This window comes from Clarias gariepinus, chromosome 27 (genome assembly GCF_024256425.1).
Source record: "Clarias gariepinus isolate MV-2021 ecotype Netherlands chromosome 27, CGAR_prim_01v2, whole genome shotgun sequence".
NCBI classification, from domain to species: domain Eukaryota; kingdom Metazoa; phylum Chordata; class Actinopteri; order Siluriformes; family Clariidae; genus Clarias; species Clarias gariepinus.
Genome location: NC_071126.1, coordinates 17,958,441 through 18,101,707, shown reverse-complemented (window position 1 = coordinate 18,101,707; position 143,267 = coordinate 17,958,441). Strand labels below are relative to the sequence as shown.

Here is a 143,267-nt window from a genome sequence, read left to right as displayed (position 1 = left end):
GTCAACAAATTATAGTACTATCAGCAAAAAGTGTAAAAGTGAATCCCGTACAATCTCCTACAATCAGTCTCTCACGTACAGTAATGTGTAACGCTGTACTGCTAAAAATGATCCGTGCTGTACAAATCATTGTCATCAAATCTTGTTTGTAAACAATCACCCAAGGACATGTCACTTAGACAGTGCTGATGTGTTCATTGACATAAATATGTAATAAATGATGGATTAAGAGCAAGTTGCAGGCTTTTGCCGGTATTCCGTCTGTCATGATGATTGCACTAATTGTTTTGCAAAATGCACTTACAGTTTTGCAAACATTAAGGATGATTCGAAAAATGCTCCAAAGTGACTGAGAGAAATTGTAATCCAAATTCTTTTTTATCGCTAAACATACATTGAATGCTTCATTTATTATATGATCTGCAATGCTATGATATGATATGATATGATATGATATGATATGATATGATATGAAAAAGTAATATACACTCACCTAAGGGATTATTAGGAACACCGTTTCTCATTAATGCAATTATCTAATCAACCAATCACATGGCAGTTGCTTCAATGCATTTAGGGGTGTGGTCCTGGTCAAGACAATCTCCTGAACTCCAGACTGAATGTCAGAATGGGAAAGAAAGGTGATTTAAGCAATTTTGAGCGTGGCATGGTTGTTGGTGCCAGACGGGCCGGTCTGAGTATTTCACAATCTGCTCAGTTACTGGGATTTTCACGCACAATCATTTCTAGGGTTTACAAAGAATGGTGTGAAAAGGGAAAAATATCCAGTATGCGGCAGTCCTGTGGGCGAAAATGCCTTGTTGATGCTAGAGGTGAGAGGAGAATGGGCTGACTGATTCAAGCTGATAGAAGAGCAACTTTGACTGAAATAACCACTCATTACAACCGAGGTATGCAGCAAAGCATTTGTGAAGCCACAACACGCACAACCTTGAGGCGGATGGGCTACAACAGCAGAAGTCCCCACCGGGTACCACTCATCTCCACTACAAATAGGAAAAAAAGGGCTACAATTTGCACGAGCTCACCAAAATTGGACAGTTGTAGACTGGAAAAATGTTGCCTGGTCTGATGAGTCTCGATTTCTGTTGAGACATTCAAATGGTAGAGTCAGAATTTGGCGTAAACAGAATGAGAACATGGATCCATCATGCCTTGTTACCACTGTGCAGGCTGGTGGTGGTGGTGTAATGGTGTGGGGGATGTTTTCTTGGCACAGTTTAGGCCCCTTAGTGCCAATTGGGCATCGTTTAAATGCCACGGGCTACCTGAGCATTGTTTCTGACCATGTCCATCCCTTTATGACCACCATGTACCCATCCTCTGATGGCTACTTCCAGCAGGATAATGCACCATGTTACAAAGCTCGAATCATTTCAAATTGGTTTCTTGAACATGACAATGAGTTCACTGTACTAAAATGTCCCCCACAGTCACCAGATCTCAACCCAATAGAGCATCTTTGGGATGTGGTGGAACAGGAGCTTCGTGCCCTGGATGTGCATCCCGCAAATCTCCATCAACTGCAAGATGCTATCCCATCAATATGGGCCAAGATTTCTAAAGAATGCTTTCAGCACCTTGTTGAATCAATGCCAAGCAGAATGAAGGCAGTTCTGAAGGTGAAAGTGGGTCAAACACCGTATTAGTTTGGTGTTCCTAATAATCCTTTAGGTGAGTGTATGTGAGTGTGTGTGTGTTTTTTTTTTTTTTTTTTGAGGGGTCAGAAATTCAAAATACAGGAAGAAAAAAGGAAGGAAAAGTGAATGGCTGGCTTTGATACACGTAAAGTTTATAACACAACAGTTACGTAGTTCCACAGTTCCTTAGGTAATCTGACTGAACAAGAGGCATTTCCACAAGTGCTGATAATAGATGGTAACAGCACTTGGATGTTTAACTATATAAATTCACAGGCAATTTGGGAATGCCAGTTTGTCTAATCTGTATGACCAATAGGTGATTACCATTGTATTTATTTCCATTTCACAACTGTGGTAGGATCTCCAGTCAAAATTCACACACTGTGGACAAATTGGGAATTTGCCTGATCTGCATGTCTTCGGACTGTCAGAGGAAACCAGAGTGCCCAGACAAAACACACCAAGCACATGATGAACATGTAAAAAAAAAGAGTCCTTTCCTCTAAACTTTCTAGAAAAGTCTGACTTCACAGCATTCCTCCCTCCCTCCAGAAACAAACACAGCGATCTCTTCTAACGCTGACCACGCCCCATTTCTTTAAGTCAAATCGGGCGGAGGCGTTATTTTTAAAACACATCCGCATTCATTATCTTCCTTACGATTGGCTGGAAGGTCGTACATCACTCCTGAAATCTAACCAATCGCTGGCCAAAATCTGAACGCTTCCAGCCAATGGTGATGGCCGAGGGCGGGGTTTGTGAGTCCAGCAGTGTGTGGGTGAGAGAGCGCGAGGGAGAGAGAGAGCGCTGGAGGCGGCGGGTGTCGGAGCGCTGCTGTTTACAGCGGAGGTTTATTACTCTTAGGTTGACTTATTTCTCGATGTTTCTTCACAATCTGGGCACCAACATGCATTTTAAACCGAGCCGCGATAGACTTTACACAACACGGTGCTGTGGATGCTGCCATGTCCGGACGGGGACAATCATTCTCGGGACTTGGTACATGGTAGGTTTTAGCGCTTTGCTAACTCGGCTGGGGTTTGTTTTGTTTTTGCTAGCTGTTTGGTTTAATGTCATTTCACGTCTGCGAATGTTAGACTAAACAGAAAATATCTTTGTTTAATAACTATATTTGAGCTAACCTAAATATTAATGGCGTTACCATGGTATCCAGATCTTAGCATTGTGGCTAATTTTGCTAGCTAACGCCGCTGCGCGTGAGCTTTAACGGAGGCCTAAGCTAGCTCAGCTAGTCTCCGACTAAACCGAACATTACTGCAAATATTCATGATTATTACTGCTTTATTAGTGATTTTTTTTTTACATTCTATTTTTTTAAGTCAACATCTAGATAAACGCTATGTACTCTTATGCACTCATGTTATGTAACTATCATTTAACAGGAAAACTGTGTGAAGACTAAACTCACGTCAGTCAGTCATATTTATAAACAATAAATTAATAACCTTTAAAAACTGACAAGATTAAGTAAACAGTTCATTAGATTGGATTTGGTCACAACGATTTCAATAAAATCCAAATATGAAATGAAACATAAACAGGTTTAAATGAAAAAAAAATAAATAATAATAAATATATATATAGATATAATTTTTAAAATATATATATTTATGTATATATTTCCCTGTCTAAACCCATTATTTCACTGAATAACTAATTTTACAAATATTCAATTTTTAAGTCATTTAAAAACAAAAATAAGCCAAATTTGTTTTTCCACATTTTCGCATGTATTTAGTTTACATTCTGTGTTTTGATTTTGTGTCATGGTGTATTTCCTTTTAAAACAGGAAGTCCTTTTGACAGCGCCTAACACAGGAAGTCTGTGCAACAGAGAAGTCACTGTGACAGCGTCCTAAACAGGAAGTCAGTCTGCGTCAAGTGTGAAGTCAACAGCGTCCCAAAAGGGTGACGCTGGGCGCGACAGCGTCCCAAGCCGTTTGATGAAGTTGCTTTTTGCTTTGATCCTAGTACCACAATGTATGATTGATTCTTTCTCTCTAAGGGAGAGGAATTAAATTTCAGTAGTTCAAAAAACAGTTAGAAAATGATGGAAATAATCATGGCATAGCAAAGAGTCTAATTACTTTGTGAGATATCGTATTTAGGTGCAAACTAGATCTCAGTATTGAGTGCACAGAACATGATCCGTGAGCAGAAAGACATTCTTGCAAGCGTTTCAAGAATAATGCACGCACTTGTAATGTGTATTTAAGTTTGTAGATTCACTTTAAGACTAATGCAGCAATATGAAACATTTGTTTTCCGTTAAGTTATGCAAACCATTAGTGTGTCGTCACTGTTGGCGCCGTTGCGCCTAAGGAGTCTCGTGCCAAAGGAACGCAAAGATCATTAATCTTGACATTTCCCCTCCAAAATATCGGTGATATTAGGTGTAGTGTGAATATTGACGTCCTCATTTTCTTCTTTTCTTTGTGTTTAATGGTGGATTACAAACCAAGTAGGTGCCACATATTGAAATGGAGAGTGTGAATACGCAAGCGTGCTCGAGTACGGAGAGTAAAAATAAAGTGAACGCTGACCAGGTGTGGAGGGAAGGGCGATCGTTCCTGGGATATGAGATGTTTTTCACATCACCCTTAGACGACTTGTTGAATATGAAGACAGTTTTAGAGCCCTGGACTGATGTAGATAAGCTCATTGTTCATGGGGTTCCTGGTGTAATTTCCTATTTTACAGGAGCCCCACCGAGGCTGCATTTCTGTCTGAAATGAGTTTCTAGCAGGTTTTGTTTGTTTTCAGACTCAAACCTCCCCCCCTTCTCTCTCCTCTTTTTCATTCAATCCGCAACTTATTGGCACAGAATATATTCAAGCAGCTATGGGATTATATACTTTAAGTACCATCAGACTGACTTATCACACAGTTAAAGACCATACTGTGGACACGCCCATCTTCAGCATCTTTTTTCTGCCGTCTTTTTTTTTTTTTTTTTTTTGCGAGTCGGCTCCGTGTCTGCCATGTTGTTTTTAGTGAAAATCATAATAAGGTCTCAGGTCATGTGATCTCAGTGCCATGGAAAGGAGGTTGGGCCTAATTAGCATACTAAAAGTACAGGCTACACAAAAACAATTTTCAAAAATATATTTTTATAGATAGATGTGCAAGGTCAAGACAATACCAGTATATCTCGTCATTTTCATGAATATTCTTCCTGTTTATTGTGTACTTGTACAGTCTTAATTAATCAGCAGTCACTGTAGAAGGTCAGTAAATTTTTCATTTTCCAATGCATCTTGTGTATGTATGTGTATGTATATATACACAAAAGAGGACAGTGTTTAGTAAAAATACACAAGAGTTTGAGTACCATGTAGTGTTCATAACACAACCGGCCATTCTGTTATATCTGCGACCGCTCGGTGTGTGTGTGTGTGTCGGGGGGGGTTAATCCCTGGAGATACAACGTGTATACAGTGATGTGATGACGTGAATAGGAAGCCTTTGTTGTTGTTGTTGTTTTTTTTTGTTGTTTTTTTTTTGTGGCGTGGATAGGATCACAGGATTAAAAATAATAATGTAAAAAACATCTGAGAAACTTTACTTGGTTCATCTACGGATGGACTGAACTGCTACTAGCGCGACTAAAACTGCACAACTGTGATAGCATGACTAAATACAGCGCGGGTACTCGAGTATACGCCCTGCAGTGGAAAAAGTGTCAACAGATTAAGCACTTACAATTTTAATGTTGACTGTATTTTTTTTTTTAGATATACTGTCATGTAATGTGACTTTGTTAGAATTGACTTTTTATACATTTTAGATATAAACCAACAATGACCTTCAGGCTAGTGCTAAGTTTTTCCACATCAGCGTTAAACAAAAGCTTTAGTCATCTCACCACATGCTTAAATATTTAATTAGAAACCTGTTCGTCACATGGAAAGAAAAAAAAAGAAAAGTGCTAATGTGTAAACCATTATAGTTTTTCGAAAGCATCATCAGTCAAACGAGTTTGAGTTTGTGTACTGTTAGACATCATGTTTGTTGTTAAACCGTCCATTCCTGACAGCATGACTCGGCCAACATTTTCCACTGTATTTTTTGTAGTATGCTGTTTTTTTTTTTTGTTTTTTTTTTTGTTTTTAAAAAGTGTCTTAAATCGATTTTTATTCTTTAGGTCGTGAACCTGTTGATGGGAATCTTGCTGACGGTGGCGGTCACCCATCCTGAGAACGTGCCCTCGGTTGACCTGCAGTACGAAGTCATCGAGCACTACTTCGCCTCAGACCGGATGTCGGGTACAGATGTTTTACAATCGCAACCAGATACTGTTATTTGTTTGCCTTTTTTTTCCTTAAATATAGAATATGGACATGACTAATAGTTGTATTTTTCTGTTCTGTGATTTAGAAAACGCTTGCGTGGGATTCGCCATCTCCCTCCTGATGCTCACCATCAGTGCCATGATGGTTTACGGAGCCATTACAGTAAGCATGTCTGAGCAGAACGACTTTATGATTAACGATCTTCTGTTAAAAAGTTTCGTTGTTTATGTAAAGAAACCAAAATGGTGTATTTGCATTAAAGTGGTTTTTGCATAACCCACTAGTGATAACACAGAAAGGAAAAAAAAATAACCCTAAGTGTTGATCACACTATGCTGACAAGCGAGCCGCTTTGTTTGTCGCCGTCATTCAACTCACGACTGAATTAATGTTAAGTTCAACTTGTGTCCTGTTCTTGGGTAACCTTTCTCTGTCTTTTCGTCATCAATTCACAGTCTTGCATCCACAACAGGTTTGATCCACTTTAACGTTTTCTTCAATCGTTCCCGCTGTAAGGCGTCCTTGTCTTTTAATAGTTAGTAAATGGAGTTTGTGAGTTTGTACAGCTGTAATAGATGACCCATTCGACCTCAATTTAACTTGTAGTTTAATAACTTATTAACCTTATTGCCTGGTCAAAAAAAAAAGCACCATTTCGGAAAAGGTCAAACTTTTGGCCTGCATCAAGTACTGAGAACAATTTGAAAGAGAGGAAATTAAGAACTGTCCAAAACACAAAAACAGAGACTTTAAAATGATGGACGAAGGTCATTTGATGAGTCCAGATTGACCCTGTTCCAGAGTGATGGGCGTGTCATGGTAAGATGTGAAGCGATGCTCCTATCATGCATACAATCCTCTGAAGGCAGTGTTATGACCTGGGGTTGGTTCAGTTGTTCAGGTCTAGACTCAGAAACGTTATATGGCAATAAGATGCAGTCAGCTGCTGACCTGAATGTACTAAATGACCACTTTATCATTATATGGAGTTTTTTCCTCCCTGGTGGCACGGTGAATGTTCCAGGACTCAGTGTGTAAAAGAGTGGTTCTGGGAGCATCAGGAATCATGTTTACACAGGAAAACCAAAATGAAGTCAATTGAAGACTCTTTTTTTTTTTTTTTTTTTTTTTTGGCCAGGCAGTGTACAATGTAGATCAGTGTAGTTTCCCTGACCAAGAGTTAAATAAATCTATGTTAAAACCTTTTAGGATGAGAAGTCAATTTTTCCAGCTTTTTTATTCGTGTAGTGTATTCCTGATTATACAGCTTACAAGTGATATATACTGTACACATAAAAATGAAGTTGTGTTTAGCGTGTCTTTGTCTCCCACAGCACCGTGATGGCTGGCTCATCCCGTTTTTCTGCTATCAGCTGTTTGATTTTGCTCTGAGCTGCTTGGTGGCCATCAGCTCCCTCACCTATCTGCCCAGGATCAAGGATTATCTGGATCAGCTGGTCAGTGTTTTTCCATCTTTGTACATCTCTCTAAAGTATACAGCCCTTAAAAAGACATAATAGGAGAAGAAAAATACATGAAGAAAATATATAAAGTTTAAATCTTTGGGTCAGACTGAAACCTGTCACTGCTGGAGAGTCTGCACTAGATATTTTTATCTTTTTTTCTTCTTTTTACTCTTTTGAATGGCATCTTGTGTATAGACAAGTGTGTATGATCCATGCAGCAAAGTCTTGTGTCTAAGGCATCCTAATGGCAGCAGATTTCAACCTGTGTGCTGATTTTCATGACCTTTTGAGCTTATTAAGGCCCGGATGCTTAAGGGAAAAAAATTTACATCATCGTGATGATGTCATAGTGCTTGGGCCCTAATAATAATCCTTAGAAGAGCAAAAAGGCCCTTCACACCCTATGACATCAGTACTATCATAGCAATGACATCATAGTCTTGCATGTCATGATGTCATGTCATAGTACTTGCGCCCTAAAAATAACTTTATTGCATCTTTAGTAAGCTAATGTGCAACCTACTGCTCATTTGATCGATTACCAGAATTCAGTCTCACAAATGGTTAGAGTTTTACTGAGAATGAAACGTGAGCCAATCCTAGAGCATGAAGTTAGGAGTTAAACATTGTTTAAATAAGTAATAAGTTTCTTAAATGTAACTTCTCTTATTTCTCAAGGAAATCACAGTGTCGGTCTAAAACTTTAGAATACTATTTTGAGTTATTTTTAGTTTAGAATGTTGGTTCATTTTAAGTCTAACAGCATAATTTCTCAGTACTTTATTCTGCATCTGCCTTTTTATTCCTCAGGTGACTCTTTAGGGTCTTTGTATTGGCGTTGAGTGTTGAGAGAGTAATAATGTATAAACTCTCTTTCTCTCTCTCTTCACTCTCCTTTGCAGCCGGACTTCCCGTACAAAGACAATCTTCTCTCCCTGGACTCCAGCTGCCTTCTGCTTTTCGTCCTCATCTTTTTCGCCCTGCTCATCATCCTCAAGGTATAATAACACCGTCTTTAATAATATTATTCAGGTCTATAGTACAAGATGCTCTGCTTGACTCATTAAGTGACAATTCAACCCTTGAATAAGTTTCAGCTGCACTGAAATTGGTAAAGGAATAAAAAAGAGACTTGTCTGTTTTACCGCAGAGAAATTCCATCTCAAATCAACCAATGAAAGAGAAATTTTCCACCATCATTTCTCAGATTTTGCTGATTTTTTCACCCATTGTTGGTATTGCGATTATAATAAAAAAAACCAATTTTTTTGTCCCAACTCCCACTCGTTAAAAAATGGCAGCCATCTTGATTTTTGGCCTCGACGCGCATCAAGACGTGCCACGCCCCTTTTTGAAATCCTCTTTTCCTTGATAACTCACTTGCTATATGTCATATGGAGATGAAACTGGGTATATTTATGTAATTTTTTATGTAGATTCAGATTGCAATCAGAATTCGGCTATCTGCTGTGGTTATGGAGATATGTCTGAAAAACCATTTTTTGGGGGCTCCCCTTTTCGACCCCCCAGAACCCAAGGTCTGCATGTATATATGTTACTCAAAAAAATAGGGGTTACTTCACATCACTTCATCTTGAAAATAAATAAAAACCAGGGGTGTGTTTTGCCCTGTTTTATAGAAATCATCAAAAATTAAATGTCCAGGTTTTGCAAATGTTTTACGATTTGATACACATTTTATATACAGAGAATGTGTATGGATCTACACAATAGGCCTTATCTACCAGTAAATGTGTCATTTTATGGTGGTACATGTAAGATACATGTATCACTGTCAAACAGTATCCTGTAACTGAACCATTCAGGTTCATACTGATCAGAAAGTTGAATTATCTCCAACCAACTCCATGAGTGACCTCGCACTCAAGGAACATGGTGATTGCATCATCTTTTTCTTGGTAATAATTAGGTGCAGAAAAACAAAAGCAGGTGAGTGTGTTTCATTTATGTTAATTTATTAACTGAAGCTTTCCAATGTAGTTTGTTATCTTAATCACAATCTGATTACAAAGACTTGATGGCAAAGCTTGTCTGTTCTTTGGATTCTTGTGACTATATGTTGCACAGGTGTGAGCAGTGCCCCCCTAAATCAAAACTATCTGATTATCTTGATTAGGGCAGGGTAATATGGCCAAAAATATTTATCACATATATATTTGAAAATTTGCGATAATGATATAACTGACGATATGATTGACACGAGACAAAGCAGCTGTTTGTATGTGCATTAAAGCTATATAAAATTTTAACAGTGCAAATGCAAATTCCACACCACTGAAGTTGCACCATTTTTACAAACCAATTATGGTTCATCTTTTACATTCAACGATCTGCTTTCTCCCTTCTTATTCTCCGCCGCCGCCATGCTTTTTCCATCATAAGCGTTTGGATCAAAGGCACTGCACATGCGTGTTTTACCCATATTCTATCGCGATATTCCATTTTCTTATCATTGCCTAACATTGTACCGGTATTACCGTGAAAGGTATAATATGGCCCAGCCCTAATCTGATGGTATATTTGAAAATGCTGATTTGGACCCAGATGATGTTCAGTTCAAGCAGTGGATTTCATTATGAGACTTTGTGAAAAATGTGACTCCTGCACAGCTCATCACTATACAGCCAAGGCCCAAGCTGCTTATTTGAAAGAACTGAAAGAGAAACTTTCCATTGGAAAGGAGGCTGTTATCCTCATGGATTTTGCCGAATGTTATTTTTTATTTGTCAGGATGCTGTTCAAGGTTTTCATTGGGATACATCCCAGGTGATTCTGCATCCCTTCGTGGTTTACTATAGGGGTGGTAGTGAAAACGATGGTTCACCAAGTTGCAAAAGTTTTTGTGTTATCAGTAATGAAAGAGAACACAATGCTATTGTTGTTCACAAGTTTATTAAGGTTCTAAAATCATTTGCTACATACATGGGCTTTGTTCTTTCAAAAAAAACTGTGATTAGTCCTTTCAGTGTCTTTGACTAGATATGCATTACAGAAGAATTTAAGGTAACTTTCACTTTAAAAGGAGCAGATTTTATGAGTATGCATTAAGTATTCTACAGATATTGCTGTACATTTCTGTGTGTCAAATCATAAAATGTTGCAAAACCTGGACAATAAATTTTTGATGATTTCTATAAAACAGGGCATAAAACACCCCTGGTTTTTATTTATTTTCAAGATGAAGTGATGTGAAGTAACCCCTATTTTTTGAGTAACATATATACATGCAGACCTTTGGTTCTGGGGGGTCGAAAAGGGGGACCCCCAAAAAATGGTTTTTCAGAAATATCTCCATAACCACAGCAGATAGCCGAATTCTGATTGCAGAATGATTTCATCTCCATATGACATATAGCAAGTGAGTTATCAAGGAAAAGAGGATTTCAAAAAGGGGCGTGGCATGTCTCGAAGCGCATCGAGGCCAAAAATCAAGATGGCTGCCATTTTTTAACGAGTGGGAGTTGGGACAAAAAAAATTGGGTTTTTTTATTTCATGGCAATACCAACAATTGGTGAAAAAATCTGCAAAATCTGTGATCATGTGGTGGAACCCACTCGTTGATTTGAGATGGAATCACCCCGCAACATTAAAGGTGAGGAAAGACTTAGTTAAAGAAGGTTTGTAGTTATCTCTTCTTAGACACATTACGGCGCTAATGCTTAAATGTAATATCACCTATCTAATTAGAGACGTACTGGTAACTGTACAATTTAGTATTTAAACTTGTAGGCTAAAAGCAGCTAGTGGAACTAGAAATAGTTGTGTGAAGGTTTATATGATTATATTGGGTCTTATGTGTTTATGGCTGCAAGTGCTTTATATTAATTATTTAGATTAATATTTAAAAAGCACTAAACTATTCTTTCCTGATAACAAAAAACCACACACCCACGGCACTAGTTTAAAACAAACAATGCACCGATGAGCGACGAGTCTCTGAGTCCATAGTTCAGTTCGTTCAGCCAAAACGTCATATGAATTGCTGACTGTGTGTACTTTACCTGAGTTAAATCTCGATCAAATAAATGCACAAGTTTATACTGCAATTTCAGCAATTTTCTACACAGTTAATTGTTTCACTATTCCTAAAACTTAAACTGAGAGAAAAAGAGAAAATAACCTTTAATTTATTTAAAAGAAAAATTAATCAATGTTTTTTTTAATCAATTTAATCAATGTCTCATTCATATCATAGATAAACAGTTGTGTGTAATAAGCAGCAATGATAACCGTTTATGTCCTAACGAGGTCACATGATCAGGCCGGACTATCATGACAGTATTAGGCAAGATTTTTGCTATTTTATTGATTGTTTTTCTTTAGCTTGTAAATGGAGTGTCCATTTTTGTTGTTGATTTTGCATCTGAACTTTTAAATAGATAGATAAATATATAGGTAGATTACTTTATTAGTCAAAGAGGGCAATTGTAACATTACAGCAGCCAGTTCACAGATTATACGACAACATACAAGCGACTAGGTGTAGAACAATAATATGGGTTTAAAATAAAAAATCACAATAAGAATGAAAAGATATTAAAATGGTAAATTTATATTAGATCTATGGTTGAAAATTATCGCCAAGTCTGGTAATTAATGATTGACAGGGACAGAATGTGAGGGCCTTTGACACGTGGGCGAACATCAGTTGTGATGTATTGATGTATCGTCATCTGTTGAGGCAAAATGAAGGCTGTTTTTTTTTTTTTTTTTTTTAATATAAAAAGCTAATTTAAAGTATGTTTTTGGTGTTTTTCTAGGTGTATCTAAAGTATTCCTTTAATATATATATTTTTGTTGTTTAATCGAACAGGCTTATTTGATCAACTGCGTGTGGAACTGCTACAAATACATCAACAATAGAAACATGCCCGAGATTGCTGTTTATCCTGCTTTTGAGACTCCGCCTCAGGTATGTTTACATTTACAAATGCCATAAAGTTGAGCACAAGAACCTTTATATAACCCTTATATAACCATAACCACCTAGCTTTCACTTTGACATTATTCTGACACACTCTTAGTCTTTGTCTGTTCAAGTTATTTAGCCTTCAAACATGCAGTTCAGACATTCAGCACTCCGTGTCCTGCTTTAGTGTACTCTTTAAGGAAAATAATCAACAACCTGGTGGTCTAGAACAAATACAGAGGAATTAAAGAACTTTATTTCAGGTTCTGGTTACATTCAACACTGTGGACGTCCGTGAAACTAGTTCCCGTTACCACTTCTGCTATAACAGCTATAAATAGAAGTCGTGCCTTCGCTTTCCCTTGAAGCTTCACCCTCCGAACGAGTGCACGTCTGCCAAACGAGCTGTTACTATAGAAACGGTAATCTTAGAAAGAGTGCTTTTAATATAAACCTTCAATACTGTCAGTGCTGCTGAAAGACAAAGATAAATATCAGGAATGAAGGCGCAACATTCAAGCCATGAGCTGAAAGGTCACCTAACTGGTGGAGCATCCAGTCTCGTTTTTCAGGAGATCACAAGTTCAGCTGTCAGTGATCACTCGCCCCACAGCTGTACATGATCAGCAGGAGACTTGTGTTGTTGTTTTTTTTTTTTGTTTGTTTTTTTTACCACCCGTGATATAGGCAGTATTGTGTATTTTTCATGCATAGTCAGTAGAGGGCTCTAAGTGTAAAAAAAAAAAAAATTATGCCAGAGCTCGGATTCACCGTATGCACCGTATTCTGTTTCCCCAAGTGTAAAAAAATATCTTTAAGCTAAAATGATTTTCTCTGTTTTCTTATTTTATTAGAAAGAACTCATAACTCGTGGCTTATACTAGCACTTACCTCAGGCTTTAAAGACTTGAAACTGACCGTCTTAAACTCTCAAGTTTGTTTCCTGTCGGTGTCAGGAATCAGGAAAACAGCGATCACATGATAGAAATCAGAGAACGCTAAGTTTTCTAAGAGTGTTAAAGCAGAGGATAAATAGATATAATAGTCCTCAGGGAGTTGGAGGATGATCTCTCAGGAAAGTGAATACGTGCAAAGAGCTGAAGATTAGTTACCGGAAACAAAAATCCAAAACAAAGCAAGGACCAGTCCTGAAAACTTCCTACGAGGTAAATGGAATAAAATTGTATTGTGTGTGTGTATATATAAAATCACACATATGTAGTGACAAACTTGTCTCAAAGTTCATACCTTTCCATGTAATATTGATCAGTAAATCATTTAAAATTAGATTATATTATTATTTTAACATTTGTGCAAGAAGTGTCCAGTATCCTGAGGATACATGAGAGCTTTCTGGTTTCTGTAATATGAGAAGCTGCAACCGTCTCTTTATTTATTTATTTTTTTAATGGCTGCTATAACGAAAGCAAGAACAGGATCTTATTTCCTGTGGACGTTTTACAACGTAAAATTGTGTGCGTTTCTGTATTTTAAGAGCGGCCATGCTTTAAATCTTCTAGTTATTTTCTAGTAATACAATTTTATTTTTTACATAATAGAGATGGGAGGGGATGATTCTGTGATGTATCGTGATTCTTTTATGCGGCAGTTTATTTATCACCACTCTGATTTCAAAATAAGTTATGTATTTTTTTTTTTATTGTGTTTTTATTTTTTTAATAATTGCAGTTTATAAACTGTTGCAGTTCCTCTATAATCCTACAGGTGTCTATTAATAAATATTTAAAGTTATTCCAAGCTTGTTTAGGATTGTAAAAAAATCTGAAGAAAAAAAAATCATGATAAAGAATTGCAAAACAGATTGAATCGGCACCTGGGTATCGTGATAACATATCGTGTGAATCTTATTATATAATATTAAAAAATAAAAAACTTTTAATTCACAATAAAAAAAAAATCTATTTACATTATGTACAAATAATAAAAACCCATTTACATTATGTACAAATAATAAAATTGAAGTGGTTTATAGAAATCATGTCCAGACAAGAACAAAACAATGTGCAGAATAATGTGCAAAAATACAGTTCAAAGTTTAAAGTTGTTTTAAATAAACAAATAAATAAATAAATCACTCTGTTAAACTCATGGCTGTGTTGTGTGTTCCACAGTACATCCTCCCCACCTACGAAATGGCCATGACGATGCCGGCGAAGGAGCCTCCGCCTCCCTACATGCCCGCCTAAAAACCAGCTCTCTGATCAAGTCACTGCAGATGCTGTCGTTGGTTTTTATTATATATTTTTTTTTCCCCCTTTCTCCCCCCTGATCGATTGCACTCTTTTCTCTTTAGAGTGACGGAGGGTGTCACGATTATCCCCCTCCCCCACCGATCTTACTTTTTCAAGCTCTGCATATTTCATAGACTTAACCATCGTCATCATCCGCATGACTTTCATACACTTGTCGTGACAGCTCATCACAGATCTATTTTTGTAAATGAATAGAAATCAAAGACGCCGGCGAATTGGGGAGAGAGAGTGTGGTGGGGGGACTGCTCCCCATCGAGGCGGGAGTAAGCACTGTTTGGAGTGTTTGGAGCCTTATCGCGAGCTGGGTTGCATAGTGACTTGTGCTTCTGACGGCTTTTGTATAGTTTATTCATAGTGAACCATTCTAATGAAACCTTTCTACTTAGGTGATGTAGATCATCAGCCAGCGGGCAATGCACATGAAGCAGTGTAAGCTTTTACTTTTCTTGCCTCTTGTTTTAATTTTTTTTTTTTTAAGAGATATGAAAGAGTTTTTTTTTATTTTTTTTTATAGTTTTTTCATTGTCTACTAACATTTCAAAGCACTACTTTCTCAGTCAGCTAACGTGAAGGATTCTGCTTTAGTTTTAACCATTGATCATGACAATCCAATGTGAAATTAAAAAATACTTTGTTTTTCCTTTTGTGTACGTGGTGTGATTAAAGATTAAAAAAAAAAAAAGTTAACGCTTAAGCAAAAGAGGTTTTAGCACTTTATCATGTTTTGTATTCAAGTGTTGTACCAGCTCATACATCCCTACATCCAGTCATCCATCAGACCGCACCATCTCAGCAGCCTTCATCACGCTGTGTTGTGGTAGATAGTGATCAAGCTTTCAAAACATTTCTGACAAGAGAGAAGGAGAATCTCTCACGAGACAGTGCTTTGATTAAATTAAACACGGCTCTTTCTGCTAGTATTGTGAAAATCAGTAGATGCATGCTACTCTACTTCTTGGTCTGTTTTTTCTCCCTTGTACACTTTCTGGTAAGTCAGTTAATTCTGTAATAAACATTTTGAAACATCGGTTTGCTGTGCTTTATCCCAAATGGAAGTCATAAACTTGATTCTACATGTGTGTCTGGCTACATGGCAGTAATGTGAACTTCACTAGTACTGGTAGTGCAAATCTGATTATATACTTGTGTATACAAAGTTTAATTTCAACCATAGTGTTTGCATCAATCAGTTCTTATGCGAGTATTAAAAATGAATAGAAAATGCACTTTATTATTATTATTTTTCTTCTGAGCATATAAATTGTTAACAGAGGTTGCTATGGTTGTTATACAGAGCTTTTTTTAAAAGTAATTTAATGATCTTTTTTTAGTTTTTGTCACAATTAAATGATTCAAATCATGAAACAAATTTAAATATGATACAAAGATAAAACAAGTAAAGACAAAATGCAGTGTTTAAATAATGATTTCTTTCATAAAGCGGGGGAAAAGCTGTCCAAACCTAACTAGCCCTACAGTATGTGGAAAAAGTAATTGCCCCTAGACCTAAATAACTGGTTGTCCCACTCTTTTGGCGGCATATAAATCGTTTGCAATAACTGGTAAAGAGACTTTCCTGTCACTATGGAGGAATTTTGGCCCGCTCTTTTCCAAAATTGTTTTACTTTAGCCTTATTCGAGGGTTTTTGAACATGAACTGCCTGTTTAAGGGCATGTCGCAGCATCTTAATCTGACTTATGTCCGATCTTCGACTAGGCCACTCCAAAGCCTTAACTTTTCCCCTCCTTATTCATTTTTTTTTATAGACAGCTTTCTTCCTTTAATGAATAAAATCACCATTTAAAAACTGCATTTTGTATTTACTCTGGTTATCTTTGTTATATTAAAATTTAATGATCTCTAAGTGTGACAAAAAACATCAGCCTGGGAGCAAAATAATTCCTAGCACTGTCATAAAAACTTCACAGGAGCTTGATATGACAGAACCTCAACATAAAATTGTTAAAAAAAAAAAAAAACTTTCTGATCCCTTTAAATATAGAATTGAGGTTTAGAGAAAATCATAACATATTAAGAAACATTTTTATCACATAGAAGTCATTGCTGTTTTATGCTAGACATTCCTAACCTTTTCAACCCTTGTGGTTATCCAGGGAATTTCTCACCTCTGTGTTCACCTGCGAAACATACTGTACTGTATTGTAATCTGAGGACGTTGGTGGATTTCGTGGGTAAATTTCTTCATTATGTTATATTAAAAATTGAAGATACAGCAGAAACAATTCAAGCCTCTGGTGCACATGACCCAAGTGAAACCCAAATGAGAGAGAGAGAGAGAGAGAGAGAGACGGTGTGTCTGAGTGTACCTTCATCCATCGCAGTGAGATTGAGTTAACACCGTCTAACATCTGAGCTACCTGGTCTTGGCACTCAGATGAAACAGGGCACGAAAGCAGGACGGTTTTTAGGCTCCTGTGTGAGACATAAATGTTGGTGTTTGCTGTCAGAGTTAACACAGAGTCCTGAAATCCAGTTTTGAGTGACGAGGGAGACGGTATGCAAGCAGCTATCGCGTGAACCCCTTTCACCTTGCTTTTACAGACACTCAAAACCGGTACAATCTGACACTACAACCGTTGTTTAAAAGTCAACATCTATATCACGTCTGGAAATGTAGACGTACACAAAGTCTCGCAAAACTTTCAGACTCATCTTCAGTCTGAGTGTAATGTGTGTAACGGGGCTCACCGGCCATACAGATAAAAAGGAACATTTATCAGTTTGGATGATTTGAAAACAGATCTGTTGCTTTATTTTCTTGCATAATGTTTATTCATTATAGTCATGCTCAAATTACAGTTCAAATGATGTCTATAAATATAATAAACATGTAAAAGGTGCATCACTAAATACTACCTGCTTAACAGAAAATAAGCTAAAAATGTAAATACATACATTACATATCATATTCCGAAAAATGAAACCTAATCTATCACAAAAGCATTTTTCCATCATGCAAGATACGATGCAGGCAAAAGTTTGCACACCCTAAAAAATGGAAATCTAAAAGGCGTCTAATGTAAAGCGTCCTTATCACAAATATTAAAAATGCTTTCATGTGTAAAATTGTTTTTAAGATCATAATAAAAAAAATTGATAGAGCAAAAGTTTGTATCTTCCTTTCTCTGATATCTGTTTTCCTCACCATAGGATTGTATTAACTTCTTTTGTCTTAACTTTTTAGATTGAGATTAAATAAATAGAAGTGCGTTTTATTGCCTAGAAACCTTGAGAGGCGCACAAACTTTTGCCCTACGCAGTTTGTAATCATGTCAGTGTTTTGTTTTTCTTTATAATACTTTTTATTTTGCGGCATTATAGGTTACAATCCATTGACCAAAGGAAAAACAAATGTAATAATAAGTCGATAAGCACCATCTGTGTGGGTTATGTTCCAGGTGTGTTGAGGTTCTGGAGGTTCTGGAGGTCGGTGTGCTGGAGGCCAGTTTGGTCCATACCATGCAGTAGCTTCACTGGGATTTGAAATAGGTGTCCAGTTCACCTTGAAATCAATAACAAAGTAGTTAAAATGTGATGATTTATACTGTAGACGTCTACTGCAGTCTCAAACTTAGACAATTCCCACTTACCAAAGGAACTATCACTTGTTAGACAGCATCCTTTCCACTTGCTGTACTTTCTTGGTGATGTCTGCCAGTATAACAGCAGTTAAGGTCCACAACAACATACAATATCCTTAATTCAAGATTAAAATAATGGAAATAAAAGCAATGTTTAGATATCTGTTTCAGTTATCTGTTTGGAGAGACTTTACCTTTGAACTGTTCTTATGTATTACAGCGCTGTTTTTTCAGCCAAAGTGAAAATATGAACTAATCCCAGTAAAAATATTCACTTTATCTTTTCTAATTAATATCTATTGGTGCAGGTGTTTGTAGCGCCTGACAGTAGCGCATTAGTAGATTATTTTAAACACATAACTGTTCATAACATCACTTTTACTTAACATTTAGAGTTCACTGATTGTGCAGGTTAAACTTCAGGCGAAGATCTAAGTCCTGCAGAAGTTACATAAAATTCTTTCCAGACAGTTTTGACTGATGCTGTGACAAAATCTGGCTGGACAGACATACAGACATACAGACAATTTTTTTCTTAGACTGGTCTCAGCTCCTCCAGTGTATGAAACATAAAGATATCATTGGAAGAAGCACATTCTGACCCAATATACAGACAAAACCTTTTTTTTTTCAATTATATAGATATTTTACCATTCTTACATAAACTTTTTTCCAACTTTTGGACTTTCCAGTATTTTTTTTTATCCTAGTCATGATCGTGATGGATGTGGATCTGCCGCCGATCGCAGGAATTCACTCTGACTGACTGGGATGGGAAGTTCATCACGGGGTAGCAGGCAGACACAGAATCACACCTAGGTGTAAATTTAGCATAGCCAATCCATCTGTGAGCATGTTTTAGGGAGTAAAGAGAATCTAAAGGAATCCCAAACTGTGGACTCTGTAGCTGGAACACAGAAACACTACCCACTGTCACTCCGAATAAATGAGGAGAATGGCATCTGATGTAAAATGTGCCAAATCAACATATGGATGTGGTGAGGAAGGACATGAAGGAGGTTGGAGCGACATAGGAAGATGTGACAGAATAAGATCGAGACATATGGTCCGCTGTGGCGACCCTAACTGGAGCAGCCGAAAGGAGAAGAAAAAAAACTAAAGATGAATATAGGCCAATATATCAGAATTTCAGCTTTCATTTCCTTAGTAAAGTGTTGAACAGCTTAGAATATGACACCTTTAATTTAAACCGACTCCATTAAAGTGCTGAGAAATATTAAATATATGAAATGAGTGGGTTTTTTACCAGGTGTGCCTTTTAGATTGATTGTTTAAACAACAACAAATGAATTTGTTGTTAAAAAGAATAAACCAACAGGAAGAACGGAAAGAGTACCCTGAAAAGGAACAGGCACGGTGGTGTAGTGGTGTCGCCTTGCACCTTCAGGGTTCGGGTTCGATTCCCGTCTCTGTGTGCATGGAATGTAATGTCCTCCCCGTGTACCACAGGTACGCCGGTTTCTTCCCACTGTCCAAAGACATGCAGGTTAGGCTAATTGGCATTTCCAAATTGCCAGTGGTGTGTGAATGAATGTGTAATTGTGTGTCTATGTGTGTGTGCCCTGCGATGGATTGGCACCCTGTCCAGTGTGTACCCAGCCTTGTGGATCGTGGAGGGAGAAACCTCTCAGAACCTCTGGAATCAAAATGAACATCTACCAAAGTGTGGAAAAGGCATGATCTGCTTTTAAGCCAAAGCATTTAAGCTCATCAGTCCAGCCCAGTTTTGCTGTATTTTGCCATGTCACATCAAATTTTAACTAAGAGTGATTTAGCTTTACTGGTGGCACGGTGGTGTAGTGGTTAGCACTGTCGTCTTGCACCTCCAGGGTCCGAGTTTGATTCCCGGCCAGGCTCGATTCCCGTCTCTGTGTGCATGGAGTTGATGCTTTGTGGGTTTCCTCCGGGTTCTCCGGTTTCCTCCCACAGTCCAAAGATATGCAGGTTAGGCTAATTGGCTAATTGGCCTAAGCCTTCTGGGATAGGCTCTAGGTCCCCGTGACCCTGAATACAGGATAAAACATATAGAAGATGAGTGAGTGATAGTGATTTAGCTTTAAAAATTCACCTGAAAGAGACGACTGGTTATGTTTTAGTGATAGGACAGCTGTTAAGTTTCATCCATGCATGAGATTAAAATGAAAAGGATATGTTTGCCATTAAGCGCCTGGATGGAGTTTTGTGTCTGCCTTTGGAAAGCCAGTCTGGCCTCGCAGTGACACGGATCTTGAACAATCTCCACCTTCATTTCTTCATCTCAAAATTTTAAATATGTTTGTTAGACAGAGGTAACTTCAAAACACTACTTCAATCAAACAGGAAGAATATTTTTTGTTGATCCCACATTTCGAAAGTAATTTATTACAAGTACCATAACTCATATGTTATTATCATCATGCTTTCCGTCATTGTGGTAGTACGTTAGTGTAAATGTAACACTTAGCAACAGCTAATCCAATGTTGTTAAATAGGCTTCTGCAACATTGCAAGTGTTACATGTTTTTTTGTTTTTTTTGGTGAATCAGTGTGAACATTGATTCTGGACATAATCAACATAATCAAAGACAGATGAGGTCCCGCCCAATAACCAGCCTGAACTGGATCATTTTCCAAATTAAATACTTAAAGTAAATGTAAATGTAGTTTACTGATAGTACATGAACATGCTGACGCTTTCTAAGCAACTCTATTTCCAGCTGACTTTCAGATTTGATCCTACACTCTCCAGCTTGACTATTCCATATTGACTTGAAGGCTGCAATGTCTAGAAGCAGCAGTTTCTCCAAAAAGCATGCCGATGATATGCACTATACCTGGTGATTATGCATTATTTCAGTATTGGTTTGTTTTTTGAACAAATCTCTGTGATAGAATTTAATTAGTAGATCTAATAGTTCAAATGAAGAACTCAATGAAGTTCAACCACCAAATTAAGAAGATGTACTGTAGATGCCTCTTAAATACATATGTATGTACAGATTCTCTTTCCCCAAAGTAAAATAAATTATCTTTAACTAGATTAACTAGCATGCCTGATTGAAGTGAGTGTACAAAACTTGAGCCATCAGATGAAAAGCATGGTCTGAAAGTTCTTACGTGAGCAGGTTTTCTTGTCTCCGTTTAAGGTAAAACCTCTCCAGCATTCACACTGATAGGATTCATTACTGCTGACACAAATGTGCTCACAGTCATGTCCCATCCCACACTCGTCCAGACCTGCAACAAGTCCTCATGAAGGCACTGAAGAAATTCTGACGTTTGCATCTTTAAAGTAATATGAGCTACTAAAGCGTATATATACAGTATATATATATATATATATATATATATATATATATATATATATATATATATATATATATATATACGTATCCTAATTCAGAAAACTGGGGTAACTCATTAGAGAAATACCAATGTTTTATATACATTAATTAAAAACGGTTAGTGAAAAGATATAAAGTTTAAAGCCTGTTAGGAAACTGACTTTTATGGTTTTTTTTTTTTTTTTAGTTTTTAGGTTTTTTTTCCAGATTTTCTCCCTAATTTAGTTGTGGCCAATTCCTCCCCGTCACTAGGGGGCTCCCACATTAAGGCTACTACTACCATTCAGCCAAGAGGGCCGAAGACTATCACGTGTTTCCTCCGATCCGCGTGACGCCAGCCGACCGCATCTATTCGAACTGCTTGCTCACGCACCGTTAGGGGCGGAGTAACACACTCGGAGGAAAGCGCTAGCCGCTCCTTTTTCGCGTGCGCGAGCTCACAGACGCCCCTGATTGGCTGTAGAGCCGTGATTAATGTGGGAGCACAAAGTACCTCTCATCCCTCCCCCCTGAGAGAGCTCGGCCAATCAGCTCTCTCTAGACCTCCGGCTGTGAGAGGTAACAACATCACTCGGGGATCGAACCAGCGAACTCCGGATGATAGGGCGAGCACTTTACCACTGCGCCATTTGGAGGCACTTTTATGGTTATTTCTACAGTCTATGACAGGTCTATTCAATTTTGGCTCATGAAGGCCAAACCAGTAGTTTCTCCAACCAAAGTACCAGTTAACTGCACCATACCAAGTTAGACATTTTAAAAAGACTGGCTTAAGTAAATTCATCATATTTAACCATATCGGTCAGCAAAACACTGAGAGTTGGAAACCAGTGCTGGGAATTAATAGGTATGAATCATATTGATGTAGGTAGGATGCCAGGTTGGAGGGAACATACAGAGTTTGAGCCCTCAGATGAATAGCCTGGTCTACAAGGTCTTACGTGAACAGGTTTTCTTGTCTTCATTCAAGACAAACCCCGCCCTGCATTCACAGTGATGCGAGTTATCATTGTTAATACAAATGTGCTCACAGCCATGCCCCATCCCACACTGGTCCTGACCTGCAACAAGTCATGAGGAAGACAATGAAGATTCCAGAGCTTGTATGATTACAGACACCAGAGAGTAAGCTTTAACAATCTCATGTACTCAATATACAGTATGTGTGAAAGCTTTGGTTGATACAGCTGGAAAACAATCCATTTATTACAGGCTACGGCTTTAAACAAGGACGTCTGGTTCCCATTATTATATTCACTATACTCTTACATGTTTCACATCCTTGGAGCATTTGCAATTATGCGCAAATTCCACTTTCTTACAGGAAACCTGGGTTTAACTATGTGAAAAAACTGATGTGATACCCCCTCCCAAAACTTCAGCAGAATCGACCTTAAAATTTGATCCCACATTCTACAACAGGGCTATTCAGTTTTGGCTGCAACGTCTACCAGTACGTTCTCCAACCACCAGAGTGAAATGCACCATACCAGGTTATAAGGGTTGGTTTAGATATATGGGTTTGAGTCTGATTGGTTGAGTACTTAGAAAAGATTTTGAGATGATACGATGAGATTTGGAAATGATAACTGGAGTTAATAGCTATGAATCATTCTTATGTAGGTATGGTGCCTGGTTGGAGTGGATGTATGGAGCTTGAGCTCTAAGGTGAATAGCCTGGTCTACAAGTTCTTACGTGAACAAGTTTTCTTGTCTTCATTCAAGACAAACCCCCTCGGGCATTTGCAGTGATACGAGCCATCACTGGTGACACAAATGTGCTCACAGTCATGTCCTACCCCACACTGGTCCAGACCTGCAACAAGTCACAAGTAAAGAATGGGAGAAATCCAGATGTGTATCCTCAGGAGATACAAACTGTATTACCTCTGATTAACCCAGAGGTGATCTCTTTTCTTTACTTTTTCTTTTCAAAATGCATGCTCAACTATCACACCCCGGGGTTCAAGTAATAAGAAAAATGCTGATGATTTCTACATAATATTCCAAAACATTAAACAATTACCCAACTTTAAGTGCCTTGGAAATCTGCCCTTTAGTTTTTTTTATTCTATAGTCTACAACAGGACTATTCAGTTTTGGTTCTTGAAGGCTGCAACCTTGATCAATAGTTTCTCCAACCAATGTCCATGGACAATCAACCAAGATTTTACTTGCTTCTAAAAAAGGCTTCATGGTGGTTGTACACATAAGATACTAGAGAGATGGAAATTGCTACTGTGAGGATTTGTTTATCTGTAACTAGGTATGGATGTTGCTCTGCGATTGATTGGCACCCTGTCCAGGGTGTACCCCGCCTTGTGCCCTAAGTCTCCTGGGATAGACTCCAGGCACCCCGTGACCCTAAATACAGGATAAAGCGGTATAGAAAATAAGTGAGTGAATGAGTGAGGTAAGGATGTTGGGTTGGAGTCATGCAAGGTTTGAGCCTTCAGATGAATAGCCTGGTCTACAAGTTCTTACGTGAACAAGTTTTCTTGTCGTCATTCAAGACAAAGTCCCTCCAGCATTCACAGTGATAGGAGCTATCACTGCTAACACAAATGTGCTCACAGTCATGTCCCATCCCACACTGGTCCAGACCTGCAACAAGGCAAAAGTGGAGCATTGGAGAAATCCATAGGTCATATTGTGAAAAGACTCGGTAAGGCTTGTAGAACCTGATAAAAAATATATATTTGTGTCAAATGTACAAGACAAGCCATTACCATTTATGACATGAGTGAACTGGGTCACTAGTACAGATTTTCAGCCCTTGTTCAACTTCTTAACAAGCAAATGATTTTTGTTTAGTACTTATTGGGTACTCAGGACTTTTGTAATCATCCCCATTTTTCCTTCCCACCTATGACACTCCAGAGTTAGACTAATAAGTTACTCCATCCATCTAGGAACCTCTATAGTCCAACTAAGGACCATGGAGGCCAATGGTGACCATGGGAGGCCAATGGTGACCATTGTATTTCTTCCCGAGGTCAAATAAGTTACTATCAAACCTTAAATGTTTAACAAGCTTACAGATTCTAGTTGAACTGAATTATAGAGTTATTTATCTATACAACAGGTCTATTCAGTTTAGACTCATGGGCTGTAATGTCAATGCACAGTTTCTCCAACCAATGTACCAGTGAAATAAACTATAACACTGCATGTATTAGCTTCAGTTTAATGCTTCTGTGTTTCTGTGGTTAGGAGTCTTTATTAAGATACCTCTTAATAAAGTAGCTTTATTCTCAACTAGATATAGGTGCTTGGTTGGAGTGAACATACAGAGCATTAGCCTTCAGGTGAATAGCCTGGTATACGAGGTCTTACGTGAACATGTTTTCTTGTCTTCATTCAAGACAAATCCCTTCTGACATTCACAGTGATACGAGTCATCACTACTGATACAACTGTGCTCACAGTCATGTCCCATCTCACACTGGTCCAAACCTGCAACAAGTCATGAGGAAGGCAGGATCTTGTGTTGTTACAGGAATCTCAGAATCTCAGTTTTTAAAACCTGATGCACTCCATATACACAGATCAGCCATAACATTAACATTGATTATCAATTAAATACCGGTAAACCGGTAAAGGATTATTGGCACACAAGGCTCATCTATGTCTGGTTGGATCAAAGGCCAGCCTATCTAGTCTGATCCACCAAAAAAGCCAATGCAGGAAAAACTGCAAAAAACGTCAGTGCTTGCCATGATAGAAAGGTACCAGAATACCCAGTGTACCACACTTCGGACCCGCCCTCCAAACTCTCCATATCCAATCAATCCATGGGATGTGCCAGACAAATAAGCCCGATCCACAGAGGACCCACCCCATAGTCCACTGCACCCAAAAGATCAGCTGGGAATGTCCTGATGCCAGACATCCCTGTACCCCAAAGGTCTTGTGGAGTCTTTCCCTGAGGGGCCAGAGCTGGCCCAGTGGCACAGGGGAATTTACACAATACAGGGCATAATGTTTTGTGCTGTGTAATGTTATGACTGTTCGGTGTATTAAGACAAACAGTTGAAAAACAATCCAATTATTACAGGCTAAAGGTTTATCCAGGGGCAACCTCAAACCTTGACCATTTTCATTCTCCTGGAAGATGTTTTCCTTCTACAAGCAACCTTCTTGGAGAATTTAAAATTAGGCCAAACTTCCCCCTCATTACAGAATCCTGGGTTTAACAGAAATGCTGAACTTTTCTTAAAGATACTCCCAAAGCTTCGGCAATCGACCACCTTAGAGCTTCTTGGTGAACTTCTACAGTCTACAACAGGACTATTCAGTTGTGGCTGCAAAGTGTACTTGTAGTTTCTCCAACCAACATACCAGTAAAATACACCATACCAGTTTATGAGTCATATTTCTTTGTCTGGGAATCTGATTGCTTGTACCAATTGGTGAATGTTACAGAAGGACGTTATGTCCATTCAAGGTCCTATCAAGTCTCAAAACAGTTTTAGGGTGGTGGTACTCAAAGAAGATAGCAAAACACTGGAAATTGGAAATCAGTGCTGGGAATGAATAGGTATGAATCATATTGATGTAGGAAGGAATATAAAATATGGTGCCTGGTTGGAGTGAACATACAGAGCTTGAGCCCTCAGGTGAATAGCCTGGTCTACAAGGTCTTACGTGAGCAAGTTTTCTTGTCTTCATTTAAGACAAAACCTCTCCGGCATTTACAGTGATACGAGCTATCACTGTTGACACAAATGTGCTCACAGTCATGTCCGATCCCACACTGGCCCAGACCTGCAACGAGTCATGAGGAAGATACTAGAGGAATCCTCAAATCAAATATTTACAGAACTATCAAATGCTCATAAATAGGCGTGAAACAAGTCATTACCATTTATGAGACATTACACCAAATAACTCACTCACTGGCACTACCGTCATCATCATCATCATCATCATCATTATCATCACCACCACCAGCATTGGCCTTGAAACAAGATTTTTTGTCCTGCATCAAGACAAAGCCTGGGAGACAGGTGCAGTAATAGGAAGAGCTACTGCTCACACAAGTGTGCTGACAGTCATGACCCAGTGCACAAGCATCGATACCTGAAAGAAGTCACGAACATTGTCCAATATTATACATGTTTCTTTGCGGCCTGTTATAGTTTGAGTAATGAATTTGTTTTATTGGGTATTAAATTATGATATGTTTATGGGTTATTTGTATTAATGTAAGCTAAGATTATTATTATAATTATTGGATTATTATAAAATCTACTGGAATGTTATGACATTTTTCTGCCTTATCTATCATTCTCAGGAGGTAATGGCATGAAAAAATCATTCAATACCATTTACTCCATCACATTTAAACTCACTGGCACTACTTTCACCATCATTGTCATCATTATCATCATTACGTCCATTGCCTGCACCATCGGTGTGACTATCACGGACACTGTCCCTGTTAACAGAGCATGTCCTCTTGTCTTCGTTTAAGACATAGCCAGGATGACACTTGCAGTAATAGGATGTGCCGTTTCCAACACAGATGTGTTGACAGCTGTGTCCCATTTTGCATGGTGGTACACCTGGAATGGACCATAAGAGAATCACCAGGGAAACAGAAGTTAGTACTGAAAAAATAAACATGCCTGGGTTAGATTGCACAATGGGACGTAATGATGGTCAAGATTTCCATCTAATTTAAATCCAGACTTCCTAAACACATTTTTATCCAGAAGTAATGGAAAAAAACAGGTTAAAGCAGACACCTTTGCAGAAACCTTAAATGTCACAGACCGAATGTTTTAAGAAGTATACAGTGTGTATATTCAATAATTATTGTGCTAGAACCAAGAGATGATTTGCTGTTCTTTTTTAAAGTTTTTTCATGGAACCCAAATACAACAGAACCACCAAAACGCAGGACATGTGTTTGTCATCTGTCTCGCTAGTCAGAGAAACAAAGACGTTATGCAGAGCTGAAAAGAACAGTAACATTAGTGCAAACCCGGCGACGGCGTGGCCTGCATGTGGTTGTTAACATCATGATGATGTTACAGACTCTATGCAGGATGACCATCCATCGAACTTCCACAGCATGGGATGGATCAGGGCTGATTCAAACCAGCTGTTTGCTCTGTTGGATTTGTTCTGTTAAACACATAACACAAGATAATATGCATCGTGTCGTTTTGTACGACTACGAGTCATGGCGAAGGTAGATTTGGTAGTACGGCTGTAGAGAAAGAGTTTTTTTTATTAATGTATAAATAAGCAGGTTAGTTACAGTACACTTTGAAGTAATAAATATTGTCATGTGGTTCAGGCAGAACTTTGACCTTTATGCATCAAAGCAATTAGCATCATGTGCAGACTCTTACGTTTGCGGGAGCATGTTCTCTGGTCCGCGTTCAAAACATAGTTCTTGTGACACTTGCAGAAAAAGGAGGAGCCACTGCTGACACAAATGTGCTCGCAGTTGTTTCCCGCGGTGCAGGGATCCATACCTGGAACAAGCTCTTTATCAGTTACCCTTTTTGGACCTAAAAGTTCTCAGATGATTTTATATTTATTTGATTTGATTGAGACTTTATCTTTAAAGCTTTTTTTTTCTCCATCATTTGATTTTACAGTTAAATAAGACCAAGGTGAAATCCAAATGGAAGTTTATGAAAATTAAAATTAACATTTTTTAACTTTCTTTGTAATGTGGAAAAACGTCAGGTTAAGTAGATCAAGCTTAAACATGTTAATCAAACAAATGAGTTGACGTCATTTTTTAATACATTTTTCCGCGGCTGTGGATACAAGAGCAGGAACCGGCCCTAGAATCGAAAAAGGGTAAAACATTCATGAAACATGCATTTGTATACAGAAGGGTCAACCTGGATAGAAATCACAATTATTAAGAAAAACTTTAGAAGCAGATGAAATATTATATGTAAAAATACCTTCCAGAATATTCATTGTGCACCCAAACTTGCTAATACAAATGTAAATGTGTAAAAACTGCAATATTTTAAATACTTCATTGATGATATTCTAAAATCTGTTTTAAAATGTGTATATTTTTATAAATATAAAAAAGCTAATGCCGAAATATGAAATAGCGATAAATCTCTATTAAAAAAATTCTCAGATAATGTTGTCAATGCCCAACAATGTCAATAAGATCGATATAAATGCATGAAATTAAATAAAAAACAAAAGGAATTCCCAATTAGTATTCCTACCACACAGAGTCTCCCTGAACTTGGATGTGAGCTTCTCGATGACGCCGTAGGTCTCTACATAGAACACGTGGTCTTCTAGTGGATGGCTGGCCATGAGCCTGAGCGACTGCTTGTCGGCCCGGTCCACGCCCACCGCGTAGATCTCGATCCCTGAGGCTCGGGCTGCAGCGGACACCTCTTCCACCTGATCCTGAGGACGCCCGTCCGTGACGATGATGGCCACCTTGGCGATCTTCTGTGATTTCGGCCGTGCTCCCGACTGCTCGGTGAAGGCCTCTTCCATGGCTTTCTTGATGGCCAGACCGGTCATGGTCCCAGCAGCCAGAGGTTCGATAACACTGATCGCTTGCTTCATGCTTTCTTTTTTCAGATGGTCTTTGAGGAGGAACTCGATTTTGACGGTGCTGGCGTAGTTCACCACGGCGACCCGGGTGGCATCAGCTCCGATGTCCAGAGTGTCAACCATGGCCGCAAGGAAGACCTTAACCTTCTCAAACTCACCTGGACGCACACTGCGAGAGCTGTCTATGATAAAGACGAGGTCCAGCGGGCGGCTCCTACAGTGAGAATCTGTAGCTGAGAGCAAAAATTAATTATCAGTTATTATTTTGCAGTGAAAACTGATCATTTTATTAATTAGTGGTTTTAGTAGGACATTTAGGACTGACTACATCCACATGCACAAGTGTGAGTTGAGCATAGAGCTTAGTATTATGGTGACTTAAATCTCACCCAATGCCATGGCAAGGGAAATTATAGAACAACTTGATGTTTGCTTTAAAAAGGCGTCTTTCCCAAATGTTCAAACACTCCCACACCTACTCGTACTGGTCTACTGGAATTGAGTCAAATCGTTTTATTATTTAAAATAACTTTTAAAAAATGGCATTGGATTGTATTTAAGTTGCAGCTAGCATTGCTAGCTTTTCATTATGCCATTACGTAGTAAGTTTTTTTTAATGATCGTGGTCATTAAAAAAAAATCTTAAAGGTGATTCAGTAAAAGGACATCGCCATATAATGTTATGTGAATCACATTCAGAACAGAAGGAAATTATTACAGAATAGAATGTTTTATTTATTCAAGTTTATTTTATTAAGGACTTAATGGGGCTGGTTGGTCAGAGAGTGTTGACTTTTTGTACCATGCGAATAACAGATATATATTAATGTGCACATTCTAGTATGTTTTTGTATTTTCTATTTTCTAATTACTTACAACCTTCCTGGGATGTTTTCTGTAATAGGGCATTTAATTATATTTTTGGACTCATTTTCAAGACGAAATTTGAAACTTCGCTGTTTCTTTATAATCCTACAGGTGGTGCACTCTGAACTATTCCTACATTGGCATCCAATGTGGTAGAAGTGAATTATTTGCTAAGTTTGTTTAAAAATAAAAAATTTCGGGCACTTGTTTAGAAATAATATTTTTGGAGCAAAATAATTATGTAGCTTTTTGTTTGAATTAATTTCAAGTTAAAAACTAAACTCTTGTATTTAAAGTTAGTTTGAATTAAGCAGTAAGCACCTGTTTTTTAAGCTCATCCATTACATTACTTGTTCCAACATTGCTTAACTAGGTCATATATCACAATGAACACAGATCATGGTCCATGATGCCATACACCTGAATCCACCTTTAGCACAAATGTAGCTCTGCTTTCATAAAGCTGACACCACCAGCCGATTATCTAGTACCTGTCCTCCCTGAACTGAGTGCTGAGGTTGTTTTAGGATACAGCTGTGGTGCCAGAGTGGACGCTGGCACGGACTGTGATGAGGTGGCTTCACGGAATAGTTGTGGCGCCAGAGTGGACTTTGTAAGTGAGAGATTTGGCCGCAATGCTGAGGTTATCCAGGTCCACTGGTGTGCAGGAGGAGATGTTGGTTGGAAAGGTGTCACTGGATTACCTGTTGGAATTTGTAAATGTTCTGCGGATTGTTCTGGATGTTCAGGTAACCGTTCTGGAACTAAGAGCGTCTGCTCTGGGTTTGTAACCGAAAGACCTGAAAGTACAAGAGACTGTTCTGGAAGTTTACGAGATTGCCCCTGACCCGCAAGTGACTGCTCTGGACCTTCCTGTGAAGAATCTGTAAATGAAATTTCTGGACCTGGACTTGAAAGTCCTGGAACTACAAGTGGTTGTTCTGGGACTTCTCGTGATTGTCCCTCCTTGGCATGTGACCTGTCCAAACTGGCAGGTGGTAATTCTGGAATTACAAACGATTGAACTGTAGTCGAAAGAGCTGGAACTACTTGAAGTGTTTCTTGACCTGCAAGCGATTCTTCCTCGACCTCAACATGTCCTGTAAGAGATCCGTCAGGAGCTGCCACTTTGCGGCAAAGTACCGCTGCCCATTCACGCCTCAGCTGGGGGTTCTCGTGTAACGGAGACAGTATTATCTGTGTTGATGATAAGTCTTTTTGCCAGTCTTTAGCTTTGGCTAGTGAAAGGCTCTTGCGTCCAGGATAGTTTACCAGTTGAGACAAAACCTTCGGCTGGTCTTTGTGAAGATACTGCTCTCCGTTTAACCTATATATACTGCTGTCTACTACGGACCACCAACAGGATTTTAAATTAGTGACACAAAGACAAGACACAGGTTGTTAGTTTAATATAGTGAAATTTATACTTTATAGTTACAACTTAAAAGAAAGTGGAATTTCAATATACATGCATATTGAAAAACATGACTTTAAAGGAATGCGTCAATATTTTACTCCAACCTTGTCTCCATCCACCACACCTGTACTGTATATGTCAATAAAACAGCTAATAATTTCAATACATTTCCCTGTACCAAGGAAAACAATGGAAAACCTGTTTACTTGAAATGGGCCAGTCATGGAAGTCTAAGAGCGTTTGCTTAATTATGAGTTCGATTTTGAACACCAAGCATGGGTTCTGTTGATTCCTCATTCAAAAGGGTTTACAAATAATAAAGTCTGAAAATCTGAAGGCACAAAGATAATCATAAAAAGCGTAAAAATTCACAATTACTGTTCATTAATTTGCTCCAATGTTGTGACTTTTTTAAGGTATAAAGGTATAAAAGAATAGCTTTTCTAAGACATTATCGCATTTGAATTCACCATAAATTATTCTGACATTTACAAAAACTGGACCAAGAGGTTTCAATTGATTTCTTGTACAGGGAAACATAATAAACACACACATACATGGTACAAATGTGATAAAAAGAGTTTAAGTTGAAAAACACTGGAGAATTTTTTTTTTTTTAAACTTGATTTTGGGCATTATTATGATATTCGACCTTAAATTAAGTGGAAGATACACATAAATGTGTTTAGGTGGAAAGTAAAGAAGTCATATTTTTAATTGCAGTGCATCAAGAATCAAATATAATGAAACTGTAAGTATGTTCCATTTGAGGATGCATGCTGAGACGAAAATGCAAACATGGACAGTTTTCCGACGCAGATTAAACCGTGTTTTATTAAATATAAACGTCATTTCAATTTGACATTGTCAATTTATAAAATATAAAAAATCGTGAACATTAAACAGCCATACGCTGATGTTAAGTCAAATTAAAATACTCATAGGTGAGATTTATTTAAGTAAAATCAAACCGTACCTGCTGGACTAAGCGTCCTTAGTGGTGGTCTGGCGTTGGCTGGATTAGCATCATTTCTTCTCTGTGCGTAACTCTGGGCTAAAATCTGTGATGGATAAATAACATTATAGCAGTCGGAGAAATCCACCAGCAGAAATGAAAGGCAAGAGAGTAAAACTCTGATGAAGGACTTCATTGTGCTAGATGCTCTCGACACTTCTTGTGAAACTTCTTTCTCTGTTCCTACAGTCGACTGACACCGAAGTGCTTGTGGCCATGTTCTATTTGAAGAGCTCAAATGAAAAAGTGTAAAATTCCTGTCCAATACAAATATTACGTGGGCGAATACTAAGTGATATCCGAGCCGTTCCTGCCCCCTAAAAGGTTTCATACCTCTGTAAATGTCAGGCTGAAATTTCCTTTTATCATCCCTGTAGAAATACAGTACTGATCATTTTGACTGTAAATGCCCATTATATTAACAAATTATGTCTGATATATTGTTAGAATTAAAAAAAGAAACAGTAAATTATTAATAGCAGTAGAAATAGCTACAGTAATTAATTATGCTATCTGATTGAATGATGCTGCATTTATCTATCAAAGAACTGAAATTAGAATCTTTCATGATGTGGCACAAATATGTGGCAGGACTAATAGCTCCGAAGCCAAAGTGTCCAGCTCTGAACAGAAACTAGAGAACCCTCAAGTGAAGTGTGAACTTCTGTGGCAAATAGATTGTTTTCTGTACATGATCCTCAGGTAGCAGTTAAGCAGGCAGTGATTGAACGAGTGGCACCAGAGCACCGCAAGCGTCTTTTTGACTCTATGGCCAGTAGGATCTGGCAGGTTTTGAAGAATAAAGGACTTCATATGAAGTCCTGTTTAATGTAGAGCAATGTCATTGCATAAATTAACACATTATTCCTATTATCTTGATTGTCATTATTTAATAAAAAAAAATGGGAATGCCATTAAAACACTGAATTTCACTATTCTCTCAATACTTTTAGCCACCACTGTACTATTTTCTTAATGTTTCTTTTATTGAATTAATTTATAATATTCTAAGAGATTATAATATTATGAGAGTATTTTATTGTTATTGCTTGCTTATATCAAATAATTCTTATAACATGTTTTTATTTTTACTATTGTATTTTATATATAATATGGTTAATATTTTTGTGCATTTATATTTTGAATTCTAGTCATATACTGTACAGTACATTTATTTCTTTGTTTTTGTTCATATTGTTATTTTCAAAAAAAAATTTGCAAAATGATATTGCATTATGTCTGCATCTTTATAAAGTTTTATTTTTACGCTCTCCTTTGTGACTGACATTCACTTTTGTAATGTAAATTTGTATATGCTACTATTGTATAGCTGGAGTTTCATATGTACATAGTACTAGACAGAATGCAGTGATTAGTATTAGCTCTCAAATCCACTTTCAGGTAAAGTTTAGTTGAAGTTGTTAGGCTGAATTTTACTTTATGACTATAATAAAATGCACTCTTTCACACATTCTCTATACTGCTTATCCTGTAGAGGGTTGCAGGAGGCCTGGATCCTATCCCAGGGGAGTCAGAGTACACCCTGCATGCAGTACTTATACTGTATTCCCACCCAGTGTTTAAACCTCAGCCACTGGATGCAGTGCCAGATGAAATCAGATAAAATGGAAGGGGTTGTGTTGGGTTAGTGTAACTAAAGAAAAGATTTTCTTTAGTGAGAAAGTATTAGGTGAAATTAAAGATTAAGAAATGAAAGTGAAATCCTTGAATTAGATTAGAAATTTTAAAGGGTGTGATATCTTAATATGGCAGCGTGGTAGCGAGTCCTGCCTCGGGTCTGTGCGTGAAGTTTGCAGGTTCTTCCTGTGTTTGGTGGGTTTCCTCCAGGTACTCCGGTTTCCTCCCACAGTACGAAGACATGCGGATTAGGTAGGTTAATTTGTGCTGCTACATTGCCTGTAGTTTGTGAATGTAATTGTAAGTCCCTCCGGAGAAGGGGGGTCTGCCAAATGCTGTACTTCTCAACAGTGATAATGTGATGTAATGATGTGTTTATGGGACACTTTTAGAAGAGGACCATGAGGAACTGTAGCTGACAATTTACGCTTTAAATCATTTTACTGATTTTTACACAGGTAAACCTCAGCTTTTAAACTTTAACTTTGAAAGTAAATGGTATGTGGTAGGGTATTTGTAATCATTGGTTTGTGCAGGAGCTCCCTGACCTGCACTTGATCTACAGCAAGCGGTGCTGGACCAAGGCCAGGAAGATGGTGAAGGACCTCAGCCATCCCAACAATGGACTGTTCTCTCTGTTGCGATCTGGGAAGCGATTCCGCTCCCTAAAGGCCAACACAGTGAGACTGAGGAGGAGCTCAATCACACCACCACACAGGAGTAATATCTTTTAAACATTGACATTGACTGGACAATCATGGACACATTCATGCAATACATATTTACACATCTGAAACCATTGCACATGTCACTTTTATAAGTCACTTACATGTTTTTTATATATGGCAGATATATATATATATATATATATATATATATATATATATATATATATATATATATATGCCATTGCACATGTCACTTTGCCACTTTGAAACATTTTAATGCTACTTTAAAACATTTTAAAAATTATATATATATATATCCCCCATGTTCCTATATTTCTATATTTTGTAATATCTTTATTATGCCCTTATTTGTACAGTTTGTTTATTTTACTAGTCATATTTGTTTTATTTTGTATTTTATTTCTTTTTATTAATATTTATTCTTTATATTTATATAGTTTTTATTTTCTTTTTAAGGTCACCGGCGGTCGTACAAACATTTCACTGCATATCGTACTGTGTATGACTGTGTATGTGACAAATTAAATTTGAATACAAATATTATAGTATTTGTATTACAGTGTCAGGTTCCCTCCGTTTTCTGGTCACTAGAGGGCGCTAACAAGCCGAGCACAGTAGGGCGCACAAACACGAAGAAATCGGTGCCATAGTGATAGTGATAGTTTATCGATAGTTGTTGCTGTCGGTTGAGAGACGGAGACATGATGGAGGACCAGAGAGACAGAGACATTAGGGAGGACCAGAGAGACAGAGGAAATGTCCTGAAGGAAGCTAATGCCGAGTTTAACAGCGAACACTATCAACGCGCGGAGGATTTATACACAGAGTTTATCAACATCTGCACGGCGTCTGGGTGATTAATGCTGGAGAACATTATAAATAACTGAGAATAGATCAAATTAATTCCGTGTGTGAGTTCGTATTCAGCTAAAACTTCCTGTTTACCTTGTTTATCATACTTATCCTGTTGTTGTTTACATTCCAGAGACTGTGACAGTCTTGACCTCGCTGTAGCCTACAATAACCGCGGGCAGGTCAAGTACTTCCGGGTTGATTTCTATGAAGCCATGGATGATTACAGCTCAGCTATTAAAGCACACAGACAGTATGAAGTGCCTTATTATAACCGAGGATTAATCCGGTACAGACTGGGTAATGCATTATTATTAGTATATCTATTATTATTATAATTTTTTATTATTTATTTATTTATATCTTTATCTGACTGTCTGTGCCATTATTATTATTATTATTTTAGTAAACTCAATCTGGTGTCCTTCAGTTTATCAAGTCCACAGTGAAACCTTGGCCTACTAATTTAATCCGCTCCAGAGACGAGTTTTTATGGCGAAATTTCATACTGTGAAACGCATTTTCCCATAGGAAATAATGTAAATACAGATAATGCGTTCCAGCTGCCCAAAAATAAGTAATTCAAGTCAAGTAGGCGTTTATTGTCATTCCAACCATATACAGTTCAGTACACAGTGAAACGAAACAACGTTCCTCCAGGACCAAGATGCTACATACATGCAACAACATAAATTAACAACACACTTTACTGTAACCTAAAGAGATCTAATTAGCTGACTGGCTCAGATATGACAGATTACCATTTTTTAAGTTAACCTAAAAAAAAAACCTATCTATTTCTATACAAAAAGAGACAACAATAGACAGCAGACAACAAAGTGCACGTGTAAATGTGCAAACAAAGAGCTACCCAACACAACAACTTAACACGTTAAAGTACTGTTTTTTAGCGATGAGGTACATGTTGAGGTAGTGGGCAGAGAAACGGTAATCATTTGACATTCTGTGTGCAAACAGCAAGTAAAATAAAAAAAATATTGTGCAAATATTACCAATATGACCAATTTCCAACACTATAATCATATTTTTGCATGTAAAAACATTTATAAGAGACACTTTTTCCACTCACTCAACTTTAAGTTATGATTCCTCTTGTCACCGGCTGCTTTAAAACCCAAACTGAAAGTGGCTTCGTTTTCTTCTTGCTACTGTCCTTGATAACATTCTTGGGCCCCGCGGTGCTGTGTCTTTACTAAATTTTGCACAAAATGCAAACTATTCCACTGACTAAAACAAGTTTTGAATGGCATTCGGATTGCTTGTGTGCTGAAAATGCTTTGTGTCCTGAGGCAAATTTCCTGCAAAATTTCAGTTCTTAAGTCGAAAATTTTTTCGTATGCTGGGAGGCTACTATTTAAGTATCCTTGTGTTTGGTATATTACAAAGACGTTAGAACATTTTTAATATCTGTTTCGTATTGATGAAATTGTTCAAAACGTGTATGAGTGCCGTTCAAGTCAAAACGGGACTTGTGATTGAGATTTCTAACAATTGAAGCTGTAAAAACGAGTGATTCTAGAGCTCAGCTTGGAGTTATTGCCACATCTCATTTACAGTCTTGATCTCGCTCCAAGCCATTTCCACACTTTTTGAAAATCCATTGTTGGAGTTCCTAGGAGGCCAGTGTTTCAGAAATGAAGCAGGCAGTCCGATCATGGCTCTGGCGTACTGAGAAAACGTCCTGGTTTGACTTGAATGCCCTTTGTGCATAACTAGAACTAATAATTTGTGTATTATTTAGTGTTCTAGCAATATGGTTGCTCTGACTGTAATTCAGTTGATGGGCTTATATGAAATTTTTATATAAATGTTTCTATAGTAACAACTCATTTACAGGGAACAGGGACTCGTTAACTAGTTTTTTCCCTCTACATTACTTGTCCCTATAAACAGATAATGTTCTTTGACAATATAAGAAACAAAGATTTTTACTAAGTCAGAGTCAGATTCACATGAGGTCGTGTCGCACCCTATCGTCATGAATTATTGTCAACATGGTAAACACTAATGTTTTTTTTTTTTATATTCCTTACATGAGGCTTGTCTTATTTTCTTTCCTGCAGGTTTCTTTCAAGATGCTGAGAGTGATTTTAAGAAAGCGCTGGAAATAAACTCGAACTTTAAAGACGCCAGACTGAGTTTACGTCAGACGATTTTGGACTGTGAAGAAAAAACAAGAAGAGTATATTGAGGACAGATTTTCACCACCATGTTTATGACTTAAATAACTTTATTCCTAAGAGTGTGCTGTGAATGGCTTAGAGATGCTTTAAAGCAGATTTATACTTCCAGATCTAATCTTTTTGTAATTTTAGCATAAAATTGCTGGGGAGAGAATTGAATTGTCTGTTTTGAACAGCTCTTATTTAATGAAATAAAATGCACACGATATTGTAAATTGTAATAAAAGAAAATTTTACCGCCTTTTTACTCCCTTTTTTACTCCCTTTTTTACCTGGCGTTAAAGATGGAAAAAAATTTACGTCTAAACAGACCAGTCTTATAGATAGACATTATTTTTTCTGGCAGATTTTATCAGAATATAAATTAACAGGCTGTATTTCCTTGAAGTCTGGTCATCTGGACATGTCCAAAGTTTGACACCAGTTGACCAATAGGTGTTTAATCCCCTGCATAAAAACTATACCATAACTGTTTGAACACTTTATAAATTATTTAAAAAAAAAAAAAACGTCCAGCAACTTTTATTTTAATTTGAACATATATAGACATTTTTTTGTTTTATTTTTGGCAAGACATGGTTTTAAAATTAATCATATTATCTTTCTTTCATGATCTGAAGAACAACCCGAACTCTTTGTAAAGTCTTGAAACACTTGTAGAGAATCATGACCTCTTCCATATATTTCAAACTCTTATACAGTACATTTTAATGAGTCCTGTTTAAGTAAAACCAGGACTTTGGATTGTGCAGAATAACAAAACACAGTTCTGAGAGTAAAAATCTTCCTTTATTTCTCTATATAATCCCCTAATACACTTATCTCAGTGTTTCACTAGTGCTTGAATACCATCAACGTAGAAAGTTTTCTCAGTGCGCCGGAGCCATGATTGGACTGCCTACTTCATGTCTGAAACGTTGGCCTCCCAGGAACTCCTTTAATCGTTCGACAATGTGGAAATGTCCTGGAGCGAAGTCAGGACTGTACACGGGATGTGGCAATAACTCCCACCTGAGTACTGTACAGTCGGACGCGTCTTTTCCACAAGTTTAAAAAAAATCTTTTGCTGAATGTTCACAGGAACGACTGCAGTGAGCTCCGAGACACTTCAATTGGGATCATCATTCCTGGACAGACGGCGTTCGTTTGCACCGTTCAGATGTTTTACTGCAGTTAAGAGTCTCATCACTGTACTGTGCTTATAGTCTTCTGTAAATGTCGATCACTTTTACTAGAAATTTCAGCCCAAGTACAGACTTTCAAAAAATGATTATTTTTAGAGAACTCATTAGAGCTGTTTAGGAGACCCTAAGGGACATTAAGTGACAGCATCCATCCATTTATCCATACATTCATACATTTGTTTTGTTACCCCGTATTCCCTGGTGAATCTGAGGGTTGGTGCAGTGACTTTATAGCTTGAAACCACTTTCCCCCCACACGCCTGTAGATTCATGGACTAGGTTCCAGTTTAAAACCCCTACCAAAAAGTAGAATAATATATAATTATCTATAAATAATTTCTATATAGCAGAGCCTATCCCAGGGGATTTAGAGCGCAAGGCAGGGTACACCCTGGACAGGGTGGCAATCCATCACAGGGCACACAGATACACTGGCAATTTGGGAACGCCAATTAGCCTAATCTGCTAGTCTTTGGAACGTGAAAGAAAACCAGAGTAAACCCACCAAGCACGGGGAGAACATGCAAACTCCATGCACACAGAGGCGAAAATCGAACCCAGACCCTGAAGGTGCAAGGCGACAGTGCCAACCACTACAACACCGTGCCGCCATAATATAGCCAACTGGAAAATCAATTTCCTCACTGTTCAAGTCTCTAATTCACAGGGACCTTGTTGGAATCCGTTGTCTGCTAGGGGCACTATCCTAGAAAGTGGTCTTTTAGCTGTAATAAGATGTGAATATGTGTGCATGATTGTCTGTTATTGTCCTATCCAGAGTCCATTCCTGATGCTTTTTGATCTTAATTCATTATTCCTGGGAGAAGATCCTGAATCGAAGCACCTTAGACTGGGATAAAGCTCGCACTGAAGATAACTGAATAAATCAAGCCAAGTTAACTAGTTAGATCTGATTAATCAGATACAATTAAAAGTTGACACTACTTAATGTAAGATGTGCACTGCCTGGAGAGACCATGGACAGCAGAGGAATGATATTCCCTTTAAGGAAAGAACTCTAACTTGATCACATCTTGATTTTCCCTTTGTGTCCAACCTGTCTGCTTGTTGGTCTTCATCTTAATCACTCGTAACGAGCATCAGTGTCATTAAGATCAGCTGTGTAGGAGTGGCTTTACTTTGCTGGAGAGGATCTCCTGAACACCACGTCCTTCACCAAGTTTGAGCTTGGTTTCTTTCTTTCTTTCTCTCTTTTTGTGTGTGTATATATATATAGATAGATTTTTTTTTTTTTATGTGTGGTGATTTCCTTGATTCCTGGCCATCTCATCTTTCATCATACAAAGCATAATACACCTCAGGACTACAGATATTCAGCAGGTAGTCAGAAGACCTGGGTAGGCCTGTAGGTGTTTTCCTCAACATACACCACCTTTGAGCTTATTTAAGGCGCAGGATTGACACAAACACAAAGACCTTTCTCTTATTATTATGGCACCTTTCTATGAATGTTGGTAAGTTCTTTTAAAGTAAAGTTAATTAATTGAAGGAAAATAAAAACACAGGGTTTGGTAATTGAACTGTTCTTGTGCGTTAGTGTGTTCTGGCTTCTGGTGATGGCTGTTGCGGCCAAGGCTTTCAGTCAACGTAAGTAATTTTTTAAGATCTCCCCTTGATAAGTGCATTGTGGTGATTTAGAATTTGTTTTTTCCAGGACGTGGCTTGACTTTGGAGTGTGTTGGAAATGTTATGAAGCTGACCTTGGACAGTGCGCTGTCTTTTAGACGTCAACTTGAAATTGAAGCCATCAGTAAGGATCGTAACCCCAAGTCTTGAGCATAACATACATTACAGGCTGTGTATCCTATGAAACAGTTTTCCATTTTGCATTTTCAGATGGTTCACGAGTTGTGCCTCTATCGCCAGCCCTGGCGGCCCAGTGTGGCTACAGTGTCGAGTCTGACCCTTGGGGAAATATTAGAATCTATACATCACTGCTTAGCTGCTTTGCCTTCAACCATGTACTGATCTTAAGAAGGAAAAAAAAAATACAACATAGAGTGATATTATGGAAATGTAGAGATCACTGTTTCCTTTTGCTTTTAGGATGATGCCGTGTTCGATATTGGACTGCGCCTGCAGCTGTATGGCAACAGGATGTCCGATGATGTCATTGAGGTGGAGAAGACTTGCGAGTACAATCAGTGGGCTTCACGAGAGATTCTCTGCGAACGAAACTTCATGGAGGTAACTTCATCACTGCAGCGCTCACTAGACTGTAATGTAACAGGAATAGCATTTTGTGTGTGAAAAAGGAAAGGCTTGTATTTCTTGACCAAATGTCTTATAAATTATAGTCGCTGAAATGCTTGAGTATGGTTTCAACTGTGGGAAGTCATATAGGATCATATAAAATTATTATTTTTTCATAATACTTAATGGTTATCTCCCAATCTATACATTTTATATTTTTATCAGGTATAAAGAAACAAATTTTGCTAAATACAATTTCACGCCCTTTTATGTTTTAGTGTCCGGAACTTTTTTTGAATTCAAATCTTTTAATGATCTTAACTGTCATTCAGGTGACACTTGGCCAGTTTAGATTGAAGATCTAAAAAAAATTAAAAGACATCAACCTGAAAAAGTGTATTCTTTTAAAATGCAAAATTAAGATATTGCAACAAGAATTTGACATGGTTACAGACACTACAGGTTTTTTTGGGTGAAAAAAAATCCTTAGTTTTGTACAGAATGCTTTAATTTAAGCAAGAATTTTTACAGGTCATATGCTTCTAGAAGCTTACAACAATTTTAGTATCGATACTCAAAGAAAATGAATAATTTGCATTTTAAATGATTGTTTAAAGTGGGACAGTATGATGCTAAAAAAAAAAATGGATAACCCTAAGGGCACATATAAAATCATCTCTCCAAAACAGCTGAAATTAGCAACCCAAAATGTTTAGGGGAGCGAGATTGGTCTCTTCCATGTTACTGAAACCTCAGAAGTAGCTTCATTTTCTGTATATGTATAACATAAAAAAAAAATCAAACCAATACTGTGTTTGGGCTGCAAGTATTTGTCTGAGTTACTGCAAGTTAGTTTTTTTTTTTTTTTTTTTTTAAACAAAGTTTATTTAAATCTGTTGTAATCCAGATCTGTTTTTCAAGGTCTCTGTTCATAGAGGACATCCTAATAAGAATATGCAAAAGCAGGCAATACATCCAGTTACAGGAACCATAGGATTTTTGGATAATGAACAGGTAAGTGAAGTCAGGTAATGTGCAAAAGGAATCAGGTTTTATGCAAATCACATGTTTTATTACATTATTTTTATTTAATAAATTGGTTTGAATGTGTTTTACATGACTGCAATTATGTTTGTGTTCCTTTTCTTCTTAACTTGTATTCACAATGTAATTTTTTTTTCATAAAATTTCATGCTTTATTCAGATTCAGCTTTAAATTGAAATGTTTTCTTGCTGTCAACTTTCTGGAGGCAAGAGTGGAATTGGTCAAATATGCTGTGGGAGTGATGAGAACTCCTTAAGAATTAGGCAGGGTTGGACACAATCGCTTAGCGGTCTGTTGAGGTTTGTCTGGAATTCCGCAGAGGGTGGATGGGGCTTGCATGGAGTTCCTTAGCGGGTGGGTGAAGTTTGCATTAAAATTCCTTAAGTCCGGGGTGTTCAAAGCTGTCCTGGGCCAGTGTCCAGAACTGATTGCTGTTTTCCACAGCTGTTTTTAACTAATCTTGTAAATTTCCAGCTTTATTGGCTTTGTGTTTAAGTGTTGGTGAATTATCAACTGTGCTGGGCACTGGCCCTCTGAGTGTAATTGAACACTCCTGCCTTAGTGGGTGGACAAAATTCCTTAGGGGTCTTGTGAGCAGGATTGGCATCCCTCCAAGATTGCTCAAGTCTAGCATGGATATCATTTTGTCCAGGGAACAAGGATATGTACATTTTTTTTTTTTATTTGTTTACCTGGAATACCTTAGGGGGCTGGTGGGGGGTTGCCTGGAATTCCTTAAGTCAGGGGTTTTCAAATCCCACCCAAGTACAGCTAATTTAACTAAGGTTTGTTAGTAATGTCCAAGTGTTGGTGAATTTTAAACTGTCCCTCTACGAGTGGATTTGAACACCCCTCTCAAAATTCCTTAGGGGTCTGGTGGGAAGGATTGGCTGGAATTCCTCCAGGATCACTCTAGTGTAGCATGGATATCATTTTGACAAGAACATTTTGTAAAAAAATTGGTATTTTATAGTTCACAAAATTCAGTTTAAGTCCTTAAACCTCCAGAATTTCCCCTTTTCTTCAGCACTCCATCACACTGGGCGATATTTGGAGGATGGTCTTTTATACACTCGAGGAAACGCCAATGACGTTGGAGGAGGTTCAGAAAGCAGGATATGGCGTATCAGTGACTCCCACGCGACTGGTTCTGCGAAGCCCGAAAAACAAGCCTGAAACTTTCACTGATGATGTAACTGATGATTTTACACAGCTGTACTCCAAAGTACTGACTGATTTTCGCTATTGCTAGTACTGATTGATTTTCTTTTCTCCTTCAACCAGGTGAATGGGGTGCAAATGGAGTTCCTTAGAGTAAGCACCTACTTCAAGCGGGCTTGGTCTGTAACGATAATTGACAGCATTGCCGTTTGTCCGACTGGTACGCAATTATAGATGGGTTGTGATTTTTGGATGAAAGGTCTACTGTGCTTATAACCTCAAATTATTTTACAGGTGGGCTCCATTTTACCAACCAATTCATCAAATGGTACATGCCCCAGTACACCATGCCTATAATAATGAATCCCCAGCATCAAATCCTTGAAATGTACATGGGGATTAATGGAAAGAGGCTCACTCCAAATGAAATGAAAGCTAGAGGCTATACCATGATGATAAATGAGCCTCATATTATAATGTCCTTGCCTATCGGTGGACCAGATGGTTATTATAAGGTTGGTCAGTCTGCTCAGATTGCTATGGATCACTTTGTGTATCATTATTGTCAAATGTATCAATCTGTAACATTTATTGGAAAAAGATTATGTAAGATGTTTTGGGTTCTAAAATCTGATTGGCTGAGCCAAATCCACATGGTTACAATTTGGGTTACACCATTATTCTGTCCATAGAGTAGCTTTATCTTTAACCAATTTTTCTTGAACACTAAATACAGTCAATTTCATGTTTACTGACACTGGTGACTCCTTCCCTAATCCTTTTGTAGAGCAGTGTGTTGGATTATACGTACCATATTACTTACAGTATTGAACCGATGCTTGAAATACTGTGGCTGGAAGGAAAATCTGAAGTCACCAGATACAAAGTGCATTATCCCATCACCACACCACCTGAGCGTCGGCTGCCCTACATCACAGACAGTGAGTGAGCACCGTTGTTGGAACCCGTCATGTAATATTAAATAAATAGCTAAAGCACAGTGAAAATTTAATTTCTTTCTTGTTACAGATACTGCTGCAGACTCGGAAGTGTTCAAGTTAATGCTGGGTTTCTTCCTCCCTGACGTCGAGCTGTTGAACATCACGTTATCAACCGGAGTCCTGAGCGTGGAAGAGGCCAATGAAAAAGGATATAATGTACAGGAACACTTATTTTCTAATGGCTCCAAGGCTTTCAGCCTCGAGGTGTCCTTCTTCGATCCTGCTGTCCTGAGAACTGTAAGTCTCGATTGCTTAGAGTTTGGTGATTCTGCACCTCTGCGATCCTGTTAAAGCTAGCTAAACTATGGTTGTGAGTTCCTCTTGAAACATTTTGTAGGAAATAAAACTCTTGGGGGGGCGGAGTGCTTTTTTTTTTGCTGCTTCTGTTAGGGGTCACCATTTGTCTCCATCTAACTCCAGCCTACCACATCCATAAACCACCTCTTCTCCATCTCTAACATTTCTCCTCCCGATATACCCCTCATCTCTCCTCTGCACATGTCTTAATCTGATCTCTCTAACTTTGTCCCCGAAAAGTCCTACCTGCACTATACCTCTAATATACTCCTTCCTAATTCTGTCCATTCTTGTCGCTCCCAAAGCAAATCCCAGCATCTTCAGTTCTGCCACCTCCAGCTCTTCTTCCTGTCTTTTTGTCAGGGGCAGTGTCTCCAAGCCAGACCACATTGCTTGTCTCACTACTGTCCTCCTAATCTTTCCCTTTCATTGCATGCTGTTAGAGGAAAGTAATCAGAGACAAGGTACTGTGATGTAGCCCAATGCGAAATAGATACGAGGGGGTGCCCAGTTCAAACCAGGAGTTCCTTGAAGGGCAGCGTTTCAGACGGAAAGAATGGCTCCGGCGTTCTGAGGGAACTTCCTACCCTGATGGTGTCCAAGCACTAGTGAAACACTGGGATAAGTGCATTAGTGTAGCAGGGGATTTTATAGAGAAATAAAGGGAGTTTTACCGTCATAATGGTTTGTCTGTCAAACAAAATGTCTGGTTTGACTTGAACAACCTTTTGTAAAATGTATGAGCATAAAAAATATGGAAATAAGTGCATTATACTTACAATAAAAAAAGTGCTTTATAAGTATTCTATAGTATAGTTATGTAACTAATTCAGTCATGATGCTGCACTTCATTACAGAAAGCCGACCCGGCGAACGTCATCTACAGTCTCTTCCTCACCTTTGGTTTGTTCGTCGTTCCTGACTACACTCCCTTTTCTCACACTGCCTTAGTGGAAGTTACTCGCAAAGACATCGGTGAGTATGATGGTATGAACAAAGGGTAGTCTTTGGTTGAATGGATGGATGGATTTAGGCTGATCTTCTTGTTTTTCTGTACAGTCATGTTTACTATGAATGGAATCTGCGATGAAAAGAACTTCTATGTTGAAATTGGACACGGGAACCAAGGCGTAAACTTTCAAATAAGTATTGGCAGACGTAACCTTACGGCTGACCTCTATACAGAGTACAGTGTTAAGGAAAACGGCACGCATGTCAAAATGACCGTGCCTTTTCTGGCACAAGACATCGTTTTTGAGGTAAAACGGGCATTTCAGAGGGGTTTTTTTTCATGTTGCAATTTGTGGACATTTTTAAAGGCTTTTTGTTCTTTCTGTCTTTCTCTTGATTTGCAGGAGTCCAGTCAGTCATTACTAAGGGCTCGTATTGATCTAGTAATATCTCACCATAACTGGCAATTTAAAAAGTTCTCCTTGGCGTGCTCCTTTCCCTTTATCATGACTGGTAAGTGTTCCAACTGCTTCCTTCCCAAGTTACTTTTACACTTTGTATTACTTTAAGTGCCAGGGCTAAAACTAATTTCTAATATATTTTAGAGAATTTTCTTTAAAAAAAAAACTTTTTGAAAGGACACATACATAATTTTTCACCATAATCTCCTTGCTTTTTGAATACATTTCATTCATCAGCAAATTTCGTATTCCTTCATTAAAAAATGTTTTTGGCTGAACTTATAGCCACAAATGCACCGCTGTCTTCACTTCATCAGAAATGAATCTTCGGCCTTGTAAGGAGGCTTTCAAACAGGGGAAGGTGTGATGGAAGGATGCTTTAACACCTCAAAAAGAAGTTATGCAAGATCACGACGCCCTCGGATATTAGTCTTCTGCGTTAAATCCAAAGTTTAGTCTTCAGCTCCTTAATAAGCGTCTAACTGTAACGAGCACTGTTGAATGTTTAACCTTTTTGCTGAATGTTCCAATACTTCTGGCCCTCGAGAATCCCAAAAGCCTGTAAGCATCGATGAAATTTCCAGCTGATGGTTGACTTTTGAACTTTTTCTCAGTCTATTAAGGATTGAGGTTGTTTCTGTTCCAGACTCTGCCGTTTACTCTCAGGCTCGTAGTGATGAATCCATGTCTCATCACCAGTAATGATTCTCTTTAGGAAAATTTCACCTTCCTTAGAATATCGCTCCAAATTTTGTTTGCAGATATCCGAACGCTTCTTTTTATGCTCTTCCATGAGTTGTCTCAGCACCTGGTACACCCTCGGACCACAAATCACAAGTGGGACGGCGAGCCTTGAACAGAAAGTGCTAAGTTTTAAGATAACTGGAGTGCGGATAATTTTTGACTCACTCTCTTGGATCAGTTAAATGTTGTGAAAATTGGGTAACTTTCCTGTGAGTTGCCCTTTTACAAACTAAGGCATAATTTATTAGTGGGTAAATATTGTCTTGGTTTTGTGACAATCAGCTTTTTGAGCGTTGTCCACATTATACATGCAATGTTTTCTGTATCTGATGGAAAAAGCACAAATCTAAATGTAAAGCCATATGTAACATAGTTACATATATTTATTGATCAATTTAATCAGTAAACCTCCAATTTAAGAGCAGTTGTCACTTTAAAGGTTTTAATTGTGTTTTTTGGGGGAGATTTTTCAGCAGAATGACATTTTTGTTTTTAAAATCTCTAACTTGTGTCTAATTTTATCCAGAATGCTTTGCGAATGGATCCATAACCGCGCTCGCAGTCAAAGCCGAAGCGGCCAGCCGGATGATTCCGAGCCAGTTAAGGCTGAGAGATCCGTCGTGTAAACCCATCTTCAGCAACAACCGTTTTGCTTACTTCTCCTTTAATGCAAACAGTTGTCAAACCACCAGAACGGTAATTTATTATTATTATTTTTTTTTTGCATCTTTTTTTTTTTGGGGTTGGAAATTTTTCATTGTTAATCCTCTTGCATGTCTTACCTTCAGTTCCACGATGACATCATGACCTATCGAAATGAAATCTCCATGGGCAACGTGACAGCTGCTGGACAGCCATCGCAAAATGCCACGAAATCGGGTCGAGAATATCGGTACCATACAGTACTGTTTATTCTGAGTTGTTGTTTTTTTCCCCCTTATTTTCATGGTTATTAAGATATTTCATTATGCTGAATATCAGTATGGCAGTGGTCTGCAGTTACAAGCTAACCAAAACGCTGGCCTTGACGTTTTCCCCTGGGCCGCAAGCAAGCGCACTTCATGCAGATCCCGGGTTCGGAGAGCTGCATGTCAGGATGAGGCTTGCTACAGGTAGGATTCTGTACCTGCTTCAAGGCATTTAAGACCAAACAAAACATATTTTATGTGATTCATTTAGAACTTAAAAGTAGACTGCATACATCCTTTTTCAACAAACATGAGCTTATAATATCAAACTAAAGTTTTCACCATGCATTTTTTTCTTTTAATTAGTCTCCAATATTCATCTGGGCGAGATTTACTCTGGCCACAGTTGCCCTGGATTTGATTAAACATTAGAGATGCTGGTGAATTTTTAAAAGCTAAAGTGTTGGACTACTGATTGGAAGATCTCAGGTTTAAACCCCAACTCATCAGTGAACCTTTGAGCAAGGCCCTTAACCCTCAGACGTTATGATGAGCTTCAGAGCAAAAGGAAAAGTCACTCTGGATAAGAACATCTGCTAAATGCTGTGAATGTATGGAGGAAAGTTGTTTAGATACGTGAGCAGGCTTATAAACTTCTGAATTTCATAAATCTAACTGTGAATTTGTCCTTCGTCCAATCAGTATAATAACAGTAAGGATTCTCGTTTGTAAGTCCAGCAAACATTGTCTACAAACTAGGATACTAAGAATTGTCTATACACATATTACAGTACAGTGTTACACCGATGGTTGAACAAGTCATGTTAAAAGAATGAATATCGTCTGCCATTTTTTTTTTACCTCGCTCCGTTCTCTCAATTATTTTCACTTTTCTCTCTGTCGTTGTTGCTTGGTGCTTCTTACTAATACCAGCTTTATGGCTGCTGCTCATTTTTGTACTGCACTTGCACGAGACCATGTACGCCAGACGTGTGATTTAATGTCTGCAATTGAACATGTACTTTACAAATGCATGTTTGTATCTTTTTGAAGGTTTGTAACTTGAATGTTTGTATGTAGGGGACTTTCTGTATCTCAGTAGTATATTGACTGAATTTCATAATGGACTCTTAAATGACTGACGGATCTGCAGTTAAATTTATTATCCTTCAAGTCATCTTTCGATCTGTGGCAGAAATCAACTTGTGTAGAAGACAAGTCAAGCATGAATATCCTCAATGCTAAAGGCTCACTCTGGAGTCACGACTATATTTGAAGCTATTTTGTTTTAGACAATTCGTATCTCAATTCTAAGATGACGCATCGATCAAACTATCAAATGTAATTCTCTCTTGTTTGAAAAATTACAAAGCAAGTTAACCTTAATGTCTGTTTGCTTGTCCGTCTGCCTTCTCTCGTTCCAGACGCCTCTTTCGATTCCTTCTATACGGACGAGGACTATCCAGTGGTACAGTATCTAAAGCACCCTCTATACTTCGAGGTAGAACTGATGCAGTCCATCGACCCACAAATTGAGCTGGTCTTGGAGAACTGCTGGGCTTCGGCTAATCACAGAGGCTCCATGTTGACATGGGATCTGATTGTGAAAGGGTAAATCTTACACACCTGAAGAAAATGGAAAATTCAAAAAACTTTTTAATCCCTTATTAATTATTAACTCCCTTATTAATCCCAGGGAGGGAAATTGCTTATTCTTGGTTGCAATTGGTCACAGTTGTTATTCAGTAAAAAGGAAAAGTAATAACTACAAAAAAAAGCATTTTTCTATGTTGCATCTGGTGTTTAAGTTTTAATTCATTGCTTTACAATTAGCTGCCCGAATCTGGCCGACAATTACCAAATCACATTTTATCACGTCACGGCTGACGAGCGGGTTCGCTACCCAAGCCACGTGAGACGCTTTAAGATCGACATGTTCACTTTCGTCAAAGACAACCTGCCTCTTCATGATCAGGTGACTTATTCCCCAGAAGTGTAAAGCTAATAGCCTGTATGAAGTGCAATTTGACGTAATATATTTTTCTTCCCCCTTCTGTCCTTTCAGATCCGTGTCCACTGTGAAACTATACTGTGCGACATTCAACACATGGACGGTATCTGTAACACCTACTGTCCGTTGTCTAAAGATAAATACGTTAAAAGAGGTGTGTACTGAATTTCTCCCGTGTCATACCAACTTGATTCTACATCACTGACCCGACTCATCTGTTCTACAGGACGCAGAACCATGGGACAGGGACAACACAGGATGTGGGTCTCGTCTGGAAAAATTTCCCTCTCCACCTCGTAGCTGAGATCTGAATAAAGTGTTGACTTAAAGCTGCCTCTTTCCTGTTTGTCAAAAAAAAGCAAAGCGAGCCGTGTCTTGGCTCTACTTTGTTCAGGAGGTCTTTTGATTCTTTTCAACGTGTTACATCCAGGTGAACTGTCCCTAAACCATGCAGCCATGTCTGCTCACACCTGGGAGTTTTGAATAACAATTCATTTACACCTTTTTTAAAAAACAAAACAAAAAAATGGGTGAACATTCTTCAAGGAATTCTTGCAATCTGATCAACATTTAAAAACCAAGGATATTTTTAAGTAGCATTTCCAAACGTATAGCAGGTCGATTAAGAGGTCTGAAGATCTGGATAGACATTTTGGCTCCTTTTGTATGTTTAGTCTGGTCTGTCTATGTGTTTATAAACATTACAGGCTGAAAGGTGGGAAAGGCCTTCCACAGGTTTTAAAAGATGAAATGGTGTAAAAAATAAAAAAAAAAAATCTAAGCAGGTAAAATTACTTTTAAAAAAATCTGTCACTTTTTCTGAATCGGTGTGAAAAGGCTTTTTGTTGACCTGATAAACTGATGTATGGAATGCATTAGGGGACCAATTAAAAAAAAAAAAAAAAACTCTCAGCATATGTCTTTTCTCAACATTTTCCATGATTACTTTCAAAGTAAAGAAGAAAATCTGTCTATATTTAAATGAAAAATATATTACATAAGCACACCCAAACTTTATAGTCCTTATTTACAAAGTTCTTTATCTTCTCTGGTAGAGTGTCAAATGTGTAAATTCTTCATTAGAGATAAGAATTAAGAGGAAGGAAAATAAAGGTGAAATGATGGAGTAAAAAGAAAGAGAGAAGGGGAAGAAGGAGTGAATGATGAAAGAAAGGAAGCAGAGAAAAAAGAAAGGAAAGAAGAGAATGAATGGAAAAAAAGAGGGAAGGGGAGAGAAAAACGGAAAGAGAAAAAAGGGAGTGAAAGGAGAAAAACAAGGAAGGGAAGAAAGGACTGAATGAGGGAAAGAAAGAATGAGAGAAAAAGTAAGGAATGATGGAAATGAGGAAAAAAGGGAAGAAAATGAATGAAAAATTATGAAAGAATATTTTTAAATGAATGGGTTATACAATGTTTAAATTTCCATGATTTTTATCCTAAACAAAAGATTTTACATTAGACCAATATGGATCCTGTTCTTACTAAACAAATTGTGATAATGGTGTCACTAAAAGCAATTTTTGACCGAGACAACTTTTTGATATTAATAAGGGCTATAAACACTATAAAGATGATCACCACAGTCCATCTCCCATGGGATTTTATTCCCTGGCTCGGTGACCTACAGTAAATATCCATATAGTATTAGATCAGGCAACTGTTGCTTGAAGGATGAAAAGGTCGGCCTGTAAGATGCTTACTTGCTGCTGTAAGCTGAGTGTTAACGGCTGTTTAAAATCATGAACTTTTATCCATGCAGCTTGCAAGTGACTCGTCTGAAAACATTCCGTCTCGCGTGTATTCGTATGTAAATGTCTGCTGTGTCTAAACAGCTTCGATCTTCTTGCTGTACATTTGCTTTCACATTTTGAGTGCAACATTTTGGGATGTAATGAAAATCCAAAACAAATTACTGGAGCACAATCCAAAATTATTTAATTTATTATTCGATTAGGTTTGGACCCAATACATGAAATTCCAAAATACTTTAAAAACCCTTTCCACAATACTTCTAATAATGCTATCAATAAATAAATAAAACAATTCTATTTATTTATCTATGTTGAAATGCAGACTACAAATTATTGAGGCAAAGGGCATGATTTTTTTATAGCAATGTTTTAATATATAGATTTTTTTTATGAAAATGGATATTTTATAAAGTGTGTTTTCATCTTCTAGAGGTCTAACAACCTCCTTAATGTCTGACCTTCATCCAAATCATTTCCAACTCTGGCATTTTGCACCCAATGCAATGTCTTTCAGCTAATCCCTCTGTCTGAGGACTTATTCGGAAGGTGTGAAAGCCGTGTCTGTGAAGGCCGCCAGCCACACCGTTAATGGCTCGTCATTATCTACTCCAATTGGTTTTATCAAAAGACTCTGTGTCCACTGTTTGATGTTTGAAGGGTCATTTTGTTGGACCTGTTTGCTGAAGATGTGATCAAAGTAAAAAGAAAAAAAATTCCAGCCTAGAGATCAAGAATGAATTGAAATTATCAAGAGAAAGAAAAAAAAATGCCACAAATGTTAATAAAATTCTTAAAGTATGTTTTGGTCAGACCCATGTTTGCCTAACATTGCAGTGCAGTCTAGCAGGTCATGAAGTATTAGATTTTTTATTTTTATTACAGTGCTTACAATCACATCTCGTCATTACTAATAGTTTTTCATTATTAGACATATTAAATGATCAGCTGATTCGAACTGACTTTATGTTAAACTCGGCCTATAGCCGATCAGTGTTTCAGTAATTTCGGGAATTGTCACTGTAGACATTTCAGCAGTGACTCAAACAGACGTTGTCTCATGCTCAGGCGTCTGTGAAATTTATTAAAAGTGTTAAAATCATTGAGAACCCCGGTGGGTCCAGACTTACACTTCTCACTCAGACAAACAACAACAAAAATACTTATTGATTTCTGTAAGCTCTTTTTATCTCCAGGAATTTTTCTGTTTGGGATACACATGTTAAGGTTGAATATAGACCATGGATAGAATAACTGAGCGATGCTTTTTTTTTGGAGTGTTTTAATACTAATGGTGTAAAAGCTTCTCCTGCCATTGCTGAATGAATTCTAGTCTCTATAGACTCATATAGTATGAAATACATGTATTAGCATTAAAGCATGATTTTTAGGGTTCACACTATAACAGTGATATAACTTGAATAGATAGATAGATAGATAGATAGATAGATAGATAGATAGATAGATAGATGAAGGTGAATGAGCAAATACTAATAGTGCTGTTGTAATAGTGTAGCACAGTTAAAAAACAAACTCATCAGGTGTGTCTGGGTGAGTGATGAACCATCAAGATCAATCCTGTTGTGTATTGAAGGATGGATTGCAGGTGAAGTAAGACAACATGCAGAACAGCTTGTAAAAATCAACACTATCTCGAGACAGAAGTAGAAGAATAAATATATACATGTATGGTTCTTCATGGCTATTTTAAAGATGTGTATTTAACCTGAAAATGGAGATTACATGAACATAATGCTGTATCAGTGACAAGGAAAGATCCGGTTTAGTACTTGTTTTCTCCCGAGTGTGCACTGATTTTATATAAAGTGAGAATTAACAATGACGACATCTTTAGGATCAGGAATGAGAATAGTAATAGTGGTGGTGCACTCATATGGGGGAAAAAAGAGTACTAGACTGTTCCTTTTCTTATCCATGGGGTGGTGCACCATTTTTTTTCTTTAATGTCTTTTACCTGATCCTAAATGCAAATTGCAGTTCAATGAGGACAGTACTTTAAGCCCAATGTTGGTCTGACTTTGGATTAATCCCTCTATATAGCAAGGCAATTAACTATCCTGACCTTTACATCCCTAATCTCTGGATGCTGTTTGTCGCTCCTTTGGAAATCCTTTAGACAGACAATTGCAACCCAAGAGCCACAGATTCATGCCGGCAACATCCTTTGGGGAGGATTCTGACTTTAAAACTGTGTATTTGGGTTTTGGGGTATATCAGGTAGAACAAAAGTTATCATTTTTGTACCACTACAGGAATATTGGAATGACATTGCAAAAATGTAAAACTATTGGAACCTATCCCAGGAGACTTGGGGCATGAGGTGGAGTAAACCCTGGACAGGGTGCCAAACCATCACATAAAATGAACCTATTATTATTAATAATAATTTTTTGGTCATAGAAACAACTTAAAACAACCAAAAAACAACAATATGTGATCGTGTGTATCTTTGCCAGTTTTTTCATTTTTAGCTTGGTCATGCTTGTATAGTTGGTTTAAATTAAGTAAAATTAATTTTTTATTATCAAATAATTTTACTCTATATTTTACTTTGATGATAGATAGATAGATAGATAGATACTTTATTTTCAACATCCAGCATAATTAATAAGGTATAGTAAAAAAACAAAAAAAAAAAACAACTTGGATGAGCATATTACAACTGAAATTGATATATATATATACACACACACACACACTTCAGGAAAAAGATAAATAGAATTATTTAAAAATAATTTATTTAATATCACAATTATTGTAATATTAAATGAATTGTTGTATGTTACATATACACACCCATATATATATATATATATATATATATATATATATATATATATATATACACAAACACACACTTCAGGAAAAAGAAACGTATAAATATTTTAAAAGATTTTAATATTAATATGAATTATTAATATTATATTTTAAAATTATATTAATATAATAAGATTATCATATATGTATATAAAAAACAATCATACTATTTTTTACATTACTTTTATTGATTTTATAAACAAACAAACAAACAAAAAAAAAAAAAAAAAAAAATATATATATATATATATATATATATATATATATATATATTTTTTAATGTATCCATTTCTTTCATTCCATTTTTTAAGTTTAAAGTTTAAACTTAAGCATCCTGATTAAACTTTATTTTATTTTATTTTTTGTAAACAAGCTGTTTATATATTTATATTTTGGGGTGGAAGAAGGGACCAATAGGGTATTGTATTAGGAATAGGGTCTTACTGTGTGTTACTCTTTTATGCTTTCACCAAGTTTGCTGGTGTGAAATAGAAATGACTAAAATTGCATTTAATACAAATACCTTTATACTTTTCTTCATTTAAAAAAAAGATAAAAGCGTGAAATTCAATTAATTATATTCATATATATTGATGTAATTGTATTACATATTATATTATATACAGTATAGATTTTTGTTATACTTTGCACACACACACACACACACACACACGTGTCCAGGTGAGGATGTCCATCACACATACACACACACACACACACACTCGTGGTCATCTGTAAGGGTTCTGTGAGTGCAGTGTGAAGTGCTATGGGTACAACAGCAGTGCAGTACTGAGTCCCCTCGGGCCCCGTGTGTGTAAGTGTGTGTGTGTGTGTGTGTGTGTGTGTGTGTCTGGGTGTAGCGCAGCACTGAATGGATCCAGGATGTTCTCGGCTAAAAATGTTTTTTCAGCTGATGTGTATTCGGGGGAGGAGAGTCCATTAAAGCGGCACAAAACGTGTTGGGTGGATTCACGCGTTCACACCCGCACATTCACATACACCCCCCCCCCCCCCTCACACGCACGGGCAGCAGCCCCATCAGCGCGCGCGCACAACAAAGTGGACTGGGGGGGGGGCTGACCCCTCCGCGAGCCGTCCCTTCGCTCGCGCTTCCGGCGCGCTTTGATCAGCCCGGGGGCTTTCAGGGGTGTGTATATATATATATAGGTCTATCACACACTCACTCACACACAGTCACTCACACCTGAGCACGGATACAAGCAGGAGGACATGGCGACTCTCCACAGACAGCTCGTGAGCACGCAATACCCTCAACACCCCGCGTTTCCATCCAGTGGCACCATGCAGCCTGCAGGTAAGAGCACTGCCGAGGTGTGTCTGGAAATATCTTGTAAATAAATGTTTATCAGGCACCTGTGACTAAAGTTTGTACCCTTCATGCATTCTTCACTTGAGATGCCTTTAGTGGTTGGCACGGTCACTTTGCACCTCCTGGGTTGAGGCTTCGATTCCTGCCTCTGGTCTGTCTGTCTGTGTGTGTGTGTGCATGATCTCCCCTGTGCTTGGTGGGTTTCCTCCGGGTACTCCGGTTTCCTCCCGAAGACATGCAGGTTAGGCTCACGTCCCCTCCTTTGCGTTTTCAGATTACAGCATGTACGAGAGAGCGGCTTTGGTGAAGAACAGCAGGCCCGTGATGGACAGCGCGGCTCTCCTAACACACCGCAGGAAGAGGACCAACTTCACCCAGCAGCAGATCGAGGTGCTGGAGAAAGTCTATTCGGACACCAAGTACCCGGACATTTACCTGCGGGAGAGGCTGGAGGCGCTGACCGGCTTACCTGAATCTAGGATCCAGGTAAGAATTTAACAAAATCGAAATGCTTGAATATCGTAGATCCTCTGCACCATATTGTATAGGATTTTTTTTAAAAAAAATTAAAAAAAGGTTAAGAGATATTATCAGAGCACTGCGATGGAGCTCAAACAAAAAATACCATAGCTAGTACATTTAAGAATACCCATAATGCACTAGGAGTTTTTATCCTCCCTTCTTTAAACCACCCTACCCCTAATTTTAAAGCTTAATTAAAGATTCCCATGACATTATAAGGGCCTATTTGTATACTGAGTAGTTTTAAGATATTGAGCTTCAAAGGCTTTTGCACCCCATTTAGGAAAACTATGTAAAATCCCCAGTGTTAATTTAACTTCAATTTTAAATTTGCTGTATGTGCTGTGCCTTTTTAAGTCCAAAATGCACATCACTTAAAAACACACCTCAGATTATGTTAATACACTGTAACAGAATAAGAAAATATGAAGTACATTTTTACCAAAGAAAGTCCAAAGGGATGGGGTCAATTGATAAAAGTACTAGATTTTCTATTTGCTTGGTTTAAATGCAGATTATATGAAATATAAATAAATATTTAAAATACATCGCTTATTTCTTATAAAAGTAATTTAACAAAACATTTCTTTTAGGTATGGTTTCAGAACCGACGAGCCAAATCGCGTCGTCAGGTCGGAGCTCCCGTTCTCGCGAAGACCAAAGCAAGCATTCCCATCATCCCAAACAGACCACCGGCTTCTTTCCCCCTTCAACACGAGCAGCTGGGGCAGGAGCTCAAGAGCACCTTTACTCAACCAGGCCAGGAGCTGAGAGGCATCTTCCCTCAACCGCATCGGGGCTACGCCTCCCAGTCCGTGTCCTGCTTGTTCGGTCAGACTGGCGACGAGCGGATCAGAGTGGAACAGGCGAAGAGAGACGAGCTCCATCAGTACCACAGGTCGAACGGATCCCTTTCAGCTCAGAGCAAGCCTGAACCCTCAGTCAAGCCCATGCTAGTAGACTACGACAATTTCCCACCTAACAGAACCATCGGCCCTGACATGCGAGTGGTCATCCCTCCAGTGCCGACGCAGGTCAACTTCATTCCGAACCGGTCGCCACCGACGCAGATCAACTGTCCTCCGCAAAGCGCCCAAGTCAGAGTTCCACATGACAGCCTGGGTCATTTTTCACCCATCGGCAGCAGCGACAACGGAGATTTTTCTGATTCTGACTCCGACTGGGAGAAGGAAGCCCTGGCTGGATTTAACGCTTTTATATAATTTCATTTGTTCTCTATTTACCCAATGTTTTTTATTTTTTAAATGGAATGAGAGAAAGAGATTTTCAATCAATTATTTATTTTATAAATAGTTGCACTATATTACTGCTGGAAAAAAATAAAATAAAACAGAAAACAATGTACATGAAACGTGTCCGAGTTACTACAAAATCCAGGAAAATCATCATCTGTGTTTTAAGGTATAATTAGAAATTAACAAAACGTATATACATTTTCACGTACCAGTTAAATAATAAAAACTATAACAAAACAACTGGTGGTGAAATCATTTAAAATTTCTAAATCCAAAGGAAAAAAAAAAAAACGCAAGATAACAATGGTAACGCATAGGAAAAACGGGATTGGTAAAGTTTAAACAATGGGGGAAGAGAACTTACTCTGACCGTTACACCATTTACACATCTGGATCAAGTTTGCCTCTTTACAAAAATACTTAAAAGTATTTACAAAATGCATACATACAATATCCGATACAATACATCAACAAACCGAACGATTATCTACAATATACATATTGAAAAAAAATTTTTTTCCTTCTCAGACACTTAAAATTGTAGTTCCCTTTTTTCAGAGGGAAGCATAAAAAAAAACAAGAGGGGAAAAAAAATTAATAAATAAGAACTGAAACTTGAACAAGACTCTACAGGAAACAGACTCTAACGTGAAGGGTAACTTGATAGGATTGAGACAGGCGGATGCGGTGATCGTCCTGTGTCAGTCCCACAGCGTGCACTACAAACAGACAGACGCACGGATTTCACACTGAAGAAATGGCGCGCTACTAACGGCTCTGCTGTTTGCTGCTCTAGTGTCTGCGTGCTTGTCGCGCTTGTTTAAGACATTGTGGGAGTCGACAAGATGGCTCCTGGGTCGAAGCCTGTTCGGGTTTCATTCGAGTCCGTGTTTAAGACGGGATTGGGGAGGGGGGCGGGGGCGTTTCTGTATCAGTCACGTTCTGTTGGTGTTGTTGGCGGAGAAAGCGTGCAGGTTCCCCAGCTGACTCAGGCCGCTCTGGATGTGCGCTACATGGATCTCTACGTTGTCTTGGAAACAACTGCGGTAGAAAGAAAGAAAGGAAGGACAAGACAGAATCTGAGAAAGGCAGCAGGCAAATTCCAGCATGGCCGTCATGTACACTGTAACTCACTAATGAAACTCGAAATCACACATTTCTATCACAGCAACTATACTAATATAAGAGTTATTTAATACTGCAACAAAAGTTTCAAAAAAGTTGTAGAAGCTTTTTGTCGCTTAAAAAAAAAAAAAAAAAATCTGTGAAAAGAAAATCCCCAGTCTACAGCTGTGATCAAATGTTTTAAGAAAGCACACGACACAAATAATAATTTTTATAAAGTCTACTGCTTCTGTGGTATTAGATCTTTTTGTCAGATGTTACTATGGTACAGGTAGTCTCCAACTTACGAACATTTGAGTTACAAATTTCTGGAGATACGAACGGATCATGATTCTACAATGCAAACAAACCACAGAGGCAGTTGACATGTACAAAAAAAAAAAAAAAGACACTGCAGTGCACCACATACCAATGTTTACAATTATATACAATATTTACAGTGTGTAAGTGAAGTACGTACGGAAATACGATGATAAAAAATATCTATCCTGTAAAGCTGTCCTGTTGGCGAATAATTCTAATTTCAGAAAATCCTTAACAAAACAAGAGATCACAGTCCATTACAGTAGAAAACAGCTCAGAGAAAAAATGGGGTCCAGGATTCCCCTCGCGATTTAAAGACACAGAGACAACACTTACATATTACAGGTGAGAAATTAATTTGCTTAGGCGCGGTTATGGTTTTTGGCCACATGATGGCAGTGGTGAAAAAGAGCTTTAGTCAAGCGGATTGGTATGCTTTACATTGTATATAGTCGTGTTAAAGGCGTACAAGACTCACTTTGTCAGACTTATGTCAAATCTGACTTATGAACACGCTCCAGGAACTAAACTCGGTTATAAATCAGAGACTACTTGTATATCGAAGTATAATTACAAGCACTTCATAAACGTCAAAGGCTTTTATCGACGATTACATTAAGTTTATGCAAAGAGTCAGTATTTGCTGCGTTGATCCTTCTACTTTTAAGGCCTCTGCAATTAGCCCTGGCATGTTTGTCAATCAACTTCCTGACTGATGGCAGCCCATTCATGCATAATGGCCAAACAAGATGTACATAAAGAAGGTAAGCATGTGAACACAGATGCTCCAGTTGTTGCCTTTCTGGGCACACCAAATGACTTGGTTTTAAGACTGGTGAAAGCATGTCATACCTGAGGTTGGAGTTGTCTATTGAGTTTTTTATGTCGTTCAGGGAGTCGGTTAATGATTTGAATTCAAAAGAATTCAGGTCACCACCTTCTGCCAAGCACTGAAAAAAAAAAACCAAAAACCCAAACAGGTCAGTAATAAGTTTAAGACCTCGGAGAGTACAAGTATAAGGAAGTGCTCTAAAGTCTCACCCTGATCTGCAGCAGGAGGGCGGTGAGGCGGGAAATGAGCTGTGTGAGTCCAGGGTTATTGACTCTCTGTTCTCCGTCGGGCAGGACGTTGGACAGCCGCACCACGTCCTGAGCTTCGTCCTCGCAGCGTCTCCGCAGCTCGCTGGGTTGATCCGCGGGCTGCATGCCTTGCTCCGGGGCGAGCTGTTCCGGAACAAAAGCGAGACCGTTACATCATGATAGCTGATGTCATAGATATTTTCAGAAGTGCGTCAATACTTGAACGCTGGAAAAACACCATCGGATTTTAGATTACAAGCATTACAACAAGCAGTGGAGCAAAAGTTTCTCACATCAAAACAGAACTGCTGGACTTCGTGCAGAACTTTGTTCAGGTCTTTGTTAAGCTGCTCCAGGTCCAGTACTGTGGTCGCGTACCTCCTCTGAAAGTCCAATCCGATCGGCATGGAATAAGATTTCTGCACACAGACAGGAATTAGGACATTTAACAAAATTGATCCATTTAATCCTAAAAATGCTTTAATTTTAAGTTAAGGGCGACTTTATGAACATTTCCTATTATGAGTTATCTGGCGTGCGTGTCCTTTTGCCATGAAGACTGGTTCATGATGGAAAATGGATCAGGAAAGATAATGAAATTAATTTCCCTCTACATATAATAAGCTCCTTCCATGTAAAAAGGATGTAAATATTTAATAAATAAATAAATATTCACTACCATTCAAAAGTTTAAAGTCACTTTCTAACTCCTTGATGGTTCCTGATTTTTATTTCTTTCAGCATTCCTTTACAATGTAGAAGGCGTCTAAAACATGCATCAATCTCCTTTGAACAGTTGATATTGAGATGTTTCTGCTATTTCTGAGATGTTTCTGCTGCTGAGATGTTTCTGCTGTTTCTGATATTGAGGCGCCTCTAATCTGAGGTGCTGTTAATTGGTTATTTTTCAGGCTGATAACTAAATGAACTTCCCGTCTGCGACAAAGGTAAGTGTTGGTCTCGCCCTCCTGGAATGGTCTTTATGAGAGCCAGTTTCATTATGGTGCTTGACGAATTTTGCAAATGCACTTGATAATACTGTTCTTGCAAGAACTATTACAGAAAGGCTGACCTCTGTGTCTTAAAATAACAATTAACTGTTGTTTTTGTTGTTGTTACGTAAAAATCTAATTCCATATGTTTTATTTTATAGTTTTGAAATCCCCAGTATTGTTGTAGAATGTAGAAAATAAATCACTAAACAAAAACAAAGAAATTTGCAAATGACCCCAAACGTTTGAACTGTAGCGTATATACACACACAATACTGTGTAAAAGTCTTAGGCTTAGGATTTACTGAGCTTGCTGGAGAATATGAGTTGTTCTGGTAACTTTGTCACACTCGCTCCTTTCAATTTTTATGCATATCACAGGAACGTACATTAGGTTTTTTGTTTTCATGTGAAAACTGGTCTGTCTTGTACAATATATTTTAATCTTTACAGCCTTACATATATTCTCCTGTAATGTTATTTATTTATTTATTCATTTTTAAGTTGTATATGAAAATACTGAATGATTTTGTACATAATTATGCAGACATGATAAACATATATAACAAAATTGGTACAGCACGTAATATGGTGCCTAAGACGTTTGCATAGTACTGTATATATCTATGTAAATATGTATATATACCAGTTTTTCAGCTTCTGTGTTCATCTCCTTTAAATGCTTAATGTGCTCCTTTTTAATCATGAGTATTTTGGACAATCGCGTCTAAAAGAAAACAAGAAAAGAAAGAATGAATCAAAGTATTTTATGAAAACAGACAAGATCTGTATTATTTGCCTCGTCACACTCACGACTTGAACGAGAAATTTGACGGGGAATCCTCCGAGCGTCTCTCCGTCACTTCCGGTCAGTTTGTTCTTCCAGGGCGACTGACTAAACAGAGGATCGCTGTCCTGTAGGAGCACAGAGTGAGAGCATTCATGTTTACACATTACGTTTATACTTACTCCTGATGATCAAACGAGGTTTTAAATAGTTTTTTATAATCGTCTCTGCTGATTACCATTAAGATGGGCTGGGTTGAGCTAGGGTACGTCCCCCGTGGTGGAGTCATGTAGTTCGGAAAGCGGGACGGGCGCTGTTTCTGAGCGAATGCAGATATGGGCATCGTTTCTGGAGGTTCGTTACTCTGGAAAGAGTTTTAAAGAATATATTAAACAAAAATTATATATTAAACAACGGTTCCTGATTTTTATTTCTATCTTTATTGTAAAGCAATGCTGAAGCCTTTGAACCAAAACAATAATTTCCTTTGAGCAGTTGATATTGAGATGTACAGGATCTGCTACTTATAATTTGTAAAGCCTTCATAACAGCTCTAATCTGAGGTGCTGGTTGTTAATTGGTGATTTCTGAGGCTGGTGACTCTAAATTAACTTCTCCTCTGCAGCAGAGCTCAGTTTTGGTCTTGGTTTCCTGGGAAGGTCTTCATGAGAGACAGTTTCATCATGGAGCTTGATGGGTTTTACAAACACACTCGACACAATACTGTTCCTACAAGAACTGCTCTAGATCAGCCGACCTTCATGTCTTAAAATAACAACTAACTGTTACTTGTGTCACTTAATTATTTAATGGCATGTTATTTAAAAGTTTTGAAATCTCCAGCATTGTTTGATAATGTCGAAAAAAATTTACTAAACAAAGAAATCTGCAAGTGATCCCAAACTTTTGAACAGTAGTCTCTATTTCTCTTTTACACTTTATTTTACTGTAACAGAACTACTACATATTGTAGATTTTGAATTTTACATTCTTTTCCATTGGCATTTGGCTCTTTTATTTCCCATTTGAGGTCACAAACCGTCATGTAAACATTTCACTGCATATCATACTATGCATGGGTGTGTATGTGATGAATTTTAAAAAATCTGAATTTGATTAAGATTAAATTATTTGTAAAATTTTTTTTTTTGTGTATCGCAGCTTGGGTCAGAGCGAAAGGTGAGCTAGAATACAGCGCCCCCTGGAGCAGAAAGGGTTAAGCGCCTTGCTTAAGGGTTTACCAGAAGCAATTTGGCGGTGCTTGGGCTTGAACCCCCCGACCTTCCGATCAGTAACTCAGAGCCTTATCCGTTTGAGCCAGCACTGCCTCTGTTAGTCATCCTCATTGTGCAGGTCCTCACAAAGATAGAAAATGTGCGTGTAGTAATCCAATGTACAGCCTTACAATGAACTGCATTTTTGTGCATTTTAAACAGTGCAATATTACTTATAAATACTAAATTTTCCCACTGTGCGACGAATAAAAGTATATTGTATCTTATCTTATTTTTAACCAAAAGTGAAAACAGTTGTACATACTTGTAGAAATAGCTCGAATTAGATTTATGTGCATTACACTGTCGTGCTCTTCGCTCTATGCTTAATATCAAATTATAAAATATAAACACAATAGTTAGAGGAGTATGAATGAGCATAAAGTGTGTGAGGTGTTCAAGTGAAGTAAAGACACTAATGATTGAATTCATAAAGCGAACACGTACAAGCACTTCATAATCTGGCACCGTGTGTGTACCGAGTCCACTTCGGTCAAAGGTGACACGATAGGTCGCTGCGCTGGTGTCCACGGCGTCGATCTGTCCGGTGAACAGGCCGTCCTGGACGCCCCTGAGTCGAGCTAGGATAAACGCACATGACCAATTTAAATAACGTGCACCAGCATGTATAATGTTCACAAAGTACCATGAGGTAACACATAATACTACTAGAGAGAAGAACTAACAAGCTGTGCGTTAAACATTATACCTTCAGGTCAAACTTTTTTTTTTTCTTTACTCACCTGTGACTTTAGTGCCGATGACTAGTGGCAGAGGAATTTCCTCAGGCAGATCTTTGCAAAGTGATATGTCTGTGATTTTTCTCTGCTGCAACAGACGCATCTTCTGCCTCTTCTGCTTCAGCGCCGTTCGCTCCTCGGCAAAGAACGCAGAAGAGCACCTGCCAAAAAAAACATTCATCTTCAGTAAAGCACTCTCTCTATAAACACCTCTTGTACATTAATCAACAATATTATGCAGGTTGTTATGGCATCACCGCACCTCCTGGGTTTGCCCATTAATCGTCTGATGGTTCCCCATTCCACTCTGGTCAACTTCCGGGTTCTTAGATTAGGGAAAGACTCCTTCAGGCATAAACAGAAGTCATTATCGCCCTCAAATAAAGGTCTGGGGGGAAAAAAAAAGCAGAAGTAAAATTAGTTAAGGCACAATGATACAAATCATTCAAATGCATGTTGTACCAAAGCTCGATTCTGATTGGTCAGAAGGTGATGATTAATCACACCCTAGTTATATATTTAAAAAGAAAAAAATGCGTTAAATTTTTGTCAATTCCCTCGGTATCGTACATATTGTATGGGATATCACGCCCTCTCGTGTCCTGGCTGAAGCCATATATATTCACGCCGTACAGGCAATCAAACCTTTGGTGACGTAGGTGTAGTCCCGCTGACTTTAAGTTCACTGTCTGTCAGAGCATTAGCGACATCTCAGTTTTGTTGGCTTCTGTTTAGCCAGGCTAACGGTGCTAGCTAGTATAAGCATGGCGGCTAACGTCGCAAAGAAGAAGTCAGTGTTAGCCCCTGTCCTCAGGAGTGCAGCTTCTCTTTGCACGAGGAGGATCAGCGTGCCTTCTCCCTCGGCAGGGGGATGGCGAGCGCAGTGGTACCACAGACGCATTCATGGCTCACGCTCCCAGACATCCCAGATAGAGGCCGTCTACTTCGCTGTCTGCTGAGGGTTTGTTCGGCCATGCACTCGATGCCATTTAGGCAAAGTTTGACTTAAAGAGAAAACAGGCTGAGGCGTTGCGAAACATCATTCCGCGACGAAAGGTGAAGCCCAAACAGACACGAAAAGTGACTCCGTGACCCCCTCACAAAAGTTCACTGCCGTCAGATTGCTCGGGCTCTCGCCAGATAAAACAACAAACTCCCGGGAAAAACCCACGGCAGTCGGCCTGGAGTATGGGCCCCCCACCGAGCCTTTGGAAGGATTCAGCCACTAGGTAGAAACCTTAATTCTCCTTAGATTTTAAAGGGAGAGGAGCTCTGGCAGCAGGGAGACGGAGACAGACACTTTTTTTTTTTTTTAATAGCGTTTGACCAAACAGGATGATTTTGAAATTCTCATCGTTGCACTGCGAAGCTCACCGAAAACCATTTAAAGGAATGAATTTTAAACGCAGTTACATACATAACACCAGATGAGTTGAAGGACCGCTATTATATTTATAATATTATATACTTATAATTTTATTTATTTTATATGTGTATATTTTTGGATCATTTTTGGACGTTCACACTAGTCAAATAAATTTTATAGCGCAAAATAAATAAATAAATAAATTAATTAATTAATATACATCACGGATATTTTATACGGATGTTTACTCAAAACTTATTGCTTTAACAAACTAATTCAATTAGCTTTCCATCATTAATTTATTGATTTTATTTCCTATAGTATTTGCACTAATCTTTTTTTTCCTGATTTTTTTAAAAACTCTACATGTCTTAAATTGTCCCTTGGAAATAAATAATGTTTTTTTTTTTATTAAATTGAATATATACACTAAAGTATAAAGAACAGGTATTTAAAAATATTTGGGAAGATGTATGGAAAAGAATTGTACTTAAGATACGAGTTGTGTTTTTTTTTTTTTTAAACCCAATATAAATATTTAGCTTTGTTTTCTATAGATTATTATTTGTGAAAACAAGGGGAGCACTTATCAGTTTATTGTGCTTTGGTTTATTGTTATATCCACTAAAATGGTAATTAAGTATCTTTAAAAAAAATTGCATTCGATGGCGTCTAAAACAGAATTTTTTAAACACTCAAAGGCATGCTGTTACAGGAAAACACCACTATGCTGTCAGTGATTATTTTTCTATCCCGGCACAACACAGAGTGCTTACCTGTCTATATTAGAATAGAACCACTCGTAGATGCACCATTTGTGTGCTTTGGGGAGCTTGAGCAGATTTCGTAACCTTAGCCCAATCTTCTGTGAGGTTTTTTTATCTGGTGTTGCGACACTTGCGAGTTTCTGCACAAAAGACAAAATGCGATAATGAATTTTAGACTTTTTTTTTTCTTGGAACAACTTTTTAAGCGGTGTACACAACCCCCCACGGTCTGATTGTCTGACCTGAGGAACAGTGGTGACTCTCTGACTTCTCCTGGGGGATCTGGAGCTGACGGACCGCTCCTCATCTTCAGAGGAAAAACGACTTCTCTTTGAGCTTCTCGTTGGCTTTGATGTCAAAAGAAAGGGGGAAAAACAAACATATATAGAAAATTATTGTAATGTTAATTTTTACAGTTTTTAATACTAATTCCAAATACAGGGTCTCACAAAAGCCTCCACACATAACAGAAGAACTTACAGCACTATCAATGCTACTAAAGTCATGTTAAAGTCATGCTTTAATAAAAATTGACAGTGCAACATGTTTCTCACCGTCTCCATGGTCGTGTAGCTGCTCCGTCCTCTGGTGTTCTGAGATTTCGACAGGATGTTCTTCTCATTTAAGGTGTTCGACAAACTTCCCTCTACAAACAAACACAAGTCATGACGTGATAAATATTTGTCGAGTCTTAATGTTTGATCTGTGTTTACATTTATTCTAGAAATTTTAACACAGCTCTTTTCTTACCTCTTAGGCTGACAAGAGCCTTAGCTGAAGAGCCTAAAATAATAAAAAAACAAAAGAGGAAAACATTAGATACACACACACATACAGCATTTTTGAATACAAGGCACACCACTTGCTTTTTTATTTTTATTTTATTATTATAGAATACTTTATTGTTTCTATAGCAACAGGTCTTTCAAAGGGACGTGTACAGCAATCTATTTGTATTATCCAACACTATTAATAAACATACTGGGAGACAAAGCATTATTTAGAAAAATTAAAAAAAATGTCAAATTGTTGCTGTGGTGAATATTTTATGGAAAGAGTCTCCAGTTTCAGCTTCTCCTAATATTTTTTTTTTTTTTTTTTAATGAATTAGATGTTGTTTAGTTTTTTGTCTATAACTATAATAAGAGATTAAATTCTAACATTTAAGTGTTTAATGGAGAAAACTGCTGTAGTATAAGGAATAAAAGACTTCAGGGTACTGTATCACTGGAGATGATTAAGCCATGTCAGGATTGTAATTCCAACATGCATGAAAAATATTTGTATTTCAGATTGTCTTTTATTTTTTTCAAGAAACATTATGAGCATTTGCAAAAAGGTGATAAAATTTACAGGTGTTTTTTTCAACTTTAGATTCATAGCTTGGGCTACACCATTTGATCCCCCCCCCCAAAAAAAAAAAAAAAAAAAAAAAAAATCACAAGCACTGTGATTTTTAACGACAATATTAACTAATAAGATTTCCGTTCTGTATTTATCTAAACAGACAAAAAAAAACTTGGACAAATGATCTCATCAAGATAATGTTTGCCAATACTTAATCACATTAAAATAAATAAATAAAACACAAATCCTCACATTATTGACAAACTCTACATAAACTCCAGACTACGTGTATATTAGCATGAAATAAATAGAAGCGATTTAAAAATTTTCGATTGTGCAGCTGTTGTTACAGTCCTAATCTAACACACACATTACACATCCTTTAGAAGGTTTAAAGACATTACAGCCAATGGTTTAAGGATAAAGGTGGACATCTCTTTTCTCTCATGTCTCTTTCCAAATCAGAAGACAAAAAGCCAACATTTTCCCTTTTTAAGATGTTGTGAGTCAATCAGGGCTCTGCCGCCAGTCGATTCCCAACACAATCTTGACCTCTGTAAGCTTTGAACAGTAAATGTGTGATAAAGTCTAAAATTTAAGTCACTGTCTAAACATATGTCCAGAATGTTTCTTGTTTCTATAATCTTTTGAAATGCGGTGTTTTTGAAGTTGTACTCCAGGTAACAACAAAAAAATTCTGTTTCTTCTTTTAAATGGACAAGATTTTGGATTTGTGTCATGTCACTTAAGCTTTTAATTAAACAATTGAAAGCTTCATCGAGTCAAACAAAGACTCAAAACCCTCAACATTCATTTTACACAAACTTAAATCTCTATCATGAACCGTTTTATCATACAGTACACAAGAAGCGCATTATACAGTACATGCCCAGAGCATTAACACAGATTCCTGTAGTGATAATAATCCACACAACCGTCACAAACGCTTTCTCCGATTATTAAAAAGAAAACTAATCGAGTTACAAATCGTGATTCTTTTGTGCACCAATGCAACATTTTACAGCACTGACTCCAAAATCATTTATAATTATTTATTTGTATACATTAACACACAAAAGGGTCATCATTTTTAAATACTCCATTTTCCATTAATACTTTTATTTCTTTACATTAATGCTGTCATACCCACACAACATATTGTTACACTTTTATACCTTAGAGTTTATAATATTTTGCCAGTCTATAAATAATGCATAATTTATACAATTCCATTTAATTCTAATTTATTTTTAGTAACAATTCAAAATATTGAAAATTCTCAGTAAATTTTCAGTCTAAAATGTTTTTTATATTTAAAAAAATCTTATTTTTATATTATTTATTGAAATATTCTATTTTAAAATTAATTTAAATAATTTATTTCATTATAAAGAGATCCTTCTGTTTTAGATCACGACCATATATATATATAATATATATATACTCATATAAGCATTTCACTATGTTTCATATTGCATATGGTTGTGTACATTTATTCATTCAACGTCTATACCGCTAAACCCAAAAAACTAAGGGCACGAGGCAGGGTACACCCTGGACAGGGTATCCATCACACACCAGTCGATTTGGGAACGCCGATTAACCTAATCCGTATGTTTTTTCTGAAGGAATTCTGAGTAACCCCAAGGAAAAAAACACTCAGCTCGGGGAGGTTATGTATGTGACAAACAAAATTTGAGGTGGTAAAATGTTGCAGTTTCTTCATAATCCTAAAAGTAAACTTCACAGATTATCAGTTATCGCAGCTTTCTGCGTAATCAAGGCAAATTATTTGATAAATTTGTTTAGAATTGTAATAAAATCTGAAGAGAGAGAGCAAAGTAATACTGAATTAGGATATTTAAACAAACGTGATACAGAATCGCATATTTACTCATATATATACAGATTAAATCAACACCTGGGTATCGTGATACTATACGAGTATTATTAGCGTGAGTATTATTACTCTTCTTGTGATTAACGCAACAACAAAAGCACTGTTCGAGTGAATTAATCTGAATTTAAGAGTACAGCTTTAAGAGTCACACAAAAATGTATACATATTTAAGAAAAAGAAGAATAGTAGAATGTATATTATATTAATGTAATATTAATAATATAATCATAACATAATGATATATAACTTGTAGCAAATTAATTTAGATTTAAAATATTTACACAAGATTTTCTTTTCCTGAAATGTGTATACATTTTGGCTTTCTCTCTCTCTCTCTCTCTCTCTCTCTCTCTATATATATATATATATATATATATATATATATATATATATACACACACACACACACACACATATATATATATATATATATATATATATATATATATATATATATATATATATATATATACCTACACACAATATATATTTTATTATACTGTTTGTTTTGATTGTATGTCTTAACTATCTGAGATCTATCTTCACCTTTAATATTAAAGCCAAGTATGAGTATAAGCCAAGACAAAAGAAAATGTTGAATAAATGTGTTAGTGTATACCTTATTACCAGAGAAAAGGGTAATTATAGAAAATCATGAAAATATTAAAAGATTTAGGACAAGCATTAGACCAAGCACCGGGCAGACTTATAACTCATTAAAGTACATGTAAAATATTAGAAAATTTTAATAAACAAACATGGCACATCTAAAGACAGAAGGCCCTGTGGCTGTGACAGAGGCAGGCTCATAAGGAGAATACCTCAGCAGCTGTCACCGACACGGACCACTGATATGTGGGGGAAAGTGTCAACTCGTAAACCTTTCTAAATTAAACCTGTGGCCTCTCTTATTTTATATATAACCCGGTCACAATAATCTAAACCAACACAACAATCATAACCACCACCAAACCTCTGGAAAGTTCACCTAAACAACACTGTTTATATTAGCAAGTTAGCTTAAAACGCAAAATCTCCCTACCTATAATATATAAAATCCCGCCTCCTAAACGCACAAAAAACCCAACCTCAGTTCGTGATTGGATAATAAAACCCAAAGCTGAACTCTCAACTAATCACAGAACAAACCAAAATTTCTCTCAACCAATCCTTAAAAAAGAAGGCGGGACCCCGTGAAAGCTAACACCTTGCTAATAGTAGTAAGTAGCAGTTAGCTTCCCAGCTAACAGGTTTAGTTTTGCGCCAGAGAAAAACTATTTTACAAATATTTCTTTACAAATTCGCGTGTGTTAATGTTTTTGAACGAACGCGATAACATTTTAGCCGTTTGTTAGTAAAGCTGCATTAGTTTCATTATTTTTATTTAATTTTTTAAACACTCACTCTCGTCCAACAGCTGCTCGTGCTCCGCCATCTTGAATTAGCCGCGCCGGTTTTTCAAAGACGGGGCTGCCGCAAGGCATTGTGGGAAGGAGACGAGCTGAGAGGGCTGTTTGAAAACAAGACGTCGAAGGAAAATACCCGAAGCCATCAGTTTACCTCACAGCCCAAAAGTAGTAATTAAACTTAAATATAGATTTCTCAGATCATGTGTGTGTATATGATCTTAGAAATCAATATTTAATATATATATATATATATATATATATATATATATGGCCAAAAAAAAAAATTGACACAAAGCCACAATATACACTTTAAAATGTGAATTAAATAAAAAGTCAGTGCTTGAGGCATTTTTTTTCCTCTCACACATGCAGGAACATGGATGAAGTGGTATCGAAAAGTTTCGTGACTTAGTTTTGCAACACGCCAACAGACGGCAGCACACACAGTCACAGGAAGCACTGACCTTCATAAGTCAGCGTGCCAAAAGACACCATCCAGTGTAATGTACATTGGAAACCGAACAACTGGTGCTATTCTGATTCCGCGCGTTACCACGTCTGCCATTTAAAAAACAAACATGATCTGAGAAAATCTGTTTCAGTCACAGACATTTGACACCTTTAAAGTCTACGATGATGGCGAGTTGTTTTGAGTTGTACGCGTGCTTCAAGATCGAAAGAACATCACCAGAAGAAGACGAGAGATCGGGAATGAGCACAACCCATCCGAGAACTTGTGCGTGATGACCATCTGTGATGACATCGCTGCGGTTGTCGGTGTCGTACAGAACAGCCCAGGCTATCCTTACGTGTGCGCCATGTTGCTGCCAAATTCGTCCTCAGGCTGTTGACGCAGAAGCGCCAAAGTCTGCCGAGAACTCCATTAGCTTGCCCTGGATGACCCGTCCTTCACATCAAAGGTCATTACCGATGATAAAACTTCGGCATATGGGTACGACCCCAAAACGAAGCAACAGTCTTCACAGTGGAATACCCAGTCCACGACTGAAAATAGCGGCTCGGCCATGTGCATGCTCATCGTCTTTTTGGACATTCACGACATGGTGCATTGAGAATTCGTCCTCAGGGGCCAGACTGGCAATGGCAAATTCTACTGCCGGGCTTTTAAGACTTCTGAAAGAGGATATGCGTCCAGATCTGAGGAGCGCAAATCTTGAAAGTTTTTTTTATACCCCCCTCGTAAATGAGGTCCAAACAAAAGTGACAGGGCAAAGTACTGTTTTTATTCACATTTCCAAATTATAAGGAACACAAATGAAGATTTTAATCATCTTACAATCACATCAATGAGTGAACATCCTGGCAAAATGTTGAAAATGTTGCTTTACAAAGAAAACGCGTTCACACTTCATCTTTGTGAAAATTAACCGTTTTCACCGTTTACATCTTAATATAAACCGGAAAAAAAAAAAAAAAAAAATCTGTGAGGTACACAGAAAGCAAGAAAACATTTTTTATGTCGTTTCTAAAAGCCCTAATACTAGGAACCCTAGTAAAAGTACCACTTATCCAATCAACCGTGTAAATGTACAAGAAAAGCATTCGTTACTAAAACTGTACAGTATGTTGGTCTTTCTTCGCTAAAGAAAACAGATCAGATTTTTCAATGAAAAAAAGATTTTAACATAAATGTGCCCGAACAAAGGGGGGGGGTTAGAAAACTAATGGAAGACTGTTCTACCTAATACTGTTGGTAGGATCCACAAAAACTTTAAAACACCTCAATCAGATCAAGTCGCACTTTAACTTTAGCATCAAATTACAAAGTAGATAGAAGATATATGGTGCAAGGGAACTTGTCTATTCTTTATCTCCCTCAATCCATCTAGGAACCTCCGTAGACTAATTAGTGACCGTTTAGGCCAATGGTGACCGTTGTATTTTTTCCCATTTTTACAACACATTCACACACTATGGACAATTAGCCTATCACCAGTTAGCTTAATCTGCATGTTTTTGGATTGTGAAAGGGAACCGGAGTACCCGGAGGAAATCTCGCTTGAGACTAAAGCAGAGCAAAAGTGAATAAATGTCAGGAACTCTTTGTGGCTTGTATTTAATCTGACGGTGCAGTTGGGATCAGGGCCTCATCAGGAACTTGAAGGTGTGGTCTGTGAAGATCACGTTCCCCAGGGGGGCGCGTGCGTCTCTCACCAGAGGGACGTCTGATAATTGAAGCGAAGTTTCAGAAGATATTTCAGATTCACCTGAGAGATATCGTACACGATATACCTGGAGGAACGGAAGTCAAGGAGAATGACGGAAAAGTGTAGCGAAAAACAAAACTCAATTCTTGCTCTTTTTCAGCCTTACATTTGTAAGGAATACATTACTTTATACCACTTAGTTAAAATGTTCAATATTGTAATGCAAAAAATAAATATTAAACTGCAAGTCCAAATAAGATAAAAGGAACACCCACAGAAAAGGTAATGGAATGGAAATACATCCATGAATACTGTATATACATAAGTGTTCAAGTCAAAGCGGGACTTCTGACTGACTGCAGACTAACAAAACACAGTTATGAGAGTAAAAACTCCCTTTATTTCTATATAATCCCCTGCTACAATAATGCACTTATCCCAGTGTTTCACCAGTGCTAGGATACCATCAAAATAAATTTTTCTCAGTACACCGGAGCCATGATTGAATTGCCTGTCTGATTCATGACTGAAACCCCGGCCTTCCAGGAACTCCTTTAGGCCTTGTTCACACGGGCGATAAAATCGAGCGTTTTTCTTGCGTTCGTAGCGTCTGGTGAACACGGATCAAGTGGCGAGTGTTTTCTACACATAGGAGTCAATGAGAGTGTTCACACGGGCTTTGGTGACGTGCGTTTGTCCGGCTGCGCGTTTATATGGCATAAAAAAACAAAAAAAAAACAAAAACGTCGCATGCAGCTTTTTCTTGGCGTTCAAAACCCAACGAACGCAAGGAAACCGCTTCTAGTTCGTTTTCTTCGCATTTATTTTTACGCTTCAGAGGACCAGATATATCCCATGATCCTACATGCTATACATAGGAAAATACGGAAAAAGGCAAAATAAAAATAAAAATGTATTGTTGAAAACCTTACACGGAAATTTTCGCATTTCTTCATAAACCACAAAAAAAACTTTCTTTGATCTGACGTTGTGCAGTCAGAGAGTGAACCCAGTAGCGGCGGGCTTTCATATCCAGTTCCTGACAAACGGCAATCATTTTTACCAGATAATTTATTACAAATCCCGGTTTGACTTGAACGCAAATACTATACATTTGTAAGAGTGCAAGGCTACACTAACTGTTTTAAAGTGCTTTTATCATGCTGCACTAAAACAGTTTTCCCTACTGAAAAGCATACTTTACTTTTAAGTTAGTATTACAACATATATAATATACAACATATACATATATACAACATTATATATATATATATATATACATATATATATATATATATATATATATATATATATATATATATATACACACACATACTCAGCAAAAAAAGAAACGTCCCTTTTTCAGGACTGTATTTCAACAATAATGTTGTAAAAATCCAAATAACTTTACAGACGTTTCTTTTTTGGTTGAGTGTGTGTGTATATATATATATATATATATATATATATATATATATATATATATATATTAGGGCTGCAACTAACGATTATTTTGATAATCGATTAGTTGGGCGATTATGTTTTCGATTAATCGATTAATCGGATAAGACCTAACAGCTTCTTTAATTTGATATTTTGCTTATAACTATATATTAAAAAAAAAAATCAGGGTATTATTTATGTATAAAAATAAACTTTAAAAAATGCAAAAGCCATATAAAGAGTTTAATAATCTTTAATTTTGACATTTTAAACCTTAAATTAAATGTAGTATATAATATATACAGTATAAATATATATACACACTCAACTAAAATATAAACGCAACACCTTTGTTTCTGCTCCAATTTTTTTTGAGATGGACTTAAAGATCTAAAATTCATTCCAGATACACAATATTACCATTTCTCTCAAACATTGTTAATAGCCACAAATATACTGTTATTTGCATTCGCTGAAAACCACAACAATCACTAAAAGTAATATTCTACTGTTATTCGCACCGTTTAAATTAATTAATCTAAAATAGCATCATTTAACTAATCACTATTGCTCATGCGGTGATTGTGCAATGTAATGCTAGCGAGTAGCACGTGAACAGATCTAGCGCGACTGTCCCGAAGTTAGCAAACAGTTTAAACTTAAAGCACTTCAACTTTTACACGATAGAGAGATACAGTTTTTACTGACCCTGCTGACGTTTCGCTATCCGTAACACCAACATGTTTTCTCTTTAAGTGTTCGTGCATGACATGCCATGAAAGCTCGGTCTTGCATAGCGTGCAGGTTACCGTCTTTTTAGAGGCGTTTAATGTAAATCACTCCCATACCTTGGAGGACTCGGGGCGCGCGCTTTTTTCTGTAACCTCCATTGCGCGAGCGGCTGTGTATCTGTGTGTATTTGTGCATCTTATGGTCGCGCGCCTCAGTGACGTGAGCAGCCCAACTAATCGATAACGGCATTCGTTGACAACGAATTTCATTATCGATAATTATCGATTTTATCGATTAGTTGTTGCAGCCCTAATATATATATATATATATATATATATATATATATATATATATATATATATATATCTTTAAGTAAATATAATAACAAATGATCACGGTGGGAAGGATACTCGTTGTAAAGCAGACTCGTGTCGTCAATGTTCGTGTTGACGCCTTTGCCCAGCGGCACGTCCACTCCGTTAAGAGAGACCGTCGCACTGGGCTCAGGTGCGGTCTTTCCCAAGCCTATAACAAAGCAAACCAGAAGCATTTAATTTTTCAGATTCTATTTAAAAAAAAATTTTAAAAAGTATTTAAACAACTAACACTCAGGAGCTCTTACCCTTCACACTGTGCTTCCCTTTCGGTAATTTTGTTATGTGTGAAGCCTTTTTAAGCTCGTGCCTTTAACAACAAAAACAACACATTCTTGTTATACAACCTGACTAACACAATCACTCATCATGATCTGAATGGAAACAAAAGTGACTTACATGTTGCCGAGCGCGACTTCTCCTAACAGGATGAGGCCTACGGGATCCGCCTGGGACGTGTGGCAGTAGTTTGCACTCTTAGACACCATGTCAGCAAAGTATATACCTTTACCGAACATGTAACCTGTCTGTAAACCACATGGGAAAGAAACGACACCGAAAATTAGTTCAAGAGAGGTGGGGGAGGACAAAAATGTGTAAAAATGCATGCAATCGTATAAACATTGGTGTATGAATTTAATTCATTTAACTAGAGAGGTACATTTTCTAAGGAAACTGTTAGTGGTGCTTGCCGTGGCAAACCTTGTCTCTCCATGACAACGAGATCCGCAGTTTGGTTTAGTTTTAAAACTTCTATGAAAGTTACCGTGTAACGCTTAGGTTTTATTTTTAAGCTAATTACAATAAAACGTGGTCTTAAATCTATACACGGGCTATTTATCTATTTACTTCCGGTGTTGCGCAATCTTCGCGGAGCAAGGATAGACACGCGACAACAACTTCAAAACCAAACCAAAGTGTATTAAATGAAACAGATAAATAAACAAGGTGCACCAACAACCGATATATACACAATATATACACATATAGACAATGTCAGTAATGTATGTATGTATGAGTGTCCAAGCCTGTGTTATTGTGAATGTATGGAATGGTGAACAGGAGAGATGGCTCGGCGTCACCGGTAAAGATGTTGAATCCGGGAGCACGAGAAACAAAACGAGAAGGGTATTGAATGTGTCCAATAAAGATTAATCCACTCATGGAAAATAATGCAACTGGGAGCATTTCCTGTTTCAATGGGGAGAATCTTCCCCATTATATGTCAATGGGGCAAATCTGGGCACCTCTTGCACCCCAGGGGTACACCTTATAACCTCCTGCGGGATATGTTCTAATTCAGCTCGCATAGCTTTTCAATTGTGGTAAATTTTTAATTTCTAGAAAATTCTTGCTCTTCGCTAGAATCCGTCAAATTTGGTCTCAACGTTAAGTCTATGGGATTTTTTGGGTCTCATTTAGAAAAGTCATGGCACCCCATTCCTGAATAAGCCAGACGATTTGGCACCACTTTCACGGGTCTACAACAAATGGTATGGGACTAGTTACGTGCCAAAATTTTTTCACTAGGGGGGAAAAAAAATAAAGGATAATATGCTTGAGAGATAAACTTTGCTTCGCATGTACCACTAATAAAATTAATTAATAAATTTATTAGAATTCTTAAGGCGATAGTAAGTGTCATGAATTGCATAATGTGAATGCAGATAATTTGTTCAATAAAGCCAATTCAATATTACCAATTTCCAACACTATAATCATATTTTAGCATCTAAAAACAATCAAAACATTTCGAAGAGACATGTAAATGAAGCGAAATATAAGATGGATATTAAACCTCACTTAACCTTAAATTTATAATTCCACTTGGCACTGGCAGCTTAAAAAACAAAACTGAGAGCGGCTCCCTTTTCTTTACCGGCTAACATTCTTGGGCCCCATGGTGCAAAGCCTTTACTAAATCTGGCACAAAATGCAAAAAAAAATATATGTAAACTGGCTTTGCTTGGTTCCCCACTGATGCAAACAAGTTTTGCACACGCAACTTAGCCAGCTTTTATTGTATGCTGAAAATCCTTCGCATGCCGAGGCAAATTCCTGGCAAAATCTCAGCCTTCAAGGCAAAAATTCGTTACAGGATTGGTCGTATTTTATTGTCTTTTCCACTATCCATCCAATCCGGTCAATAAATGTAACTAATTATAACATCCGTTTTTGTAAAGTTTACGAGTAGCCTCATGGACTTTAACTACTCAACAATCAAATCACAAGTGCAGCTCAAATTGTTGTCTTTTTTTTTTTATCTCCAAGACTACAGCGATAGCTACATCGCCCCCTTCATTACTAACTTTCTTTTTATTCCTTCTTTATCAGTGTTAAAGCTAAAACTCGGATCAAGCTTAGTCAAGTTTCTTATCAATCACCAGCTACCAAAGTGTGAAAGCAGGTTAAAATCTGAGCTACGTTTTCATTTATTTACCTTCTATACACACTACAGCCAATTTGGAATCAGCATATCTTTGGCCTGTGAGAGGAAACCGGAGAACCAAGAAGAAACCCACCAAGCACGGGGAGAACATGCTAACTCCAAGCACACAAACCCGACGCAGGAATCGAACCCTTGACCCTGGAGGTGCTAAACACCCTAGACCACAGTGCTAACGACTACACCACTGACTACAGCAGATCAAGTGGGTGGAGCTGGACCTGATCTAATTCCTCCTACAAGTGCAACATCAAAGAACAAACACAATTATGCACACAACATTGTCTTCATTTGCTAAACGAGGAGCCTGATCAGGTCCAACTCCACCCCCTGGATGTACTGAAAGAGCTCTCATGTTTGTCTCACGTGTACATGACTAATGCACGTCTTTGTGTACGTACCACAGGAGCCTCGGGCGGGGCGATGCGCAGACCCTGAGACAGGATGCCAGCGTAGTTAGTTGCGCGCGAGCCGTGCCACAGGAGCTGGCGGTTCGGTAACTCTTTGAAGGGGCGGTAACGCTGGTACTCCCCGTCTCTCTCGATCTTAAAGATCTGAACGGACACAAGATCACATGTTTTGCACAAATATCGCTATGGGAAGATGTACTCGCTAAACATACACGTTTAGTATAACTCCTCCTACCTCTTCCACCTCGAGGGTGTAGGTGTTATGCGTGGCGGCGTGCGTGTTCGCCACGTACTGTCGAATAATCCGGGCTTCCTCTGACGATTCATCCACCACCTGCACACCAACATCGCCATCACTATATACTCAGGACTCCGCGCTAGCTTAACGAGATTAATTTTTTTTACACAGTAATGAGCAAACCTCGATCTTTGTCTTGAGCTTCTCATAGTTGATGTCGATCGGGTCCTTCTCGTTGTCCTCGGTTCCGCCGCGCAGGAGGCTGTACGCCACCTCAATGTCCAGCAGGTTGTCCAGCATCTGCACTTTGGCCTGAGAAACAGGGAAAGGTTAAACAAAACATAAGGCACCTTTAATAATGTAAAAGCAATATCAATACTCGAGGGCGTGCTGTTGTGCAGAATATTAGCACGGCTGTGATTCACAAGGGGCAACTCGAATACCGAAGCCTTGTGCAATTAACGATTACTAGAACCACCTGTGATGCATATAGATGAAATGTCCCAGTGCTGTTATGCTCTAATATCAGTACATACATAAATCAGTACAATATTGTACATACATATAAAACTGTAAATTCTGATACCCAATCTGAAACCTTAGCATTTTGTACATTTCTTAATTTAAAATCAAAATGCATTAAATCCCTGTATATGGAGAAATCTGCAACTTAAGATTTCATTAAGATTATTATTTAACACAATCTCTTTGTTGTTTTACTCTGAAAATAATAAAGATCTTTTCCATTTCTTACACTTTTAATGCTTATACATAACACTCCTCCATTTCCCAGCCCTTCCACACAAACACACGTCATGAATCCTGACTCATTTCCCACGCCTTACCTGAATGTAGTCAAGGTTACTCAGCAGCGGAGGTTTCTTCATGCCGAAGTCATGCGGGATCAGAGTGTAGAAGCGATTGGACAGGTCCAGAATCACAGCCTCAGGAGCGCTATCGGACACGGCCTGATATGCAGACAGACAAATCAAACAACCCAGAAGATTATCATCACTCTCTGCTTATGCAAACGGCAATCCTGTACCATCACAGCAGCAGTGATGTCGCCTAATTTGCCAGAGGGGGCGTGTCGAACACACTGACCTGCTGGACCTCAGTGAGGAGAGAGTACGCACTCTGGATCTGCCTCTTACTCAGTTTCCCCAAAGGCATCTTCTGCAGGTCGATCTGTGGGAAGAGATTTACATTACCAAAGAGCTGAGACAAAGCTAATGTGGTTAATGCAAAACAGAGTGAGAGAGAGAGAGAGAGAGAAAAAAAAAAGAGAGTCAGATGTAGAAAGCCAAACAAAGAGGGAAAAAAAGAGAAATAGAGGAAGAGAAAAAGTGAGAAAGGGAGACAGATGGAGGGTTAGAAGAATAAAGAGAGAAAAAGAGGAGAGAGAGAATGAGGGGAAAAAGCCACAGAGAGTGAAACAAAGGAGAAAGTGTGTGAGAGAGAGAGAGCATCAAATGAAAAAAGTCAGTAAAAGAGGGAGTCAGGGGGAAAAGTGAGAGAAAGAGATATAGATGGCCAGACGGAGGGGAAAAAAAATACATTGAGGGAGAGAGAGCAACAGAGACGAAGAAAAAAAAAAAAGACAGAAAAAAAGAGAAATAGAGAAGAAGAAAAAAGAGGGAAGAAAACAGATGGAAGAAAAAAAAGGCCAGGGGTGAGAAAAAAGGGAAAAAGCCAATGAGAGACAGACAGAGGGGGAAAAGTGAGAGAGAAAGTAAAACACACACTTGCCACTTGGCAGCGAGTGACCACACACACACACCATATCTCTCACACACACTAATCACTGTTATTATTAATATTATTATAATAATGTACATGTATGTATATATGGGTTTTAATTTTTTTTTTTTACAAAATGTTCACGACTCACTTTACCTTTGACTAAAATGTCTGGATTCTTATTTTTATATATATTTATTTATTACTGTTTTTTTTCTTGTGACTTATTACTAAGATTTCGCAATACGAATGTAAATATTTGTCATGCCAATAAAGCGCCTTTGAATCTTGAATCCAACACAGAAAAGCAAGCAGGGCTAAAAGACGGACGGGAAAAAAAAAAAAAAAAGACAGACAACAAAGAGAGGCTGAGATAAAGAAATTTACAAAAGAAAAAAAAGAAAGTAAGACAAAGACAGATGTAGAGAGACCTAAGGAATGGCAAGAGAAGACAGAAAGAGACCAAAAGTGGGACAGAGAGAGAGACATGACGAAAGACCCAGACACATGGAGAAAGAGGTGTGAAAGAGGCTGACGTTTTCCTCACAGTCATTACCCAAGTAACTGGTGAAGAAGACGCCACAGCCTATCAAACGCTCACCTCAAACTCCACCATGGCCTTCTTCATGCTCTCCACGTCGAAGATCATGCGGATCAGCTCCTGAACCGGTTTGGCGAGTCGGGACTTGGTGCCGCTGCTGGCGGTCAGCTTCTTCACCGCTTCCTCGTCCTGCAGGGAGAATTATAAAGAACCCGAGGTTGAACACTTTAGCATATGGACCAGACTCACGCCAGACGATGAGGGGAAAAGAGCGATGAAAAGCCAATGAAAAGCAAACACACACACACCTGCCCATAGTCAATCTCCAGAGGATAAAACTTGTTAGGGTATTTGGTGAAGCTGCTCGAGGTCCAGCAGTTGCCCGTCTTTTCCTCGTACACACTGCGGAAGTTGTCCATGGCCGAGTTCTTGTCATAAAACTTCTCCAGTTTGTTTCCTCCGATCGTGGTCCCAACTCGACCCCAGGACCTGAACACCCAGTACCTGAGAGCAACACGACACAATAAAACACACTCGTTTCCACCAACACTAACCAGGCGGTGCAGGTTTGCCTGGGGAAATTACCCACAATCCACCACGTTATGTCTCTTTTCTTTAAAATACACGTGCTGAATAAATGTATAATCAATCCCTGCAGTTTTTTTTTATTATTTATTCATCATTAATAGCGTTTTTTTTCTAAGATTAAGAAAAGCAGAAAAACTATTGGCACCCCCTGTACTTTTTGAAGCACATCCTAAGAGATGAACTACAGAGAAATATTAAGCAAAACAAATTTGATCATGTTTAATTTTTCAGATTATGGCAAGAGTCACTTTATCTTTGACTAAATGTCTGAACTCTTACTTTATATACATTTATTTATTATTACTCTTTCTATACCTTTCTTTTTTTTCTACTATCTACTCTTGTTATTTTCTTGTGCCTCATCTCTAAGCTTTGGCAATACTGATGTAAATATTTGTCATGCCAATAAAGCACCTTTAAATCCTGAATCCAAGACAGAGAAAAGCAAGACAGGCAAAGATGCGGAAGGGAAGAAAAACAAAAACAAAAGACAAAGACAGCAAAAAGAAACAGTGCAAGTTAAGAGGGGAGCTATAGAGAAATACTACACAAAACAGACAAAAGCGAATATTTTTTCCCCCCTACAATATTAAAGAACTCAATCGGACACACCCGGTGTCGTCCCTCACCGTTTCTGTACGTCGTCCTCCAGGAGCTGAAGTTTGTAGTAGGAGTTTGTTCCACGGACGATGTCCACCAGGCCCAGTGTAGCGCTGTAGATCTTCCCGTTCTGATCCAGCACGTGAGCGCAGTCCTCCAGACCTGAGTCACAACAACACATTGTTTAAACCCGGACGGGCCAAAACAATAAAGTGTAAAGAAAAAAACGAGTGAAAGAAAAATGTGTGGGACCTGAGTCCGGATCTACTGCTGCTCCGCCTTTAACCGTCAGCTTCATCTTCTTCGACTTGCTGCTGCCTGAGAAACCACGAGATAATATACTGTACTATAAGTACTGTTTAGCTATTATTAAGATTTTCCAATCCCAACCAATTAGACATACACAATAAACAAAATACATATAAGAAAAAACGTTCAAGTCAAACCGGGACTAGTGATTACATTTTTAGCGAACGAAGATGTAAAAGTGATAAATATTTATGGAAGACCTAAAGGAAAATACGGTGGTAAGACTTAGTCACAGTAGAACATTTGAAGGTTTTCAAAGACGATAAAAAAGCAGCCAGGTTAACAGAAAACCACCCAATCTGGCAACAGAGCTCGTAATGATCGATTCTGACTGGCAGTTTTTCTTCCAGAACGTTAACCAGCTTGTGGTGTACAAGTTAATGTAAGCTACAGAGTATTATTATGCAAAACAAACATTATCAGTTATAACATTTTTAACACTCCAGACCTTGCAGCCCCTTTCCCTACCTTCGTCCTCTTTGCTTCTTCCCGAGCTTTTGGTGGCTCCGCTGGACTTTGCGGCCGCCGATGAAGCCTGGGCCTCGAGTTTGACCTCGGCGCCCCAGGGCGAGATGCCGTGCAGGGAGATGAGCTCGCGGAGCGCCTTGCCCGAGGACTTGATATCAGTCAGGAAGTCTTCGGCGACGACACGAATGCCGGCATCCCTCACCTCTTCCATCTTCTTACTCATCTTCTCAACTTCCTCTGAAATAAAACACAACACACACATGACTACTCTGACAGCACACACTCCTTTACAGATCGTTCACCCTCAGTTCAAGTGGGAAATATGGGGCGTCATGGGAAAATAATCAGTGATGGAGGGATGTGATGAATCGGAGTAACTGTAGCTTGTTACAATATTGAGAGAGAAAAATAAATTAAGACAATAAAACGTTACAGCTTTTATATCTGACTGGTACAAAAGACTGATGCTGGAGACTCATGAATTTCAACAAATGCATAAATATCAAAAATATCACTTGGTATACATGAGCGTAAGCATGTTGTCACTATTATAGAAAGTAATTAAGTAATTCATTTCCATACAATCAGAATCAAGAATGCAAAACCAGCGCACAAATAAGTGTGAATAGGAAATATTTAAAAATATCCTGGCTTGTCGAGTTAACAAGTAACCATACACACACGTACAGTCAAGCTTGGATTGCGAGCGTAAATTATTCCAAAAGTGTGCTTTTATATCAAAACACTTGTATATCAAAGCGAATTTCCCCATAAGAAATAACAGACGCTAAGAATTCTTTCCACAACACAAACACATAAAAATAATTTATACAAAATATTAAAGTAAAAATGAAACATTAACTTGCGCACGCACACACACACTCACTCACACACACACACAAGATCACAGTGTTATAGTAAACAGTACATGCGACAACACAGATGTTGACTATATAGGTGATGAGAGATGATTACCCACAATACTGCTCGTATTTCAAGACCTCGCTCGTTTACAGAGTTAACATTTATTTTAAATTTTTGCTCGTCTTGGGAAACATTCGCAATTCAAGGTTCCACTGTATATACAAACACTCACTCGTGGAGCTGAGGCAGAAGGTGGCTTTATTAACAGTGCTGGTGATTTTTCCTCCCAGCTCCTCCACTACAGTTTTCAGCTCATCCTTGTTCTTGCTCAGCTTCCCGAGAGTCAGCACCTTCAGCCCAGTCAGTGGCTTATCTAGAAAGAGTGAAAATAATATTTAGAGACAGACACACAGCTCTGGACAGCTTTTAAGTTCACTGAATGCAGATTGCTGCATCATGGTTAGTGTTTGAATTTAGTAAAAAAAAAAAAAAAATGTTTTTAAATTAAAATAACTCAAATTTAGCCTGTTAGAGGTGAGACTCTGACCTGCGTTCACTTCCGTAGGGAGCTCGGTCGGAAAACTGGAGCTGGAGGCGCCGGAAGCAGCCGAGCCGTGAGCAGGGGCAGCCGCAGACGAGGTAGGAGCGGTAGCAGTAGCAGCTGGAGGCTCTTTGGGAAACAAACGGTCCTGGCGCTTGAACTTGAACTTCTTCAGGAAGGAAATTTCATGGAACTCCTTAAATGGGAAAAAAAACAAACCAGAGCAATGTAACAGCTCTCAACTCTGATCCTAAGCCGCACCTGCATGCACGTATACCGGGTCACACCGTTTTGTGGCATCCTCTACGTTCTGGACGGGAACTGACCTTCGGCGTGATCCAGTCTTTGCGGTTGGGTGTCTGAGTCTTAAACACACACTTGGTCCAGGCGGAGATGTCTCCTGTGCAGTAGTAGGCGTCGCTCTTAAACACGAGCTGACCCTGACACGTCTCACACGGCTTCAACACGCCGAAAGCCATGCAGTCTGACAGACGGTCCAGGATCTAGGCACAAACAAGCACCATCACGATCTCGACTCTAGCATCTCACGTGATAATTATTCAAGTGTTGTCTAAACCGAACGATATCTCAATGTTAGATTCAATTAAAAACTCTTAATATGATAGTCTTCCTTACACCTAAATTCTTGATTCTGATTGGCCAGAAGGTGTTAATTACTTTAAACCAATCAAGAAGTAATTCTGAATACTGTTTATATTGGAAAAAATTTACGTACTAGATAAACAGGATGAAACTGTCTTTGTGAGCTTTTATTTCATTTAGTGCCGTCAATTGATTAAAATTTTTAATCGCAGTCATAGTCTGTGATTAATCGTGATTAATCACAATGTTTAATCTTGATAATTAGACGTGTATTGGAATAAAGAAACGCATGACAAACTGGTTAGAGGAAACGGATTATACAGTTTTATAATATCTCTAACATTAACATTTACCAATGATTCTTAAATTAAAATCTCTTGGAAGGGGGCGAAGCTCAAACCCGAATCCTCAGATCCAAAATTCAACAAAGCAGAGCCTTAGCCATGTGAGCCACCACTTCCACATCTTACATTTAATTTCTTCTCATAAAAGCGTGCCATTATCACACAAAGCCGGGTAAATGCTCGGTCATTATGGAAGGCCATTAAGGTCAAACTTGGTCATATGATAAAAAAGAAAAAAGGAAAAAAAAAAAAGTAATGCCTTAATTTTTTTAGCAATCACATACATTAACACGCTAATATTGACAGCCCTAGTTTTATTATTTAATAAAAATGAATTAATTAATTTAAAAAACCTAAATGAACGGGAACATTTTTAAAATAATTAACTTCAAGGTGGTAAGTGATGCTAACCCTAACCCCTCCTATAAAGGCATGACACAGTGATTCATATTCCTTATTTACACATGTATTCATTTAATAGGGAGAAACGAGCAGCACTGAGAACCACAAACTTTTTAAAATAATAACAAAAAATAAAAAACACAGACTCTAATAGCTCAGGAGCGCATGACCTAAAGGGCACCCATCACTAAAACCTATTATTAAAATTAACTTTGTCATTTTTCGACATTCAAGGATCTCCAAATTCCAGCTTTCTGCCCTTTTAACATTTTCGTATTGGCCTGGATTAAAACAAGCAAAACAGATTTTCCCCTGATTGTGACATCATATAAGAAAAGACCCTCCCCCAAGCTTGTTGCTCAGCTCTGCTGTTTTATGCTGGGGGCGTGGCTCAGCAGTAGCTTATTTACAGAGACACTGAAATGGTGCGTTTGAAGGGGTAGTGAATTAAAACAACATTTTGGGTGCGCTCTGAGACCCGTGCAAACTTGTTAGAAAGACAGTCAAATACAGGACCTTTAAATGCATGTAAATTCATTGGATGAATGAGTCGCTTAGATAGATTTTTATTTTCCTTTCAGGTCTTACGTTGGCTTCCCCTGAGGGAACGTCCTGCCCGTTGGCGATCAGAAGCTCCTTCATGTCGTTGGTCGAGCAGTACTTCTTCAGCTTGTCTTTAATCCCCCAAATCAACTGGCTCTGCTCCTGCAATCAAACAGAAACAGTAGAGACGTTACTAATAAAATTATTTTTTATGGGAAAAAATAAGATTTATGGGAACTCTAAAGGAGGGACAATAAACCAGACATTTATTTAAAAGCATTTTTTTCCTTTCTTTTTTAACGCCATGCCAGCTGCTACGGCTGTGTTTTTGGCAAGAATTGATTTTATTTATTTAAAATTCAAACAAAAAAAAAATGATTAAGATAACTTTTTTCCTAAGAACTTTATATCCTAAATTTAGATTTACTTAGTTAAAATCTTTTTTTAAAAGGCATCAAAGTAAAACAGGTTTATCAAAGAAGTATAAGTGTTACAGTCTAATTAAATATGTTTGATTGACAGAAGTGTTGTCAAAAAATGTGTGCGCAACTTTTTAACCCTGCATTTTGTATAAATGACTCGATCCCAATGATTATTAAAAGGAAACGCATGTTTTGTTCCAACATCAGGATTAATTTCATGTTAAACACCGATCTCAATCTGAGTGGCATTTATTTTTTATGTATACGCTCAAAATTGGTTCAAAAACATTACATTTTATTTAAATATGAAGTAAAGTATCACGTCACATCTAAACGAATGAGCCGGACTAAAGAAATGATGCCAACTCTGATCTCAAGGTTCAGACCTTCAGCCTCATCTCCAGCTGTTTTTTCTCCTCTTCCTCCTCTTTCTTCTGCTTCTTAGAAACTCCATCAACAGAGTCGGCTTTCCTTTTCCTGAAAAGAAAGAGAAAAAAAAGAAAATAAGATTCAGTCTAAAAACACAACAATAATCCAGGACGAGCAGATCCTGGGGCTATTTGTGTATTTTTTATTTTATAGCGGATAAACAGGTTAGTTAGACGTTGATGTGTATAAAGGGATCACCAGGATTTTTCAGGGGGAAAAAAAAATTAATTTTAAATTTTAAAATTAAACATTTGACACTAAGAAACATTCAAAATGCACACAGCTTGCAAAACCTTAAACACCACATAGTCTACGTCCTGTCAAATAAAAATAAAAAAAAACAATTAAAAAAACAATAATTATAAATATCTACCACAAGATCCAAAACAGCATGTCGTGACTGATTTCTCATGATATCGAAATCTTATTGGCTGAAATAATTTCTTTCAGCTTTAAACAAGAAGTTGCACACAAGTCATATTTAAAGTTAAAAACACACTCGTCCGTGGAGCTCATTAGTAGCTCGTCGCTCACGTTTCAACACGCCTCGACACGCCTCGACACGCTCTCCTGACCCTCGGGGGGGCGCCCTGATGGACATTACTGACTAATTAAATCACCTTTCTATACGTGGTGCTGCCTATGGGATGTGCATTTCCTTCACCTCCCCCTTCTAATTACCCCTCAGGCGAGTCGCTAATGACCCCACGTGATACACAGAGGACCACGCACGACCCCGCGGTGGAAAAACAGCACAAACACACGACAGATATATAAAGTCCTAAACGTACACGTAGAGACGGGGCGAGACGGAGTTAAAGGGTAATAGATAGAGATATAGAAGTGATATCGGTCTCTGTAATAGAGTTTAGAAATGATTTCTGGGTTTCTAACCAGCGCTGAGAAACGCTGCATTGACGCGGCGGCTCTTCCGGGGAAGTCTGCGACAGCAGCCGCGTGAGTACGTCTGTCACTCTGAAGTCAATGAGTTTAACACTGGAGTGTGTCTACAGAAATATACAGAGTGTGATCGTATACGAACACCTGTACATCTTAAACGCTACAGTAAATCTGATCTTAACTGCAGGAACAGAGGAGCTGGCGGAACTCATACACCTGGGTTTATGATGTAAAATGTCTCTTTTAAATTCTTTTGGTGTTAAGATAAAGTATTAATATTTTACTGTCTCTATAAAACATCAAAAGAAAAAAAGGAAGGTTTGGCAATATGACAATGTAATAACGATATAGTGAATTATGATGTACGCAATATTTTTACAGGACGCCTCCAATACGGATATTATTTTTAAAACACTTACAAAAAAAAAAAAAAAGCTAATTAGAACTTTTGTCTAAAAGTTTTATCTTTTTTCCCCCAACCTGCTTTTTCGGGTTAATTCCTAATATTTCATAGACTGTCAATGAAATCATGACAGAACACTTCATTTATTTTATTTTTTTTTTACAAACAGATTGTCTTTTATACGTTTTTCTTTATCAATATTACCAGACAGAGCTGTGCATGAACACACTGAAACAGCACTGCTTATGGCACACGCTCGCTTTTCTGTAAATGGTGAACCAGGCGAATTAGCTTGCGAGAGAAACAAATGAAAGTGAAGGCGTTAGCATGCAGGAGGTGAACGCGAGCGGCGAAGTCATCGTTCATTCACAGTCATTTATATGATCACTGATATCCTGTGAACTGAAGATAGAAGGGAGTGTGTTCACTCTCTCTGCTCAGATAAGACAAAGATGGAGCAAATCCTCACGTGCGATAATATTCCTCCATAAGACACGTCACAACACTTCGAGTTGCTGTAAATGGGTTTTAAACTTTTTAGTGAAACAATTTAATGGTTGCTGAAACAAAAAGAAAGAAAGAAAACGTTGCAGCACCCAGATTTAGATAGGTTAAAGCTCTTTTCCCCTGACATCAAACAGATATTAGCCTTCTTTAAAACGTTTGCACCATTTAAATGTTTTCCTGCGGCTCAGAGTCTCATCATCATACTGTGCTTGACTGAAGTCTCTGTAAACGTCAATACGTCTTACGCCTTCACTCACCAGAAATTCCATCACGAGTCCCGGTTTGGCTCGAATGCTCCTTATATGATCATTAAGGTTTGAAATGTGCCATGCTTTACCACGTTCCATAACTTGATACACTTGCAGCTGTGAACTTTTATCTTTTTTAAAGCTGAAGAAATCTTGTACTAGACAGAACAATCCGTGTAAATGTCACTCATCTAGTGTGTTTTATTTAAAATGTTAACTTTGCTGTAGTTTGTTACAATTTTAAAGCTTTAGTATCTCAAACTAAAGCAGATGGTCAGTTGACCTGGTCAGTCGTTTCGTTTCATGGAGCTGAGAAGTGAAAACAGAGATACGCACCGTAATCTTACAAAAAGTAGATCTTACAAAATTGGTATTGGAAAAAAAGTACCGTTCCGGAACCGGTATCGAAGTCAAGATATCAGAAAAACAAACCAAAAAAAGAGAAAAAATTAATTAAAATCGAGGATTTTCCCGATATGACAACATATTGTGATGAATTATGACAGTAAAATAAATAAACAAACAAAATTACGGTCTCATTTTTTGAAGTAATTTTATTCATTTTTTCCGCCTGATTAATTCCTAACATTTCCGAAAAATTTTAATATTTAATAAATTTATAATTTAAATATTTCTCAAGCATTAAATAAAGCTGACTCAACCCCTAAACTAATATTTATTGCAGGATTATCATCGAAGCAACACACGCGCACGTAACCAATACCAAATAATTTACATAAACAATAGGTCACTATTAATGCAAATCCAAACAAGACTTTCCCTCAAAGACGACAAAAAGAGGAAACGTCTTTCGGATTAAAATGTCCACTAACAATCACTCGCTCAAAAATGTCCACAAAACGATCTGGAAATTCATTAAGGATATGACATCTAACCATTAAACCGAAAGTAGCTGAAATAGTATAAGGAAATATAGAAATGGTAGGTTATTTGCATTGACATCTGTTTTATTTACGTATGCATGTGTGTTCAATAGATCTCTGCCTCAGTAGCTGCATGGCCATCACCTGGGCTCGTCAAACAACAAACCAGTCAGTAAGTTTGCTGCGCTTAGTTGCGTCTCTTTCGCATTTTTAATCCGAGTTCCCCGTTTAATTTTTTTCTTTGCAGTGAATAAAGGCTAGATTAAAAGGTAAGATACCTCTCTAGTCTAATACACTACACTTAAACGTCGATCTACTGTTTTCAGGCGGATCACGATATGTTGTCATATCGGAAAAGTTAGTGATCTTTGCACGCCTCTCTTCTGAGAGTATAAGGCACTTTTCATGTCTAAATGGGAAACCTGAGCCCGTATTCACCAAGCTTCCTAGGATTCTCTCAAAGAGCTCCTATCTTACCTTAAAAAGTCCTAGACTAAAAGTGATTTAGGAAAATTCTCAAAACAACTCTGAGAAAGGAAAGTCCAAAAACATTTATCTTAGTGAGGGGGCGTGATTGACCCCGATGCTAGGAATGATGCAGCAATTCAAGGACTGTGATTGGTTGATTAAAAAAATTATAAAAACCTGAAAAGGTCTTAAATTGAAGAAGACCACTCTTTGTAAAAATAGAATACATGATAACAGAATAGAGAGTGAAATCAATGTTTGCATACGAAGAAATTGTATAATCATGAATGCTGGCTACTTTCTGTTATAGGCTAAATATCTTAATCTGCGAGTGGCGCAGTGGTAAAGAGCTCGCCCTATCATCCAGAGATCGCTGTAACCTCTCGCAGCCGGAGGTCTAGAGAGAGCTGATTGGCTAAGCTCTCTCAGAGAGCAGAAATGAGGGGTACTGCGTGCTCCCATATTAATCACAGCTGTACAGCCAATCAGGGGCGTCTGTGAGCTCGCGCAAGCGGTAGTAATGTTAGCGGATCGCATTCAGCACGGCACGAGTCTGAACTGTGTGCAGTCGCACTTACGGACAGATATGCACAAGATCAGGTTGTGCTGATGTAGGACGCTGTGATATATAAAAGAAAAAACAATAAGTCTATCAGTGTCTAAGAAGTCTAAGAAGTGTGTTCTCAGGAAAATAGCGAATATTAACACTTTCACTTTATACTTTACAGCGTGTAATGAACGACTCGGGCACAAACACCACCCTGGCACCGGCTCTGCTTTATTTAAACTCCACCATCCTGAACGTCAGCTCTTATCTAAACAGCAGCCTTCTGCTCGTCACTAACGCCATGGCGTCAGCTACGTCGACCGTCACTCAGCCACGTCCACAGACTAACGCCACTTTTACAACTTTAACCACGACTGCCGCGGGATCGCCGGCGTCCATTAACGTGCCCTACATGGTGGCGGAGCTGGTCATCGCCTTCCTGTCCACTGTGGGGAACCTGCTGGTGTGCGTCGCCGTGGGGTTTAACCATAAACTGCACACGGTCACTAATTATTTCCTGGTGTCGTTGGCAGTGGCAGACGTGTGCGTGGGGGCGCTGGCTATCCCCTGCGCCATCATGACCGACCTGGGCATCCCGCGCCACAACCTGTACCTGTGCCTGCTCATGTTGTCGGTGCTCATCATGCTGACTCAGAGCTCCATCTTCAGCCTGCTAGCCGTGGCTGTCGAGCGCTACGTGGCCATCTTCATGCCCTTCCGCTACCACAGCACCATGACACCACGCAACGCGCTGCTCGTCATCCTGCTTACGTGGGTTCTGGCCTTCCTCATTGGCCTGGTTCCGCTCATGGGCTGGCACAAGACTCAGTCCCCCAGCAGCGACTTTTGCTTCTTTGTCAACGTGGTGGACATGACCTACATGGTGTACTTCAACTTCTTCGCCTGCGTGCTGACGCCGCTCGTCGTCATGTTCCTGATCTATGCGCAGATCTTCCTCACGGTCAAGCGGCAGATGCGCAGGATCGCGGCGGACAGAGGAGGCCAGGCCAGCGTCGAGGGAGCCGCCAACATCAAGAAGGAGATGAAAACGGCCACGTCGCTCTTCCTCGTGCTCTTTCTCTTCACCGTCTGCTGGATTCCTCTTCATATCATCAACTGCTTCCTGCTGCTGTGCCCCTCGTGCACCGTGCCCCTGCCTCTCCTTCTCACCACCATCATCTTGTCTCACGCCAACTCGGCGGTCAACCCTTTCCTCTACGCCTATAAGATGAGGTCGTTCAGGGAGGCCTTCAAAGGTATTTTCCTGTGCTTCAAAGTCAGCGCCGAGAAACGGGATCGCCATGGCGATGGATGTGTAGCTACCATACAAAAATCCTGACCTCGCGCTTTTGTCAAGTAACCCATTTAGCGCATGAGGACTGACCTCAGGGTCGTCTACATCCACTACATCACTGACTGATGCTTTAATAAAATTATGTATAGTTTTCTAATCATGGATATTGCTTGAGATAAGGGTAGATATCAAACATGGAGATATCAAACTGTTTCTATTTTTATGAACTTTTAATTTACATCAATAAAATATGGACGTTCCATTAGAGGAGACAGAAGGTCCTCGAAGGACAGCGCCAAAGAAAGGGAAAGCAATACATCTTAATAAATAAACTAATTTCTTTTACACTACATTCAGATGTTTTACCTCAAGATTTAATATGTAAACATTAATATTTATTATTTTAATGTGACACGGAATGAAAAATGGCAGAGACGCCCTTGTCATGATTTTATCCGTGTTTTTAAAATGAAAGACTTTATTAGAACTTTTTTCGATGGAGTTTTTATTTCTTCGACGACTCGCATAAAAAGGATCGGCTTCAAATGAATCCATGAAAAAGTAATATAACATTTTGATTATGTATGTTTTTAAGCAATAAAACTCTTGTTTAAATGCTGCGCTTGGTTTTTAAGTGAGAAAAATAATGTTATAAGGAACGGGCTACATTTAATTACTCGTTAAACTAAAATTGTAACAAAAGAGGGTGAAACTAATATTGCGATATTTATTGTATATTTATATATATATATATATATATATATATATATATATCGAATCAATAAAAAAAAAAAAATATATATATATATATATATATATATATATATATATATACACACACACACACACACACACACACATATATACATATATATATATATATATACAGTGTATGTGTATATATATATATATATATATATATATATATATATATATATATATATTAGGGCTGTGACTCGATTAAAAAAGATTATCTAATTAATTAGAGGCTTTGTAATTAATTAATCGGAATTAATTGCATATAAATATTTGTCCTGAGAACAGTGAGAAGTAAGTTCTTTCATATGGATTTTTAGTATACCATTAAATAATGACCCTTCAACTCTATATGTTTAGCATTGAGGTGATACTTGAGGCTCGATGTGCTGCGGTGATAAGCGAATTCCTTGTTGCATAGCTTGCACACAACCATGCTCTTATCGACGCTTCCATCCATTCGTTTTTCATAACAAAATTTCCCATCCACAGGGCCAACCAAAGCGGTCTAATATACAAGGGTCATTGACGGATAAGACTTTTTAATAGGCCAATTTTAAAATACCCAAAATATGAATATGTCTGGCCATTTTCTAAACATTTGGAATGTAGTGTACACATGCCTTTATAAAGAAAAGTAAAAAAATTGTCATCTTAGTGTTTTTACACTTAAGTTAATAAAACATAGCCTTAAAAAAGTCATCCGGGGCGACCGTAATATATCTCAGAATTCACATTTTTATGTATCATTAAGACTAGTTGACCTCATATCAGTAAGTAGATAAACTGATGAAGAAAGAAACTTTAGTGCCCTTTCATTTTATGAAAACCATTATTTCACAAGTTTATTCTATAATATCAGAGTCTCCTTCATTATCCAGTTAAAATAAATGTTTATCCCTATAAAAGGAATGGAAAATGGCTGAATTTAGAAAAAAAAAAAAAGATAAAATATACAAATAATTATGCTTAAACAATTAACTCTATGTATATAATTGATGTATAGAATATGAAAACTACAAATATAGGACATATATCTATCATTTAAAACATTTAGCAGTGGTCGCCCCACATGATACTCGGTCGCCCCATATGATGTTTTCAAGTTTACTCAAGTATAACAGGCTAACGGTTAGCCTCAGAAACCAAACTAGCTTCTTCTAGTGACAAAGCACTATCAAATTTATCATCAAAATATAGATTTGTGGAAAAAAATTATAATTCACAGTTTTGGGGTGGTCGCCCCACATGATGACCAAAAGTGACTACGACATCACAGCCGTTAAAAAACAGCTTTTTCCTACTATATGAGAGAGACTGATTTACAGAACATTCGTTTGTATATCATGATAGAAATATATGAGCAAATGCTTTACAGTTTTGTCAATGGATGTAAAACATGTTTAAAATTATGCCAACTAGGAAAAGGGATATATTTAAGTTGATTTAAAGTGTTTTTAAACCAGTTGTCCTAACTAAAGTCAAGGCCGGACGGTCGCCCCATATGGTGTTTTGGCACTTCGGATAGCAGAAAAATGATGAAAAACTTAAAAATTTGGAGAAGTTAGAGTGGTTTAGTAGGTAAAGAAGGTATAACAAGTAGATGAGAAATTTTTATGTATTTTTTAGTTTTTTCTGCAAAATAAAATTAACCCGGACAGAAAAAGGGGGCGTCACATCATTGACCCATATATATATATATATATATATATATATATATATATATATATATATATATATATATAATTTTATTTTTTTTCCTTTAATTTTCTTTTAATATATATTAAGAAATTTAATTATTCCAAATCTTTACCAAGGGACAAGGATACTATTCTAGAAAAAAATAAATAAAAACAATAATAATTTTTAAAAAATGTGAAATGTGATTCTACTGTGGTTTGTTTTTTTGTGCTGGGGAAACACAATGACTCAGCAAAAAAAACAAAGAGCTGGAGTCAGTAGGCGGGTCTTATGGAGGCGTTAGTGACTCACCCCTCAGCCTTGACAACAGGGAGTCTCTCCTTCAGCTCGGCCTGGTCCTCGGCACGCAGAGCGGCGAAGCCTTTGAGCTGAGACGCGTTGTACTCGGGTTTGAACACCAGCTCCTCGCGCCGGCTCACGAAGCAGCCCGTGTGGTACCAGCGGTCGATCAGACCCAGCTGAGGCTTCTCCGGGTCCACCGCTTTCTTTGAGACGCGGATCTGGTCCTGGAATTACAGTAATGCGAGAAAGACACTTCTAATTTTATTTGTCACATACACAGTCATACACAGTACGATATGCAGTGAAATGCACTCAGGAGTCGAGCTGTGGATCGTAAGGTGGACTGTTGATTCGAATAGATTTTTGGGCAACGATTCAATTTGATGCGATACAGGGCAACTGGGTACAAAAAAAAAATGAAGTAGCTGAAGGGGCGGAGCCATGAGAACAGCGAGTAACATTTATTGAATGGCTTGACGTAGAGACCTGCGCGGGACGGATTTATCGGTCCGGCTCCCGCCCGCAGTATTCAAGTTTTGTCCCGCTCCCGCCCGCAAAAATCCCGCAGGTAAACATATAAGTAGTTTTATTTTTACTGCTTTTTCCCGCTACTCTGTTATTTGTTTCAATTGCTTTCCTTTTGAGTATATATAAAAAAAGAAAATAAATGTTTCGTTTTATTTGAGTTTGATTATATGGAATGATGAACATGGACACGAACGGGGAGCTTTTCAGAACATAGAAATACAAACAGTTAGAAATAGGCTAATAATTTTGCAATAAAACAAAATAATAATAAACGTTGATTTCTCAAGTGGTCAAACAGAAAAGCATTTGGCCTAATACTGCTTCAGAACGTTAGGCTTTTTTGCCTTCAGCAATGTCCAAACATTGAACATAAGTTATCCTTATTTCTTGATAAATAAAAATAAGTTCTGACCTCGCGTCTGTAAATAGTTTTTATATTAATTTAGTCGTTCTTGTTGCTTTTGTGCAGTGAATAAATAATATAGTATTTGTTTTCAATAAATAAATTTTAAGGTAATTCCTTTTTGCGGGAGTCCCGCGGTTAATTTTATTCTCCCGCAACCTGCACATACATGAGGACCTTACCGCCCGCACCCGCATCACCCATCAAATCTTGTCCCGCGCCGCACTCCGTGCACTGGTCCCGCGGTACTCCCGCGGAAGTGCAGGTCTCTAGCTTGACGCACCTAGTGACAATGCTGTTACTATAACTGCTATACAATTCATTATATAAAAATCCAAATTACATTATGGACCGCTGAAATAATAAAAAAACAAAAAAACAAAACGATTCAGTTTTGATTCTTATATGTGGTGTTTCACGTATCACCATAATGACTCCAAAATAGATTTTTTTTAAAAACATGTAATATTTATAATACAGATGAACCGGTCGATTAGCCAGTGACCAGAATCACTGGTCCAGAATCGTCTGGTTTTCAGTTTGATTAGCCATGACCGTTGATCGACTGATCAGCCTCAGATATATAAACGATTCTGTATCAAGCGCAGAAGCTTCCGAGTGCCGCAACAGAAACACATTTTTATGGCGTTATGTTATCGAACATTGCAAGCGTTAAAAGCCTACGATCTGCCTTTTTCTCTTCAAAGTCAGGAAAGCGGATTCGTCTCAAACCCACACTGTTACACCAGTCTTACAGGACACGAGTTAAGCTTTCAGGCACTGAAGGCACCCGAGACGGTAAAATGCTGTTTTTTTTTTTTTTTTATCTTAATCCTACAGGTAAACTTTACACATTTTCATCCCGTGTGGTAGGTTAAGTTTGCTTATATATAATTCCGAATCAACGTACAAAAATGTGCTTGAACTCTTCTGGACAGAGATTTGAATGCATGCTTAAATGTTGCGCTTTGTTTATTAGTAATAAAACTAATGTTTTAAGGAACAGGATACATTTCAGGTATCCTGAAATGTATGAGGTAACAAAATAAGGTGAAACTAATATCGAATCGGGATAGTCATAACATTGTGATATTTCTAGAACTGCAATTTTAATCGAACTAGGTATCGTGATCTCATTGTATCGGGAGGTGACGGGCGATTCCCATCACTAGTTGCAATGATGCAGTAGCAACCCCCTGCAATTTATTAGATGTAATATAAAAGATATGTAAAAATATTTTGCATTCTTTGAGGTGCAAAACAATTATTTGCAAACCTCCTCTTACTTAACGTGAATATTCAGATCTTTACACTGACTCAGCAGTCAGAGCAACCAGAAATCTGTGTTTGTTTGGCAATAACAATGCCCTCTTGTTCAACATCACTCCATTCCTGCTTTACATCTCTCCCTTTCTCTAGACATCAGCTCTCAAACCTGCATGGAATCTCTAACATTAGCTCAAGAAATCAGTATGACATCACTTTATTCACTGCCTTTTCTTTAGTCTAAATTACATTACCCAGTAACAAAGACTAAATGAAGGCAACACATTTGTTTTTGTACCTTTTCTATTTTCTGCTCACAGCCTTTGCAGGTGCTCCTGTTTGATTTTGCGTACTCCACTGCAAAGTCAGTCAGAGACTTCACTCCTTTACCTGCTCCTTTACCCCCAGCTTTACCTAACACAACAGATAACATCATAACATACAAAAAAAAACATTAATTTCATTTAGATTAACTCAAATCATGAAACTGCTTTTGCATAAAAAAATGTAAACAAAAAACTTTGCAGAGGTTAATGTTTTTTGTGCCGCAACTCCTAAAACTACCAAAACAAGCATCTTACACATTAAATGTGGAAAATTTGTCAAATATTTGTTTAAATAAGTAAAAATAAGTACCATATTGCAAAAATTTAAAGTAAAAAATCTGATAAAGTTGTAAAGTAAAGTACAAAGTACTGGTAAAGTAAAAAAACGAAATTGTGTTGTACCGCATTCCGCTAGGCCGCAGAATGATTTAAAGTCGAAAAAGTAGATAGCGAAGGTCCAACAATTGATACCGTACTGAACATTGCTGGTTCAGGGAAATTAAGTATCAAAATCTGTATCACACTGCATATAGCTATCCCAAGAAAATATAACGGAAGTTGTAAAATAAATACAATTTTAAAATATTACTAGCACATGGAAAAATATGAAGTAAAACTGGTAAAGTAAACAAATTTTTAAAACTGCATATAGCCAGCCCAGGAAACAGATCTAAAGTCATAAAAATTAGGTAAAATCAAACAATAGATACTGTACCGAATATCACTAGGTCGGAGAAACAATCAAAGTTGAATGTTTTATAAAAAAGGTAATTCGATCTCAAATCAACCAGTGGGTGCCACCACATGACCACAGATTTTGTTGACAAATTAGCATCTGTCTCGTTGAAGGAACTCGAAGTGTGAGAGAAAAGAAGTTCGATGGTGAAGGCACATAGTTGCATACGTTGGGTTAAGAGAGTCAGCAGTGTTGCTTCTGATCAGCAACAAATGTCGCTCATTTTCTGTCAAATCCTGCAGCTGATTAAGCGTTTTGATTTCACATAGTGCTTTAGATGGCCAATACTACATAGTTCAGGTATTTCTTCCATAGAGATTGTGATTAAAACAACAAACTACATTGGAAAGATTCAGTGAACAAATTAACATAAATGAAACACACTCACTCATGGAGTTGGTTGGAGATGATTCAACTTTCTGATCAGTATGAACCTGAATGGTTCAGTTACAGGATACTGTTTGACAGTGATACATGTATCTTACATGTACCACCATAAAATGACACCTTTACTGGTAGATAAGGCCTATTGTGTAGATCCATGTACATTCTCTGTATATAAAATGTGTATCAAATCATAAAACATTTGGAAAACATGGACATTTAATTTTTGATGATTTCTATAAAACAGGACATAACACACCTCTGGTTTTTATTTATTTTCAAGATAAGGTGATGTGAAGTAACCCCTATTTTTTTGAGTAACATATATACATGCAGACCTTGGGTTCTGGGGGGTTGAAAAAGGGTACCCCCCCAAAAATGTTTTTTCAGAAATATCTCCATGACCACAAGAGATAGAGAATTCTGATTGCAGAATCTAAATCTACATGAGAAATTACATAAATACACCCAGTTTTATCTCCATATGACATATAGCAAGTGAGTTATCTGGGAAAAGAGAATTTCAAAAAGGGGCGTGGCACGTCTAAAAGCACGTCGAGGCCAAAAATCAAGATGGCTGCCATTTTACAGCGAGCAGGAGTTGGGACAAAAAAATTGGGGCTTTTATTTTCATGCTAATACCAACAATTGGTGAGAAAGTCAACAAAATCTGAGAAGTGATGGTGGAAAATTTCTCTTCCACTGGTTGATTTGAGATGGAATTTCTCAAAAGATAACGACTCGTAAAGTTGAAAAATTTACATCGTACTTCGCATAGTTGGCCCAAGAAAAGATCTAAAGTAATAACTAAAACCTGAAAGCCAAAAAGAAAAAAAAGACTACTAAAATACTGTACATTGCTCGGCCTCTGAAAAACCCTAAGGTAACCCTGGGCTCATTTAAAAATTCACTCATCTAATGATCTTACACTTATCAGCCTTTGCTTAATATCAGTTTAAATGATTTCCAAAAGTACAGAAATAAAACCCTCACCAGAGACAGACCCTCCTCCTTCCATGGCCTTCTTCACTTTCTCCTGGTCCTCCCAGCGGAGGTCGGCAAAGCCCGAGATGTCTGACGTCGACTGCACAGACGCGCGGAGCCAGAAGCAGGAGAAATGATGCCAGTGGGGCACTTTACCATCAAACATGGGCGACTGCGAGGGAACAAGAGTCAGAAAGAGCAAAGCTTGGTTTAATTCTCCAAATAAGTTCCTAAAAGCCTGTTTGGAGAAAAACAAGTACCTATAGTACCATTTTGCTGATCTAAAATGCTAATTTTATTACTAAAGACAGTAAAAGTGTTGTATACAAAATGCACGTGTGATCTGTACTACCCTACATATAGTGTTATTTCACTAGATAAAAGTTTGTTTTTATGTCATAGATATTTTGATATTTAGCTGAAAAGCTGATATTATATGTGGTCTTAGATTGAAAAAACACGCAGTAAAAAAAGTTTGTGCACCCCTGTAAAAAATCATATATTTTTTTATATCAGGGATGTGTGTGCCAAAAAAATGAAAACAAGGCGGTAAGTCTAAGAATGCGAATAACAACTAACGGGCAGTAGGATGCAAGTTTAGGCACCCCTGTTATAATTTTTTTTGTAAATAGGTTTTTAGGTCATATAGATTGCAAACTGTAAACAAGGGGGCAAAACTAGCTGACAAACTTATATGTTGTCTTACACTGCAAAAGCATGCAATTAAGAAAAAAGTTTGTACACCCCAGCTGGAAAGTAAATATACATCATGGACGTGTGTTGCATGGTTGAAACAAGGCAGTAAGTCTAAGAGTGCAAATAAATGATGTGCAGTTGCGTGCAATTGCATGCAAAAGAAAAAAAAAAAAAAAGTTTGTGCACCCCTGTTAGAAATGAAAAAAAAAATGTTTTTTAAATAATAGATGTTTGCATTGCAAACTAAAAACAAGGCAGTAAAACCAGCTGCAAAACCGCTATTAAGTGTAGTCTTCTTTACGCAAATAACATCAATGGTAAGAAGTAGCATGCAATTTAACAAAAGAAAAAGTTTGTGTTGTTTTGTTTTGAGCACGATGCTAGCTGTGTAGCTAAGCGACCGCAGTGATGGTGCTAGGCCTTTCACTCAGACATAAACAGTGCAGGAGTGAAATCTGCACAGGAGACTTCGTGCACACGGAGTTACGCGCAGGATTAGGCCATGCGCCCGCGTGCTTCAGGTGTAAACGCGTGCACACGGGCAGTGTGTAGCACGCCGCGCTCGCGCAGCCTGGCCCCAGTACCTGCACCATGATGGCCATCCTGAGCGAGTCCTTCGCGATGTTCTCTTTACACTTCTTACACGAAGCGCGCCCGCTTTTCGCATACTCAGCCTTGTACAGCTTGTCGTCCTGTGAATCCGCCATTGCTCCTTTTAAACACACCACAGAGACCGAGAAAGAGACTGAGATACTGTATTACTTTGAGACGCGACGCGGATATTAAGCTGCGCAGAGAAACAATCACACACGCGCTTCCCAGCCCGCGTGCACAGTCAGGCGGCAGAATACCAGACCTGACTAATCGAGCCGGAGCTCACAGGCGCCACATGCAATAATAATAATCGAGACCAGAGTAATAGATTTGACGCCAAGTTGTACTCATAAGGCCAAGTAGGTTTTCATTGTCATTTCAACCATAAACTACGGTGGCCCTGAAGTGCAAAACAAATTAACAAAACTGAAAACAACATAACAAATTCAAAACCAAATTAATACTTGGTAATATTAATATCTTGAGTGACAGATGTCTCGCCCAATTAGCAGTAAGCATTTAATTCGCCAACTATACCTACCTTTTCCGGTTAGTATCGGACTGGCTGAGAAGTGCAATACAAATTAACAAAACAGAAAACAAATTAACAAATTCAAAACCAAATTAACAAATCCGAAAATAAAATAACAAAAGCAACAACAAACCCCCAACAAAAAAAAATAGTTTTGGGTTTTGTTATTTGGTTTTGAATTTGTTTTTCGTTTTGTTAATTTGTATTGCACTTCTCGGCCAGTCAGATATTAGTTATTTTGTTTTCCGTTTTGTTATTTTGGTTTTGAATTTGTTTTTGTTTTTTTCAGTTTTGTTAATTTGTTTTGCACTTCACGGCCACCGTAATAAACAGTTCAGTACACAGTGACATAGTGATAGGAAGTTTGGATCATTTTAGTGAATCGTTTTTTCATCAAAATGAACGGATCTCTTTTTTTGAGTCATTTAGTTTATTTCATTCTTTTGATCAGAAATAAAATGAAATGTTATATTTTCAATAAACAGAACCCACAACACAAATTAAAATTTTATTTGTCACATACACATGCAGTGAAATGCTCATACGACCGCCAGTGACCTTAAAAAATAAAAGCTTAGATAAGATAAGAAATAAATTCGAATAAAAAGAAATATGAGAGAAAATAAATTCAACTAGGATAAAAATTAAAATATACTGTACAAATAAGGACATTGACAATATAGCAAAATATAGAAAAAAATGAAATTCATAAAAATTAGAAATTTAGTGTAAATAAAGAAAAAAACTAAGTAAAAATGACTGGGGTGTGCAAATATGCATAAAAAGTGTCTTATTAAAGTGTCTTGTGCAATGGTCCAGAAATGAAAATATAAATATGTAAGTGTAAGTGTCAAATTTTTTTTCACATCTACATACACAAATTTTGAATATAGTTCCAGTAATGATAAAAAAATAAAGAAATAAATACAATGCAGCTCAGGACATATTATGAAAAACAGAATGAGCAGCTCACCTCTCACATCTTCAAGTCAGAATCGTTCGTTCTTTAGTCATGTGACTCTCATAGACGCTATGCAGTGCAGTACACAGAAAACAGAATTGAACGGTTCTCCTCATGAGTCTTCTAGTCTGAGTTGTTGGTTCTTTTCAATCTATTGCACTGTGGGAGTCACATGACAAAAGAACGAACAATCTTTTCGCCTCAGTCCAATCTCTTAATTATTTTCACTTTTGTTTCCATGGTTACTGCTTTACTCTTCCTAGCAGTCCCCTCCACATCACCACTGCTTTTCCCGTTGCTTCCGGACATCCTGGGCACTGATTGAGTGATTGGCTTCCTGTTTTTGTATTGTTTCTGCAAAAGTTCCTCGTTTGTTTGTATCAGAGTTTAAATTATACTGCCTTTTCCGTTTATACTAAATAACAATATTAACTAGTTTTACATTCTAATACTACTGCTGTTCTTTGAGGACTTGTGACTTCAGTCACCCGACAGTTCAGGACTGGACTTTCCTACAGTCTATCTGAGCCTCCAGTAACAGACTGGATTTAATTTTAACTTAAACACATCTCCTATTATACTGAACTTACAGTCTCACTCAGTATGATGCAGATCAATCCCTGCTATTCGTTATCACCCAAATGAGGCTGGGTTTTTTGTTGTGTCTGGGTTCTCTCAAGGTTACTTCCTATTATAATCTCAGGGAGTCTTTTCTTGCCACTGTCGCCGTCATTCTCGGCTTGCTCATCAGGGACAATCTGATCATTTTAATTTATATACGTTCACATCTCATGCAAACTTAAATAATTATTTTGATTGTGTAAAGCTGCTTTGCGGCAATGTCAATTGTTAAAAGCACTATACAAATAAAATAGAATTTAATTGAATTGATTGACTGTACTGTACACTATAGCACTGTATAGTAAGCAAACAGCAGCACAACTGTGACAATGTCCTACAGACACGTGAGCTACTTCAGCGATTTGTTTGCATCTACGAATGTTCGTAATGCAAGGTTTGTACATATCTGCGAAAGTTTGCAACTTGAATGGTCGTGAATTCGAGGATGTACTATACTGTATGTATAAAAAAATAATTTCTGGTTGTTTGTTTGTTTGTTTGTATCAGCTTTAATGTCATACAGTTGCAAACACTGGAGCACAGTCAAAGGCATTTCTCGCCATAACACCAGAGCAAGATGTACAGCAAAAGTCAAAAACACAGAACAAACCTTTACCTTAGCCAATCAGGCATTTCAGTCTATAATAACTGACATATACACTGGAATTATTTTTACGACAAAACTTTAGGTAATCCAAATAGGTAGCAAATAATATTAACTATTGCATTCATAGTAAAACATACAAGTCCAAACGGGCATTCAAATCAAACTGGGTGAAACGTTTTGTGAATGAAGGCATAAAATTTATTGTGTAACTCCCCCAACCAAAGAAAAAAGCACCTCCACCCCATGCTCCATTCACCCCATGCCTTACTGTATTTCCGTTTCAGAGAGTTGGCAACCTTACAGTACTCCTAAATTAACTCTTCCTCTAACAAGTTACACTAGCCACATCCTGTTCCTGTTAGTCAAGTTCTACAAGTGGATTGCTCATTTTTCACATAGATAAGGGCTAACTGCAGTCTCAGAGTTTATACCTTCTTCCCGTACAGTACATGCATAATTTATAAACTTTTATTGTAACCCTATTCAAATTTCATAAGTTTTCTAAATATTGTAATTTTTTCAGCATAAATGTTTTTTTATGTAACTGTACATTCTAATACAATTTATTTCATCACAGTTGTGTAATGTGCAGCTGTGTAAGCATTTCAATGCAAACCATACTGTGTATGTGACAAATTATTCAAACACATTTGAATTAAAGCCAGTTCTTGCTCTTAAATATTTTTGAAAGATTCTGTATTATTACTAAATTTCTTTGCTAAATTAGTCGACTTCTGATTCGACATTATCTAAATTCCGATCTTGAGTTATCCAACATGTGTTAATGCCTTAACCAGGTTCTGCTCCTGACTAAGCTAGAATTAATCCTAAATTAAACAATCCTCTGTCTTGGCTAAGTTCTGCTACTACATTATGCAGTTTCTGCTCCTGAGGTTGGTAAGTTCTGCTCCGTTAATCACTGTAAAGAAATGAAAGTCATGTAATCTGGGGGATTCTTGTAGCTCATGCCGAACACTTTGGGGCTCTGTGGAGTCTGACTTTCATTGGAGTGTGAGCCAGGAGCATGTCTGGTCAGCAATCTTACTCACTCTTTGTTGAAGGATTTTTGCTGAATTAAAAAGGTTGGAACAAAAAGTTGTGCCAAACGTCCCATAATTAAATTGAAAGTTTCTGAACTAAATTAGAGGTTTTAACTGATTAATCAGACAAAATAAAACATAGGTAAATATATTGGTGATGCTGGGAAACAAAAGTCAGCAAAAAACAAACAAAAAAAAAACAAAACACAAAAGTCCTTAAAACCCAAAAGGTCCAATGAATTTCAAATGACAAATAATAAGTACTGTATACGAATATGTTTGACATCACAATCAAATTGAACATTAGACCCCAAATATGCAAAAGTATTCTTCACCCTATGATGTTCAGGAGAAGTTAACTTCCTGTTAAACGCTATGTGAAATATTTTATAGGTGTGGATGTAACAGGTTAAGCGAATGACTTTATAAAGGAAGATCCAAGCATGAGTTGTTAAATGGATTACTACACTAATGGAAAAAAAAAAATCACAAGATTTCTAACATATCTCCAGGTGGATTGTAGTTAAAGTGCTGCTGCAGTGCTGCCGCGGAGCTACAGTATCCCTAATCACGTGTGAATTAGCTGAGAGCTGAGAATCCCATTAGTGACAAACCAGCATGGCTAAATCCAAACCTTTTCTGATCAGGGATATCAAAGGCGAGTAGCACAGGACACAAAGCACTGCAGCGTTTAATGTTTTTTTCTGCTTTATAGTGCCTTATCGGCCATGGGTGATAATTATTCAGCTCCTTGGAATCGGTAAAGGAAAGCTGTGCAATGTTCAAACATATTTGCGATACACTTTTGTATTTATTTATTTATTTATTTATTTATTTTCTCCAAAAACACGCTGTAATGTTTTCTTAATGATTTAACAGTTTCACAGAAATTAATTAATATTATTACATTAAACTCATCCTGCTTTGTGTAAAGTACAATACAAAGTCATCCATTCATTATTTATACTGATTCTCCTCTGCCTTTTTAAAAGCCCCTTGTCCATATCAATGATAGATAGATAGATAGATAGATAGATAGATAGATAGATAGATAGATAGATATAGTTGTAGCAATATGTAGAAGAATATTAAGGTTAGGTTTAAATCGAAAAGTAAAGTCATTTTATGTATAGTAAATGTATATATACAGTATATATATATATATATATATATATATATATATATATATATATATATATATATATATACATACAGGACCAGTGGTGCAATAAAAACTTACAAACAGAAATACTTTTTGTTTCTATCTGTCCATTTCATATCTACAGTATGGCTTGGGTTTAGGATTAGTTTTGTAGTCTAAATGATAAAGTCTGACAAATTATATACTACATGCAGTATATACTTAATCTGACAAATTATTTTCTATAGGCCTCCAAAGTTTCCTATAACTGAACTGACTTTTTTTTTTTTCAAATTGCAATATATCCATGTTTTCTATTAGCATTAAACTCACATGTTTTATTTGTGTTTTTTTAATGCAGCAGTATACATCTTCCTTTCCAAGTCAACTGCTTCACTTTTTTCTGTCAAGCCAAACTAATGTGAAACTCACTGGCACGAATGATATAAATGTGTTTGATGGATATTTGGAGAATGTTAAAGCCAAGAAAAAGGATTTTAGAGGCTGTTTTATATATATATATATATATATATCAATTTTTTCTTCCTTTAACGTAGTATTTATACTGTATATACTGTACTGGATTGCACATGTACATTGCCACAAACACAACTGCAAGCTAATTTATTCATTTTGACAAAACTGTCAGAACTGGATTTATAGCAGTTTGCAAAATAAGACAAGATTCAGACTCATATCCAGACTCAGATCTTGATTATTTGTGTCTATGCTTAAGGAGTTATGTTTATTTTTATAATGATAATAATAATAAAAATAATAATAACATAATTCTTTGTGATCTTCATTAATAACTTTCCACATTTGTAATTCTTTTTACTGTCATATCGATCACGAAACCAGTCCTTGTGCATCTCTTAAACTCATCTCGTCTTGGTGACACTTTTCTGTGACATCAGCCATCGGCGACCTGCCTCCCAGCTGAGTACGTAATCCTATTTGTGTCTATCTACTCGCCTTCTGTCGGCTCCACTCCGCAAATGATTTCCTTCCTGATCACATGATGTTTTTTTCTTCTACTCCTAATTTCTTAATTTAACATGATCATGCTGCAGCTAAACAACATTGTGGATTACAGCTGAAGATGTAGAGTAGGATAGTAAAGCAAATAATCCTTTATGGAAAAGAGCAAATGGATTTAAACCAGGAAAGCAGGAAAGTGTAGACTCGATGGTGAGTGGTTTTATATTTGAATTATTTGAAATTATATGAAACCTACCTGAACTCACGCACACAGCCTTTGTATTGTGAAAGTTTTTACTGAAGAAAATTGATAAAAATGGTAATTGATCACGTGTTACAATGTTGCTATGTATATAAAACCCCACATAACATAACTTTAACACATTAACAGTGATTATGTGGTGTGCCACCGGGGCAGGTCCGACCCCTCTATGGGGGATGTGGCAGTGGATCCTTTGGGTTATGGGTGGAGTCCTGTTTTTTTATACACCGTGAGTGATCACTGAAGACTTTTTTAATGCAACCATTTCCCGAAGTTCATTTGCTAAGTTAATGTAAACACTTGGGCAAGGAATAGCGTCTGTGTGCCAGAGATTTATTTTCCATCTGTCTTAATAAGCTCAGTACCAACCTGTTTCAGATAATCGAATGACAACTAACCCCATTCTGTCCTCAGAGGAGTTCAACTTCTTTGACTAACTTCTTTGGTCTTTAGACTGCTATCGCTTTGGGCCTGAATAATTCACATAATTGGATGTTGTTATGGACTATTAGAGTTACAGATAATCAGTGCACCTGACAAAGCCTTTACTCTGGTCTTAAACATGATTAGCCATCTGATAACTTCTGTAGGTCTGCATGAATGCAAAAGTGGTATGAATACGGACTTCATGGGATTCTAAGGTGGCCTCCAAGTCCACTGTTATGCTGATTTTTTAAATTATTTTTTTTTTAAAGAATGAATTTGCCAGATGAAGGTAAAGATCATTTTTGTCTTTTGCAGGACCATCTATCAATTTTTCCTGAAAGACAGACAGGATCATTAAACATGTCATAATGTTGGGAGGGAACTGCTTTAACGAGTCGCACACCATGCAGAAGATGCATGTCCCGTCCCATCCCGCCCCGTCCGTGTCTCCGGGCCTGCGACGCAAGCAGCTGATGTGGAAGAACGCCGTCAAGCACATCATCAGCCACCATGAGCTGAAGGAGCAGTACGGAGCCGAGCCAGCACACAAGATTTACGTCACCGACGTGTACATTGAGGAAATCAACCGACAGATACGCAGCAAGACGTCACGTGGCTGCACCAAACGCCGTTCCTCGGTCGTACGTGTTCATCCGGCCTTCTTCAGGGAGCAGAACTGTTCCAGCAGCACGCAGGCTGGTGTGACTGCAGAGTTCGCCAGTGATGCTGATTTTTTCGTGCGCTGGGGACACACGTTACATGGAGTCTACGTCCCAACTCTGAGACACACCTTCAAATCTCGTGACCTGGAGAAGCTCTACCAGAGGCACGCGTCACACACCAGACGCACCTCTCTGGTGGCCACAAACATTATAGACGCTGCTGCAAAGCTACACCTGCTGGTCCTGTACCTGGTCCTAGCACCAGATGGAACAGATCCACTGCATGCCTGGATTACTAGCTTTTTCATGGTATTCGCAGTATTGCTTTGTCTTCTAGTGTTCACCTGCAGGCGCTCTGATTTTCCAGAGTGGTTGCATTATGCCGGCATGGCCAGCTGGCTCTCACAGACTGCCCAGGTGCTGGTTAGGCTTGGGTACGGGCTAGAAAACGACCCATCCTGGTATGTACTTTTCACCCTGTTTGCCACGTATACGCTTATGCCGTTACCGCTGCTGTGGGCCATGGGTGCTGGCTCACTAACGTCAACACTGCATCTTATTGTGGAGACAGTGCAGCAGTTCAATGAAGTGGGACTGCTAAGAAAGGTGATGATGGATAGAAACTAGGAACGGAAAGATAGATCTCTTCCATAGCTTGAGTAATGTACTTAATATACCGGGTTCCCAACCTTGACAAAGTCAACCAACCTCAATTGCTATAACTCAGGGGCCTTTGACATCATACTTACTTATCCCTGTATTTACAGCAACCCTGCTCAGGGAACAGTGTGTTTGACTCTCTTTAGAGCATAAAAGTGCTCGTCTGTATGTTTGTGCACTTCTGCTATGGTAGCTACTTCATTTTAAAATTGTAAAAGTGCATTAGCCAGACTTGAGCAAAGTAGAGATTCTCTAGGAAGAATATTGTTCGAGTAAAAGTAGAAGTCATACGATTGCCTGTATACTTGAGTAAAAGAACAAAAGAACCTCTGGAACCTCTAGTTCCCGATAGGGACTGTGGAGGACAATGGTGACCACTGTATTTATTCCCATTTGCACAACCACGGTAGGACAACATTCACATGCGCATTCATGCACCATGGGCAATTTGGGAATGCCAGTTAGAAATTTGCATGTCTTGTTGCATGGCGACGTTTCCTTTTTAAATACAACACAACACTGTGATTCAAGATTCAAGAATTTTATTTGTCACACACATGTTTGTACAAGTACAACAATAGTGAAATGCAGTAAGAACACACTCAAGTGGATGTGTGTGTGTATGTGTGTGTGTGTGTGGGGGGGGGTTGTATGTATGTAGAAATAAGGACAAAATAAAATAAATTATATACACTATGGTATAAATATAAAATCATAAAGAATTCGGTTGTATAAAAAGTGAAACCAGTCGATATTAGATGAAGAATAAAGAGACAGATAAAGTGACCATGTAAACGAGACTACGTGCAGAATTTGTTAGTCATTGTTGGGGTTGAGTATTTATTGCCCTTATAGCCTGGTGGAAAAAGCTATTGTTCAGTCTTTCAGTTCGTGCCCTGCGTGACCGGAGTCTCTTACCAGATGGCAGCCACTGAAATAGATTATTGCTAGGGTGGTGAATGTCTTTAATAATGCGCTGTCACCTGGACCGGCATCACCTGGTGTACAGTAAATGTCCCGAAGATCAGGCAATACAGTCCCGGTGATGCGCTCCAGTCCCTTTCCCAGAGACAACAGATTCAGAGATATGGACTTCCAGATACCTATAGCTGGTCACTCACTCCACCGGAGTCTCGTTTATCTGCAACACCATGCACAAATGTAGTTAAGTATATGCTGTATGATGTAGTGGAGTAAACGTAAAAAGTATCTTCTAATAGAACAACTCAAGTACAGATATATGAAAAAGCACATGACATTTTCACACCCAAAGAATTGTTTCCGTTCATATTTACTGCATCATGGATCCTTTGATCGATAGTATTTAACCATCAAGAACAACATAGTGCACTATTTATATTGTACTTCGATCCTGAAGTTCCTCCTCATGGAGTCCTACAGTACATGGAAACAGATGTTGATATCAGAGCATTTTAATATGCAAGAGTAATTGAACCCAGTATTAGACTGGTATGATTACTGGTATTGGTGCATTCCCACAATGGTGTATATAGAACAAGCTTGTGGTTTTACGTATGTAATCTCTTTGCACTTCTCCCACCGCAGATTCTTGCTAAGGCCTTGCTTTATGTGAGTATGAACATAGCAGGGCTGTACATCCATTATCTGATAGACCGGGCTCAGAGACAGGCTTTCCTCGAGACTCGGCGCTGCATTGAAGGCCAGATGAAGCTGGAGATGGAAAACAAAAGACAGGCAAGGAAACACGTGTAGTATCAGTGGAGACGTACACCATGCTGATTGAACACTGGAAAGGCTTTAAAGTGTATGTTTTTTCGAACAGGAGCGCTTGGTGTTGTCTATACTGCCTCGCTTCGTTGCGCTAGAGATGATTGCGGATATGACCTCCATGGATGATGAACTGCTGCCTCAGCAGGTCCATAAGGTCTACATCCATAAGTACACTGACGTCAGGTAGGAAGATCATCCCTCTTCTCTGGCTGTATGATCTCCTAAGGTAAAGGATTAAATATAATCTCGTTTAATGCCACTCTTAACATATATTAATGAAAGATACTTTATGGACTGTATGTAAGTTTTGAGTTAAAACGTTCTGACTCTATATATGAAATTATTAACAGATTTTGTTTTTAATGTTTTGGTGATGATTCTCTGAGGAGATGTTTAATTAGCATTTACTGTATGGAAGGAGTCTCCAGTGTCAGTGCTTCGTAATGGCCAGAAATATGGGTTTTAAGTTTTCTGATGTCAGAGAGATTAAGGGCTTTACAGTTACATTTTACATGGTAACATTTTTTTGTGTCTGGAAGAGATGTGAAAAAGAGTGGCTGCTGATTGTTTCCATTCCAAGAAATGCACCGATTACCCTCAGAGGTGGAAAGAATAATAACATTTTGGACTTAAGTAAAAGTACTGTTACTTTAGTGAACTTTTACTAAAGTGCAAGTAAAGTTACAAAAAAATCACAAGAATGAAATATTATATTTAAATATAATATAAGTTAAATACTTAAGTAAAGTTTATAAAGTAGAAGTACACAAAATAATCTACCAAATTACAGTAATGCGAGTAAATGTAATTCAATACTTTCCACCTCTGATTACCCTTATGAGTACCACGGGTTGACTAGCATCTATGTAGCTAACTGGATTAGATAATTTTTATACAACAGTTAGTTGCGACCAAGCAATCTGATTGGACAAGAGACATTCTATGAGTGATGATAATGGACAGTAACAGCACTCCCAACACCCCCCAGGTGTTGTACAGTGCTAAATGACACTAACTGTGGGTCGCGGCACGGGTGAGAGTAGGTCTGTACGGTCCGCAGTACTGAGGAGAGAGCAGCCGCCTGACAAAATCCACATTCACAACCAGTCACAGAAGAACTTTCAGCAAGAACACGCATCTTAGAACATTGTGGCACCTTAAACAACACTTTGTCCACTTTAAAACTGATGTCAAGTCATTCCGAATTGTCTCTGAACCGTATTTATTTATTTAACTAGTTCCTAACACAAGGCTGAATCCCAAATCATTGTTTAACCCTTGATCAAGGGCACTACTAACGTGTGGAACAAGACCATCTTGCATAGTGCACTAGCTTTCCATTTAATATTAACATTTCCATTTTGGAATTCAAACCTGAAACCCAGAGAACTTGTGAGATTTACAGGACCGTCCACCAACTCCATGGTTTATTCTGCTCACCTTTTGTCTACATAGTACTAGTAAGAATTTAAAACTACTGTACTTTCACCCCTGTTAATTACTCTAATTGTTGGTCGCCGGCTCTGCCAGTCACGAATCTCTTGTGTTTATGGCATGCTGCTGAGCTAGTGAATGATAAATAAATATTTCCATATATAGCTCATGTTGTTTAAATCTATAATCCATTTATGAAATGTCTTACGTGTATTTGCATTCGGTCACAATTGCCTGAAATGATTTTATTGTATTGTGCATCCTGGAAATGCCTCTTTTTGCATCTTGTGATTGTCCTCTGTCGCCAGCATCCTCTTTGCTGACATCAAGGGATTCACGCTGTTGTCCATGACCATGTCTGCACACGAGTTGGTACGCACCCTGAATGAACTCTTTTGTCGTTTTGATCGTCTGGCTGAGGTGAGAGAACTGAAAGATCGTTGCGTTTTATTATGTCTCAGCTTGTATGAGTAAATAATTTGTCTGTGTCTATATTCATAGGAACACCACTGCATGAGAATCAAGATCCTGGGCGACTGTTACTACTGTGTATCCGGAGTCCCAGAGCCGCAGAGAGCTCATGCTCGGTGCTGCGTAGAAATGGGTCTGGCTATGATCATTACCATACGGTACACGATTAGACCGCTTAACCCCACTGATTGAACTGTGTTTTTTTGGCTTTAGACAAACTCGTTACTTACATTTAACATGTATATGCTTGCTTTGCATTTAGAAATGTGCGAAAGCAGCTGAACCACGACATGGACATGCGGATCGGGATCCATTCCGGCTCGGTTCTGTGTGGGGTTCTGGGCCTGCAGAAGTTGCAGTTCGATGTGTGGTCCTGGGACGTTGGAGTAGCTAACATGCTCGAAGCAGGCGGTATCCCCGGGTGAGCAAAGAAAGAAGAAAACAGATTACCCTGACCAAGTGCATACTGAAGATGAACAATTGAAACACTGATACGAAATTGAGCTAGCTAGATTTTCTGATTTGGGATTTCTGTCGTCTATGGCTAGCCGTATCCACATCTCTCGCGCCACGCTGGACTGCCTGGAGGGGAGCTACGAAACCGAGGAGGGCCGCGGTTACGAGCGCAACGAGTTTTTGCGCAAGCACAACATCGACACTTTCCTCATCTGCCCCAAGGAAGAAGAAAACACTGTAGAGGCGGAACCTTCCAAAATACGCATGACCATTCGTACCTCCAACACAGACAATTTATACGGCAGCGTCAGTAATATGAGCTGTGTAAGCATCTCTTGATGACATCAGTGATGATGATCCGTGTTAAAGTGTTGAAGGTTCTAATGATCAACTCTGACCTTCCCAGATCTTGGCGTCAATCACAATGGTGCAGCTGCCCAATTCGAGGAACAGGTACTCCAGCAGCAAAGAGATTAATAAACGGATAGAGCATGCCATTGACCTGCGCAGCACTGAGCGCATGCAACAGGAACACATCACGAGTTCCTCGCTGGTCTTCAAGGACGCACATATTGAGAAGAAGGTATAGACAAAGTGACCGAGGTCTCTGGTTGGTTCTCATTCTCATTCTCAAGACTTCCCAGTAAGAGTTACTGTATTTCTTGTGTTCTAGTTCTCCCAGATGAGGGATGAAACATTTAAGACCAACCTGGTCTGCTCGTTCATCATGCTCCTCTTCATCATGGCAGTCCAGGCCCTTATCCCTGCACCCAGGTAAACAGCAATCATTAGCCAGCTTTTATGCACTGATGAAGCGATGATATACACTTCAGTACAATTCTTTTCTTCATCTATCACAGACAGTTAGAAAGTTAGGGTCAGATTTGGCAACCCCTAGAGTGGATAGGGTTAAGGGCCTTGCTCAAGAACCCAACAGTTCAACCAGTGATCGTGCCATATTGGGTTAATTAGATCAGAGCACAGCCTTTGTCAGTGATCATGGTTTCGTTTTTTGAACATCCTAATGTACTGTGTCAGAGCCAAAGGATTAGAGATTAAATGGTTTACCATGCTTTTTCTTATCCGCCACAACCGTTACCTGGGTGATCCCACAACCCCACACGTTTTTCTTCTTCTTCTTCTTTTTTTTAAACGCATGCTGAGATTGCCGCAAGAAGACCTACAAACACCAACACCAAGAACTACAACTCCCAGCACGTACAGTACATTCCTAATTCATCTGTCTAGCAAAACCTGGACTTAATAACACACACACAGTATATACAGTACATTCAAATTCATATTCAAATTTGTCATAAACAGTATGATATGCAGTGAAATGATTATTTGGCTATCAGTGACCTAGAATGGAAAGATTACACAACAATGAGACACTCGAGTGGTACAATGAGGGATATAGACTCGTTAAAGATGGTTTTTAAATTTGGTTTGTGTTTGGTTTATCTTGTATTGTATCTTGTATTGGTGGTGTAGTGGTTAGCACTGTCGCCTTGAGCCTCCAGGGTCCTGGTTCATTTCCCGGCAGACTCATTACCGGTCTCTGTGTGCATGGAGTTTGCATGTTCTCCCCGTGCTTGGTGGGTTTCCTCACACAGTCCAAAGACATGTAGAATAGTTGATTGACATTCCCAAATTGCCCGTAGTGTGAGAATGAGTGTGTGTGTGCCCTGCGATGGATTGGCACCCTTATTGCCCTTTAAATGTTTCCGCTAACCTCAATAGTGTGTCTCCTAGTTATTCATTCATTACTGTATACACAACAATGCATAAGCTTCACTTTACTGGCTCATTGGTCTCATGTTAGAATCCAGTACCAAATTTTACAGTTTGACAGTTTGTTTTTCCCCCCACTGTAGACCATATCTCGTTGTGGTCCAGTTCTGTGTGGTACTGCTGGGATATCTGCTCTTGTTGGTGCTGGCTCTGGCTGAGGAGTTTAAACATTTCCCTTCTGCACTTCAACGATTCTGCTGCTGGATTCACGAGAACAACTTGATGCGCTCTCTGCTCACCGTCACTGCCATAGCCTTGAACTTCGGCATGGCTTCTGCTGACATGGTGAGTCCCGTAACCACCAGTCAGAACTTACAGTAGTAAAAAAAAAACCCTACCAAGCAGATTGACAAACACCTGACATCCTGATTATACATACATCCATGTGACTCCTGAGTGCTTTCACTGCCTATGGTTTGCCTTATAATGAAATCCAAGTGATGCCTCAGCTGAATGTTTCAGGGAGGTAAAAAGCCAATCTAATTAGCCGTGCCCAGTGTCTTCCCAGGTGAGCAGAACAGTCCAGTTCGCTTTCCCTCTGTTGACTTGTGTAATGCTATCAGGAATTGAGTCAAGAGATTAGCAGTACTTTCAATCCAAGCATTTCTAGAACACCATTTGGCAGACACTTTTATCCAGAGCGACTTACATTTTATCTTATTATACATCTGAGCAGTTGAGGGTTAAGGTCCTTGATCAACAGGCAAATTTATAGTTTAAACCTAGGACCTTCCAATCAGTAACTCAGAATGATGTGTAATTCTGGGAAATAATACGATTTTGTAGCTAATATAAAGAAGAAAATAATTGTCCTGAAGGTAAACATCTACAAGGGAATGAATACAGTAGAAGGTGTTATTTGGCTTTATTGATTAGATCCATCAGATTAATCTTATGTGGGTCATCTTTAGATCTCACTACCTGAGAAGGGAAGGCATCTCGGGTGTCTTAATGGTAATGTTTGTGATAGAAGGGTTCATCAGGGGTCCATTTTAGGACCTCTTTTTCTTTATATTAACTACCAAGTCAAATTTCCAAGCATTACATATCATTTTGCCGAAATGTAGCTTTACAATTTACTTTAAATTGTATTGTAGTACACACACTGCGGGAAACTGTTGTGTCCATCCCGATCTCTGATCTCATCCAGCATTAGGGTTCCTGCTGAGCTACAAATTTGAAATCAAACTAGAGAAGCTTTCAGTAGGGTGTTATGTATGATTTATTTCAGTATTATTTCTGGTTGTTTAGATGTGGTGTAACTTTATGCACAAGGATTTGGAAAGCACTAACGAGACCAGCCAAAGACCTCTGTCTGTCTGTACATATCCTGAGGTGAGGCTTTTATTCTTTAATACAAACAATATAACAATCGTTATGTATTGTAATGTCTTCCTTTTTCTGTGTATAGTTTTTCGTCCTGAGTGGCGTCGTCTCCATGGTAACCTGTGCAGTCTTTATAAGACTCAGCTCCCTTTTGAAACTTACCGTCCTGTTACTAGTGGTGATCGTATTTACATACTTTGTAGAAGTGGCATTTCATACCCTGTATGTCAGTGAACAGGATCAGGAGCAGCTCTCCAGGTAAACGTCTACAAGGAAAGAATACAGCAAAAGGTGTTATGCTTTATTGATTAGATCCATCAGATTAATCTTATGTGTGTCGTCTTCAGATCTCACTACCTGAGAAGAAAAGGCATCTCGGTTCTGTTAATGGTAATGTTTGTGATAGCTGTGTTCTACAACGGGCGACAGGTACGCTCCTGTACACCACTCATATATTTAGAAGAAATATTTACTTGAAAAATTAATTACAAATACTAATAAATAATATTTCAATAATGTAATATAAATCGAATAAAATTATAGAATATAAATAATAAAATATAGGGTGGCATAGTGGCTTAGTAAGTAGCACTTGCACCTTCTGGGTCGGGGTTCGATTCCCACCTCGGGGTCGGTATGCACGGTGTTTGCATGTTTGCTAATTGGCATTTCCACATTCCCTATAGTGTGTTAATAAGTGTGCGTGCTTGTGTGCCCTGCGATAGACTGGCAATTTATCCAGCCCACCTTGAATGGTATAGAGACAATGAGAATGCAAGTGCAACACATCTCACTTTCTCTAATTTCCGGCCCAGAAATAAAATGCAGCCACTTAACTCCACACCTTATCATTAAATGTCAACCTACCGTATGAGGCTATACTTTTTGTCCTTTTGAGAACATTCAACATTTAAAGGAACAATGGGTCATTTTTAAGAGTGCCATGCCACTATAGTGTCGCCTTGCACCTCCAGGGTCCGGGTTCGATTCCCGGCCAGGCTCGATTTCTGTCTCTGTGTGCATGGGGTTTGCATTTTCTCCCCGTATTTGGTGGGTTTCCTCCGGGTACTCCGGTTTCCTCCCACAGTCCAAAGACATGCAGATTAGGCTACTTGGTGTTCCCAAATTGCCCGTAGTGTGTGAGTGAGTGCATGTGTGTGCCCTGCGATGGATTGGCACCCTGTCCAGGGTGTACCCCATCTTTTGCCCTAAGTCTCCTGGGATAGGCTCCAGGCCCTCCGCGACCCTGAATACAGGGTAAAGCGGTATAGACAGTAAGTGAGTGTTTTTGACCTTATTCTATTTAGGAAATCCACCTGTTTTCCCATAAAAGGCAACACAGAAGACATATCCTGATTTAAGTATTGTAACTACTTTTAAATACAGCATTATAACAGCACTCAGGTCGCTATATGTGTTTTAAGAATCTTTACCTTAACTAATTTTACTTTAATTGTTATTCATACTGCAAATGACAAACAACCCTTTAAATCCACTTATCCACTATCCAATCCAATATCCACAGCATATTATTATTTGGTCTTTACATTGTCCCGTGTCAGTGGGAGGCAACAGCTAGACTGGACTTCCTGTGGCGTCTGCAGGCCCAACAGGAAGTGGAGGACATGCGAGAGCTAAGAGAGCATAACGAGTGTCTGCTGCATAACATTCTGCCCGCACATGTCGCTCGCCATTTTCTGGACAGGAATAAAAATGATGAGGTAACTCATAAAGTCATCATCGAATCATCAAGGCACTGGGGGGGGGGCGTCTATATTAATTGCTGTTTTTGGTGTTTACAGCTAATTCATAGGAAATTTTACAGTATATCAGATACATAAAGTGGTACAAATCAGATACAAAAGGTATTTTCCTGATTTATTATAATTTTTTTTACATATTTGTCACACTTAAATGATTCAGATCATCAAACAAATCTACTTTAATCGTTACTGACAGCTTTTTTTCCCTTAATTAATGAAATCATAATTTAAAAACTTATTTAGTTTTGTATTTACACAGGTTATCTTTGTATATGAATGAAATTTGTTTCACGTCAGTCATTTAAGTCTGACAAATATGTAAAATAAAATCTATACTTTTCACAGTACTGTAAATTAAAAAAAAAATCTGTTTATGTGAATTATCTGTGGTAAAAAAACAGGCAAATACGTTTTTACAGCACTGTACGTCTTTTAATTGGTTTATGTCAGGAAGGGGCCAATACTTTTTCACAACACCATATTTTTTTTTATCAGTTTGTGAAGAACCTGTGGTAAAAAATTAGGAAGGGGCCAATACTTTTTCACAGCACTGTTGATCAGTTCACGTGAATTACCTGTGGTAAAAATAAGGAAGGGGCCAATACTTTTTCACAGCACTGTTGATCAGTTCACATGAAGTATCTGTGGTAAAAATCAGGAAGGGGCCAATACTTTTTCACAGAAGTGTATGCTTTTTGTTCAGTTGACATGAAGAATCTGTGGTGAAAATTAGGAAGGGGCCAATACTTTTTCACAGCACTGTACGTTTTTTGATTAGTTCGCGTGAAGGACCTGTGGTGAAAATCAGTGTATGTACCTGTTGATTTGGTGAGGTTGCTAGAGAGCATCTCTCATTTTCTCCATCGATTCTTCCGGTTTTCTTCAGGAGTTGTACGCGCAGTCGTACGACGAGGTCGGCGTGATGTTTGCTACCATTGCCGGCTTTAACGAGTACTACGAGCAGAAAGAGATTAGACACGAGGGGGTGGAGTGTCTCAGACTCCTCAACGAGATCATTGCCGACTTTGATGAGGTAACTGATCTTCATCTTGTCTCGTACATTAATATTTTATTATTGTTATTATTTAAGGTTTTGAAGACTAAACGCATCCTCTTTCTTCCTCTGACTTGCGGGACAGTTGTTAGACGAGACATACTTTTTGGATATCGAGAAAATCAAAACTATCGGAAGTTGCTACATGGCGGCATCTGGTTTATCACCTGATAAACAGGTTGGTCATCATATGAAATTGTTTCTGGAGTAGGAGGAGATGATTAATAACCTTGATTTGTTTCATATGCAGTAATGCATTAGAAGAATCTGTAGTAAAATTGACTAACCTACGTATCAGCTAAAATATGGTATTGTGGCTAAAAGTGTCTCACCTACTGTAGGTCACAAAGCGAATTTTCAGATAGGATCATATAACCCCATTTTTCATAATACTTAATGCTTCTTCTCATCTAAACATAAACATTTATATTTGTATCAGATAAAAAGAAACATGTTTGCTAAATACAATTTCATGCCCTTTTATGAAGTGTCCGTTTTTTTGTATTTAAATCTTTCAATGATCTTAATTATCATACAAATGACACTTGGCCAATTTAGATTTCACATAAAAAGGAGCAAAAAATTTTATTATTCCAAAACATGAGTTTGACATGGTTACGGACACTACAGATTAAATTGCTTGAAAAAAATTCTTAATTTTGTACAGAATGCTTTATTTTAAACAACAATTTTTACAGGTCATATGCTTCTAGAAGCTTACACCAATTTTAGTTTTAAAAAGAAATATGAATAATTTGCATTTTAAATGTATACTGTTTGAAGCGAGACATCATCTCTTTAAAACGGCTGAAGTTAGCAACTTGAAATTTTTAGGGAAGCATGATGTCACTTCCATGTTACATAAACTTCAGAAGTAGCTATTTTGACACACATATTTTCTGTATTATATGTATAAAATAAAAATAAAAAATCAGGCACTATGCCACTGATTCTGATTGGTTGGAAGGCGCTAAAGAATTTACCCTGCACTCTTAACATTTAGCACATTTTCTGAGGTGAGATGTTTAACAGTTGGTGAGAAATTGTAACAACTAAGTTGATATGAATAAGTGGACGAAACTTAAACTTTAAGGATCCTTTTTTTTTTTTAACTCTCTGGCACTTCAGACTCATGGTGGCAGCGACTGGCATCACCTGAGCGAACTGGTGCTTTTTGCGTTGGCTATGGAAGAGACCTTGAGCGCGATCAACAAACACACCTCTAACAACTTTCAGCTCCGTGTCGGTAAAGTCACAAATCTTACTTGTAGCTTCGAATAGTAATGTAGCGTAAGCAGGGAAGAAATGACAAACAATTCTTCATGTCACATGTACAAGTGGCGTTCAAGTCAAACCAGGAGGCGTGATAGAGATAGACGTTTACAAAAGACTTCAAGCATAGAATGATGATGAGACTCGGTTCAGATGTTTTAAAAAATTAATGACAATCCTGGATGAGGTGGCTTGGAGCCCTTTGCAGTCGTTCCTGTGAATATGCAGCACCTGATTGTAGAAAAATTGATAGATAACTTGTCGCCAACTTAAGGACCGTGGCATCTGTACACACAATCATTCAATAACACCACTTGAACATTACAAGGAACGCTGGGAGTTTTTGCCACATCTTGCATACAGTCTTGACCTTGTTGCAAGCCATTTTTATATTTGGGTCATTAAAGGAGTTCCTGGGAGGCCAGGGCTTCAGCCCTGAAGCCGGCACTTTGATCATGGCTCCGGTGGACTGAGAAAACGTCCTACACAAGCACTAGTGAAACTCTGGGATAAGTGTTTTAGTAACAAGTTTTCTGTTATTTTGCACAATCAAAAGTTCCAGTTTGACTTGAACACCTCCTGGTACATTAAAGCACAATAAAATGATTTATTCAAGTATTGTAGCTGGGATCAGGGAGGAAACAGCACCCTGGCCCAAAAATGGCATCGTGGCAGAATTAGGGGCTTGAACCCTCAGTGACCTCTACACTCTATTTATCTGTCATCCTCCAGGAATCGCACACGGGCCGGTCGTCGCCGGGGTGATCGGCGCTGCTAAACCGCAGTACGATATCTGGGGGATGACGGTAAACCTGGCGAGCCGCATGGACAGCACGGGCATCAGCGGGAGGATCCAGGTCCCCGAGCCCACCAAGAGGATTCTGTCAGACTGGGGATTTGTGCTGGAGCTGCGTGGAGAGATCTTCATCAAGGGCGTGAGTGAGCGCCAGGGACGCTTACAAACCTACTTTATCAACAACGGCAGGGCGTACCGTACTGTCAACATAGCCACGAAAGAAGAAAGGACATCTGCACGCAGCACAGGGAGGAACACGCTGGCTTCGGTGGTGTTCAATCTCCTTCGGGCCATCCAAAAGGAGAAGCAAAGCAGCACCGCTGGACGGTTCTCCCTGTCCACCAACAGCATGCAGTGTTAATGTTAATAGAAATATTAAACCTGACATGACTTATGAAATGAGTGGTACTATTGCCTTCACTTTTCTGATACATTTCTTGTTCGGTCCTAAACAACACAATTCCCTGTTTAGTTTTTTCACAAAATTTTTTTTTTGTTTACATGCCACATCAGAGATTATTAGATGTAATGTCACAAAAACATTTTTTTATAATGAATTAATTGATAGAAATATATTATCTCAACACATACTGTTTTTTATAGTACCATAAGGACCATTTTGATAATGGAACGGGGCAGTTATGTATTTTGTTTCATTTTATTTCATTACTGTGTTTAACACGCCCTAATCAATGACTTCATCAGATTTTGTGTTAAGCGGTTAAGCACTGACACTTTGCACCACCAGGGTCTGGGTTCGGTTCCCGCTTCAGGTTTGTGTGTGTGTGCAGTTTGCAAGTTCTTCTCATGCATGGTGTGCTTCATCCGGGTTCTCCGGTTTCCTCCCACAGTCCAAGGACTTGCAGATTAGGCTAATTGCCATTCCCAAATTGCCCCTAGTGTGTGTCTGAGTGTGTGTGTGTGTGCACCCTTTGATGGATTGGCATGACGTTCCGGGTGCACCTTGCCTCATCCTTAAAGTCTCCTGGGATAGGCTCCAGGTCCCCCCCCCTCGCCCCCGTGACCCTAAATACAGGACAAAGAGGTATAGATGATGACTGAGTAAGTACTTGGTGACCCAAGCAAAATTGAATGAATTCAAGAGCAGGGCGTGGCTCATTAGGGATGAGCAGAGTTTGACGAATTTAGGTGCAGAACTTTTATTATGAAGCAGCAGAACTTACCTGCCTCAGGAGCAAACTTGCAGAATTTGCAGGTGGATTCCTGTGCAAAACTTGGCTAACACAGGGACAGGACATGGTTCATTTAGGAATAGAGCTTGGCTAAAGCTTGGTTGATTCAGGAGCAGAACTTGTGGAATTCAAGAATAATTCTTGGCTGAGTCAGAAGTAGAACTTTGCTAACCCAGGCGCAGAACTCCGAATTAGAACTAGCTTCGTTAGCAGTAGGACCAATTATTTTTGCTAACAATAAATAAGTCTTTTAAGAGCAGAGCCTGGTTGATCCATGTGCAAAACTTGGCTAACACAGGAAGATTTAAATGTAGAGCTTGACTGTTTAATTCAGGAGCCAATCTTGTTTGGTTCAGTAGCAAAACTTGCTCTGATTATAATGAATGATTTATCTCATTGATATTCTTGCTAAAAATTATTAAAACTTTTTTTTTGCATGTGTGTGTATGTGCGTGAATCTCGCATGGAAACGTGCAGGATTTATTAATGATGTTAATTAAAGACTAATTAAAACAAAAAGCAATAATTTTATAAAGTGCAAGCATAAGAAAACTAGACATAACTTTAATAAAGCCTCAGTCAGTGATGCAGTTGATGTAGACGATGAGCTCAGTCATCATGCGCTAAACTGGTTACATGACAAAAGCGCGAGGTCAGGATGTGTGTCTGGTAGCTACACGTCCATTGTCATGGCGTTCCTGTCGTACGGCGCCGCCTCTCCAGCACAGGAAAATACCTTTGAAGGCCTCCCTGAACGACCTCATCCTATAGGCGTAGAGGAAAGGGTTGACCGCCGAGTTGGCGTGAGACAAAATGATGGCGGTGAGAAGGAGTGACGGGGGCACGGGGCACGAGGGGCACAGCAGCAGGAAGCAGTTGATGATATGAAGAGGGATCCAGCAGACGGTGAAGAGAAAGAGCACGAGGAAGAGCGACGTGGCCGTTTTTATCTCCTTCTTGATGTTGACGGCTCCCTCGACGCTGGCCTGGCCTCCTCGGTCTGTGACGATCCTTTGCATATGCCACTTGACCGTGAGGAAGATCTGCGCGTAGATCAGGAACATGACGACAAGCGGCGTCAGCACGCAGGCGAAGAAGTTGAAGTACACCATGTAGTTCATGTCCACCACGTTGACGAAGACGCAAAAGTCGTGTGTCTTGTGCCAGCCCATGAGCGGAACCAGGCCGATGAGGAAGGCCAGAACCCACGTAAGCAGGATGACGAGCAGCGCGTTGCGTGGTGTCATGGTGCTGTGGTAGCGGAAGGGCATGAAGATGGCCACGTAGCGTTCAACAGCCACGGCTAGCAGGCTGAAGATGGAGCTCTGAGTCAGCATGATGAGCACCGACAACATGAGCAGGCACAGGTACAGGTTGTGGCGCGGGATGCCCAGGTCGGTCATGATGGCGCAGGGGATAGCCAGCGTTCCCACGCACAGGTCCGCCACCGCCAGCGACACCAGGAAATAATTAGTGACCGTGTGCAGCTTATGGTTAAACCCCACGGCGACGCACACCAGCAGGTTTCCCACAGTGGACAGGAAGGCGATGACCAGCTCCACCACCATGTAGGGCACGTCAATGGACGCCGTCGGTCCCGCGGCAGTCGTGGTTAAAGTCGTAAAAGTGTCGTTAGTCTGTGGACGTGGCTGAGTGACGGCCGATGTAGCTGACGCCATGGCGTTAGTGACGAGCAGAAGGCTGCTGTTTAGATAAGAGCTGACGTTCAGGATGGTGGAGTTTAAAGAAGCTGTAAAGAAGTAAAAGTGTTAATCCAGAGTGAGCTGAGATTTATACACCGTAATAATTAGCAACGTATCGGCATTTCGGCTTCCAGAAAAAACACCTAGAAATTTAAAGGGAAGTTTTTGTTTTTATAAAGATTTGAGTTTACTGTTGTTAAAGATTAATCATGAAGGTAAGTTACAGTTTAGTCAGAAAAGGAAAGTGATGTTAATCATTCACACATCAATTGGCCGATTTACGTCAAACTTAAACACAGTGAGACAAAAACACTGTTAGGAATACGAACACATTTTTATGTAATTGTTTCTTAAGCCCTTTTCAGATGTGGAATACGTCACATTGCCGCCAGCTTCAATCCTGTGACGTACCTACATCTAAACACCAGAAAGTCACTGCTCCAATGTTCATGCCTTCGTTCAGACATTTCCACCACTGTGGCGGAGAGACGCACACAATGTTTGCTATTTTCCTGAGAATCTACAGCACATACAGATATAATTTATTAGTTTCAAACGTGTTTGTTTTTTGTCATGCTAAAATGCCTGCAATTAATTATTGCAGTCTCAATAAATAACTTCCGAATAATGTCTGCAGCCAGGGTTGCCAGATCACACTGCTTAATTCCGCCTAGGCAGTGTTAAAAAATTGTTTATTATACGTCAGAGTTGCTGTTGTTTATTAAATGTCTGTAAAAACCTCTTGTGTACATACTCAATCAATTTTATTTCTCCCAAAACATACTTTCTTCCATCTAAACATTTTAATTATCACTTCTTAGATGCTGATAGACGGATTGTTTCTCCCACTATATGTGATCTTGTGTGTGTCTGTCTGTAAGAGCAAATGCGCAGTTTAGATGTGTTGAAAGTGATCTGTTAACGTTAATAGGTTTGAATGATTTTTACAGAAACAAGTCCAGGTTTCTCATTCAGACGTGAAAACGCCTTACACGCAGGAGAGAGGCACGCAAAGATCACTAACTGGTCACATGATCCTCCTGCTCGACGCTTAAAGTTTAACGTATTAGACTAGAGAGATGTCTAATTGACCCTTTATTTACCAAAAACAAAAAAATTAAACTGGGAACAGATTCAGAAACTCGGATTAAAGATAAGAAAGAGATGCGAGTAAACGCAGCAAACTTACAGACTGGTTGTTCAGAGCGATGAGTCCAGGCAGATGCTGAGGCAGAGATCTACAGAACACACACACAGTGTAGTACTGCACAATTCACATCTTTCTAACCTTGACTCTGTGTGTGTGTTAACGTCAGCGTAAATAATAACATATAAATGCAAATAACCTACTATTCATTACTACATTATAAATGCTATGACCTAATGATCTCCTCTATCTTCATGCAAGTTTCAGTTTAGTGTTTATTGGTGACCTATTGTTCTTGATAATCAGTAAAGAGATAAAAGATCAGCTAAAAGGAAATAAGTTGGCAATATATAAAGATACAATAGGTACTGTATAAATTATTTTAAATTAGCTCTAGCAGTTTGTGTTTATTTCAAATCAATTTTATTTTATTTGTATAGCGCTTTTAGCAGTTGTCATGGTCGCAAAGCAGCTTTACACAATCAAAAGAATTATTTAAGTTTGTATGAAATGTGAATGTGTATGTATTTCAGACCTACGGTATTATTTGCATTTACATATTTATTCAGTTTGTCTTGTAGTTGGCTCTTGTTGTGCAATATAATATTTAATTTGTTATTGGGGACGTGCCAACGGCCAAAACATGGTACTGGTGTTAAAAAGTGTAAAAGATTTTCAGATATGATGATATAACATAATTTTTTTATAATACTTAATGCTTTTTATCTCATGATCCATGCTTTGTTTTTTGTAAATATGTATACACATTCATATTTTTATCAGATTTAAAGAAATAAAATTTGCTAAATACAATTTCATTTCCTTTCATGTTTAGAATCCGGAACTTTTTTTTTATTCAAATCTCTTAACGATCTTAACTGCCATTCAGATGAAACTTGGCCGATTAAAGTTTCACTTGAAAAGACATAAACCTAAAAAAGTGTATTTTTCTAAAATACAAAATTGTCAAGATATTGCAACATGAATTTGAATTGGTTACGGACACTACAGATTTTTTGCAGAATTTTGCACAAAATGCTTTAACTTCAGCAACATATTTAACCAGTGGCGGACTGGCCATCTTTTAATACATTTTGACTTATTAAACTTCTTTTCTTTTTTTAAGCTTTCATTATTATTTTTTTTTATTCGTTTTAATGTAATGGAACAAACAGATCACCAGAGGCATCACATAAAACTATTACATTTTACAGTTTTTATAGTACAGGTTACTCTCCCATTATCCCCCCACTCCGTCCGCCCCGCAAAAGTTACTGTATTATAAGCATAAACACCAACATAGGTTCCTTTAAGTCCTTATGCTTCAGTCTTTTAAAATCTGTAATGTGCAGTCCAACAAAAATATTTAACAGATATAATATGCGTGTGTATATACACAGAAAAAAACATACATATACACACACACACATATATATATATATATATATATATATATATATATATATATATATAACGTTTTCTAGCAAATAATATATTATCTGTTTCCATTTTGACCAATTTTTATAAAAATTTATCCATGTTTAGTCTTAAGGAAAAAGTGAGTTTCTCCATTTCAAACATATTATCTACAATTGCTATCCACTCATCCTTTGTTGGTGGAATCTCTGGTTATTGCTTTTTTACTAGCTACTAATAATATTTCGAGAAGGTATTTGTCTTGTGCATTAAAATCAGTTTGTATGTTTTCTAAATATATAGTACCAAAACTATGATCAATCTTAAAACCCAGTATTGATTCAATTTCAGTGATCACAATTAACCAATAAGATTGTATTGTTGGGCAATTCCAGAATATATGATAATAATCAGCCATAGAGTTGTTACAGGAATGTGCAGAATCTAAGTTACCATTTTGTGAGTATATCCTTTTTGGAGTAATAAAGAATCTAATCATATTTTTCTAAACTTCTTTTCAAAGGTAAAGTGCAGGTAAATTTGTTTTATTTTACTTTACAGCAGTGATTCCGTTAGTGTGTTTGTTTTTTTGGGGGCTGTGGAATAAATAATTTGAGTTTCAATTATTTCTAAAGGGGAAAATTTGATTTGGTTTATGAGTGTTTTGGAATATGAGTCCGCTTCTGGAACGAATTATGCTCGTAATTCAAGGTTCCACTGTATACCACATTATGTATGTATGTTGCCCTTTAAGAGTTGCTGCGGAGTGCGTGCTGCAGATGTGCGCGCGTGAGGAGGAGAAAACGGAGTAGGAGCTCAGGTCTGCTGCCCCCCCCCCCGAAACGCTCTATTGTTTTACTCTTTTCTTTACTTTTACTGTATGTTTTGTATTATAATTTTGTGATGCTGAAAAAGGCTGATAAAGGTTTTTTGCTGAACATTATTATTGGCTCTGAGCTCTTTTTTCCCTCAGCTATCCGGCCCAAAGCATCACAGTTTGTGTGCATGTGAATGTATTGTAATCCTATTCCATACGTGTTCTGAAACCACGCCCCCTTTCACTTTTAATTTACAGAAGGAGAGATATGGATCATTTCTCGATATAGCGAATTTTGTTTTTTTTTTTTAGCAAAGAATGAATAATTACCATGAATGGAAATGGGAAAAAAGAAAAGGTGGAGCTGAAAATTTACGCAAAAATAAGAAAAAATCTTTAAAAGCAGATGCTGTAGAATTCTTCACATTAGTAGAATATGCCTTTGGTGTGAGGGTTAATTGCAATTAGGTAGGCTCTGACAGCTCTAACATTACGGTCAGGGACAGCGAGTCTGGATCCAGCAGTAGGTCAGTGATAATGTTGACCAGCACCACTCCATTTCTATACCCGAGCCGAGTGAAACGTATGGCAATCAACTGGACAACTGGAATAAAATCAGAGGCAGCATTAGCTTGGGCTAGTAGACTAGTTACTCATTTTAATTATTATTTTAATCAATATTAATTCAAAATAAGGCTGAGAAAATATTATTTTGAATTAATATTTACTACAATAATAATTACTAGCATGAGCTAATGCTGCTACTGATTTTATTCCAGATTACCTGTTCATTTTGATTGGCATAATTTTCACTCGGGCAGAGAAGGGGAGAGGTGTTGGTCATCATCAGCAGGCACTGGTTCATCATCACTGACCTGCTGCACTAGCAGTTTACCCTGATGAGTGGTGTATCTTACACTGACTGCATCAAGATGACCCCCCCCCCCCGACCTGATAAAATATTGTCTTTAGAGTTTGACCCAATATATGTTCAGTAATACTTCATGTAATATGTTTAAAAAGCATTTATTTATGTATTATGTTATATTTGTAGACTAGTAAGTAAAATAAATCTCCACATTAATGAGCCCATGTATTATGATTTGGGATGTGGTGAGCCACGTTTTGGTCCCAGACCACCCCTGTATTCAACTCCACCCTCTTGCCCAGTTGCGTAACTCGCATCGCATTCAGTCAGCCAGCTCCGCTTGCCGTAAGAAGTGCTGGAAAAGCACCGAGAGTAAGTTCGGCCGCGATCACTTGATTGCTGCCTAATTAGAAGACCAGGTTTATCTGGTCCAAGCACTTAAATTTTTTTTTCTTCATCCAATTGCCTTGCGAAGTAGGTATTTTAGCAAAAAAAATTACTACCTTCCACATCAATTAGTGATGGGTCGTTCATGAACGATTCGTTCTTTTTGAACGAATCTTTAACGTGACTTAGAAGATCCAGTAGTCTCGGAGTGTGATTCATCATTTTCTACTGGGTGCGCACGTGCAAATCATCGCAAAACCTCTGTAGGTTATGTACGGGAAACAAAATTAAGCGATTCTTTCTTAATGAATCTTCTACTCCGAGTCGTTCGTTCTTTTGTCACAGGACTCCCATAGACGCTATGCAGTGCAATAGATTCAAAAGAACGAACGACTCGGACTGGAAGATATAAGAGGTGAGCTACTCATTCTGTTTATTATAAAATGTCCTTGGTTGCATTGTTATATTTTCATTACTGGAACTATAGCCAACAATTCGTGTATGTAGACGTATTGGGGGTCTTTTTTATTGAAAATGCAACATTTTATTTTATTTCTGATCAAAAGAACGAAATGAACTAAATGCCTCAAAAAAAGATTAGTTCATTTTGATGAACGAGATTCAAAGAACCGAGTCAATAAAATAATTCAGATTTCCCATCACTAATGAGCCCAAATATTTAAAAACAAAATTGATTCGCTAAGAACAAAAGTGGGAGGGTTCGGGGTGCACAGTGCTGCATCCCAAGAATGATTTCAAAAAATCAAAGCTCAGCCTTAAATCACTTGCTTTTTAAAAATTTACTTGCCTACATAGACACAATACACAAACACAAATTAACATAATACAGTTTAGATTTTTTTTTTATTATAAATGAATTATATTAAGAAATACAGCGGAATATTGTGACTAAATGACTTTATTTCATTATTAAAATAAGTAATTATTATGTTAAATAATTCAATTCAATTCAATTCAATTTTATTTGTATAGCGCTTTTAGCAATTTTCATTGCCGCAAAGCAGCTTTACATAGTCAAAAGAATTATTTAGGTTTGTATGAAATGTGAATTTGTATGAATCAAAATGGTCAGTTTGTCCCTGGTGAGCAAGCCGAGGGCGACAGTGGCAAGGAAAAACTCCCTGAGATGGTAATAGGAAGAAACCTTGAGAGGAACCAGACTCAACAGGGAACCCATCCTCATTTGGGTGAAACAGAAAGCAGTAAATGATCTGCATTTATACAGTGTGTAGGGTGGGAGGCAGTTCAGCTATAATAGCTGATGTTAATATGGAGTCCAGGTAGTTATTGAAGACCCAGGTAGACTTGTAAGAAGTTCCAGTCATGAACTATCGAACTGTCAAGTCCCCAGAGAAACAGTTGCCAACACAAGTCAAGGCCAGAACCATTTTCTAGGTAGAGAGAATCATTCCCAGACACCAGACGCATCCCAGAGAGACACACGGGGCATCCATGTGACGAGATCTTCAGCCAGAAGCGGGGCACCAGGATGGGTCAGACAGGTCCGGAGGGCAGAGGGAGTCTGGATCACTGGCAGCTCAGGAACGACATGTGTAGCTCGACAGAGAGAGAGAGAAAGAGTGAAAGGGGGGGACAGGAGGAAAGAGGAAAAAGAAAGAGGGGGGGAAAGAGAAGAAGAGGAGAGATAGCAGTTAGGTATGGTCACAGTCACACAATGTATAATGTGAATGTATATTAACTGTAGAGTGCAAGCAGAGACTCCGGCAGGACTAACTATGACAGCATAACTAAAAGGGAGAGCCAGAAGGAAACACAAACATGAGGGCTTCCTGACATGTAAAGCAAACAAACATAATACATAACATAATACATAACATAATAATTGCATGTTAAAGTAGCATTCTTCTTAGCCTAACTTTAAGACGGCGCCCCAGCACCCCTTATTGACGGGCCGCCACTAATTAGAAAGGTAATTTAATTAGTCAGTAATGTCCATCAGGGCGCGTTTAAATTAGCAAAGGCGATGTCAAATGAAGTAATATGCTCTGGTCCCATCCCAATGAGACGTGGCGAAATAGCTTACAGCAGGTTATGGTCGCTGAACCGCTGGATGTCCAGGTGGTGCTCCGAAAATAATGTGAGCTTCATAGACAATTGGAAGATCGTTGACGGCAAAGCTGGCCTGTTATAGCCGGACGGTGTCCATCCCACTCAGGAAGGTGCTGCTCTTATTTCCTGTAGTATAGCTCATAGTCTCAGGAAAAGGCCTAGTTAATTCGGTAACAAATCCAGAGCCCAGGCCAGGGAGCAGACAGACAGGCTAAACCAACCGTCCAAAATGTAGAAAGACTCAGAAAGTCTGTTTTAGTAATTTAATCAACATAGATACCACAAACTCGGATAAAATAACAAGTGTAAGTGAGTTCGGTGTTCCACAGGGTTGAGTTTTAGGCCCACTGCTTTTTTCCCTTTACATGCTTTCTCTGGGCAAGATAATCTGTAAGCATGGTATTAGTTTCCATTGTTATGCTGACGACACACAGCAAAACCTGATCAGAATAACCAGCTTACTAAAGTTGAGCAATGAGTGCAGGACATAAGAGATTTAATGCCAATTAACTTCCTTTTGCTTAATCCTGATAAGACAGAAGTTCTAGTCATACGACTGCATACAGCTAGAAGTAAGATTTTAGATCACACTGTAACTTCAGATGGCCTTTCTGTTCCATCGAGTGCAACAGTAAAAGACCTCGGTGTGATGATAGATTCCAGCCTTTCATCTGAAGCACGTGTAGATATTATTACCAGGATAGCATTCTTTCACCTCGAAAATATTGCCAAGATAGGAAATACACAATATATAAAGAAATATACTGTCGCTAAACAATGCAGAAAAACTAGTCACCTCCTGGTTGGACTATTGTAATGCCTTACTGTCTGGTTGTTCAACTAGGTGCATAAACAAGCTTCAGCTAGTCCAGAATGCAGCAGCGAGAGTCCTCACTAGAACCAAAAGATATGAGCACATCACCCCTATCTTATCTTCACTTCATTTGCTCCCTGTGAAATTTCGCATTGATTTTAAAATACTACTCTTGACATATAAAGCATTAAATGGTCTCGCGCCGCAGTACCTGAGCGAACTGCTAGTGTCTTATGATCTGACGCGCCTACTTCGATTAAAGTATGCAGGCTGCTTGTTAGTACCACGTATTATTAAAACTACAGCAGGGGGCAGAGCTTTTTCTTACAAAGCCCCAAAGTTATGGAATAGTCTTCCAAATAGTGTTCGGGACTCAGACACAGTCTCAGTGTTTAAGTCCAGGCTAAAAACCTATTTATTTAATCAAGCATTTTTATAAATAGATTAGCCTTAGGTAAAGGAGCAGATCTGGGGGACTCATGGACGTAGAGTATTATGGTGAACTGGTATGTTTGGATGCTGTCTTCCTCACTCTCATTGATCACTCAGGTTTGCTGACGGTGAGGTGTTTGGTTGCTTTACATCTCAGGGAGCCCTCATGTCTGTGTTTCCTTCTGGCTCTCCCTTTTAGTTATGCTGTTATAGTTAGTCCTGCCGGAGTCTCTGCTTCCACTTTACAGTAAATATACATTCACATTATACATTGTGTGACTGTGACCATACCTAACTGTTATCTCTCCTCTTCTGCTCTCCCCTCTCCTGTTCTCTCTCCCTCTCTCTCTCTTTCCCTCTCTCTGTCGAGCTACACATGTCGTTCCTGAGCTGCCAGTGACTCAGTCTCCCTCTGCTCTCTGGACCTGTCTGACCCATCCTGGTCCCCTGCTTCTGGTTGGAGATCTTGTCACATGGATGCCGCGTGCGTCTCTTGGGGAGGCGTCTGGTGTCTGGGGACGGTTTGACTCGACTGGTGTTGACAGCTGTTTCTCTGAGGACTCGACAGTTCGATAGTTCAGGACTGAAATTTCCTACAAGTCTACCTGAGTCTCCAATAACTACCTGGGCTGCATATTAACATTAATTAACATCAGCTATTATAGCTGAACTGGCTCTAACACACCTAACACACAGTATGAATGCAGATCAATTCCTGCCTGTTTTTCCTTGCCACTGTCGCCCTCGACTTGCTCACCAGGGACAATCTGACCATTTTGATTCATACACATTCACATTCCATACAAACATAATTATTTCATTTGATTGTGTAAAGCTGCTTTGCGCCAATGACAATTGTTAAAAGCACTAAAAAAATAAAATTTAATTGAATTGAATTAGAAATATTAAATATATAATTAAATATCCTGTTTGCCTGAAAAATGCAATGCAAGTGATTGCTGTTTACACAGATCAACATCTACCTAATCTGTTTGTCCACTAGGAAAAAAAAACCCCACACATTCATATTGATGTGTTTTGAGACTAAATTGTTGCTTAAGATAAAGAAAATAAAAATAAATGATTTCATGATAATAATAATAATAATAATAAAAATAATAATAATAATAATAATAATAATAATGTAAAAGCAAGGAAAGCTATCTAAACCTAATCAGAGTTAATAGAAATAGTTTTTTCCATATATTTCCAAAAACCTGACACATTTATTATTGCTAGTCAAACAAAAGGACGTGAGCAGTGAGTCAAACTCAATCAGAAAATGTGAAAGAATGGGAATTGAGCCCATAAATTTTTGCTTATGTATGAAGAATTTGCCAAATAAAATAAAAAAGTTGAAAATATATTCTTTAGATTTGTTGGCAGAGTCAAAGTAATAACAAATAATATCTTTTAAGCTTAAAGAATGTGCAAAGATAAGGGATTATATAAATGAGAATACAAATCAAACCAAACCTTCTGAACAAATTCACAAAAAAATAAATGTATTAAGGTTTTCAGATACTAGAAATATCAACTTATTTGGAAACAAAAACTTGTATACTAATAATGTTAAGTTATTGGAATTATTACCTTACCCTATCTTTTGTGCAACAGGTCTGATGTGTTATCCTAATTTTTTTACATATAGAGAATTAATCTTTATTCTAAGAACGTATTAAAAGAGATTATTTCTTATGCCGTAATATGATACTGCCATCATGTGGAGCGCTGCCACACTCTCAGGTGATAAAGATCTTGACAGTAAAGTATATTGATTATATTTTGCTCAGAAAACATAATTAAGACATTTTTATCAACAAAAGGTCTGTAGATTTATATCACACAAAATTCAAGGGGATTATAGATTTTCTTTTTGGTTTGCTGACATTGTACAGTGTTTTGTGTATTTTTTATTTTTTTACAAGGTAAGTGGCTCCTAAAAAGTTTTAGCTTAACAAACAAAAAACATTCCTCTGAAACTGCTCAGGTAGAGGGACTGGACTGCAAATGAAAGACAGAAGAGTCCTTCATGGAGGCTGGGGAACGATTCCTCCTTACAACATTACAAATACAAGAAGGTCTAGCTCTTTGGAAGCAAAATATTAAGAAATGAGTGCGGGCTAAAAAACCTTTGCACTGTACTGTAGGTACGCCTAGGAGGAGGTTTGTAGTATTTATTATATTATAGCTTTTTAATACTCTGCAGGTGCACCTTTGTCTTATCCTGTATTACTGTAAGTATAAGGGAATAAAACATGTGATGTGGTATGTGATGTAGTAGGAAAATAATCAATGATGTAATGGTATGATGCACAATTCAGAGTTTCTAATACAGTAGGTTCCTGCTTTTCAGATTGGTTTACAGTATACCCATTCTGAAGCACGGTTAGAAGTCAAAATTCTACAGAAATTTCTGAAGATCAGATTGTTGGTCAATCTGGGGGGAGACTGTCCCAGAGACAAATAGCTAGGAATTATCCTACAGTTAACAGAATTATAGGTGAATTACAAGATAAGTGTAAGATATTGATGAGGTCTTGACCCCGGGACCTTTTAAAAGACCTTATTGTTTTGTTAAGAAGAACAACTCTCTCTTCCTATCCCTAGGCCGGATGTTGCTCTTTAAGCTGCTAAACTAAAGACGACAAAGTGATAATCGTGTATTATTAGCTAAGGTTTACTTGCTCAAATATTTTACAAATGTTGACGATACTGTACGTTTTATCATTAAACTATAGGTGTGTGTGTGTGTGTATACTTCTTGCATGCCTGTGTCTCTATCATTAATGCATTGTTGTCCAATGAATTTCACTTTCATTTACAATTTTTATATTATATTCAGTAACAATATACAGTAAATTGAGTCATATTAAATCCAAATCTAAATATGACAATTAATTTTTATTTAATAAACAAATATTTTTCAGTTCAAAAAACCCTCTTATTATCAGTCGGGTAGGGAGGTCATATCTACAAATATACAAATAAACATTGTGATGGTCCAAATTATTGAGACAAAAGTGTAATTTAATGTTTTAATGACATTCTCAATGTTTTAATAATAACAATCAAAATGATAAGAATAACCTGTTATTTTATGCAATGGAATTCTTACACAATAATCAACATTTAGAATGACGTTTAAATTTCAGCATTCGGCCCTTATCCAGAGCAACCTACATTTTTATTTCATTATACATGTGAGCAGTTCTTCATTCTTCAAAACCTGCTGGATCTGGCTGGGCGTGGAGTCAAAACGACGTCTGCAGTACTCCGGTCTCACTCGTCCAACCCATTCCTGCTTGATCGCTTCCTGAAGATCGTGTACTGAAATTTGTCAGAAAAGTTCTTAAAAATTCTTGAGGTTTAGCCGTTTATGAGCAGAGGTGGATATCCTGGCTTCAGAGAGTAAAAAATCTGATACATATTTGTTCCATTCATAAACTTCACCCAGATAGGTGAATGAGAGAGAATTAATGAGAGATAATAAAATATAAATAAAATATAAGCATGTCTAACCTTTGAATGTCCTTTCCCTTTTTTCTGTCCCTACACTAATGCATTCTTTCTTATCCCTATTTGTTACATCTACTGTTCTTGCTATTTCGATTAGTTACGCCAGTTATACCAGTCAAGCCTATTTGAACTTAACTGAACTGAGCTGAGGAAGCGAAAAAACTCTAACCTGACTAGCCAGTTTACCTTGATTTTTCCTCTTAAAATAGCCCAGAAGATTGGATTCGTCTTTATAAATGGAGCTTTCCTTGACGTCTGGACGCCTAATTCCTCCCAACTCCTCTCCTTGGACACTGAGTGCAGGTAAAGTACCTCTGTGTAGATCTGTCTAATGCTTTAAAACACTTTGTTAGGAATTCAAGAGATTAAAATATTCGCTAAAGTGGTAAGTGGCTGTTTAGAACCAAGACTTCTGTTTCTGGATGCCATCCATTCATGAATTTAATTCCTTAAAATGTTAGACACCTAAAAAGTACAAGAAGTGTTCAAGTCAAACCAGGACTTATAATTAAATTTCTTGTGAAGACGTCCAGCATGTTACAGACCTTAGCCGCAGTAAAACGTGAATGAAGGGCATACATCAGTAAACGACAATCCTGTAAACATTCGGAGAGCAGAATGTCTGATCCTTAAAAACTGACCTCAGAATCAACTTGTGGAAGAGACGCATCTGTGTGTGGAACTGTACTGTAAGCATACTGTGGTGTCACTACTGAGCCATACAGTGGTTCCCAGATGGATGGATGGATTGTCACAACCCCTGTATAGTCCTGAACTTGTTCCAAGTTCTTTCAACATCTCTGGGTGATTAAAGGAGTTCCTGGGAGGCCAGGGTTTTAGATATAAATCAGATAAGTCTGGCGTACTGCGAAAACTTTCTATCTTGATGGTATTCGAACACGAGTGAAACACCGGGATAAGTTTATTAGTGTAACAAGAGATTATATAGAAAAATAAAAGAATGTAAAAAAAAAAAAAAAAGTCCCGGTTTGACTTGAACACCCCTGGTATGTTTTGTAAGTGGCGAGTCATTTCCATTCACTCTAATAATTAATTTAAAAGAAAAAGAAGTTTGACTCTTGACATAGTGTTATGATTTATATCCTTCCTACAGGAGTTTTAACTTAAAAACTTTTTTATAAAACTAAAAACTTTTTATGTTTTTATATGAATGTGAGTGGGAGTCTGAGGAAACAAGCTGTATTAAGCTGGGCTGTGTCTAAGGGGAGCAAGGGGTCTCTGGTGGATTATTTTTATCACGTTAGTCATTAAGGCTGGTTTTTAAGATTAAGATTTAATTGTTTTTAATTTCTTCAACTGTTGTCAATTGGATAAGATCACGGTTTGCATGCAGATAATACAAATTACTGACCAAACCAAAGCACTGTCCTAACCAGGCTAGTCAGCTGGCATGCTAGGCTAGGCTAGGCCAGCGCGTGTGTAAATATTTTTTTTTTTACATATATAACAGTTCATTTACTGTTTTTGTTTACTTTAGTTTTTTGGGGGGTGTTTAAAACACCCGATTAAACGGGAAAAAATTTGCATAGCTAGCTAAGTAGCTTGCAAAGTCGTGTATCAGCACCTAGCATAACAACTAGCTTGCCTTGTTTGTTTATTGTCGCCACCTAAATAAAAAATGTTTTAAATAAACATATTTTTTTACAATAACATGTCATATTTGTTTAAAATCCGTTCTGCTTGAATGCAGGGTGAGGAAAGTTATTTTTCGCACTTTGTTTTTATTTATTTATTTTTTAAATCGTAGGCCTGGATGTCATCCTGGGACTTTCCTGCTGTGAATGAACCGAAGGGAAGCGCTCATAGGGCGGGAGGAGCAGCGTATACAGCACGGGGAGCAGCCGGAGAGCTTCGGGTCAGTAAAGCACTGGAAACGCTGCTGGGGAAGTAACAATGGCAGGTAAGTTTACACATTAAACAGTGTGTTTTTGTTAGTATTTATTACTATTATAATATTTTTTTCCAGGTATTTATTTTAGTTTTAATGCTTTTCGTTAAATGTTTAACTTATATGCTATGAGTTGTGTCTTTGGTTCATTAAGAACAGTGTACTGTATAACTGTTTTTGAGTCTTGGGCAGTTTAAGTTGTTTTAGTGTAAATCATGCTGTAAATTACACTTTTTGCAGTTTATGTGTAAAATACATCCAAAGCATGAATTTCAGAAACATAGGCAATTATTTAAAGTAGTGCAAGCGAGGTGTGAAGCCTTTTAATCCTGAATTGTATCTTTATCTAAAGTTTATACACATTAGTCCAAGAAGACATCATTTATAAACACCTTGCTCTCAAATGGTTCAGCTTTAATTCATTTATTCATTCATCCATCTATCCATCCAAATGTTTATTCATTAATTTAATTATTTTTAAGGAATTGCTACTACTTAAAAAATGTCTTTGACACTCTGACGTCATCAGCTTTGGCATACAGTAGTTTTGTGGTATTTCACGAGGGTGAATTACAGTGGTAAAGATGGTAAAGATATCATGATACCCGGGTGCAGATTCAATTAAAATTATGATTCTGTAAGTATCACGATTTTATAAATATTTTGTACAATATTTTTACGTTTTTTCTTAGATTTTGTTGCCGTTTTAAACCTTTAAAAAAAGGTTTAGTGATTAGATTAAGTGTAACCCGTTCCTTATAACGTTAGTTTTCTCACTTAAAAACCATTTAAACAATACAAACTAACCTCAAATACAAGAGTTTAATATTTAACTGAGCAGCGTGTATTTCTGTCCTCCGCCATAATTATGATTTAGAAACAATTTTGGCAAAATTGTATTACATTATATGTTGTACTTTGGGTAAAACTAAGCACCGTAGCTCTGAATTAAAACTCTGCTGTACGTCTCTCTGTGTGATTTAAACTCTGGTGTCTTGTTTTTTCGAGAATGTATTGACTGTTAGAAAATGCTGAACCTGGAGACTCCTTCCATAAATTGAGTTGTTGTTTTGGAAAAAGTGGCGTATTATAATAACAATCAAGTGCATTTTATATAAAAACGTGTGATAAGAAGCTACATTAGAGTCAGCGCAAATAGTGGCTTGGCCAGAGAGGAAATTAGAATCCTAAAAAGATATCTTACCTGAGAGTTTGTCTCTTAATAAAACCAGCTCTGATTGAACCTGAGAAAAAGTTCACGGTCTTGTTGGACTTGAATTTGTAGCAGTCTCTCATTGCTGTAGCGCAGCCCAGTGATTTTTTTCTCTCTCTCTTTTTTTTTTTCTCTTGCCTAATTAACAAACATCTCACTGACACAATGCCATTCACTGTGCCACCTCACACATTGTCCTCTTGGCCACTGAGAAAAACTGAAAGGGGACGACGGAACGAGGCGAGTGATGTTTAAAGCTCCTGTGTGAGACGCAGAGCTGTAGTCGTCGCTCAGTAGAAGTTGAAAAGTTTAAACCGTCTGATTTTAAACCTCGTGTTTTTTTTTTTGTTTTTTTTTTGCATTTTGGAAAAGTTTGAGCCATCTGGGTCTTGGATTTCCATCCGGCTCTTTACACACCTTGTGCTAGACATTTTACAGTTTGAAAAAAAACTTTTTTTAGTTTAATATTTACACACCTAGTTGTATTGGTAATCTAAAAGTAAGTTTAAAAAGTCAGGATGCTTGCGCCGACGCCCGCTCTCGAGCCTCACACCACACACAGGCTGGCACTGGACTGTCGGAGCTGGCTGGATCATCGCCAGGCCCAGGGTAAGAGCTCCTTTATCTGACTTCTCACTTTGTTCTCACACACACACATATGTTTGTCTTTCTATCATTGCTACCCTCGTGAGTATTTTAGTACATCTAAACCCAATCATAACCTCAGAACCCGAAAACATCTGGTTGGTCTCCACAGGGTCAGATGGCTCAGATATTTCTGTGTCTTTGTAGATATTTTAATCTCAAAAACATTTAAAAAAGCATTTCACCACATACACAGAGCATGGCTGATGTTAGACATGGCATATGGTAACTTGTACTACTTATAATTTTTTTCCCCCTCATCTGATTCCTATCTCATATACGTTTTAAAAATAAAAAATGATTACAACTAAAACATGGAAAAAGTAATCTGGTCTGCGTTAAAAATATTGAAAAATATAGAGATGGGTGGTTAAAAATCTATTCAGTAGATTAAGTCATGTCATCACTGACTTTATTTATTTTTGTTAAATTAAATGTTAATTTATTTATACATTTGTATTTGAGGCGGTAAATTCCCGCAGTTCCGCTATGATCCCACAGGTGGTGCACTCTAAACTATTCACACATTGTCAGGCAGCACTTCGTCCTGTGTGGTAGGAGCGAGTTTCTTTAGAATTATGAAAAAAATAAATACAATAATATCAGAATATCAATCGCAATACAAATCGAATTGGAACATGAGTATTGTGATATTGTATCACCCTGGTGATTCCCATCGCAAATATAGATGTAATTAGGGTTGCACAATTTAATAAAAAAAAGTCACTTTGTTATTTTCACATGCACTGCGATTGTGATTTAAACTGTGATATTTAATTATTAAATTTAGTATTTATCAACTCCTACACCAAATAACGGCACAATTAAAACGTTAAGAGGACATTACCCAATATTTATCATGACATCAAAGGTATTTATAAAAATAAACAAATACTTCAATTACTGACGAACAGTAACGATTGTGCAGAGTAAAGTCGAGTGAGATCTTTTGTCTCCACCCGCATGTCCGTTTGCCTTGACTCCGCCCAGGCAGGAGGAGCCTGATCAGGTTCTTCTCCACCTCCTGGAACTTTTTTTTGTTTTTCCAGTGTACCTGAGAATTTTCGGTCCTAGTGTCTCTGTCCTGCTCGGAGCAGGTTGTCTCACACAGTGTTTGGATCTGAGCCATAGTGTCTTCACAGCTCTCTTCACTTTCCACCCTAGTATCTGGTCTCTGGTGTAATTTTGTATCACGTTTATCCGTGGCGTGTCTGTGTTTACCGCGGTTTGATCGTCAAGACCGTTCTGTCGTCTCCACCTGGCCTGGGCCGATGTGTGTAAGTCAGCAGGAGGTGAGATTCAGTTTGTGCAGCCTGCTTTCTAGTAAGGTAAATTCAGAATACCGTGATGCACAGGAACTCCGTCAGTGTCCACATATTTATGGACATGAAGTGCTTTTTTGATTAAAATTTTTTATTTTTTTTTCAATTTCAGTTAGTAATACAAAACCATTTGTCTGTATGTTTGTTTATATCTTGATCAGGGCTTAGACATCCCTGTAAAATAGGGAAATTTGACTTTGTGAGGACATTCGGCTGGTCCTCATGAGGGAAAAATTTGTGTGTGTGAGCGAGAGAAAGATGTGTGTGTGATGAGGATGAGGGATGACTGATGATAACCGACGATGCTTCACGTGAGAGAGAGAGAGGGAGAGAAAACAACACAGATGGAGCACAGGAATAGCTCTAAAAGTGGGCGGAGCTCCTGCTTCCCCATCACATGACCCCGCCCCCTTTTCCTACCCCCTTTGAGAGCCGATTGGTGTACAGGATGTGTGTGTGTGCTGCTGCTGCTGTGTGTATAATCAGCGTTTATTTTTTTTTCCAACACTTGGGAGCGCAGTCAGGGAAAACCCAAGGTCATCATGCCTCACTCGGGTTTTTTTTCTTCCTTAGCACGCATCTGAGGTGCGCGTGAGGCTGTTTTCCCCTCAGTGTGTGTGTGTGTGTGAGAGTGAGTGGAAAGAAAAAAGAGCGCATGTGTGTGTGAGCGTTGCTGTAGCTGCATCAGAGAAGCTGCAGGCTAGGACGAGGAAACAGCATCGTTACAGTCTTCTCTGTCCATGTACGGTAAGGACTGCAGTTCTCTTTATTCGTGTGTGTGTGTGTGGGATTTAAATCCCGTCTACTATTTGCACAAGGTCATGTCTGGCCGCACACTTTTTTTTTCTTTTTTTTTTTTGTCCTTCATGATGAAGCTGCAGTGTGCCAGTGATGATGCGCAGCTCTCAGACGGAGCGTCTCTCTGTCTCTCTATCGTTCCATCGTCTCAGATCAGTTCACACACTCGAGGAACTTTGCTCGCTCTGGACGATGCGATTGGTGACGCGTCAGGCTGACGTATGGCGCCGCACGATGCTCGGGATCGATCGACCCGAGCCGAGGTTCAGAGCTTCGACTGACTCAGCAGGCTCGTCATGCAGCGTAACGAGTCTCTTACCGAGTCACGATGATGAACGCAGACACGTCCCGATCATCCGTCCCTCGATACACTCCTGTCAGGGGTGAGACCGAGGAGGATGTTGACATCAAATGGCTTTCACTCGGCACTCATCCACCAGATACCTCGTTATATAAACTTAAATCATAAACTGTAGTTTTTAATGCATTTTTAAAAAAAGATTAAATATACTGTATGTTGCAGATATGCATTTAAAATAAAAACAAATATTTTCTGTGTTATAATAATGAAAAAAAAAAGTTAATTCGAAATGGTCTTTTTGAAAAAAAAAAAAGATATGAGAAAATATAATTATTAAATGTGTTCGTGCAGCATGTCTTATCGTATTTGTGACATCACACAGCCACCTCTAAACACCTCTAAAAATTTTTTATTTTTTTATTTATTTATTTCAAACTTTAAAATCATTTTTGAATGCTGCATGTGGCTGTTAGAAAGGCGATAATAAAGAAACGATGTAAGTCAGATATAGCGGTGTGGTACAATATTATCTATGACATCTTTGTTTTGGAAAAAACCTTACTCTACTTAGAAATATTTGGAGAAATTTGGGATTACTTGAAAAAAATATATATACAGGTAGTTTTCGATTCATGAATTGCTGCAGATAAGTAGCTTACACGTATTGTACATAAAAATAGACACTGCAGTGCGACAGATACCAATATTTACAAGTATATATAATATTTCCGGTGTGTAAGTGAATGTGTAAAATGTCTGGTGCCTGTGTGTGTGCGTGCGTTGTCTGGGAGCACAATGATAGAAAATGTCTGTCCTGTAAAGCTGTCCCGATGCTAAATACTCTTTAATGAGACCGGTTTCACAGTCCAAAACAGTTGAGAACAGCTCAGAGACAAAATTACGTTCTTAGCAGATTATTATTATTATTATTATTTTTAGCAAGTTGGCCATGATTGTTGTTTTGAAGAAAATTATAATGAGGTCTCAGGTCATGTGATCTCAGTTCAGTTGGGCCTAATTAGCATACTAAAAGTACAGGCTGCACAAAACAGTTTGAGTGTGATGCCATAGGTCAACTGCGAAAGCAAGAAATTCCCACAAGAAAGTCAAAAAAAAAAAAACTTCCATCAGTAGATCGACTCCCCCGCTGTGCGTGTGTTCAGAATAAAAGGACAAGGTTTCACTTTAAATAATAGTGACGTGTTTGTGATTTCGCAGAGTTGCAGGAAAAGCCGGCTGCAGCTCGTCCTCACTTTTTATGTAAAAATAGCAGAAAGTGGGCTCAGGATCTCTCTTATATAACCTCTCTCTCTCTCTCTCTCTCCCCCCTCTCACCACGTGACCCAATCACACTAATGTGTCTAAACTCCAGATTCCCTTCGCCTGCTTTTTTTTTTTCTTTTTTTTTTTTCAAGAATTAAACGTGATTATCGTTGTCCCGGATGAAGTGGGATTTGGAATCAGGAAAGAAGTGTCGATGTAGGACAGCAGATGAGCAAGTGGGAGGATATGTATATATAAAAAAAAAAGATGACAATGATAATGAAGAAGAAGGAAAAAGCCGCTTAGTTTGGCAGAATAATCAAGTCTCGACACTCCATAATCACGCTTCTGTTTCAGACTGTAATTTTCAGTAGTCTCAAGAATAAATTATCCGAAGAGGTCGCGCGTCTCGAAAGCCTCGTTTATGCTGAAGTGCTCTGGAGCGTAGCATCGAACCTTTCTCATAAAAATAATAAATTAATTAATTTAAAAAAGTCTTCAGTGTAGAGATGTTTAGAGAGCAGCGCACGTTTCCTGAAGCCTCCATTACATCTGATCGCGTGCGTCGTTTATTGAAGACAGCTTGTCGGACCTGAGACCAGCTTGGACGCCTCAGAAAGGGTGGAGTTTTCAGATCCTCTCAGTGCGGACGATGTAGACCTTTTGATTTAAAGGTCTCATATTTTACTATTTCTTTAACAAGGTAAAAAAG

At 38.1% G+C, this 143,267-nt stretch overlaps 11 protein-coding genes across 24 annotated transcripts in view; 7 read left to right on the top strand and 4 right to left on the bottom strand.

Moving 5' to 3' along the window:
* Nucleotides 1–2,452: 2,452 nt before the first annotated feature.
* On the top strand, nt 2,453–15,674 carry laptm4a (lysosomal protein transmembrane 4 alpha). The gene is made up of 7 exons (XM_053489118.1): nt 2,453–2,670; nt 5,830–5,950; nt 6,063–6,139; nt 7,312–7,434; nt 8,346–8,441; nt 12,279–12,377; nt 14,507–15,674. Exons 1-7 carry the CDS (start codon nt 2,545–2,547, stop codon nt 14,579–14,581), a joined length of 717 nt encoding a protein of 238 aa, XP_053345093.1. The 5' UTR covers nt 2,453–2,544; the 3' UTR covers nt 14,582–15,674.
* Nucleotides 15,675–17,395: 1,721 nt separating this feature from the next.
* On the bottom strand, nt 17,396–32,624 carry matn3a (matrilin 3a). 10 transcript variants are annotated; one of them, XM_053489384.1, is made up of 14 exons: nt 32,412–32,624; nt 30,510–31,364; nt 28,809–29,384; nt 26,949–27,161; nt 26,494–26,676; nt 26,242–26,361; nt 24,931–25,050; nt 24,079–24,198; nt 23,291–23,410; nt 22,536–22,655; nt 21,368–21,487; nt 20,425–20,527; nt 18,260–18,328; nt 17,396–18,171 (listed from the first exon to the last, which is right to left on the bottom strand). In XM_053489384.1, the coding sequence occupies exons 1-13, from the start codon at nt 32,584–32,586 to the stop codon at nt 18,271–18,273; spliced, it is 2,883 nt and encodes a 960-aa protein (XP_053345359.1). In that variant the 5' UTR covers nt 32,587–32,624; the 3' UTR covers nt 17,396–18,171; nt 18,260–18,270. The 10 variants fall into 10 exon arrangements, with proteins under 10 accessions (XP_053345359.1, XP_053345362.1, XP_053345361.1 ...); XM_053489387.1 differs by having other exon boundaries at nt 22,626–22,655; XM_053489386.1 differs by having other exon boundaries at nt 26,964–27,161.
* A 2,786-nt stretch (nt 32,625–35,410) lies between these two features.
* On the top strand, nt 35,411–38,074 carry ttc32 (tetratricopeptide repeat domain 32). The gene is made up of 3 exons (XM_053489394.1): nt 35,411–35,630; nt 35,763–35,929; nt 37,714–38,074. The coding sequence occupies exons 1-3, from the start codon at nt 35,479–35,481 to the stop codon at nt 37,839–37,841; spliced, it is 447 nt and encodes a 148-aa protein (XP_053345369.1). The 5' UTR covers nt 35,411–35,478; the 3' UTR covers nt 37,842–38,074.
* A 2,327-nt stretch (nt 38,075–40,401) lies between these two features.
* zpax1 (zona pellucida protein AX 1) lies at nt 40,402–50,139 on the top strand. Its single transcript, XM_053489152.1, has 20 exons — nt 40,402–40,492; nt 40,576–40,625; nt 40,693–40,788; nt 40,875–40,999; nt 41,085–41,225; nt 42,153–42,245; nt 43,304–43,468; nt 43,561–43,657; nt 43,732–43,952; nt 44,225–44,378; nt 44,467–44,675; nt 45,593–45,710; nt 45,795–45,994; nt 46,091–46,199; nt 47,418–47,587; nt 47,680–47,783; nt 47,873–48,003; nt 49,224–49,410; nt 49,633–49,774; nt 49,865–50,139. Exons 1-20 carry the CDS (start codon nt 40,470–40,472, stop codon nt 49,973–49,975), a joined length of 2,646 nt encoding a protein of 881 aa, XP_053345127.1. The 5' UTR covers nt 40,402–40,469; the 3' UTR covers nt 49,976–50,139.
* Nucleotides 50,140–55,611: 5,472 nt separating this feature from the next.
* mixl1 (Mix paired-like homeobox) lies at nt 55,612–57,471 on the top strand. Its single transcript, XM_053489558.1, has 3 exons — nt 55,612–55,711; nt 56,001–56,212; nt 56,842–57,471. Exons 1-3 carry the CDS (start codon nt 55,627–55,629, stop codon nt 57,469–57,471), a joined length of 927 nt encoding a protein of 308 aa, XP_053345533.1. The 5' UTR covers nt 55,612–55,626.
* A 96-nt stretch (nt 57,472–57,567) lies between these two features.
* On the bottom strand, nt 57,568–70,665 carry lin9 (lin-9 DREAM MuvB core complex component). The gene is made up of 15 exons (XM_053488520.1): nt 70,590–70,665; nt 66,689–66,721; nt 66,493–66,584; nt 66,181–66,285; nt 65,948–66,078; nt 64,068–64,193; nt 63,809–63,966; nt 63,513–63,646; nt 62,030–62,155; nt 61,818–61,919; nt 61,651–61,731; nt 60,306–60,431; nt 59,974–60,156; nt 59,785–59,882; nt 57,568–58,545 (listed from the first exon to the last, which is right to left on the bottom strand). Exons 1-15 carry the CDS (start codon nt 70,618–70,620, stop codon nt 58,440–58,442), a joined length of 1,632 nt encoding a protein of 543 aa, XP_053344495.1. The 5' UTR covers nt 70,621–70,665; the 3' UTR covers nt 57,568–58,439.
* Nucleotides 70,666–71,816: 1,151 nt separating this feature from the next.
* parp1 (poly (ADP-ribose) polymerase 1) lies at nt 71,817–100,944 on the bottom strand. Its single transcript, XM_053489464.1, has 23 exons — nt 100,697–100,944; nt 99,426–99,588; nt 97,285–97,400; nt 94,799–95,013; nt 86,757–86,847; nt 85,994–86,110; nt 84,383–84,559; nt 84,063–84,252; nt 83,748–83,888; nt 82,652–82,888; nt 82,127–82,192; nt 81,904–82,036; nt 80,995–81,190; nt 80,747–80,875; nt 79,510–79,593; nt 79,251–79,373; nt 78,589–78,717; nt 78,403–78,501; nt 78,159–78,311; nt 75,711–75,838; nt 75,560–75,621; nt 75,348–75,462; nt 71,817–72,847 (listed from the first exon to the last, which is right to left on the bottom strand). Exons 1-23 carry the CDS (start codon nt 100,817–100,819, stop codon nt 72,766–72,768), a joined length of 3,069 nt encoding a protein of 1,022 aa, XP_053345439.1. The 5' UTR covers nt 100,820–100,944; the 3' UTR covers nt 71,817–72,765.
* LOC128515325 (adenosine receptor A1-like) lies at nt 90,944–92,095 on the top strand. Its single transcript, XM_053489465.1, has one exon. The coding sequence runs from the start codon at nt 90,944–90,946 to the stop codon at nt 92,093–92,095; it is 1,152 nt and encodes a 383-aa protein (XP_053345440.1).
* A 5,780-nt stretch (nt 100,945–106,724) lies between the features above and the next one.
* On the top strand, nt 106,725–121,096 carry si:dkey-206f10.1 (adenylate cyclase type 8). Its single transcript, XM_053488999.1, has 19 exons — nt 106,725–106,799; nt 107,593–108,545; nt 110,166–110,315; nt 110,404–110,534; nt 112,094–112,205; nt 112,287–112,414; nt 112,519–112,677; nt 112,805–113,036; nt 113,119–113,295; nt 113,386–113,486; nt 114,590–114,791; nt 115,758–115,841; nt 115,918–116,090; nt 116,180–116,261; nt 117,395–117,553; nt 118,482–118,628; nt 118,735–118,827; nt 119,778–119,895; nt 120,654–121,096. The coding sequence occupies exons 2-19, from the start codon at nt 107,646–107,648 to the stop codon at nt 121,076–121,078; spliced, it is 3,573 nt and encodes a 1,190-aa protein (XP_053344974.1). The 5' UTR covers nt 106,725–106,799; nt 107,593–107,645; the 3' UTR covers nt 121,079–121,096.
* Nucleotides 121,097–122,563: 1,467 nt separating this feature from the next.
* On the bottom strand, nt 122,564–124,064 carry LOC128514904 (adenosine receptor A1-like). Its single transcript, XM_053488824.1, has 2 exons — nt 124,025–124,064; nt 122,564–123,660 (listed from the first exon to the last, which is right to left on the bottom strand). Exons 1-2 carry the CDS (start codon nt 124,062–124,064, stop codon nt 122,564–122,566), a joined length of 1,137 nt encoding a protein of 378 aa, XP_053344799.1.
* An 11,283-nt stretch (nt 124,065–135,347) lies between these two features.
* Nucleotides 135,348–143,267, top strand: part of efr3bb (EFR3 homolog Bb (S. cerevisiae)) — a 43,028-nt gene continuing 35,108 nt past the window's right edge. Inside the window, exons 1-2 of one of the 5 annotated variants that reach the window (XM_053488794.1) lie at nt 135,348–135,407; nt 136,873–137,025. In XM_053488794.1, coding sequence (XP_053344769.1) covers nt 137,019–137,025 — 7 coding nt within the window. In that variant the 5' untranslated portion in view covers nt 135,348–135,407; nt 136,873–137,018. Of the gene's footprint in view, nt 135,408–136,104; nt 136,121–136,291; nt 136,365–136,872; nt 137,026–138,104; nt 138,836–140,759; nt 140,941–143,267 lie in introns of those variants that run through there. The other 4 variants (XM_053488795.1, XM_053488793.1, XM_053488792.1 and 1 more) reach the window with 4 other exon arrangements.

Bases quoted from the DNA above. Each gene is read 5' to 3' on its own strand.
- laptm4a (XM_053489118.1), top strand. From the start codon at position 2,545: ATGTTTCTTCACAATCTGGGCACCAACATGCATTTTAAACCGAGCCGC. The intron at 5,951-6,062 runs GTACAGATGTTT...TCTGTGATTTAG, and splicing joins CGCCTCAGACCGGATGTCGG to AAAACGCTTGCGTGGGATTC. The intron at 12,378-14,506 runs GTATGTTTACAT...TGTGTTCCACAG, and splicing joins CTTTTGAGACTCCGCCTCAG to TACATCCTCCCCACCTACGA.
- matn3a (XM_053489384.1), bottom strand. From the start codon at position 32,586: ATGAAGTCCTTCATCAGAGTTTTACTCTCTTGCCTTTCATTTCTGCTG. The intron at 29,385-30,509 runs GTACTAGATAAT...TTTTGCTCTCAG, and splicing joins ACTCAGTTCAGGGAGGACAG to CTACAGATTCTCACTGTAGG. The intron at 21,488-22,535 runs GTAAGACCTTGT...GACTTGTTGCAG, and splicing joins AGACAAGAAAACCTGTTCAC to GTCTGGACGAGTGTGGGATG.
- ttc32 (XM_053489394.1), top strand. From the start codon at position 35,479: ATGATGGAGGACCAGAGAGACAGAGACATTAGGGAGGACCAGAGAGAC. The intron at 35,631-35,762 runs GTGATTAATGCT...TTTACATTCCAG, and splicing joins AACATCTGCACGGCGTCTGG to AGACTGTGACAGTCTTGACC. The intron at 35,930-37,713 runs GTAATGCATTAT...TCTTTCCTGCAG, and splicing joins ATTAATCCGGTACAGACTGG to GTTTCTTTCAAGATGCTGAG.
- zpax1 (XM_053489152.1), top strand. From the start codon at position 40,470: ATGGCACCTTTCTATGAATGTTG. The intron at 45,711-45,794 runs GTGAGTATGATG...TTTTCTGTACAG, and splicing joins AGTTACTCGCAAAGACATCG to TCATGTTTACTATGAATGGA. The intron at 45,995-46,090 runs GTAAAACGGGCA...CTTGATTTGCAG, and splicing joins CACAAGACATCGTTTTTGAG to GAGTCCAGTCAGTCATTACT.
- mixl1 (XM_053489558.1), top strand. From the start codon at position 55,627: ATGGCGACTCTCCACAGACAGCTCGTGAGCACGCAATACCCTCAACAC. The intron at 55,712-56,000 runs GTAAGAGCACTG...TTGCGTTTTCAG, and splicing joins TGGCACCATGCAGCCTGCAG to ATTACAGCATGTACGAGAGA. The intron at 56,213-56,841 runs GTAAGAATTTAA...CATTTCTTTTAG, and splicing joins TACCTGAATCTAGGATCCAG to GTATGGTTTCAGAACCGACG.
- lin9 (XM_053488520.1), bottom strand. From the start codon at position 70,620: ATGGCGGAGCACGAGCAGCTGTTGGACGAGA. The intron at 64,194-65,947 runs GTAAGCACTCTG...TTTTCCCCCCAG, and splicing joins TTCTATTCTAATATAGACAG to ACCTTTATTTGAGGGCGATA. The intron at 60,157-60,305 runs GTGAGAAACTTT...GTTCCGGAACAG, and splicing joins TCCAGCAGTTCTGTTTTGAT to CTCGCCCCGGAGCAAGGCAT.
- LOC128515325 (XM_053489465.1), top strand. From the start codon at position 90,944: ATGAACGACTCGGGCACAAACACCACCCTGGCACCGGCTCTGCTTTAT.
- parp1 (XM_053489464.1), bottom strand. From the start codon at position 100,819: ATGGCGGATTCACAGGACGACAAGCTGTACAAGGCTGAGTATGCGAAA. The intron at 97,401-99,425 runs GTGAGGGTTTTA...CTGTTGTGTTAG, and splicing joins AGGAGGAGGGTCTGTCTCTG to GTAAAGCTGGGGGTAAAGGA. The intron at 84,253-84,382 runs GTCAGTTCCCGT...TTCCCATTTAAG, and splicing joins AAGACTGGATCACGCCGAAG to GAGTTCCATGAAATTTCCTT.
- si:dkey-206f10.1 (XM_053488999.1), top strand. From the start codon at position 107,646: ATGTTGGGAGGGAACTGCTTTAACGAGTCGCACACCATGCAGAAGATG. The intron at 110,316-110,403 runs GCAAGGAAACAC...TTTTTCGAACAG, and splicing joins AGATGGAAAACAAAAGACAG to GAGCGCTTGGTGTTGTCTAT. The intron at 110,535-112,093 runs GTAGGAAGATCA...CTCTGTCGCCAG, and splicing joins CATAAGTACACTGACGTCAG to CATCCTCTTTGCTGACATCA.
- LOC128514904 (XM_053488824.1), bottom strand. From the start codon at position 124,064: ATGAACATTGGAGCAGTGACTTTCTGGTGTTTAGATGTAG. The intron at 123,661-124,024 runs GTACGTCACAGG...ACTTCTTTACAG, and splicing joins TTTCTGGTGTTTAGATGTAG to CTTCTTTAAACTCCACCATC.